Source organism: Bidens hawaiensis, unplaced genomic scaffold (assembly GCF_021521415.1).
Source record: "Bidens hawaiensis isolate Kalapana, Puna unplaced genomic scaffold, B.hawaiensis_p1.1 tig00009196_1, whole genome shotgun sequence".
NCBI lineage: Eukaryota > Viridiplantae > Streptophyta > Magnoliopsida > Asterales > Asteraceae > Bidens > Bidens hawaiensis.
In genome coordinates this window covers 445,577-589,755 of record NW_027491680.1, presented here as the reverse complement: position 1 = coordinate 589,755, position 144,179 = coordinate 445,577, and the positions used below count along the sequence as shown (strand labels likewise).

The following is a 144,179-nucleotide window of genomic DNA, read 5'->3' as shown; positions in this document are numbered from 1 at the left end:
AAATCTTGAAATCGTCTTGAAATAAGCTTGTTAATAGACATTTTTTTTGGATAGTTGTTAATGAATATATATATTTAAGTACTGAACTATATAAATATAAAACCAGACATCTATATGTTTTCAATTAGACTATCCGCAACCGTATCCTTAATCAAACATGTAAGTTTAGTGACTAGCATGTGTTCTAAGTTTTTTTACCCAAACATGTTTTTACTTCCCCAACACCATCATACTCATTCTTCTAACATGCGGTCTATTTTTTAACATATAGCTAGCTATTAATTGTGTATGTGAGACAAAATTAAATTAACATTATGGATTATGCATGTCGTTGCAAATAGGTTACGGATGGTTCCTTCACCCTGTGCGCGCTGTAGCTAGGCGGTCTTAGTTTTATGTTTGGAGAATGTTTTTGCTACTTATAAATAATATACTTCCGGTGTTAATTATTTCAACCGTATAAATTAACTAAAATTTACCTTTATTCCAAATTTTGGACATTTATGAAAACGATTCATACTTTCTAATATTTCATATTCCTATCTTTATTCGGTTAAAAACTACTCACTCACTATCTATTCTTTGGTTTATAAACACTCATAAAATATTGAAAGTGAATATGAGAAATAAATAATGAGTATTCAAATTAGATGAAAATCCTGAAGTTAATTAGGGTTGAAATGGGAATTAATGAGATGAATACTCTTTTAAGGATATCCAAAAACTTGTCAACCCAAAAGTACCAATAATTTACTAGCTAGATCTTGAGACGATAGATGAGATCCTAAAAAAACATAAAATCTGACATTTACACCCTGGTTATCAACGATAATATATAACATTTAATTATTACAAGTAACAGACTCACTAGACACATGCACAGACATACACATATGTAGAACAACAGTCAATATTCTGTGCATTGTTTTCTGGGACAAACGAAATCTCACTTAATCTTTGTCTCTTTCACAAAGTCAGATCAAGAGATCCACTGCTACTACCCATTGTATTTGCATGCTTTGATCTTGTAAAACTGCTAGAATATGAGTCACAATTTGGTGAAAACAAAGATAAAGATATATCATTTTCATTAAAGCCATCTTTCTCCTTTTCACTGTCCGCGTGATCATCCGTCTTAGGGATCTTGATTTGTAATGAGAGATTCAAATCAAGAAGCTCGGATTGATCATGATCAAGAACAAGCTCCTTTCTTTTAAGTACCTTTTTCTCTTGCTCTTGATCTTTGCTTGTAACATTCATGTCCATCCTAGTGGTTTGTCTTTGAATTTGATTAAGCATTGTTAGTCCATGATCAAGATTCTTGAATAATCCCAATTGGGATTGTTCAATATTATTGGTTGGCATGTTTTTCCAACTAGCATGATCTTGGCCGAAACTCGAATGACCATTCCTGATGTTGAGAATTTTCTCCGCGGCTGAACCATAAAACGGATGTTTTAATCCGGACATGAGCGGGTTATAATTTTGGTTCGCTTGGGGACCCCGTAATTCATCTAGACATCTAAAAATGGAAAGACACAACATTAATTTATATTCTGTAATGAGAAAAATTAACAAGTTCTTAAGTTTAGATGATACCTGAAGTTATAAAGTGACCTTTGATGGTAGCTTTGGAGCATTGGAAGTTGGCTAAGGTGGAAAATATGATGATCATCACCACCCTCACTAAGAAGCCCTTGTTCTGAAACAATAAGAGAACAATAATAGAACTTGTTAATTACATTCAAATGTTTGAATATGAAACCCTAATTTAAAACTTATTTTTGTACCATGAATTTGAATAATAATTATACCTTGATTCGGAATATCATCGGTGTCGGTCTTCTTGCTCCTATACATCTGAATGAAATAGATCCATTACTCAGAATTTTTAAAAATCATATTCTTCAAAAAAAAAAAAAAAAAAAAAACCCAAATTGATTAAATGATGCCTAAATTTATATTTTTTTCTTGAATAAATCAATTCAGTACCTGAAGATGGCTCTTGACATGAGAGATGCTAAGGCCTTTGACATTCATTAATTGAAGAACTAATTTAGGTGTTGCCCCTACCATCAAAATCAAGGTTAAACTTACAAAAACAAACAATAAATATTATATCAAATCACAAAATAAATAAACCAAGAACATAAATTATTAAAGTTAAGTCAATTATACTAACTTTCTTGACCTCCCAATCGTTCAATAGCTTGAACAAATCGAAGATGAAGACCAGGTGTCCACCTGAGCCTCGGGTTCTTTGATCGAACATATGGTCGAACCGATCCTGTGACTGAACCACTAGCCTTCTTATGATCACTGACCTCCTCAACTGTACTGTTGCTTGATGTTGATCCATTTTTGTGGTCAACCTCTTCTGATTCATCGTCGTAATCTTCAGCCGGTTCATCATCATGAAAACTAGGGTTTTGATTGTTGGGAAAATTGTCATCTTCTTCACAAAAGTTGCTACTTCTCTTCATTTCAAATTTGGGGCTTTGATCCACCATGAAAAAAAATCAAGAAACAGTTGTAAATATATATACAGAGAGATAATTATATGTTTTGAGGGAGTGTGTGGTGATAAGAGATATAGACGTGGTTTTGCTCTCTTTTCTCACACACATTCACAAAAAAGGTGAGAGGACAAGTAGTTGGAACTTATTCTGTGCAAGATTTATAAATAACAACTTAATTAGCTGAGGTCTAGTAAGCAAAAGTTTGCTAGAATTGGAAAGAAAAAATACCTTGCCCTAGAAAATTCGATCTCTCTCTCTCTCTCTCTCTATATATATATATATATATAGTTAGATCAAGGGTTAAAAGAAGTATTTAGAAGTACAAAAAGTAATTTGATAAAGATATAATAAATCAAATTTGACCCTTTAATCCTTTATTTTGGTATTAAAAAAAAAGGTATGTTTATGTCTTTATGATAGTTAGAACATCCGCAATGCAAGGTCCGTGAATGCTTGTCCGTCCTATATGTTAGCCACAAACGAGCAAACATTGTGGCTGGTTTAATCAGGGTGGGTTTGTGCGTAAGGCTGAGGGGGAATGGGGCCTCTCTCTCTCTCTCTCAAACACACACGTTGATATATATATATATATACATACACACATATGTATATTTATTTTATTAATATGGTTTATGAAAATTTAGTGCTATAGAAGAAAGTGGGAGGGTTTGAGAAATGCTTGAAATATGATGTGACGGTGAATGTAAAACATCGATCGTGGGTGCTCTTAACTTAATCAATTTCTTACTAATAAATTCTATGTTGAACAACTATACATGTTTTAGTAGAAATGCACTAACTTGATTTAAAAGTGTTAAGATATTGCAATTTTTAAGTAATTTTTAGCACGCATTAAAAATAATGCTTACTTTACCAAATAATAACCGGCTACGTATGAGTTTACCGTATGAGTTGTCGATTTGATACAATCAGAATACATATAAGATAGTGGGAACGAATGAAATATTGATATATCTATGGCATGCTATGTTGAAATTACAATGGTCGTCACTTATTAATTGTGTATGCTGTTTTGCTATAAATATCTGCCACGGTCCATCTACTTTTCTTACGTATTATAATTAATTTGCATGTTCATGAAATAGAGAAATGCGGTCATGATTGTCGGTCGTGACGTCTATGTTTTGAAAAGTGTTGGACTTAATTCCCGTCCTCGAGTCAATGAGGCGGGTTGGGCCGACTCATCGAGCCTATGATGGGTTGGTGTCTTGTTTATCAAGTTGAGCACATGACTTGATTTACATGGAATAAATTACTTGATGAACAAGACGAGCCAATGACTTGGACAACAAAGAATTTATTTATTAATTATTATTTAGATTTGTTTTTACCAATTAATATTTGAATATGATTATGGTATTTGTATTCTAGTCTAGTTGGGTTTTGAAATCTAAATTAGTATATATACCCGAGCTTGTGGGTTATATCATTAAGAGTGTTAGGAGTTTAAGTATTGTAATTTTCGAGCTAATGAGAATTACAAGATCGAGCTTATAATCTATACTTTTCGGTTTTGTGTTTATCGATCCTGGTCACCAAACTTCAAAAAGATGCTAAGAATATGAAGACTTTATATTATGAGACATTTTCATATATATTCCTACAAACATTGAAAATATCATATATACCCAAGCAATATTATAAATGCACTTTTAAAATAGTTAAAATTGTATGTGTATGATATTTTTTTTTACTTTAATTGTGGTATATATGATATTTTCAATATTTGTAAAAATAAAATTCCTTTTATTAGCACTTTAGCAGCATTTACATAATTATAATTTGTTATTAAATTAGACAAGGGTTAAATAATATATATTATTTTTCTTACGTCTTATAATTAATTGTGCATGATTTTTTTGTTATAGATATGTGCCACGTTTCATCTAGCTACTTTTCTTACGTCTTATAATTAATTTGCATAAATCCATCTAACTACTTTTCTTACGTCTTAAAATTAATTTGCATGTTCATGAAACAGAAAAATGCGGTCATGATTATCAACTGTGACGTCTATTTTTCATAAAAGATGTTAAGTTTATGAAGACTTTATATTATGGGCAATTTCATATATACAATTATAAACATCAAAAAACATCATATATGCCCTTCTAAATAAGTTAAGGGGGGGGGGGGGATATATGTGTATATATGATATTTTTTTAGCTTTGATTGGGTAACTGTGATACTTTCAGTATTTGTAAAGATATATATTAAATTGCTCAATATATTAGCATTTTAGCAGCAATTATATGGTTATAGTTTACTATTACATTAGACAATGATATGAATAATATATATTATTTCTCTTTAAAAAACTACCATTCAAAGAATCAAGGATATTTTAAAAGTCATTTTTGGAAAATTTTATAAATGAGGGCGTCGTGTTTAAATTTTCAGATGAAAATGGATAAATTATATAAATAATTTTAAAGAATCAAAATTTGAGCCCGAACTGAATACGTATAAAAAAAAGTTAAATGAAGGAAGTCAGGCTCAATTTTTGAACGAAAAATGGTAAATTTAAACTCCGTATAAAAATTTTCATGCATAAATAACAAATCTATACTATTGAGTAAATTAATAAGCACCCACAGCCCAAGCTTAAGCTTGACACTTGTTGATGGTTGACACTTCTAGTCCTTAATACGTCATTAATCATTTTTGGTATCTCCTAAGGTAATATAAAAATCGAGGAGATTAACATTACACAGGTGCTCTTCATTAAAAATATTTTCTAGAAAATCAATTTAACGAGTTATTCGTAAGATTCTTTTATTAGGTATGATTGATTGATATATTTTAATACAAAGTGTTTATGGATGAGAATGAACTTAATTAGGGAACAATTCATTGCAATGGTTGCAAGTTTAATTTAATTAACAATCCAATATATTATAAGTATTCTTGTGTATCTAACATTAAGCATTTACATAATTTTAGAGCTAAAAAAGTTGTGGTATCATATTTTAAAGCAAAGCGCATCAATAATCGGTAAGAAGATATTTATCAAAAGTGGTTAGTTTACATCAACAACCAGTAAGAAGATATAAAAAACGGTTAGAATAAGATAACAAAATGGGTAGCATGACAATTCCTATTTTCTATCTTAAGCGCATAAATATTTTTGATTAAGGTGAAATCTGGATGTTGCATAAAAGTTTGATGAAAACTCGAATGTTGTAAAAACGATCTTTGGTCTAGCAGTAGTGGTGTCTTCAAGTTATCTCGAAGGGATGATGGTTCAATTCTTATGGTATTTGATGGATTTAATAGTTGTAGAATAGTCCGTACACGTAAAAACAATAAATTCTTTTTTATATTTTACTTGGTAGTAGTCCATACACTTAAAAATAAGGTTCATGTACTTTTTTTAAATTAACAACAAACATACATTACAAAAACACTAAGGGTGGAGAAGTTCAAGTCTCCAGGACAAAAATAAAGATATTAAATAATTAGAGAAATCAACCAACTATGCAACAATTCTTTGTTCGTGTGGGTCTCATTAAAATGGGTGGGTTTAATGTACTTTACAACTCCATGCAATCTTTTTTGTGAACAAATCACGAGCTTCTTGCAACTAAATCACAGCCGTATAAACAAAATACTCCAGCCTTTTGACAATAAATTAAGATTGGTTAAACGGCCATCATTCGTTTATTTTCTTTTTCTGAGAATATTAATTCTATTTTTCTTTATCGTGATTAATCAACCTAGCTAATACAAATCTCACGAAAAATAGTTATGCAATTCAAATATTTATGACAATTTTTAACCAATTATTTAGCAACTCATGCTAGCTAGCAGTGAAATAAACGTTTAAATTTTGTCAATGTAATCCCTTTATTAGGCTGTGTGTACTGGGCGCTGGTTCAGGCGATTTTGGGGCGCGAAGGGGCTAGAACACCGCCCCCCGGGCGACTTTTGGGCAATTTGGGGCGGGGGCGGGGTTTTTTTACCGCCCAGAGAAGATGAAGTATATTATTATTATATTATATATTTTAATTATATTACTATTGTATATATATGTATATGTATATGTATATGTATATGTATATGTATATATGTTGTGTGTGTATATATATGTATATGCAAAATGAATCCTAGAAACAACCCGATCCAACCGAACCACCCATTTCCTCCTTTCGGTCAACACCATGGTTCGCAAAACCAATCGAACGTGAACTTACAATGGAACCCGATGAACCTAAACCAACCGACCTATCCGTTTCAATTTCCCGACCCGAACCTAAACATGTACGCCAACCGAGCTATATGTTTTTTTTATATTTTAGTGATGTATTTTTTTTTGTATTTTTTAATTTTAATGCATTTTTATTTAACTATTTAAATAAATTGGTTTTTATTTAATTAGTTTAATTATAAAAAGAAAATAATAAAAAAAGATACTGTAGGCCCAACTTGTAGCCCCTACACTATTACACCCCAAAAACAAATTCTCACCCCTTGCTGACTGGGCGCCACGTGTCATAATTCGCCCTCAATTGTAGCCACTCCACTACACATGGCCTTATAGTACGTGGCCGAAAATCTTGGTTAAACCTTAATTCCTCAACTTTTTCGATCAAACGTTGTAACATGTTTAATACATGCTATATAGCTTCTTCTTGACTCTTATATATAACGGGAAGGTTAACGTACAAATGAAATTAACGTACTAAACGTGATAATCAAGTAGAGTAATTATATATACAAATAGAGTAATTATGTAATTACATTATAGAGTAATTATCATAGATTAATTACATAATTACTCTACTTGTATATATAATTACTCTACTTGATTCTCATATTTAGCACGTTAATTTAATTTGTATTTGATTCAAACCCTATATATTAATACTCACTTTAAGAAAAGAACAAAAGGGGACTCATGGTAGTTCTGAGTTTACCGACGTGATATTATAACACGATAGATTTAAGTTGTAAACATAAGTGTTCAAAAGCATCTAAACTCGAAATATTCGGATATCGAAACTTTGGATATCCGTTTTAAACACCCATAGACAATGCAAATAACCGGTCAAATGGTATGATTCTCTTTGGTTGTAAAATGTTTTATAGAAATATAAAAGCATACCTTAATCTCTTGAAGACCAACTCACTACAACAAAAATAGGTATTTGCTACGGTCAAATCCGTAGCTATTTCATAGCAAACACCCATGTTGCTACGGATTTGGTTCGTACCTATAAGTCTCGTAGCTAATTTATTGGCTACGGAATTTAGCTATGAAATGATATTTTGCTACAGGTTTTGCTACAATAAAGGACGTCGCTATTTTACCTACATTAGCTACCTATTTTGCTACATAATTATTTGCTACGGAACTTTTAGCTACCAAATTTTGGACCTTTTTTTAGTCACGGTCTTTTAGCTACAAAACTTTACTACGATTTTGAGCTACCGAATTTGCTACGGTTTTCTAGCTACGAATTTAGCTACAAATTACCAGCATAATTCGGTTACCGAAATTTGCTATGGTTTTTGCTACCGATTTTGTTGACTTTTGCTACAAATGTAGCTACAGATTTTGGTATGAATTATACCCATAATTTTTCAAAATCTTTTTTTTTTATTTTGTTTTCTATATATTTTTTCCTATAAACATTATATATAAATAACAAATATATAATATAACACTAAAGATATGTATTCAAACCAATAATATATAATATCCAATAAAATACAAGATCTAAATTAATCAAAAGCAATACAATAAAGTTTATAATCTCGTATTTTCTTTAATGTTCTCCCTCATAACATCCATCATAACATGCTTCTCTATTTTAATTTGCTCAAAATCCTCAATTTTTTCCTTTAGTTGGTGCACTTGTAGTTATGAAGTTTTTGAGTTTCGTTTTCGATCAATCGTGCTGCTATACAAACCTAAAATAGAGAAAACCATCTCATTTAAAAGAAGTTTCAGTTGATAATAACCTTTGTTGGTTTAATAAGTTAAGTGGATACTTACATGCTTGAATCAAATAGAAGATCCTTAATGGTTCCTTGCAGTGAAATATGGCATGCCCATGGGCCTAAAAAAACAAAAAAAAAAAGAAAGCAAACAAACAAGCTCAATAATTTCACTAAAGGGGTGTTTGGGATTGCTTATTTCGCTAGCATATAGAATTCCATTATCTATCTTCATAAACAAACTACTTGGTTACCTAAAGATCAAATTAACAATCTCAAATTTTCAACTAAAAAAAACCATATCTAGGGACATTAAGTTACATGAAATGCTAATTATAAACCTAGAACATCATAGATCAAAATCAAACTAACAATCTATGCAGATCACAAGTATTATTGAACAATAATTTACCAAATATCCACTTATCTCGTAAAAGAACAAATGAAAACCGTGTTTGGTTGAAGCATTTCAACGTGCAGTTGGCGGGCACAATCAAAGCTTTAAGACTAACGGGTATTGACGCCGCTCCACGCTCACCACCACCGCTGTTTCACCCTCACCGCTGAGCCAATATGGGCGATGCTCCTACCACCCTGCACCACGTTCACTGCTACCCTTGCCGTCCTCCTCTTCTTTCTCTCTCAGTGATTTCTTTAGTGTGGAACATAGCGGTGAATTTTCATCGCCTTTTTCGCCGATCCCTCTGCCCTCATGGCACCTCTCCAGTGGCATTACAACACTCACACAGATTCGTCTAAGCCTTTAACTTAACAGTTAACAACGTAACAGAAAATAGTAACCTTCAAACAACATAAATTAAAAGAAATGCACTGTGTTTTCAAAGCAAATACGATGAAAAGAAAATTAAAAAATAGGACTATAAACAAATAGAAAAAATATTGGCATATAATTGAGTGGAACCTGTATACACACTTACACAATTGCAATTGGAACGTGATCGATTGTAGTAGTTGAAACAATTTCAAACTGGTGGTGGTTCGAGGCAAAGCACAATTAAACGATTTAAAGGAATTTGGGTAGGAAACCATATCGACAAATAATGGGTTTTAATTAGAATACAACGACAATATTGACTAGGTGGCCGGGAAATTTGAAAATATTGATAGGGAATTTAAATTTTTAATCAACCGCGCAAAGTTCATTCACATTGATAAATTAAAACAAATTACACGAAAACAAATGCTTTTAAGATTTACAATTATTATCGATGTCATATAATATAAAATAAAACAAAACAATTAACTAGTTATGTTATGTCGTAATATTAATACGCAACATATAAACTCTATACAATAGACAATAATTGTTTATCGTATGTGAATCATGCTCAAGCCAACAAAAAAACGATCAATATTAAAATCCAATTAACTCAAATCCATATTAGTTTTTCATAATTATGCTTAGAAAACGTTTTACGTTAAGAATAGTAAAAAATTGATCGATTGACGATCCATATCTGTTTTCTGGATGATTTGTTGATTAATTGGATATAGATTAATGATTTCGAGATCATGTGATGTGATGTGATGTGATTTCATAGGTCAGTTTCATGAATACAGGTTCTCTTGTCCCTAATGTATGATAACAATTGTTGTATTGGATTTTTTTTACCTATACACACACACACACACAATGTTGTAATAGTCAGATTCCAAGGTTGAATAGTCGGTCCTCGAACCCCTACCTTTTTTATTGGTCGGAGCTGATCAAAAGTCGGGCTAGGCGGTCAAACGTCGGCCATGCTACCTTTTTGACGTGAATCATGCTTATATATATATATATATATATATATATATATATATATATATATATGGTGAAGTTAAAATAAGAAGTGGAGTATGTCTATAAAATGTAAGAAGTAATCTGGTGCGTTAGATATGTTGATCTGATGGTAGATCTGGATAATGTGTTTATTGTGCGGTGTGTTTATTTTAGTTGCATTTATTGTGCGGTGTGTTTTATTAGATCCAATGGTGAAAACACATTTTTTTTACACTTTTTAGGAAAAATCTACTTCTTATTATAACATTGCTATATATATATATATCCTAAAGTTAATTTTTTTATATTAAATTTGATAAATTATAATGAGCAATAATAAGTCATGTGTCTTAGTGAACAGTGTTGGCTCTTAAGAGACATTGGTTCTTTATCATGTCGTCTACAAATTCATTTGGAGGCGGGAGTATTTTTATCATTTGTATTTTATTTATGTATATCAAACACAGAAAACAATGATTCATTCAATTTTCAAGGTTAACATAATGGGACAATTGAATCCACTGTCCATTTCATTCTTCCGTCCATTTCATACAATGACCGGGCTTTAATTGTTGGGTTTATTTGGTCTAACACTTTATATTCTCGTTTTCTTAACGGCTAAATTACACTAAATCCGTTTTTTACGGGATCAGACCCATGATTTCAAGGGGAGCACCATCACATTAACACGTAACTTCAATGACTTTGCAAGTTAGACCAAACCCTCCACCAATTGTTTTTCTTATTTTTGTTATTGATATTGTTGCTTACCATGTTAACCGGTTTTATATTCACTTTTAAAATATTTTTATTACTGAACTTTGCTATGAAATTTTCTAGATTATATTAACTATCTCAAAATTAGTTGAGTTTGTTAAAGATCTTGCAGCGATTTGTTGAAGTTTTAGTTTTAATATTTTTTTCTCAACTTTGCTATGGATTTTGCTACGATTTATCCAAGGCTTTTTAAATTACTTATTTTCTCCATTTCGCTACGGATTTTGCTACGAATTTGTTCAAGTTATTTTTAAATACTTATTTTTTCGATTTTGATACGAATTTGTTCAAGTTTTTTCAACATATTTACTTTCTCAAATTTGCTATGGATTTTGCTACGGGCTTTGCTATGAATTTTATTTGTGACGGAATATCCGTAGCTAAACCATAGCTAAAATATTTGTAGCTAATCCGTAGTTAATTCGTAGCAAAAGTTGCAACGGATTTCATTCGTAGCAAAAATTTGGTAGCAAATCCTTGTTTTTGTAGTAGTGACTCTATATATGTCTGATATGATTAATTGTGATTTACTTGATCTGCAAGTCAGTATAGTATTGATATATAGGATCCCTAGAGTTTTCCTGTAGCAAATGGTCTAAATTAAAAAAACTTGAAAAATAAATTTTATACGAAAGACAAAAAATTTCTATCTTCTTTACAGAACAAAACACAAAATGTTTCGTTTTGCAGTAGTATTGTAATTTTGTCTAATAGAAATTGAAATAAATATATAATAAATCTGCTTTAGATATTTATTCAAGAATTTAATATGCTATTTAGTAATATATAAATATATTGTTTCATTGAATATACGTTATATTCTTTTTTCTTACAAATGATCATAAAAAAAACATTTTCCTGGTGTGGTGTTTGGAGTATTTGCTTGTGAATATCATTAAAAAAGTAGAAGTAGGTCTCCAGCACCCACTTTTGGCTTATCTTCAAAGTCAACCTTGAATACGTTTTTATTTCTTTTTCTAGAAAAAGAGGTTAATTTTCTCTGTTATTGGTAAAAAAAAATGGCTTATAATCAATCTACTAAACTGTTTTGTTATTGAATAATAAAATAAGTTAATAATATATAATGTGCTAGTTTTTATCCCTTTTACATTATTTGTTTATAATATTTATATAATTTTTTATATTATAATTTTATTTATTGTAAGGAGTTGGTATATACTTAGTGTTTGATAATAAAAAAGTTTCACAATTAAATGAGATCTTATAACCCGGTTTAAAAGCTATATGAGTTTAGTGAGAACCAAGATCCACTTATCCTTTTACAATTAAATTGTTTTTTTAATTATAAAATAATATCTTTTTGAAAAAAATTATATATTAATTTTTGATATATCCCTATTTTATAGGATTTTCACATCAAATAGTTGGTGATATTAACTTTTAATTTAGTGAGATGTTATAACTCATTTAAGGGCTATCTGGGTTTGGTAAAACTCATACCCGTGAATTCGGGTCAAATGCATAAGAAACCTCCATTTACAAATAAAACCATTTAGTAATTTGAGAGAATGTAGAAAGTAACCAGAAAACTTTTAAATGTTTCATTTGTATATATTTATCCATTTATATTTTGCTCAAATAATTTCATGGTTATAATGTGTGTTAAACCTTTATAACGTAACCAATGACAAACATTAGTTAATAGAACATGCTATAGCTTCACAAGTTTTTGGAATTTTCTAAGGACAAAGCTACTGTTTTTCAAGCGGTTGTCTAATAGCGACGTGGTGATTGTGGAAGAAAAGGAATGCCCTTGACCATGGCGAAGTTCCCATATATCTATTGGGCTTGATGGAGGAAATAAAAGTTTCGGGATTCTTTGAGTCAAAAATAAGGGTAAGATGAGGAGTCTTATTGAGAGAATTGGTGTCGGTTTAAAATGTAAAGTTGGATGATTTTGTATTTGAGTGTTCTTTCTTATTTGATATTTTAATGTTGTATTTTTCTAGCTTCTTGCTAGTTCTAAAATATGTATATTTGTGGGTTATTCAAAAAAAAAAGGAAAAAGGAAAAAAAAAAGAACATGTTGTATTGAATAACATTTGCTGATAAAAACCTTATTTTGTAGTAGTCTTTAAAGAGGCTGTAAATCCAAACTCCAATGTATTTATAGAATACATAAAAACACTATCTATTAGGGGTGTGCATGGGTCGGTTTAGAGTGGTTTTGAGCCAAACCCATAACCATAACCGATATGTCGGTTAATGGATAACCATAACCATAACCATAACCGATCCGTTATGGCGGTTTCGGTTAATCAGTGTTGAAGGTTAAATCGAGTCGATTATGGGTCGGTTAACCGTAACCAAAGCATTATAATTGAGCCTAAAAGTTTGATACCAAATATTAGAAAAAATGACTTGACATAATTCAACAAAATATATAATCAATAATATAAATAGCAAATGATGGAAAAATGGCATTATATAACCTAACAATGAAATTTAAGTTAATTTGATAACAAAAGTTGAACCGAACCCATCAAAATGGTATAATCAGACAATATGTTTGTTGAAAACAAATCCCAAAGATATTGTTGGTTAAATAAACGGGTCAGTTCGGTTTGGCGGATTTGGAGGTATCTATAAACAAAACCGACCCGCATTTGGCGGTTTTCAAAACTTCATTAAAACCGACCCACCGGTTATGACGGTTATCGGTTAAAATCAGTTCGGTGATGACGGTTATGGTTCGGTTAACAGTTATGACGGTTAAATTTCTCACCCCTAATCTATATATATAAAGTAATTCTCAAAAATATATAAATTAGGGTTGAGATCGGTACCGTATCGATGTCGGTACCGAAAATCTCGATCCCGAAAATTGTTAATTTTAGTGTCGGGACGGTACTGGTTTTGAAGGTAAAATTCGGGAAATACCGGTACCGTACCAGTACCAAAATTCAAAACTTCGCTACAGATTCGTTAATTTTAGTGTTTTGTTTCTGTTCTTCCAAATCCTCCACAAAGTTGTGAGAAGCGTTACTCGTCTAATCTTTTTGATCTAACTAGTTGAAAATTTGTTGGAATCAGTTATGTAAGCCATACACAAACCTGCATCAAATGGTACATTCTCGCTACTAGAAAAATACCTAGAATCTGAGCCGTTTTTTAATTCCACAACTAACACATGTATAGTCTGAAAACGACATGCCTCTTATTTGCTATCCTTCCCAACTTTGCTTTCTAGACAAAATCACAAAATATATGAACATCCAGTTTTACATTACTTGCCATTTTCATATATGAGCCATTATTTTAACTGTAACTTCACTCGTTAGCCATAACTATTTATCCACCTTATTGCCAATTTCCACCTACTTCTTTAGCCTCATATTTTGACCCGTTTGTCTCAATTTTTTTTTTACCGTTGATGGATCCCTTCACCACATCTAGCTCCACTCTACCCTCCGTGTTCACCTGCTCGACTATATGTGATTTTTTTTCTATAGCCAAATGAACATATTTGGGAACATGTTATTGGAAATCAATTCTGAAACGAGCTTAAAGTAAAGTTAAAGGGTTAAGTAAGTTTAGTTTATTTTAATTGTTTAATTGAGTTTGAATTTGATTTGGGTTACTTGTTCATCGAGTTTTTATTAGTATAAATAGAGGGTCTAGGAGTAATTGTAAATATGATTTTAGTTTTTAATAATATTGAAAAGAGACGTGAGTAGTTTTCACAAAATATTGTGTTTTTGATCCAATTATTCCCACACATGTCGCATAGAAGACTATTTCCACCCCAAAAAATCCGACAATAAATTTATTCTCCTGCTATGTCCCAATACACCTTTCAGTTTTCCATGGATGATCATTGCCGTCGTCTTGCCCTTTGTTCTCTTGAAATAAGATATGAGTTCGTTTACTATAAGAAGTGTGTCTAAATTGTTTTGTCCTTCTATAAAGACGGACTCAACAAGAGGTACCATAAATCATAAAATCAATCACTTTTTAGGGGTTGTTTGGGTGAGCTTCTAAAACTTATTTATTTCTCTTTTCTTGTAGAAAAGCAAAAAGCGTTTGACAAAGCTCATTCAAAAGCTTCAAATTTTACATTTTCAAAAGTAGTTTTTGCTTTTCAAAAAGTGAATAAGCAAATAAGCAAATTTAAAAAGCTCACTCAAACACCCACTAAATCTATTAGTGAGAATTTTGCAATTACCATATAAATAAAACCGATCAAGGTAATCGATATGAACTCTTACAACCATTATGGGTAATTTTTTTTTGAACAACCAACTAAGTAACGCCGGGTACTGGAATTATGACAATAAACGAAGAATGGCATCGTCGTTTTATTATGTTACAATAATTATTATCTGGTCATGGTTTTCGTTATTGACTTATTTCACATAAATGAAACCCTTCTCTTTACAATTCTCAACTCTTTTATCTCTACTATATATAAAGTGTAACATCCTACTTTCGGTTATATTAATAAAATAAAGTTCGTTTATTTTATAGCGGGTCGTTATCGGTTTAGTTGAATAGAATACGAGATGGACTTGTGTTGGGTAAATGGATATGGGTTATGGACTTGGGTTATTGAGGAATGAAGGAAAGACCATGGGCTTAAGCCCATGATCAAAAATATATATACCCTTAATCCTCCATTTAATTCATTTACACATATCCCTTACACCATCCAAAACACACACTTAAGATTCTCTCTCTAGTTTCTCTCTCACTCTAGCCGAAATATAGAAGAAGAAACGGATCCCGACCCAAGGTATGATAGTATTTTGTTGTAGGAGCTTAAATCCGTTAGATATAATCATGAAACGACGAGCCGACACCGTTAAACCGTTTAAGTCACGAGATCCGGGTGGAATCGGGTATAAACCGAACCTATGATGAGCTTAGGGGTCACCCTAGCTCAGATCTGGATCGAACGGGACGAAAAACGGTGAAAAACGAGTTAAAACTCGTTTTTTCCGACGTGTTCGCGGTTTTCCGGCGGCTTTCCGGCAAAGGCGGCGCCGGAAAGGCGGCGCCGGAATAGTGGTACGAGGTTAAGGGGAATGTCAGGGAATGTTCTGACATTCCTGACCTAACCCTAGTTCGCTATGGGGACTTAACGAACTGAGGGTGATTCGCTATGGGGACTTAACGAACTGAGGGTGATTCGCTATGGGGACTTAACGAACTGAGGGTGATTCGTTAGTCGATTCGCATAAGGGGGCACAGCGAACTAGCCCTAGTTCGCCTATGATTCGTCTCTGATTTGTTAAGGGAAAGGGTAACGAATTACCCTTGATTCGTTATGACCAGTTCGTTAAAGGAGATAACGAATTAGAAGGTCCAATTCGCTACTTGGACTGGTTCGCTACATGGACTGATTCGCTAAGAGTCCAGTTCGTTAAAAGTCCAATTCGTGTATGTAACATCCTAAAATTTTTATATTGATAAATAAAAGAAAGTTATGTTTAGTAATTTCACGTTTTAGTTATTTAATGTCGAGTAAGGAACGGGTCTTGGGCTTAGTTATTTTATGAACTCGGCCTGTCTCAACCCGTAGGAAGCCAACCCGAGCCTAACCAAACCCGTAGTATATAAACGAAAGTTCTTGACACTTCCACCATTTTCACCATCTTCCTTCACTTACACCCACCCAAACACTCTCATTTCTAGAGAGAGAAGCTAGAGAGAGAAAGTTCTCAAATCACAAATCCGAGTCCACAATCTTGTTCCTAATCGTTTTTGGTAAGTCCCTCTCGAAAATCATCCGTTTTCATAACCATTTCGGCCTCAAAGCGAGCAAAAACGTAACTTGAGTTTTCGGGTCAGAAACCGCCTTGTTTTGGTGTCAAAATGCAAGCTTTTGTGTTTAAAAGTACTAGGAATCGATAGCCCTTTCAATCCCGAGCATTTCCATGTCAAAAACTTCGATTTTGGGTCAAAAATCTGGAAAATCTGGAAAACCCGTGGGTTTCTCCGTCGCCCAGCTTGAAGGAGTCGAATCAGACTCATTCGATCGAACCAGTCGATCGAATCAGTCCATTCGATCGAATGCGTAGATCGAACAAGTCCAGTCGACCGAATAGGGAAGCAACCGAATGGTCTCCAACTCATTCGATCGAATGAGTTTTGTATTCGATCGAATGAGTGTTGTATTCGATCGAACGTGTTCCTATTCGATCGAACGTGTTCCTGTTTGATCGAACGTGTTCCTATTCGATCGAACGTGTTGTATTCGATCGAACGTGTTCCTATTCGATCGAATCAAGCCAGAACCAAGTTGTTTCCAAGATTCGCTTGAAGTGAAGTTCGTTTATGAAATAAATTAAAAACCTAATGGAAAATGTGTTAAGGCGGTTATCGAAATGAGTAGTAGTAATAGTAGTAGCAGTAATTGATACGTGTAAATATTATACAGTTAGCCGTGCGCAGCTCAAGAGGAGAATAACTATTAACGGAGAGCGTAACAGTATTCAGGTGAGTTTCTAGCCCCATTTATGTGTTATGTTTTCGGGGCTGTGTGCATACTCGATGTGTTGTTAATACATTTATCCTAAGTGATAAGTGTATGCCATATGTGATATATGTGATGGATATGAATGGTTGCTTGTCGGTACGCGAACGATCTTCGGATATTGCGCGTACTGTCAGGTCAAAAATAAAGGTACGAATATTATACATCGAAGATGCATGAACATTACAAATGAATACTTGTCGGGGCGTGAACGATCTTCGGATATTGCACGTATCGACAAGAGGTATGGTTGTTAAATGAATGATGTAAAGAACGCCTAGGGTGTTCTTATGCTATGATGTAATTATTGTATATGTGAAGTAGGTGTATGCAGGTACACGAATGGTATGTGAGTTCTACGTTCGACATAGTAAGTTAGGATGGCAAATCCCTCTAGCTTTTGTCGGACATAGACTCGGCTGGTGATGGCGTAGTTAAGGACTGCGGGCCTTATACGTAAAGTAGATGATAGATGTAAACGTAGTTAAGGACTGCGGGCCTTATACGTAAAGTAGATGATAGACGTAAACGTAGATAGGGACGGTGGGCCTTATACGTGTTACAGATAATAGACGACAACGTAGTTAAGGACTGCGGACCTTATACGTATTATAGATAGGCATCAGCATAGGAAAGGACTGTGGACCTTATACGTGCTGTAGTTGTATTGTGGTAGCATAGGGGAGGACTGCGGACCTCGTACGTGCTATGGTTTAGGTTGCAACATAGGGGAGGACTGTGGACCTTGTACGTGTTGTGGATGTAGGATGGTATAGGGAAGGACTGCGGACCTTGCACGTACCATAAAGGGTGAACATAGGTAAGGACCGCGGACCTTTTACGTGTTCACGACCTTGAGTACAGGTATAGACGGCGGACTATGAACGTACTCTCGGTAGACTGAGGTTAGTGGTTATAAATATGTGTGTATGTATGGTAGTAAGTGTGTATGTAGAACAGAAGGGTAACTAGTGAAGTATGGATATGTATCTACGGATATGTATGTATGTGTATGTATTGTATGGCGTTCGATTAACTAGAACTCACTCAGCGTAGCTGACTTTTAGTATGCACGCAGGTGAGCTGATTACAGAGTTAGCATGAGGATGACACACGGCATGGATTGAACGGCTGGCATCTGAAGAAAGAAGTAAAGATGTTTTAAATATAAAGTTTTGTGTTATGGTATCAAAGAAAAGGTTTAACGTTTTGTAACAAATGATTGATGTTTTATATTCCGCGAAAAGTTTTAATAAACTCTGATTGAAGAACTGTGTTTATGAGTAAATCCGACGCTAAAGTAGGGCTACCGGGTTCGGGGCCTTACAAGTTGGTATCAGAGCATAAGTTCGAGAGATTTAAGCATCCTACATGCTTAGACTCGAACAGAAAATGGGATTTAAGTAAGAAAGGAAAGAAGATGCCAGTTCAAGAATGCCATGTGTCGCTCAAGCAAGATCAGTAAAGGTAAGGTATATGATTAAATGATATATGTTAATGAGAAAGGAAAGATATGTGAACGTCAGGGATAGGAATAATTGATTGTTTGATTTGACAAACTGCTTAAGTAGAACCAGCACAAATAGACTCATAAAGGGAAGTGTATAGGACACGGAAGGTAACGTGATCAGCTAATCACAACTGGCCACTGTTATTACCTGTTAGCCTTACTATCCTTGTACTAAATAGTTCCTTGAGTGATGATGTTTGTGTTTTTCCCTTTTAGAATACGGATGGCTGGAGCTGGAGAATTTGTGGGAACTGGGGGTCGCACAGGACGTCGTGGCAGGCCTCGTCTTGTCCGGCAACCCTCGGTAGAAGAAGCTTCCCACACCGAAGATGAAGGAAGCGCAGCTGGAGGAGACCAGAACAACAATGAAGAAGTTCAACTTAGCCCTGCAGTTCAAGCAGCCATTGTTCAAGCTGTAGTTGCTGCTGTGAAGAACCTGAATCCCGAAGGATCTGCTGGAAGCCGTGAGCGAACTGCTGAAGGGGCAGGGGGTGATGGTAAGGAGGTTGGGGAAGGAGAAAGAGGGGCCTCGAGCGAGGATAAGTCTGTGAAAGTCGATGATAGGAGAAGAGGACAAGGTGGGTGCAGCTATAAGTCCTTCAAAGGATGCGACCCGCCGAAGCTGACTGGGTTGGGAGACGCAATCGCTACTCTCCAATGGATAACCACTATGGACAAGGTTATCCGCATTAGCGAATGCCGTCCCGACCAAGCTGTGGGTTATGCTACTCAGTCATTTGTGGAAGAAGCTATGTATTGGTGGGAAAGTGTGGAGCAGAGAAAGACTAGGGATGAGATCAAGGCGTTGAGATGGGACGATCTGAAAGAGTTGGTGATGAAGAAGTTCTGTGCAGATGCAGAGGTTGAAAGGACGGAGATGAAGTTCCTGAATTTGAAGGCCGGTATGATGACGCATCGTGAGTATACTACTGAATTCAGCCGACTATCTAGATTGGTGCCTGATATGGTTGACACTGAGGTCAAAAGAATCAAATGTTATGTGAGGGGATTGCCACAAAAAGTCCGCATGTTGGTCAGGGCAAATAAACCTGCTACTTTTGACTCTGCTGTTGAACTTGCAGAAGTGGTTTATGCTGACCTGGCTGAGGACGATGTGGTGGTGGGGGAAAAGAATGAGAAGAAATGGGCTACCTCTGCTAAGCGGTCTGGCGAGATGGTGACAACAACTGATGAGAGGAAGGCCAAGGTTGGGAACAAGGATGCATGTAAGACGTGTGGGCAAGTACACCCGGGAGAATGCAAGACTGGGACAGACAGGTGCTATCGGTGTGGAAAGAGTGGGCATTATTCTCGAGAATGCCCTGATCGTCCAAAGTGCTTCAAATGCGGAAAAGCTGACCACATGGCTAGGGATTGCAAGGAATCAGGGGCGGTAGGTGCGAAAGGATGAAGACTTTGGGAAACTGCAGAGAGGAACACCTGATGAAGGAATAATTGCTCATGCAATGGTTTTATTAAATTACATTTGCTTAAGAACTTGTTTTGTGTTAAGGTCTAAAACTTATGTTTATCTGTGGCGTGTAATTATTTTGAGTTTGGTTAAGAATGATTATTATGTTATGGTGAAATGTTGTTTTAGACAATAATGTTAAAAGTACTAATCGAAACCCTTAGAAGGATGAGATGAGTCTTGGTGCATCGAGGGTCTCATGGACAAGCTACCTTAAATAGCTAAAACACATGACCACCATTCGATGGCTGTAAAGTCAGAAGTAGGAAGGGTAACTCAGAAAGCGAAGGCATTTCTATAAAACGTGTAAATGTAAGAAGTTTTCCTTTTATAGGGAATAAGTTAGGTTTCGGGGACGAAACCTCTTTAAGGAGGGAAGACTTGTAACATCCTAAAATTTTTATATTGATAAATAAAAGAAAGTTATGTTTAGTAATTTCACGTTTTAGTTATTTAATGTCGAGTAAGGAACGGGTCTTGGGCTTAGTTATTTTATGAACTCGGCCTGTCTCAACCCGTAGGAAGCCAACCCGAGCCTAACCAAACCCGTAGTATATAAACGAAAGTTCTTGACACTTCCACCATTTTCACCATCTTCCTTCACTTACACCCACCCAAACACTCTCATTTCTAGAGAGAGAAGCTAGAGAGAGAAAGTTCTCAAATCACAAATCCGAGTCCACAATCTTGTTCCTAATTGTTTTTGGTAAGTCCCTCTCGAAAATCATCCGTTTTCATAACCATTTCGGCCTCAAAGCGAGCAAAAACGTAACTTGAGTTTTCGGGTCAGAAACCGCCTTGTTTTGGTGTCAAAATGCAAGCTTTTGTGTTTAAAAGTACTAGGAATCGATAGCCCTTTCAATCCCGAGCATTTCCATGTCAAAAACTTCGATTTTGGGTCAAAAATCTGGAAAATCTGGAAAACCCGTGGGTTTCTCCGTCGCCCAGCTTGAAGGAGTCGAATCAGACTCATTCGATCGAACCAGTCGATCGAATCAGTCCATTCGATCGAATGCGTAGATCGAACAAGTCCAGTCGACCGAATAGGGAAGCAACCGAATGGTCTCCAACTCATTCGATCGAATGAGTTTTGTATTCGATCGAATGAGTGTTGTATTCGATCGAACGTGTTCCTATTCGATCGAACGTGTTCCTGTTTGATCGAACGTGTTCCTATTCGATCGAACGTGTTGTATTCGATCGAACGTGTTCCTATTCGATCGAATCAAGCCAGAACCAAGTTGTTTCCAAGATTCGCTTGAAGTGAAGTTCGTTTATGAAATAAATTAAAAACCTAATGGAAAATGTGTTAAGGCGGTTATCGAAATGAGTAGTAGTAATAGTAGTAGCAGTAATTGATACGTGTAAATATTATACAGTTAGCCGTGCGCAGCTCAAGAGGAGAATAACTATTAACGGAGAGCGTAACAGTATTCAGGTGAGTTTCTAGCCCCATTTATGTGTTATGTTTTCGGGGCTGTGTGCATACTCGATGTGTTGTTAATACATTTATCCTAAGTGATAAGTGTATGCCATATGTGATATATGTGATGGATATGAATGGTTGCTTGTCGGTACGCGAACGATCTTCGGATATTGCGCGTACTGTCAGGTCAAAAATAAAGGTACGAATATTATACATCGAAGATGCATGAACATTACAAATGAATACTTGTCGGGGCGTGAACGATCTTCGGATATTGCACGTATCGACAAGAGGTATGGTTGTTAAATGAATGATGTAAAGAACGCCTAGGGTGTTCTTATGCTATGATGTAATTATTGTATATGTGAAGTAGGTGTATGCAGGTACACGAATGGTATGTGAGTTCTACGTTCGACATAGTAAGTTAGGATGGCAAATCCCTCTAGCTTTTGTCGGACATAGACTCGGCTGGTGATGGCGTAGTTAAGGACTGCGGGCCTTATACGTAAAGTAGATGATAGATGTAAACGTAGTTAAGGACTGCGGGCCTTATACGTAAAGTAGATGATAGACGTAAACGTAGATAGGGACGGTGGGCCTTATACGTGTTACAGATAATAGACGACAACGTAGTTAAGGACTGCGGACCTTATACGTATTATAGATAGGCATCAGCATAGGAAAGGACTGTGGACCTTATACGTGCTGTAGTTGTATTGTGGTAGCATAGGGGAGGACTGCGGACCTCGTACGTGCTATGGTTTAGGTTGCAACATAGGGGAGGACTGTGGACCTTGTACGTGTTGTGGATGTAGGATGGTATAGGGAAGGACTGCGGACCTTGCACGTACCATAAAGGGTGAACATAGGTAAGGACCGCGGACCTTTTACGTGTTCACGACCTTGAGTACAGGTATAGACGGCGGACTATGAACGTACTCTCGGTAGACTGAGGTTAGTGGTTATAAATATGTGTGTATGTATGGTAGTAAGTGTGTATGTAGAACAGAAGGGTAACTAGTGAAGTATGGATATGTATCTACGGATATGTATGTATGTGTATGTATTGTATGGCGTTCGATTAACTAGAACTCACTCAGCGTAGCTGACTTTTAGTATGCACGCAGGTGAGCTGATTACAGAGTTAGCATGAGGATGACACACGGCATGGATTGAACGGCTGGCATCTGAAGAAAGAAGTAAAGATGTTTTAAATATAAAGTTTTGTGTTATGGTATCAAAGAAAAGGTTTAACGTTTTGTAACAAATGATTGATGTTTTATATTCCGCGAAAAGTTTTAATAAACTCTGATTGAAGAACTGTGTTTATGAGTAAATCCGACGCTAAAGTAGGGCTACCGGGTTCGGGGCCTTACAGTGTAAGTAACCAGTTCGTTAAAGGTTCCAATTCGTTACAAGAACCAGTTCGTCATGGCAAGTCAGTTCGTTAAGGATAAGTAACGAACTAGAAGTTTAACAGAATGACAGAATGGTCCCTGGACTTAGAAAAAAATGATTTAATTACAAATAAGCCCTTAAACCCCAGCCAGGGGCTCTGCCCCTTGGACCCCGCTAGGGGCTGCCGCCCCTAGAACCCCGCTGCCAGGGGCGCTGCCCCCGGACCCCCGTTCGTTGAGGGTAATAATTAAACTAGAAAGACGATATGTGTAGTGATAGTTATTGATACGTATAATTATTATACAGTTAGTCGCGCACAACTAAAGAAGGGGATAACCGTAAACGGTGAACGCAACCGCCTTGAGGTGAGTTTCTAGCCCCACTTCCTTGTTATGTTTTCGGGGCTGTGTGCATACTCGATGTGATAGTGAATACACTTATCTTAAGTGATAAGTGTATGCCTTGTATGATTTACGTATGATGATTGCTTGACGGTGCGTGAACGATCTTCGGATATTGCATGAACCGTCAGGTGGTAGTTAAGACATGATTGATAAGTATGATGAGAGATATGATGTATGTACGAATATATGATGTATGCATAATGTATGTATGTTATGATGATGGTACGTGAACGCTTTTCGGAGATTACACGTATTGTCAAGGAAAGCATGTATGAACAGGTATGGTGCAGTTACACGAAACAAAGGGACCAGACCCTTATAATATCTGTGATGTTAGGGACCAGTCCCTTATAATATCTGTGATGTTAGGGACCAGACCCTTATAATATCTGTGAGGTTATAGGGCGAAAGACTCTTTAAAACGTATAACTATGTATGTATAGAAAGTATGAAAGTATATGCACTTATGTGTGTATGAAAGAAAGTTAAGAGGTTAAGTATGAAATGTAAGAATGTATTGTATGATTATGTGATTAACTAGAACTCACTCAGCGTAGCTGACTTTTAGTATGCACGCAGGTGAGTAGAATGAGGCATATAGCTTGAGGAGGACACATGGCAGAGTTGGACGAAGCTGGCATCTGAAGATTTTGCTATGATGTTTTATTTTAAAAGACTATGTTTTGTTTTTAAATGACTATGAATGCTCGATAAGACCAGAATTATGGTTATGGAATATAATGGTTTGAATGTTTTTAATGTTCCGCGAATGTTTTAATTAACTCTGATATTTAGAACTGCGTTTATGAGTAAATCCAACACGAAAGTAGGGCTACCGGTAACGGGGCCTTACATAAAGAGTGAGTGAAGGACCTCTTAAATTTTAAGAGGTCCAATCAATTATGCACAATACACAATGCATAAAATTATGAGATGTTAGGGGTAATTTGGACTTTTCAATCTCTTATACGGTTAACAAACAATTATTGATTCAAAAATATTTACAAGTATAGTCCTTTAATTTTAATAACATTTTGTTAATATATATATATATATATATATATAATATTTTCACATTTACCAACTTATTCTAAATTAACTACCCCTACGACTTTTAAACGGCTATAATTTTTTCCACGTTAATATTTTTCCAAAAAACAATGCTCCATAAAAACGAGCATCCTATGCTCTTTAATTTGAGTATGATATTGCTATATTTTTTTTTATTTTAAAAACTGAACGTGTTATGTGATTACCAGTAAGGAACAGGAAACGGGCCCCATCGAGTGGGTCCGGGTCGTAGGTCAGAAATGGTTATGTACAAAACACATGACACATAAAACTTAAATTTGGTTCAGGTCTGGTTGAGACCAGTTACGCGTGTACCGACACCGGATTGCGCATGTACAACTGTTGCGTGAAGCGTGTACCGACACTGGATACACGCTCAATGTAGCGTTACACACACACTATTGTTGGGTTACACGCATGTCGATGCGAGGTTAGGTGCGTACTAATACCGGTTAAGCGTTTAATGTTGTGTTTACAGGCATACCCCGCGACATTGCAGGGGCACCTGGTATAAAATACAAGAGTGATAGGAAAAAGTAAGAGTGTTGCTTTTAATAGTTTTACTACTTATAAATCACATAGTAAAAGCTTAAAGATGGGTAAAAGGATCATCGTGACATTAAATATCACCTGTCTTTCCATTTTATTTAAATTAGTTACAAAATTAACATTTAACTTTTATTACCTTTTGTAAATATAAAAAATTATTATGCGATTGCTCTCTTTATCTTTAACCCGTAATTTGACAACTTTATTTAAATGTCTTGTTATATCCATATTTTCTAATTTATTATGATATATATAAAAAAAACGACTTACCGTTGCGACGCACATATTTTTGTCGACGTTTTGATAATTTTGCTCAATATCGACTTATCAATTATAATATATAAGTTTACTATGCATCAATGTACATGTTGTGATGATTATGTAAAACACTTAATGCATACGCTATAAATAAACATGTTTCCTTCAATCTAGCGGTTAGGCTTCATCAATTTTTTTCCTTAAACCACCCTTCTTTGACCATATGATCATAATTTTCGTTTTTTAAGTTGATCTTAAATGATCATTCTAAGGATTGTTACTAGATTTAATTATGTATTTATATGATAAGATTAAAACTTTGTCGTCGCCGTAACATCGTGCGGGCTTAGTGCTAGTATCGCAAGATGTCTAAGATCTTTAATTATGCATTTGTTTATAAAACGTTTTAAATGCGTAAATAAAATAAAATAATTATATGAATTGTTATCAACAAAATCTTTAGGATGCAAAATGTAATTCTTGACTTATAATATAATTTTTTTCTTTTAAATATTCAAATGAGCCTCTTTGTGACGGAATATTTAAAAAATGTGTTAAAATGTGTAAACCGAAAAATAAAATGTGTTTTTCTTGGAGAATTGTAAGCCGAGTAACAAACAATATATAATTTCGGATATACATCATCAAAGGATGTCTGTCAATTGTTTGTTTTATTCACCAAATATCAATATACAGTATAATCCATGTCATGCATGTGCATCATGCATGGCTTGGCATCAACTATCAATTATGAAATTATTATTAATATAATTAAAAATCGAATTTCTACGAATATTCTAAGGTATTATAGTATTAATATAATGACAACTGCCCCTTTAAAAAAATTAAAACACGTCTCACTAGTTTTTAAACTGATTTTTAAAATATAATTTAAGTGTGTTGCTGTTTGGTCACTGTCTTAAAGGTAACCCCTGTAACCCACATTTTTATTACAAGAGTAAAGTGTCATTTTCGTTCTTATGTTTTGACAAATAATGCGAATTTAGTCTAAAAAAGTTTATTTTTTGCATATGGACCCTCCACGTCTAGTTCTTGGCAATTACATCCAAATCACCAACTCCATTAAATTTAATCGTTAAGTCAGGGGTAGTTATCACCACCCAACATCATTGTAGTTGCCATCATTCCCATTCCCTCCACAATCACATTTCAACTTTTTTTTAACTAATTTACAAACTAAAAATAATTGCTTGTTATTTGGTAACCAAGTGTGTCATAAAATCCAATTTTTGTCATAGATTCTAATTCATTCAAACTTCAATTCTAATTGTTTTACGTATTTATTGTTTTTAAATCTGATTACTTCATATTCAAACCCCTTGAATACATGCCTATTGTTGATTTGGTGATATTAGTATCAAATCGTTTTTTGTTAGTCGAGATTTGCTTACGATATAAAAGAGTAATATGAACACATACTGATATAAATTAGAAAGCGTGGAGTATAGTACTTCCTAGTTTGGGTCCAAGTTGTTAAGCCTCCGACAGGGGTCTTGTTGTCTGGTCAACAATTTTACGACCATTGTGGGGAATTTCTTGAATGCCATAGTGAAATGCTAGTAGAACTGTAGAAGTTGCTCTGGATTTAAATGGTTGATTGCTAGTTGCATAAAAAAATGATCATTTGTGGAAAAATGGTTGTCGATATTGAATGATCGCCTATAGTTACAGATTGTTGGTAAAAACTTATCATAAGCAAGAATTGTGAACTACAACAACTACGAGCAACAATAACTAGTGGTGTCAGCAGTAAATCGAGACTAACGTTAACTAGTCATAACTAGTAACTACAATCAACAACTTTGGCTATGGGCAACAACTTGGGCGATTGAGTTACCGCCGAAAGACCAATCATAATTGGTAACTAAGATACTGTTGAAGTAGTTCCTGCTAGTTTTTTTTTTTGAACGATTAAACTTATATTAAGAAACCCGTATAGTAAGAAACTAGACGGAAAGAGCAACGTACAGTTACAAACTGATCCAGAATGTTACTAAATACGAAGTAGGTTTACTGCTTGAAGATCAATTTTGTGTAAAAGCTACTTTATCACTTTAAAAATGAGTTAGGATGAAAGTCATACCTCAGGAGGTCAACATCCAGAGATCTAATCCGATTTGAACAATGCATAAATTTATTAAGGGGATACTGACCTTTAAAAAGTCAACATGTAGTCCAACCAAATACGCTAATTTATTTATAAGTTTGATTAATCTTTTAATTTTAGGACTTATGTAGGATATAATATTATAATATATTACGATATGTAACAATGCTCTCATATTATACTACCTCTAAAAGCTATAGTGTATCTCATTCTTATGGTTCACATGTCTCTCACACTCTACATCTCACTAGCCCATTATTAAGGATTAGGAACCGATATAACATATATTTGTAAATGCTTGATGCATAAGCTTGGTATCCATGAAAAATACATGAACATTTTTAACTCGATCAACTATAAACTTTTTAATTTAATAATATCGTTCACAAGCCCAAATATCAGTACTTTGTTATATTTCAATTCGAAGAAGATTGTGGATCACATATATGGAGACGTAGGATTGTGACTAGAGTATGGAAGGAACAACATTATTAAATGGCTCCATTTGGCTCATATCCTTGATTTTTCGATGGGTTGAGATGTTACCTGTAAGAAGAGGAAATTGATTCGGGGTATTATTCTCTTTGCATGATGGGTCATTTGGAGATCTCGAAACAAAGTGGTCTTCTCTCGCGAAGATAGAAGAAAAGATCTTATTTTCAACTCTCTTCTTAATTTATCGTTTTCGTGGATTAACATATAGATAGCAAAAGTATTGTTAGTTGAGCCGAGTAGTTAAAAATCCTCTTCTTATTTTGTAGATGTACTCGTTTTGTTTTCTAGCTTTTGCTAGATTCGTTATAATATAAACCGTTCTAAAAAAATCAGAAAAAATGGACACTGAATTCTCATTTCACATTATACCTTCAAAAAAGTTTAGCCAACCTCGACAACATCTAATTATTGTAAACAACAACCTGCGAAGTATGGGTGAGCAAATTAACCGTCATAACCGCAAACCGAACCATAACCGATATAACCAAACCGATTTTAACCGATAACCGATATATCCACTGGGTCGGTTTAATGAATTTTTGAAAATTGCCAAATATGGGCTGGTTTTGGTTAATGTTAATTCCAAACCCGCCATAACCGAACCGCCCCATTTATGTAACTAGTAATCGAGAAATAAGAATTTGGAAATTAGAATTAGTGCATGAGTATGATATTTTTACACTTATTGCCATTACATATTAAAAATTCTCCACACCAACTAAGATTTAGGCCAATAATTTTAGTGATATTGGTTACCATATTCATTCCAATGTTTCATAATTGTCATTCTGAATTTTCATCCAAATTGTCATTTCATATATTTAATATGTCAATTAGATATGTATATTCCATAAATGGTAGTAAAAATAAGAACATATATTTGAATTCCACAATATAGTTGGCGACTATTCAGTGTTCGCAATCATATTAAAGGATTGTTTAATTTGGTCACGATTAATCAACCTATAACCGACTCGCTATAACCGTTAAAATCGATTAGCCGCAACCGCCATGACGGATCGGTTATGGTTATGGTTATCTATTAACCGTTATATCGGTTACGGTTATGGGTTTAGCAAACACCCGTACCAAACCGATCCATGCACACCCCTACTGCCAAGTAGAGAAAAGTGTGATATAGACAAACTGTACAAGTTGCTTTCAGGGTGATCCTCAGCTCCAAACTAAATCGGAAATCCGTCTTGCTTACAATAAAATCATCTATATAGAATTTCTTCTTTTATTGTTTAGTTTTTTATTTCACAATCAATAAAATAGTTGGTAAGCGATTAGGGTCCCAAGTCGTCACAATGGAATAAATATTTGATATTGAAACTAATGTAGAAAGGACAATAATTTAGGAAAACATTACCAAATTTACAATTCATTAAGGTCCTACACCTTCCATGTTAGGTATGTCTTCTCATGGTTAGCAAGAAATTTTGATGCTCCAAATTAATAAAGATACTAGTTTGATTTTTGTCGTGGTACTATATTAAAATGTGGGTCCTGTCACTGATCCACGAATCAAGGGACAACAATTATTTTATCATCTTAGAAAATCCAGTCAGGCACTAGTTTAATAAAATGGGAAGCGTGACAATATAAGAATTTCAGTCAATTCATACATTCGTTTTTTTTTTCTCCTTTCCTTTTTTACCCCGGATATTTTAACGTGGTGTAAATTTCTTGAGCCAGCCAGATCTTGAGCTTGACTTGGTTTAACTTATGAGAACTAGAAATCGAGTAAGGCTTGTTCTAAGTTTTATTTCTTAAACTTAGGTAGACACATGACTAGTTTTTTTTTTCTCACTTACTACTCTATTATTTATTTATATTTCTTAATTAATTTATATACATGTATAGCTATTATTTTTATTATGACATGATATGTGTTGGTTAATTACTTTTATCATAATTTTATATATGATAATAGATATGATGTAAAATTATTAAATACAAAATTATATACATAATAGACTCATTTAGGCTAATGAACCCGAGTTCGAGCTCGATACGTTAAGCTTGAATTTGGACTTGTTTATTAAACGGGCTTATTTTTAGACTTAAGAGTGGGTCCTGACTTGTTTAAGCTCGGATCGATTCAAGCTTTTTAACGAGCCGATTAGTTTAAGTAACAAACAACTTGGCTCGCTTAAACCCCTTCATCCAACAACATGGTCATTCCGTCAAATAAAAAAAATAAGGTTATTAATAAAAACTGTTTTCTTCGTTTTTTTATCCTGTCAATATATTTTTGTATTTTAAAACCGTAATAAAGGATTTTTATTTTCTCAAAATCTTTTTCTTAATTAGCTTTTTTTTTCTTTTTATCGAATTTGATATATAAAGAAAAAGTATATACATACTTGAGTGATTTTAAAATAATTTTGATTAATATTATCCTTAAAACAAACAAAATTAAATCCTTTTTGTGTATTATTCACCTTCCTTAGTGAATAACTTGTACGTTACAACATAGCTTGCTATGCATTGTCAATGTGTACCATGAGGTCCCTCTAGAAACATCTAATTCTCACTCTTAGTACAAGTAATCATATATTTCTTGACCCAAATTCTTGTACATTGCCCACATTCCACAACGTTGGCAAACCACACTCTTTTTTAGTACCAATCAAAAGGTAGGTATTGAAGTTTCGGACAAAGTATTAAGATCTTGAAATTGGGATTGCTTTCCCAACATCAAACATCTGACTAACATAGAATTTATATTCAAGAAAATAAACTATCTACCAATACTAACTTACCCACTACATTACTCTTTAGCAATATGATCTAGATGTGAAGTCGTAACCAGCTAATCGAACGAAAACTGGTTAATAACTTGTATAGGAGAAACTGCTACTAACCGATGGTTAGGAACCAGTTAGGGATTTTCACATAGAGTCTAGTTAGGAACCGAAGATGGTTAATCGAACATAAACCAGTACAGTTAATGTTAACAATGTTAATCTAAATAGGTTAAGGTTAATTTCAATAGGTTATTATTGGTTAACAACTTTATAATCAAACCAAAGTGGTTACATGGGTTAATAATTTTTCATTTAAAAACCGGTTAAGAACCGTAACTAATTATTGGCAATAACCAATTTTAATCTCCTGGCTAATAACCGCTTAGGGTTAGTGTCTGGTATTTCAAAAAGGGGGTAATTGCCTAATTGGTATTTGCATCTTAGTAGGATCAGATTACAGTATTAAAATATTGTACCGTGATTTATGCATTTGTTACATGAGTAAAGGTGACGATTGTAAAACAGGAAAACAAAAGGAATTAGTACAAAATGAACGTATTACGTATTACGTATTACATGAGTTGAATTGATTGCTCGTTTCAAAAGTTATCCAAATTGTATTAGTAAACAAATTGTATTGGAAATACATAAAACAAAACTTCCTAATAAATTAATTTCAAAACTTGAATTTTAGCGGGCCCGGTTCTCTTTTGTTAAAGCCCAACAGTGACGTTGGGCCTCCTAATTTGCAAATGCCCAATGAAAAAGCACCAAGACTCTAGAGATCCAAATCCAACTCCTGTCGAGAATTATAGAAATTCATGTTTTATTAGAACTTGATTCATTGATTTGTGTTCGTCAAGAAAACAGTAAACAAAAGGTCAGGTTAGAATTGGTCGAGCTAGTTGAATGACAGGGTAACACTTTTTTGTCTAAAACTTATTTCGTAAAGATAAAGTCGGATACAATTATAAAAGTTATATTACATCCATAACGGTCGAAGATACGAGTAAAACGACACATTCTCTTTTAGTAAATTGTAGGAAAAACCTGCCACATATTAGTAAAAGTACTTGGGTGAAATATCAAACACGTAAGTTTGGTTTTTTTAGGGGTGTCGATTCCTGACAAGAAAAAATATAGGTTTTGGGTCGGCTGGCACGACCCGTTGTCTTAAACAGGTCAACCAGAACCGACACGTTTAAAAAACAGGTCAACTTGAACCCGACCCGTTAAAAAGTGTGTTGACTCTGGTTATTTCATTCGCTTGTTCTTATTTTGCGTTAAAAAAATAAAAATGTAAACCTAAGTTTGTTAATTAAGAATGAGAGATAAATACACAAAAACAATTAGATTTATAAAAAATTATTAACAAGTTTTATATGAATAAGAGTAATTAATTGTTTAGTTTATTACTAAGTCAATATATATTACTAATATTCGTATATGAACGTAAAATGGGTTGACCCGAAATACAACCCGAACACGACACGAATTTAAATGAGTCGACACGACCCGACACAAATAAAAATATGGGTTGGGTTAGGGTTGAAGAACTTCAACACGCTAACCCGCCAACCTAAAACCCATCAACCCGTCAACACGCCAACCCGACACGATTGACACCCCTAGTTTAGGACAAACAAACTGTACCAGACGAGACCTTGTCCATGTTCGCATGTCAAGCTTTTTTTGAACAAACGAACGATTCACAAACACTCTACCGAACAAAAATTCGTGTATAAAATTGAGTTTATCCATGTTCGTTAGTATTAAAAATGGACGCCAATGGAAACTAATAACAAACAAACGTAAACGAACAAATAACATAAACGATTACATCCTAATAATAATAATAATAATCCCCTGTATCAAACTCAAATTCAAATTCAAATTCAAATTCAAATTCAAATTCAAATCCTGCAATGGCAAACACCACCACCAGCACTGACAACTTCTTCTCGACACTAATTTCCGACGTTAAAACTTACAACGGCTCAGATCCTCTTCTGCCTTGGCTCAGGTGATTAATCTATTTATTATTCTATACTTTTAATTCTAAACCTAATTAATATTAACTTTGATTCATTGGTTTAATAACAACTTTATTATTATTATTATTACAGAGGAATTAGGAAGATGACCGATTCATTACCCCCTCAGCTACTCAACCAGAAGCTTCCACGGTTTCTTCAGAAATGTGTTCAGTCTTTCGAAACCGATACTCGTTACCGCAACGATATACGCTACCTTCGGGTTTGGATGAAACTGGTAATGGTAGTTAGTTGATTGGTTACTTTTGTTTACTTTGATTTTGGAGTGTTTATTAATATGTATAGCTAGGGTTCGTGTTTGTTCGTTAAGCTTTTATAGGAACATGTGAATGGTTTACCAACACCTAACGAAATGGAATTTGGTGTTCGGGTTTGTTTAATAAGAAATGTTTTATTTGATTTGGCTAACTAGAGAATGGTCGGTGTTAACGGTTTCGGTCTGACTAGCAAGTTTGTGTTGGTGTTTTTTTAACTTTTAATATTCTTATGTTAATTTACATGTAAGTTAATCACATATGATAAATTTAGGGATGCATATGAATTGAACCGAGCAAGGTCTTGTTCGTGTTTGTTTGTTAAGCTTTTGTCGTGAAAGTGAATGGATCATGAACACCTAAATGGGCGGAATTTATTGTTCTTGTTAGTGTTTGTTTATTAAGGAAATGAGCTTGTTTGTGAACGATTCATGAACACAAACGAACGAGAATGGTTCAGTGTTAGTGTCAATGGTTCGATCTGGCTACCAAGTTTGTGTTGGTGTTTTTTTTAACATTTATATTTATGTGTTAATTTGCATATAAATTAATCACATGATACTCGTATTGGTTTTTGTTTTATAGTTAATAATTATGTATAAATCTATATGATAAGATTAGAAAAGTCATAAGAAATGCTATTCACCTTTAATGAACAAACATTTAAGGACATAAACAAACACATTATTGAACGTTCATGAACACAACTGAACGAAGATGGCCTCTGTTCGTGTTTGTTCATTTAGGTAATTGAACGAAATTCTCTGTTCACGTTCGTTCATTTATTAAACGGACGGACACAAACAAACTTCCCGTCAAACGGTTTGTCGAATGTTTGGTTCGGTTACAGCCCTATGTATAGCCAAATGATTAGGGTTTTAAAAGTTTGTTAAATATGTTTTTGTTTGTGTGAAGTTGGATTATGTTGATGATCCTGGTGCTGTTTTGGAGCATATGAAGGCTAATCATATCGGGAACAAAAGGTCACTGTTTTACCAGGCTTATGCTCTTTATTATGAGAAGATGAAGAAGTTTAATGAAGCTGAGAAGATGTATCATTTAGGGGTGCAAAAGTAAGTTTCTGCTTTTGATTATATGATAATTTAGTTGTCAAATACTTACTTTTGAATAATCAGTTTGTTTTATTAAGGGTAGATCTAATATGTTGTTACAGTTGATTATCTAATTCTGATTATTCGATAATCGTTACTAAAACACGCATACAAACAATCCTAAATGTTAAGGCTATTCTAACTAGTGCTGATGTGGCAGTCTTGCAGAGCCTGCGGATGAGCTTCAAAAATCATTTGATCAGTTTCTTCTAAGATGGGAAAAACACAAAAACAAAAGAATTCAGGTTGGTTTTTATAAACTTTACAGTTTTAAGTTTCTGTTTCTACTTGATGTCCAAAATGCCCTTCATTATATAATCTCCCGCTGATGTCATGCAGCGTCGCGAAGGGCGAAGTACTGGAAACCCTTCAGCAAGAAGCTTACAGAAGGATAGTTTACCTCCAACACAAGTTGAACCGAGAAAACCGGAGGACAAAAGATTAATCTCACAAAGTAGTGGAGGTGAACTTGAAGAACCAGCTGGTGAAAACACGGTGGTCGTTCGATTTGCAAAAACCGCCATTGTTGGAAAATCAACAGCTGAAGATGCATGCCATCACGGGCTCGTGGAGCCCACTATCAACACTAAAGAAGCCATGGAAGCAATAAACAGCATGTTTTGGGCTCCATTAGGCCCAGAACCATTGCAGAAGCACTCAAATAAAAGCAAAGCAAATGACTTCAAGGTGTTCAATGATGACGACTCAGATGACATGGTTGACCAGTCAAACGCAAACCGACTCGTGCAGGAACCGTTTCAAAAATTCAATTCAAATAAAAGCAAAGCAAATGACTTCAAGGTGTTTAATGATAATGACTCAGATGACATGGTTGACCAGACAAATAAAAACCGACCCATAGAGGAACCATTTCAAATATATTGTGATGATGAAGATGATGATAAAAATGAAGATATCAACAATAGTAAGAAAGACAAATTTGACCACAAAAAGGATTCGAACATTGCAAAAGGTGCATTTGTTTTTCCAAATCCTAAGGATGTTTCTCTAGAATGTTCTAAGAGGGCTCCGCCACCGAAGTTTAGAGAAGATACAGTTGTGTATCGGTTCGTGGGGTCCACGATATCAGACGAGCCAAAGGTGGAAAATGTGTGTCATCATGGGCTAGTGGAGCCCACAGTGAACTTAAAGGAAGCCATGGATGACATTAATAGTATGTTTGGAAAACCGATAGAGTTTGTGAGGCAAAGAAGACCAAGAAAGCAGGAGAAACCATTTGAGGCCAAACAAAGTTCCAGCTCGTTTTTGATACTTCCGGATGATGAAAACGATCAAGTTCAAGAAAAGATTTGCAAGCCGAGTAGTTCATCTTCAAGAAAAGATGAGGATTTGTTTGAGCAAACCGTTTGCACAAAGCAGGCAATGGATATATTTTGTAAGTGCCATTGGACTAAAGATATATTTTGTAAGTGCTTTAATATGTTCTAAAGATATATTTTGTAAAGATATATTTTGTAAGTGCTTTAATGCCATTGGACTTCTAAAGATATATTTTGTAAGTGCTTTAATATGTTCTGTTATTTCTCAATTTTTTATCATATTGTCAAAACACTCAACACTATCTGAGTCTAATCATTAAACACCACTTGATAACCTATAGTTTCATATTTGATAACTGTTTAGTACAAACAATGTTAGGTAAATAACTGCTAATTCACCGAGTATAGCATAATAGAATAAACTCGAATACGACATTATGAAGTTTAGCGAATAGTTTCTGGATCACAATTAGGAGGGCGGAAAGCCAACGGTCCAGATGCGTACACAACTGCTTCATAATTCTTTCCAAACAACACCTTGTTCTCGAACCTTAAAGGAGAGCCATTGATACCATTGTTGACATTTGACAAAAGATTGCATGATTGTAAAGGAGATGACACCAGTTTCACATGGCAAGCATGAAGAGGATGGTCCAATAAATAATGGGTCATCTTGAAATCTTTGAGTTCTGCATAAAAGTACCCATTTTTATCGGTCTCAAACGCGTTATAGTAGCTCACTCGTTTCTTGTGGTTTTTGCAGATAACACTAACTTTTGCAGATGGGATTGGCTCAGCGTCGGTGAGAGACCATGATCCAAAGTATTTACAACTCTGGCAATACACTTTTCCTTCCACCACAACGGTGGCGGTTTTGTCTTGTTTAGCTGGTATCTCATGGGCAGTGGCAGCTGCCGCTAGGAGGGCTAGTGGGAGGAGGATGGAGATGATGGTGATGAATTGATTGTTTGTGCCATTTTTCTTATTTTTGTTGTTTGATACTTTTAAGGCAATGAGACTATGAGAGTTGTTTGTGAGATGAATAATGTTGGTGCTTATATAGTTTGTTGACATGATTAAAAGAATTTTATTTTATTTTTTTAAGTGGATTTTGGATTTAGAGACGTGGTGACTACTATGCAAGTTTTGGAATTGAATTTTAAATCATATTTAATTATCATGTAATAAGATACCGGTAAGGTTTTTTTAGTAACAATAATAACATGATTAAGAGACAAGATCACAAGACTAAACACTCAATCATTTAGAAGGTTCAACATACTCAGATTAAACAAAACTATAAAGACACATTTATCGCCTTTTATTATTATTGAAGACGTGAATGGCACTTATTATATGTTTTATATATTGTATGGCTGAAACAAATAATGGAATCATATCTAACATAAACAATTAACTGTAGATGTTTATTAAATATAAAATCGCGTATTTCATTCATGAATACAATAACATTTATATAACTTGCTATTTTAGTGAAGCGTTAAGAGTTTTCAGTCTAACTAGACCAGGTTTGTTAGCCAAAGAGACTATCAATACTATCCAATAAACAATTAAATTTCAAGTTAATAGTATCTAGATACGTGAGATTAATTATATTTTCTTTCTCGGGTTTGGATAAGTTAATGGTATTTTGTGCTATTATCGCCTGTTTACCTTTTTTTTGAAAGGCCAATATAATAAAAAACGAAAAATGGCGACTTGTAAGTTACAAGAGCCAATACAAACAAAGAGACAACAAGGATAAGAAGAAACAAGCAAAACAACCAAACAATTACAAAGGAAAGTTAACAAAATTGAACATGCACCAATCTTCCCAATCGACACTTGATCTTCGACTCCGATTCACGATCCATAAGAAAGAGGTTGCTTTGATATCCATAGCCACCTTGTCCACTAATATTGGTATATTTTTGAATGTTTTGTCATTCCTCGTTCTCCAAATCAACCAACACGTCACCATATAGATAGCTTGTATTAACATGCATTCGTCCTTTTTCCTTTTGAGTTTCATCGGGTAATCCAGTAGCTCCTTTACCGAATCAAAGTCAGGCAGGCCTGGTACCTTAACCCAGCTATGGATAATTGACCATATCCGTTTGGACACACGACAATGTAACATTAAATGTTCCGATGATTCGGAGAATAACCCACAAAGAACACAAATGTCATCTCCCACGTTTATACCTCTAATTAATAATGCATTTTTTGTAGATATTCTATCAAGTAATAATCTCCATATGAAACAATTAACCTTGATTGGTACCAAGTTCAACCAGAAGTTTGTCTCGACTACCGGGTGCGTTACGTTATCGAGCTCCCATCTTAAGCTTTTAACTGTGAAGATATCTTCATTACCTATTAGTCAATACATTTATGGTCTTATGGGCCAGCCCTAGGCTTATGTCAGCCGGCCCTAGAAATCTATTGTAGATCTATAAATATAGAACCTATTGTATTATGTTAAATACAATCAATATACAATCTTTCACCAAGTTTATCTTGGTATCAGAGCTTAGGGTTCTGACCCTCCTCTTTCTGCCGCCACTCTCCACAATACACTCATATCATCTTTCTTCTTTCCAGATCCATTACATACCATGGCTGATCAACAACTTACAGCCTTCACCACCACAAAGAAAACTTCACACAACTCTCATAAGTTTGGTTTCACTCTATCCCCTACAAACTATGGTCACTGGAAACTTATGATTCAACCCTTTCTCACTACACATAGCCTATTCGGTTATGTTGATGGGAGTATTCCATGTCCTCCTCCCACCATCTCCGCTCCAAGAACCTCTGCAAAGGAGGATACAACACTTGTCACTCAATCAAACCCCAATTACACGATCTGGTTGTGCAATGATGCACATGTTAGGATGCTAATTATCTCAACCATCTCTGAAACATCCTTTCAACACGTGCAAGGTGTTACCTCACGTGACCTTTGGCTTGGTCTTGAACGAGCCTATGCCCCACACACTTCTTCTAGAGAATTTACATTGAAGGCACAATTGTTAAAAATACAAATGGAGAAAGACGAGACATCTGCTGCATATCTTGCAAGGGCACAAGAGTATGCAAATGCCCTTGCAAATATTGGCTAACCCATGCCCGACAAAGATACTGTCAAGCTTATTGTTGCAGGTCTTCGTGAGGAGTACAACGGAGTCAAACAAACCCTCTTTGCTAGACAATATACAGCTGTCTTCAACGAACTCCCTGGTCTTCTTGAAGATCATGAGTTTATGATCCAAAAGTCAGCCCCTGCAATTCCAAATGCTCAAGCTTTTACAGCTGCCACAGCAGCTAGTACACCTTCGGTTCCAACTGATACAGTTCAGGCACTTCAACAACTTGTTAGCCGTCTTGGTTTTCAGTTACAACCATCTTCTGTTTCATCACCCGCCACCGCACCTCAAGCTTTTTACACAAACAGGCCCGGTCAGTCCAACTATAGTCGCGGCCGTGGTAATCGTGGCGGTCGTGGCAGCCGTGGGAACAACTTCTACAACCGCAGCCAGGGAAGCACCTCTCGTAATTCAGGTCAAGGTCAGTTTAGTTGGGCTTCAAATCAAAACATGGTATGGGGTTCTTGTAACAGGTGTGGAATTGGACATGTGCCATCTGAATGCCCAAAACGAGATCCCTCCACCTTCCGAACGAGACAACCGTCCGCCAATTATGTAGATTATCGCTCACAAGCGTCTACTTCGTGGCTTCCGGACACAGGTTTTAATCACCATGTAGCACCGGATTTGTCTGGTTTTGACTCTGCAGAATCTTACTACAGTGATGATCATCTCCGTGTTGGTAATGGTAACGCTCTTCCCATTTTACATATTGGTTCATCAAAACTTTTCTCACCTAACAAAACCTTTCACTTAAACAATGTCCTTCATGTACCTGAGATCAAACAACACCTTCTTTCTGTACAAAAATTTTGTGAGGATAATCATGTTTATTTTGAATTTCATGCTACATTTTTTGCTGTGAAGGACAATTCTACCCACACTACCCTCCTCACGGATCCAAGTGACGATGGACTCTACTCTATCAAACTACCACTCCATCAACATCCAAAAGTTGCTTTTTTGACATCTCGAGCTTCAACAACCACATGGCATCAACGTTTGGGACATCCACATTCCCAGTTATTTCAGACTATGCTTTCTAAATATTGTTTACCTATTTCTGCAAAGACTTTTGATTCTCATTGCATTGCTTGTTCTGTTGGAAAATCTTCCAAACTTAATTTATTGTCTATTGATTATAAAAGTACTCGTATTTTGGATTTAGTTTTCTGTGATGTTTGGGGACCAACCCATATGACTTCGTTTGATGGTTATAACTACTTTCTTTTGTGTGTTGACCATTTCTCTAAATTTATGTGGTTGTTTCCTTTAAAACGAAAATCAGATGTGTTTGCCACCTTTACACAATTTGTCACTATGGCTGAACGACAATTCTCCACTAAACTAAAAACTGTGCAGACCGATTAGGTTGGGGAATTCAGAAATCTTTCATCTTTTTTTGCCTCTATTGGTGTTACTCACCGTCTCTCTTGTCCTCACACCAGCGAACAAATTGGTGTTGTTGAAAGACGTCATCGTCATGTTGTTGAAACGGGCTTAACATTAATGGCACAATCCCATGTCCCTCAACGTTTCTGGCATTATGCTTTTGAAACTGCCGTCTACCTAATAAATAGAATGCCCTCTCGTACAAACTCCAACACCAGCCCCTTCGAACACTTATACCACCATAAACCTGATTTCTCCTTTCTTCGCATGTTCGGTTGCCAGTGCTTTCCTCACCTTCGTTCTTATAATCCCAACAAAATGGATTTTCGATCTACACCTTGTATTTTTCTTGGGTATTGCACCTCTCATCACGGGTATCGATGCTTAGACCCCGTCACAGAACGTATTTATATTGCCCGTCATGTTCGGTTCAACGAAAATTCTTTTCCTTTCCTTAGTAAACCTACCACCTCCTCCCCGAATTCATCTCCTGATCCATATGTTTCATCTTATCCCACAACTTCCATTCCCCTAAACATGGTGGATTCTTCAAACACCACCACAACCCCACCACCCGACCCTAGTCATACACACTCTACAGATCCACCAACTCGTACTTACACCCGCCGGTCCACAACAAACCTGGTTTACACCCGCCGGTCCACAACAAACCCGGTTCCCACTGCCCCAGCCTTTGACCGATACCATCAGTCAACCACTATTCACCCAACAAGAACCACTCAGCCATCTTCTACCACCCTACAATCTGACCAGCCGATTAACGACTTTAATCCACCTGATCCACAGCCTATTTCAGCCCCCCAATCAACTCACACACCTACTCCAAACCCAAACCCAAACCCACCTCCTCCACAACGCCAACGTCCAGCTAACCTACGCACACAGCCAAACAAACTAAACCATACAATCCCTCGTCATTTCAAACCTCCATTCCTACATCTCACACAGAACCCTCCAGCTTTACCGTTGCCAACAAAGATTCAAATTGGCGCCGGGCCATGGCGGACGAATACTCAGCTCTTATCCGTAATGGTACCTGGTCTTTGGTTCCTCGTGTTCCACATACTAATATGGTTGATTGCAAATGGGTATATAAAGTTAAAAGAGACCAAAATGGGGCAATTAAGCGCTACAAGGCGCGTCTAGTCGCTAAAGGTTTTAATCAACAACCTGGTATAGACTATAATGAAACATTTAGTCCAGTAGTGAAATCCACTACAATCAGGGTCGTTTTATCATTAGCTGTCATCAAACAATGGTCTCTACGACAGCTTGATGTTCAAAATGCTTTCTTACATGGTGATCTGAAGGAAACAGTATATTTGAAGCAACCACAAGGCTTTGTTGACCCTCGTAAGCCAAATCATGTGTGCCTTCTGCATAAGTCTTTGTATGGCCTCAAACAGGCACCACGGGCTTGGTTTGAACGACTCTCTTCTGCTTTACTTGCTCTCGGATTTAGGGGATCTAGAACAGATCCTTCCTTGTTTATTTATTCTGGTAAAGGGACACTTTTGTATATGCTAGCTAGTATATGTCGATGACATTATTTTAACAGGTAACAACAATCAGGCTATCAATCATGTGGTGCAATGTCTTAGTAAATCGTTTGCAATACAAGACATGGGGCCTTATCGTATTTTCTGGGTATTGAGGTGATTCGTAAAGGTTCCGATATCATTCTTTCACAACAGAAGTACATTAATGAATTATTGGACCGGGCGAAATTGTCCCAGTCCAAACCGGTTCCATCACCGTGCGCGACATGTAACCCTCTTTATCTTGGTGATAGCTCTCAGTTTGAGGATCCGGTAAAATATAGACAAATGGTTGGTGCATTACAATATGTTACTCTCTCCCGGCCTGATATCACATTTGCGGTTAATAAAGTTTGTCAGTTCATGCATTCTCCTACTGACAATCACTGGTCTGCTGTAAAACGCATCTTACGATATTTACATGGAACTGCTAGTCATGGTCTCTTGATTTCCAGCTCCTCATCTCCTGTTTTGCATGCCTATACGGATGTTTCCTTTCATCAGTTGACCGCCTTTTCTGATGCTGATTGGGCTGGATGCCTGGATGACCGTCGATCCATGGGAGGATATGCTATTTATCTTGGGTCAAATCTTATTTCATGGTCAGCCAGAAAACAAAAGACTGTATCTCGGTTATCTACCGAATCTGAATATATGGCTTTGGCCGATACGGTTGCTGAATTGACTTGGCTTGAAACATTATTAAGAGAACTTCGTGTCCTAATGCACTCTGCTCCTACTCTATGGTGTGACAATCTGGGAGCTACATATCTATCTGCTATTCCGGTTTTTCATGCTAGAACAAAACATGTGGAAGTAGATTTTCACTTCGTTCGAGAGAAAGTTGCACAAAGAAGGCTATCAGTTCAGTTTATCTCTACACATGATCAAATTGCCGATGTGTTCACAAAGCCGCTACCATCAGATCGTTTTCTATTCTTAAAGTCCAAGCTAAGAGTCGGTCCCCGGCCTTAGCTTGAGGGAGAGTATTAGTCAATACATTTATGGTCTTATGGGCCAGCCCTTGGCTTATGTCAGCCGGCCCTAGAAATCTATTGTAGATCTATAAATATAGAACCTATTGTATTATGTTAAATACAATCAATATACAATCTTTCACCAAGTTTATCTTTACCCGAACCGTCTTTCCACAACCAAGTATCCCGGCCCGTATAAATTATAACCGAAGATAACACTTCAGTACATCTCATCACTTCTGCCTTGAGGTTGCGAGATTTAGGTTCAACTTTCCACCTCCATAACCATCTAGTTTCGTTATTAACCAAGCAGTAGCAATTTATGACCAAAACCGCTTTGTGTTTTTCCAAAGCAAACAAAGAAGGAAACATGTTTTTTAACTGAAAATCACCAGTCCATCGATCTAGCCAGAACTGAGTCTTGTCTCCCATACCCAATTTCACCCGTAACCGATCCATAATTTTCAGATTTACCCCTGATTCATCTTCTTCCAACCTGCTGATGCTTCCCCAGATTCCATTGATGGACTTTTTAAACGGTATTGTCTTCCAATTTTGGATATTCGTATGTACTGAAGCAGTGATCCTAACCCAAAGAGATGATCTCCCATTTTTAAATCTCGTCCACCATTTAGCTAATAATGCAAGGTTTGTCGCTTTTAAGCTACCAACGCCAAGACCCCCCTTGTCTTTATCCAAAAGTATTCTTTGCCATGCTACCCAACTTATCTTTTCTTTATTTTCATTCCCTCCCCATAAGAACCTCCTCCTTTTTTATTCCAATTTTTTTAAGACACTCATTGGTGCTTTAAAGATCGAGCCGAGTACAGATTTTATAAGTGTTAAACGACCACCAAAGGATAAAGTCTTCGATTTCCATTTAGATAATTTATTATCAAACTTATCTAATATCGGCTGCCAATTTTTTGTTATACCCATATTGGCCCCTACCGGTAATCCTAAGTGAATAAAGGGAATCTTACCGGTTTTGCAGTTCAGCTCCGTTGCCACCTGCTGAATTTGGCTCGGTTCCACCTTAATACCATAAACCGTGCTCTTATGTAGGTTGACCTTCAAGCCCGAAGAAATATGAAAGCATCTTAAGATACGAGCGAGGTTTTTCACATTTAAATCACACCATTCACCAATGAAAATTGCATCATCCGCATAGAAAAGATGCGAGAGGAGCGGGCCACTTCTTGGGGTTTGAATCCCCTGAAAGAGGCCCGACGAACAAGTTGTACGTATTGCCACATGTAGAGCCTCCATTGCAATAATAAAAAGTAATGGTGATAGTGCATCACCTTGTCGTACCCCCTTTTGAATATCAAACTCTGCCAATGGAGCTCCATTAATTAGAACGGATGATCTAGCCGAAATAAAGGTACCTTTCATCCATTTCCTCTTATATTGTACACGTCTACCATCATCAAAACCGAATATATACAATATGTTTAAATTTCTAGAAACTTGAAGTTATTAACTATAATGAATTGTTAGAATTTTATTTTTAAGTATTTGATTTTTCAAATCAGCTTTAGGGTTGAGTTTAAAATCAGGTTTCGGGTAATGGGATGGGTAACTTCTAACCACCCGAGTACCCGACGGTAATGAGTAATCAAACACGTTATGGATAGGATTGTGGGATACCTATAAAACATGATCAAAACGACATACACACTATGCTAATCCAAACAAATGACATCAAATCCTCTAAAGTGTATAGCAAAATGTTTAGAGTGATAGTATATTATTGTAAACCAGCCATTTTAAAGTTAGCTAAACTCTCTAGAAATAATAATGTTTGTATCATATTTTCCAGAATAATATCTAGTTAGTAACAAAACTAGAATAGTGTAACTGTGATAGTATAATATCTAGTCATTTTAAAGTTAGCTAAACTCTCTAGATATTATAAGACAACTATTAATTTACTCTTAGAAGATAACATTACATTTATATATATATTTAGTCTAACAAGATAGATTCAAATACAAAACGTTACAACAGTCATGAAATCAAACACTTTAAAACAACATCAAGTTTAGTGAGTGGTTTCAGGATCACAATTAGTAGGACGAAAAGCCAACGGTCCAGATGCATACACAACTGCTTCATAATTCTTTCCAAACACCACCTTGTTCTCATATCTTAAAGGAGAGCCATTTATACCATTATTAACATTTGACAAAAGATTGCATGATTGTAAAGAAGATGACACTAGTTTCACATGGCAAGCATGAAGTGGATGGTCCAATAAATAATGGGTCATCTTAAAATCTTTGAGTTCTGCATAAAAGTACCCATTTTTATCGGTCTCAAACGCGTTATAGTAGCTCACACGTTTCTTGTGGTTTTTGCATATGACACTGACTTTGGCAGCCGGGATTGGCTCGGTGTCGGTGAGAGACCATGATCCAAAGTATTTGCAACTTTGGCAATAGACTTTACCTTCCACAACAACGGTGGCGGTTTTGTTTTGTTTAGCGAGTGCCTCGTGGGCGGTGGCTGATGCTAGAAAGGCTAGTGGGAGGAGGATGGATATGATGATGATGAATTGGTTGTTTGCCATATTTTAAGGATGTTGTATGAGTTGAAGGCAAATAAAATGGAAGTTGTTTGGGGGATGAATATGATTGAGGAATGTTGCAATATATATATATATATATATATATATATATATATATATATATATATATATATAGTTTTGTAAGATGAAAATTAAAAAATAAATAAGGTGGATATGCACTTGGTATAAACGTGGTGGCTACTATGTGAAACATTTGTGACTTGAACTTTAAAAAAAATAATGATTTAATGTTGTTTCATAATAAGAGTCTCTACGTGAACTCCATTTTATGTATTTGTTTTGTTTAATCTACTTAAAGATTCCATTTATTACCCAAAATATTGTTTTTAGGTGATATATGTTTGTTATGATTATAAGATAAGTATCTATATATGTGTGATTTGGTGTGTTAATTGCGTTAGGTTGACAGGTAAAATTACTAAAACCAAATTCGAATCATATATTTATTCGTTTTAAAGACATCAAAAATAACCTAAACCAGTATATGGAGTTGAATCAAGTTGATGGGTTGTAATAAATATGTTACATGAATTGTAAATGAAGTGATTGTCAACTTGTTTAATTAAACGTGTCGGACCATTTTTATTTTTATTATTATTAGGGTATCTGAAGTTTGGTGACTAGGATCGATAAACACAATAACGAAGTTTTAGATCATAAGCTCGATCTTTGTAATTCTCATTGGCTCGAAAATTACAATACATAAACTCACAATGACATAACCCACAAGCTCTACAATATATACTAGTTTAAACATGAAAACCTAATCAGACTAGAATACTAAGTCATACTCAAATACTAATTAGTAAAAACATATTTAAACAATAATTAATAAATATATTCCTTGTTGTCCAAGTCATTGGCTCGACTTGTTCACCAAGTAATTTATTCCATGTAAACCAAGTCACATGCTCAACTTGATAAATAAGACACGAACTCATCATAGGCTCGATGAGTCGGCCCAACGGAAATTACCTCCAACAGTATCATGTCTCATACAAGTTACAAACAATTTAGCTAGGACTGTTCAAAGGGTAAGACCCTACCCTTTTACCTAATACTCTACCCGGACCCTTTACCCTTTTAGGAAGAAATGTGGACCCGAGACCCTACCCTCTAACCAATAAAAGGGTCGGGTATAAATAAGGGTTTCAAGGGTCCTACCCTTTACCCTTTAAGACAGTAATCACATCTCCTTTTTATGTATTTACTAGTTGCATATCTCATAAATGACTTTAATATCTGAATCCTAGAACAATTATACTTTCATTTAATAAAATAGTAAAGTCTAACTTCGAAAGTTTATCAATCATTTGAACTTATGCGAATAATATCCACATTCACAAATTACTTGTAGAGAACAATTCGGTGATTTCCATATATATGTTTTCATTCATTAGTATGACCCTTTATTTTTATTTTTCTTAGTAGTTGGAAATTTCTGATGAATCATATATGAAATACAAACCACTCATAAATTTCATATTAATCGTGAATTTGATGTATTCTATCTAGTAAACAGGTCAAGGGTTTGAAAAATGGTCGGACCCTTAAAACCTTTTTACCCTTTAAGGTGAAATTTAAATACCCTTTACCCGACCCATATTATTTATTCGGGTCTAATTAAGGGTTTTAAGAGTCGGGTAACTGGGTTTCAAGGGTTCGACCCTTATCTTGCTCTCCCCTAAATTTAGCAATTGATTAACGAAATTAATTATCTGATACTATCATAATTCATATCAACTTCTCTATGTTTGAGATAGTATAATATATCTTCAAAACATCCAAAAACTTTAACCTCATTCACACATGCATGTTCTCAATTCATGCATGACAAAACACAACTAATAATCACTCATTTCATGGTGCAACAATCATCATGGGCCCAGAAGCAAATAAACAATGGTCCCAAATATTATCTAGTACTCATTTCTCCAATGTGTTATCTATCTTAAATTTTACAAACCTTCACTCTCTAATAATGGAGAAGCTTGTTGAAGTATCTGATCATGTTGTACTCATTAACTTTGTTATTGGAACCAAATGCAGAGCCACCATCCACCTGCGATCCGTAATCGCATCCGCCTCAGTCGCCTTCAAACTCCAAACATCATCTCCTCACAAGTTTTTGGTCAATCCACCAACTGGTGTCATATATCCTCTATCCCAAGCCACAGTCCAGATAATCCTTAAACCGCAACCGCAAGTCCCCTCGTGTTTCCCTCGCTCTGGGACTGACCGGTTTTTAATTCGTACAGTTCGGGTTGGATCGGGTGAGTTGACTGACCCGGATGCTATAACTGAGTGGACACATGATATTAAGCTGAAAGTTGCATTCGTTGGTCCGTTTTTGCTTCGGCATGCGGTGAATAATGGTGACTTCGATGAGGTGAGGACTATGGTTAAGTTTAGCAGGACGAGTTTAACCGAGTTGTCAACTCGGGAAGCTGAGTCGCTGTACCGAGTGGCGAAGAGGTAGTTCAACTCTTATGTGTGTGTAAATGATGTGTGCAGGGTCGGTTTTGGGCTTAGACCGAACCAAAGCCAAAAGTTCGGGTTTTGGTTTTTTTGGTTTCGGTTCGGTTCCGGTTTATTAAAATTTTTGGGCCAACAAAATCGGGCTGAAATAATTAAATTTGGTCTGAATCTTTATGTTAATTAATAGTTAATTATTATTTTACATTTGGCATAAAATGTTTGGTCACACTATTTATTAAATTTTTCTAAACTACTTAAAACTCATAATCAAGATTGAAAATCCATAAATTTGATTCGGTTCGGTTTTTTCAGTTTCGATACCCTGCAAAACTGAACCGAGAATTCGGTTTTTACAAAAACATATAAAACTGTCAGTTTTTGTTTAGTTCTGGTTGTTTCGGTTTCAAAATCAGTTTTTTCGATTTCTTGCACACCCCTGTTAACTGTAATTGTAATTTGAGTTTGTACTGTGGGCTTATAAACTTAACTCATATTTACATGCTACTGCCTCTATCATTGTTTTAACTGCATTGTGTCTAATAGGTTGGATAACTCGGTTGACATGTTGAGTTTACTACTGGGGGGCGGGTTAAAAGTGGAGTCAACAAGTGGCGTCATAGAAGAGGTGGAAGAATCTAGATGGACGGAGAAAGGGTGGTCGGAGTTACACGTGGCGGTAGCGTTTGATCAGACGGATGAGGTTTCGAGATTGATTAAAATGGGAAAACATTGGATGTTGGACTGCAAGGATAAAGATGGACGGACACCGTTGTATTTGGCAGCAAGCAAAGGGTATGAGAGGTGTGTTAGGCTGCTAGCGGGTGCAGGTGCTAATGTGGATGCGAAGCGTAATGATGGCTGTACTGCATTGTATAGAGTGACAGCGAAAGGTAACCGTCGGATGGTGAAAGTGTTGATTGATCTGGGAGCTGATCCTTCGATCGTAGCTGATGATCGCCATCGTTCTGCCATAGATGTCGCCCGTGATGAAGGATATGTAAGCAGATATACTATTACCTATTATACTTCTATGTAGTGTATAGTTAACCAATTATACACACCTACTTGATTCAATAGCTTAATGATATCGTGGTAACAATGCAGAACGAAATTGTTGAAATCCTCGAACGAGGGGAAGACGTGTTGAATGCTGCACGACGTGGAGATCTCCTTCGCCTTGAATCACTGCTAGAAAGAGACACAGGTGTGGATTTTCGAGATCAGTTTGGTTTGACAGCTATTCATATGGCAGCCATAAAAGGCCACAAAGACGCGGTGATGTTATTGGTTGAGTTTGGCTGTGATGTGGAATGTGTGGACGCTGAGGGCCACACACCACTACATTTGGCGGTGGTTGGCGGCTGCAAGGACACGGTCGAGGTGCTGATTAACAGAGGAGCAAACTTGAATGCTAAGTGTCATAGAGGAGCAACACCTTTACAAGTTGCTCAAACAATGAAGCATGAAAGTATAACAAATTTTCTACTTCTCAATCAACATATTTCTTGATACAGTATATTGCTTAGTTATTGTAAGTAATTTGACACATTTCATATAAATAAATAAAAAGGTGATTCCATAATTTCCATCTATGTTTTTCTTTTTTAAACATTATGGTTTAACATTACATGATATTAAATTATACATTTTTGTTTACCTTTTGGTTACCGGACGCCAAAAACCTTTCTGACCAACGAGGATTCGTTGATGATGTAAGCTAGTTGACCAATGAAGCGATCGAAAAATATGTTTTAACTTGTTTAACATGTCTATGCTATCTTCCACTATCACAACTCCACCTGGTCGTAATATGCGGTCCATTTCAACTACACTGTCCAACATGTCACACCTGCAAAATTATTATATGTAAGTACAGAAGTTATAGCAAAAACTATGTAACATGAATATAAAAAATATTCTATAGAGATTATACCTTTGTGTTAGGTTGCCAAAAAGGAAGCTGGAATGCAGAAGATCATAAGTTCTAGGGTAGGTACTAAGTGATTCGCACCAGTCATGGTAAATACCAATCAGCCCTCGGTCATATATTACAGGTAAAGTATCTGGCCCGTTAACAGGAACAATATTCATCACCCATAGGGGTAGATCCGTCAACGCAGCAGCAAACCTGAATAGAAATTTAAATGTTTTAGACATCGGGCCCATTAACAGAAACAATAGTTATACAGTAAATAAGTTGAAATAACTAACCCGCCATAACCAGCATTCATATCCATTACATTCCTCACATTTGACCAGTTTACACCAAGGCCGCCCATGTTGACATTTGTTACAAGTTCAGACCAGTGTTTAGTGTCTTCATGAAAAGCCCGTTCAGCCTTTGGATCGGTTGAAAGACTTAAAGGTTTACTTTTGAGCCTTTGAGGCCAAGGTGCAGGCCATGTATTTGTTTCTGGAATTGTGGAAATGCAGCCATCAAGTGGTGTATACCTAAACCAAAATGTAGATTATTATTATTATTATTATTATTATTATTATTATTATTATTATTTTAGTTCTACTGAAATAATAGTATAATACACACATATTTTCATCTACCATGATGTTTTGGGCCGTATATTTTCATCACATAGTGGTGGATTATTTTCTTTACGTGATTTGTAACACGAAGAAGTTAGAGGCTTCTCGTATATAACCAGCCCGATACCAGACGAGTCAAAACTTTTAGCCACTACCTTCCAGCAAATAGATTTGGTTAAAACTACCATTGCTGCAAGAAACAGACAAAAGTTTAACCAACTAGACAAATGATATATTGAAGGGAACTTTAACTAAAGATGACACCATACATTCCCAGACTTTTTTATCCCTTTCATCATCACGGTACACCGGTGTAGCAGACCAGATAAACACGCCACCAGGCCTTAGAACTCTGTTTAACTCCAATAACGGTTTTCCACCTGAAAATTCAGTTATAATATAGACTACAACAGTCTAGAATTTAAAACATTAAGTGTAACATTAATATTAAAAGTTTAATACTAGTACCATATCCATCCCAGTGAACCCTGCATCGCGCACAGTGAATCAAATCAAAAGCGTTATCTGGAAACGTTAGTCTTTGAGTTCCAATAACCGAGAGTGTGGCGGGAATTCCTCTTTCTAATGCAAACTGTATTTGAGCTTCATGTTCATCTTTTGGAGCAAATGACATTGTTATAACATTTTTTTCAAGCAAATAGCCACCAAAGCTAGCAACACCACAACCGACATCAAGAATCACCCTTGTGCGCTTCCCCCAACCGATTTTTGGTAGATTCTAGAATATTAATAAACAAGAGTATAAACACAAGCAAGTGGTAAAAATGTAACAAAACTGCATCTATGATGAGAATATAATAAGTTTTTATTAATAACCAAATGTAGTAATTACTACCTTTTCTATGTATTGGATGTAATGATTAACTCCCTCTTTAAACTGAGTACCTCCTCCAGGAAAAAGAAGATAATTACCAGATCTTTTCACCCAGTTTTGTTCTTTCTTGTATTCAACAAGCTTAAGGTGTGGGACATTGTTAAACCATATCTGTAAATTACAAGTACATGATTAAATTTTTGAAAATTAATAAAAAGAATATTAATCTTGTGAAACATTTTCCAAACAAATGAACATATTTAATGAAAAACACAGCAATTTTACATCTAAAAACAAGACACAGCAATAGTAATGTTATGACCCCACGTTCTATGAATGCTATTCTTAAACGACTTAGTTTTGCTATCCAAAAAGGACTAGCGGCGCAGCTTGTTGCCTGTTTACCATCTGTATCGATGTAAACACTAGTTTTTAATGAAATGAGAAAAATATACTTTTTTTACCCGAACTTGTTTTGACCTATCGCCCGTTTTCCCATACTTAAAAATGGTTTTAAAAAATGTGCAAACAGTTGGCCAAATTTTACTCTACCAAACACACATAGCCCACAGCTCTTAATTTAAGTTAAGTAGTATTCCAAAGCATGGTATGATTATAAAAATAAAGTCCTGGATTGTTTATTCCAACATAAAGTCATAAATTATGAAACCACCCCCCTCAGTAGCAATTTTTAATGGATTAAAATATGATAACCTGTTCATGCAGGACTCTTGTTTCTGTGATAATAAATACACAAAGTCACAGATACTGCACAGGATTCTTGTTTCTGTGTCAATAAAAAATAAAGCCCACATGCACATCTGCATAAAATTTAGTGCGTGCAGAGCCATTAATTTAATACATAAATAAGTAAAGGAACACAAACGGAACGTGTTCGTGTTCGTTTGTTTGACTTTAACTGAACAAACGATCGCGAACAATTAAACGAAAAAAGTTTTCTTGCCTGTATTTGTTCGTTAAGTAAATAAAGTTGTTTGTGCTCGTTTATGTTCGCTTGTTAACATTAACAATATAAACAAATAGTTCATGAACGTAAAGGAACAAGCATAATTGATCATAGATGAACGAACATAACTGAGTTAAAACTAGTTGAGTTACGCGAAGAACAATGTGTTAGGCCTAAAATATTATTAAAACTGTACCAAGTTATAATGCACCAAAAATGTAATCAATATATTAAAGAACGTACCTAAACAAACGTAAACTAACGAACATAAACAATTTAAATAAACATAAACGATTTTTCAGAAACATAAATGAACGAACGAGGTATGTGTTCATGTACGTTCGTTTAATCGTTTAACTAAACTAACAAACTTTTTTGTTCATGTTCATTCATTTATTAAATAAACGGACTTCCTGTCAAACAGTTCACGAACTGTTAACTAAAGATTAGGTTTGTTTACAAGCCGAAACAAACCTTACCAGAGTAGCAATCTCACCATATCCCTACTTTTCGGCCAAGGAACCGGCACTTTATACCCCTCAGGCAGCGGAACCAAACACCGTGGATTAGGCCTAGGACAATACCGCTCTCTATGCTCCATATGCCTCCTAGACCTCAACGACTTGATCGCCTTCTTATTATCCAAACACGATATGTAATCTGCAGCCACAGAGCCTCTACACACCTCCCATTCGTACACTAAACTGCTATCACTATCACTATCATCGGTATGATCACTATTTATTTCAACTTCAGTTGTGTTATCAACTGTTTCCGGTTCGATTTTAATAACTGGAGGATGAGAAGACGGTTGAGGGAGCTGGTAACGAACCGGTGGTTGCGAATTGAAGATGACGAAGGCGACGAAGAGGATTAGGAAGATGAGAAATGCGATGAAAGGATATCGGCGTTGTTTGAAGAGATTGGGGACGGAAACTGCCATATTGTTGTTATTATTATTATGCGGCGTGGTTTGTTGTCTGTTTATCTGTCTTCTGTTTCGATGTAAACGCTACGCGTTCAATTTAATTATGGATGGATCGGAATGGGAAGTGAAGAGTTGAAAGTGAGGCCGCGGTAAAGAGAGCCGATGGGGTTTAAAATACAGTTGAAGTCTTGGTGAAGATTGATTAGGGCCTTGAGGAGACTTGAACGTGCTGGATTGTGACACGTGTTGGGTTGGTGCTATTTTGAACGGCTGAGAATATAAAATGTTTAGAAGAAAAAAAAGAGTAAAAATTAAAAAGGTGTACCGCCCACCGTGGGGCTCGAACCCACGACCACAAGGTTAAGAGCCTTGCGCTCTACCAACTGAGCTAGACGGGCTTTTTGATATACAAGATACATAACACTTCAAAAACACGTTTATTACTTGCCATTATATATTTTTAGTTTGTAAATATTATTTTTGATTTTTTTTTTACTTCATTTTTTATACTAGTTGTCTCAAATGTTTGTTTATGCTCTACATATCATTCTTCATATCTTTCTCTATATTATTTTCTTTCTCTTTCTTTTCTCTATATTATTTACTTTCCCTTTCTTACATAGTTAGAGTAGAGTACAAACTAAAATGCTTAATTAAAAAAAAAAAAAAAACCTGAATCGGTAAGTATATTGTGGACAAACCAAACATTATTTGTAATTATGAAGGGTCTAATATTATGAATAGTATAAAGGCTCATATGCTATTACAGATGGTGAGCCTGGTGTTTATTACTCCTTAGGCAAACCTCACATGTTTAATTAGCCTGAAATGACACTGACAAACTTTATTAAGGGGGTGTTTGGTAGAGGGAATTGAGGGATGAGATTGGAATTGGAAAGAATTCTCTTGTTTGTTTATGAAAGAAAGAGGTGAGAAATGGAAATAAACCATTTCCATTTCTCTGATTTTGTTTCTCTAAAAAAAAAGCGGAGAATTGGATTTCTAGGTTTCATTTCTCAGCCTCACTCTCTCACGCCTCTCCCTGCTGTTCCAACGATCCTAGTTATGAAACTTTCATTTTTTCGACTTTCTTATGCTCGACCAGACCTAAACCTCGATCCAAACTCAGCTGCTGATGTCGATTGTTATCGTGTTTGCTGGTTGGATGGCTAATCCACCAACTGTTTCTCATCCCTCGGCTTCTGCTGGTCCTCTTGGTTTCAATTCACCAAATAATTCGGGTACATACTTTATTCGCTTACATTTGATGTGATTTAAGGTTGTTTTTCTATATAATGAATTAGTGGTACATGTTATCTTAATGTAAGGTATAACAGCTATGCTAAAGCGCCCTAGGACTCCGCCAACGAACAATCCTGCTGTAGATTATCAAACAGCTGACTCAGAACATGTATTAAAAAGAACAAGGGCATTTGGTATTTCTGATGAAGTATGTCATTTTCTTTTATAAAAAATTGAGTAGTCTTGACATTAAATGTTACCAGGTTCTGATGGCATTTGTGTGTTGTTAGCAGGTTAATCATATGCCTGTAAATATCTTGCCTGTTGGTTACAGTGGTCAAAGTCACCATGGTCAAAGTTCATACTCGTCAGATGATTTACCAAAAACTGTGGTGATGACACTTAATCAAGGCTCCGTGGTTAAGAGTATGGATTTTCATCCAGTACAGCAGATTCTGCTTCTTGGTTGGCTCTCGTTTACTCTAAATTACTTTTTATTAATTGTGTATTATGTCATTAATGTCTGTCTTTTTTCACTAATTGCAGTTGGAACAAATACTGGGGATATCATGATATGGGAACTTGGTAGCAGAGAAAAACTTGCTCATAAGAATTTTAAAGTTTGGGATCTTAGCGTCTTTTCAACGCCTTTGCAGGTGGCCTTGTAAATGAACCGAACAAGCACGAAGGGAGCACGCTTGTGTTTGTTCGCTTAACTTTAACACAACAAAAGATCGAACACGAACAGTTAAACGAATGTGGTTTTCTTGTTTGTCTTCGCTCATTAAGAAAATAAACATGTTCGTGTTTGTTTATGTTTGTACGTTAACAGGATAACGAAAGGTTCACGAATGAACATGACTGAACATATATGGAAATATTAACGAATGAACTTCAACGTTAACAAACAAACTTAAACAAATGTAAACTAAAGAACATAATTGTTCATGTTTGTTCGTTTAACTAAATGAACACAGTTTGCTGTGATGTGTTTATTCTTTATTAAATTATAATTTTTATTATTTTGTTTATACGTCGAGCATTGGCTCTTTATTGTAGGCCGCTTTGACCAGCGACTATACTGCATTAATCAATCGTGTAACTTGGAGCCCTGATGGAACCCTTTTTGGTATATTATTAACTTTTTAATAGTTTTATATCTTTTGTCATTAAAGTTCAAAGTTAACAATAATGAACGTTGATACCGGTGTTGCGTACTCAAAGCACATTGTGCAGATATACTCGTATCATGGCGGCGATGATGTCAGAAACCACTTGGAGGTTTATATTGTCTTCACCTTTTAATTTTTAGCTCTTTAGGCGGTTGCCATCATTATGTATATATTAATGCATTTATTATGTTCCATATTATATACAGATCGATGCTCATGTTGGCAGTGTGAATGATCTCGCGTTTTCTTATCCAAACAAACAACTTTGCATTGTGACTTGCGGTGACGATAGATTAATAAAAGTTTGGAATGCAGTTACGGGTTTCAAACAATACACATTTGAGGGTCATGAAGCACCTGTTTATTCTGTATGTCCACATTTTAAAGAAACCGTGCAGTTTATATTCTCAACTGCAACTGATGGGAAAATAAAAGCATGGTTGTATGACAACATGGGTTCAAGAGTTGACTATGATGCGCCAGGTCACTAGAAGCACGGATGCAGATGAGATATATCGAGAGTCTTGCAAAGATATCAAGGAAGTTTTGCTTCGATTTTGGGAGATGGTGGGTGAACAACTTAGCAAAGAAGGTATGGAGGCTCGTGCAATCTATGAAAAGGTTAGTGATGAGTTGAAAGCTTTACCAGGTATCACTACGAAAAAACGGTTCAAAGCAGCTCATTTGATTGGTAAAGATGTGGATCTAGGACGTTCTTTTCTTACGTTGACAATAGAAGAGAAAATTGAGATGGTCGAGTTGTATACCGATGGTTCAATGGGATAGTTGTGTATGGTTGAAGTATGTTTTGTATGTGAATTGGTTTTAACTATGGTTGATGTTTTTTGCTTAAAAACTATGTTTTGTATGTGAATTGGTTTGATCAATGCATATTTTGGTTGGAATTTATGCATCTTTTTATATGTTTTTTATTTTTTAATAAATATTTGTTATGAAAAAAATACTTGTGCTAATGATAAAGTTGATATAATTCTCTGTTTATTTTCTATGTACCAAACAAGAGAAATGATTCTCAGCTATATTTCTCTACTGAAATCTCTGTACTACCAAATAGAACAGTCAATTCTCATTCTCCAGACCAATTCACTTTCTCTGCAATTCCATTTCTCTATTCCATTTCTCTACAATTCCATTCTCTGTACCAAACACCCCCTAAGTGTGGACTCACAACAAATGGTTGAGCTCAAATATTACTAAAACGATTTTGATGCATAGGTTGTAAATGAGAGGAGATCCATACTGATGTGTCATCGTTTATACACATTTTCACATAATTCCCCTATATTTGCTCATTTCTATTTCATTTTCACATGATTAGATCCTTGATAAGCTTGTTCGAGAATTTGTAGGAGTATTTAGGCTATCAGTGATAACTAAGCAAAAACACGGTGAAAACAGAGATAATCACCCAAAGTTAGCTCAGACACGACCATGCTAACCGTTAACCAAAATCACGTATGTGTTGTGACACCACGTATAAAAATACATATGTATATACGAGTATACAAGAAGTACCATCTTCGGGTTAGTTTATGAAGTTTGGTGTGCACTTACATCATCATGGTTGACAAATGACACATACATACTTATCAGATTCTAGTGGGGCTTATAGTGGTCCCCTTCTGGACAAGTCGCTATCATATTCAGTTACAATATGGGCTCATCCGGATCATTCACTTATCACAATTTGTTATGGTGCCCCCCAGTTCCTTGTTATATCCTAACCATGATGAACATATTATCCGGAGCATGTTCCATCCGGATCTCATTTGAGGTTGCAAGGTGCTTTCGCACTAGTTCTGGGACTTGTGTTATGTTCGTGAAGGATGTAACCTCTTCATAAGAGGGCAAGGATTAGCAATACTTTATTGAGATCACCATAAGTAAAACTAGTAGCAATACAATATTGATGATCTATACAACCATTCTTTTCTTAGTTTTGTGGTCTTGATTAGGGCGGCCCATGGCATTTTGTTTTATTGTTTTTTGTTCTCCCTGTCTGTAACTATATTCCACCCAACTCCCCACTAGCTTTTTTTGTTTTTCTTCTAATATAAATGTTGCTATACTTATCATAACCATATATATAACTTTCTATAAACCATACTTATCCTGACACCTGCCCACCCCTTTTAAGATTCGAATATTTGGTCTCATTTTCATAAACTGCACCTCCACATGTCGGAAGGATACCATATGATACCAAATTTAACTTTGTCATTCGCTTTCCAACTTTATATTCCCATCAAACCACTTTTAAATTATTGAGTTTAAAGGGAAAAAAAACCACTAGCACTTAAAAAACCAACTACACTTATATTCACTTTCCAGAACCAACTAATACTTGTCGGTTAGCCTATTAAGATTCACTCATCTTTATAAGCTAATGCAGAATTATTTGAGTCTATTAAACTTATAAAAAGAATTAACTTTATATCATTATCATAAAATTGGCTACAATTAATATAAAGCATGATTAATAAAATTACTAAAATCTGCTAAAGGTATTAATATTTGTAGCAAATCACCCCATTTATCGTGGTTCTTATTCAAATTCCAATATATAACCACAGATTACCGAACCTAAAACTTACAGTTGAACCAAAATATAGTCAAGATTGGAAAGCATATTAGGGAAATATAGAAATATACAGTCTCCATATTGCAATTCTGGTGTAGCATAAACCAAAATGTTGATAGCAACTACCCTCCAATCTTATACCCGAGTGACCCCAAAACCTTCATAATCGTTCAAACAGCAGCACCATCGTTAAGAAGCGCTTGATCAAAATGCCAAACACCTGATATTTCCAAAAATAAAAATATTCACTACTGTTAGCAACCGTATGATATATAGATTACCTCTCAAATATAGAATAAAAGGTTAAATTTACCATGCCCTTTGCCGACTCTTCTCAGTTGAGCAACATATTCAGATATCTTTTTAATGGCGTCAACCTTTTAACAAAGTGAAAATACTATTAACAAAGTGAAATCACTATATTGAATGTCAGATTTTATGAAGTGAAATCTACAAATCTACCTGTTCACCCAAGAACTCGCTTTCAACAAAATCAGCTAATTGCACATCATTGTTCTTATTGGCTACCTGTTCTCATCAATTTCACAATTCAGAAACACAAAGCACACTTTGTACCATCAATTCAATGCAAAAAGTATTGTCATACCGCGTGCAAGTGTAGAAGTTTCTCATTTGTTAGTTTCTCAAGTGACAATGCAAGCTCCATTGCTACAATGAATAGAGAAGTAAACCCAGAAATTAATAAATTATTCAATCGAAAATACCAGAAAAGAAACACTCTTTTAAACCTGTAGCTTCCAAATGTTGTACAATCAATCAATAATATCATACCAAAGAACTTACCGTATAGCGCATCTCCTTTCTCTGCATGATCAAACTCTGATAAGGGCATTAAAATGGATTGCAGCTTCACCTTCCCGCCACGTTTGTTCTGAGAACAAAATAATTTAGAAAAAATTAAATGATTATAATCACTGACAATGAAACTATTTAAGCATCAAGTTTCTCAAAACATATTACTAGAAATGATTATATATTTATATGAACCAAAAGGATTGCTAGTGCTAGGAAAATTAGTAAACACCTGGTATTCCATAAGCTTCTCAGCATGGTCCCTTTCCTCTTCGCTTGACTCCTTAAAGAATCTACAAGTATTCATGTCACATAGCCGAATCAAACATCATCCAATTGATTATTACTACACGTTTATTAATAGAAACGAATAAGTTCAGTAACTTACTTGGCTAACCCTTTGAGAGCAACATTGTCCCTATCAAGGTAAGCATACATAGCATGGTATACGTATGAAACATTGTACTCAACACTGAAACAAACAGAAAATATAAAATTATCATTAGAAACAAGAACAAAGTCACCATCAAGGCATCAAAAAATTCCTTTTAACAAAGACAAGTATGTAAAACTGAAAAAAAAATGATTAAAAAAGGTTCAACCCCTATCAAACTGACAGACCTAATATAATTAAATAAAGGATAGTGTATTGAATATCATGTACAGTCACCTTATTTCTTCTAGTACTTTTATCGAACACCTACTGTGCGTTCTGGATTTATGTTCAAATTTCAATACCAAATGATGATTGAAGATATATTCAGCAAGACCTATTAAAGATACTTATCATTTCTCCTAATACTTTCATCAAACACTTACCGTGCATTCTGAATTCACGTTTAAATTTCATAACCAAATGTTTGCAGATGTTTTTAGCAAGACCTAAATAAATAGATGTATAACTAAACCTTATACCACCAAATACTTTTATAAGTTTATCAAACACATACCGTCCGTTCGATTCACGTAAATCAATACCAAACGATTTAAGATTTATTCAGCAAGACCTAACTTAATATACTTATAACCAGACCTTATTTCTCCTTATACTTTTATTAAGCACATATTTCTGGATTTAGATTTGAATTTCAATACCGATTCAATACACGTATAACTAGACCTTATTCACCTAATATTTTCATCAAACACCTACCCTGCTACGTTCAAATTTCAATACCAAACGATCTAGTTCTCAAACAGCAAGCAGGAGTAATCAATCATACAGCAAAATCATATAACAGTCATATACAGCAATCACAAAATAAAAAAAAAAATAATAAAAAACTAAACCTTATTTCTCCTAATACTTTCATCAAACACCTACCGTGCGTTCTAAATTCACGTTAAAATTAAAACACATAACGAATTAAAACACGAATATAACTAATAAAGTAAAAGTGAAATAAACTACTTGATCTGTTCATTAATAGCAGCCTCAGACTCATCAGCAAACTTTTGGCGAGCAAGTGACTGTTGAGGCACAGTAGGCACAAGGTTAAGCTCCTTCTTCACCTCCTCAAACGGCTCAAACACAACGCCGGTAATCGGCTTACTGTTCGACGAACCGCCTTTCGCCGCCGCACACACGACGGAAACAGACGACGGTGAGATTGAAGAACCGGTGAGATTCTCGCCGGAAGCGTTGCGGAAGAAGATAGTTGGAGGTGCTCTGAGAAGCATGGTTGGTTATAGAGAGAGAAAGTGAAGAGTGTAGCGTTTTAGAGAGAGAAAGTGGGAGAAATGGATAACGGTTTTTGACTGATGATAAGGAGGAAGAAGAGAAGAGGGGATATTGTGATTATTATTATTATTATTATTATTATGACCCAATCAGCGGTGGCTGTGTGGCCGTTGGATGGGGTGACACGTGGAGGAAGGGATTGAGTGAACAAAGCAGGCGCGTGGTTTGCTCGTGGTGGCGGCTGAACAGAAATCATCTGGAAACAACCATCGCTATGGGCGCCTTTAAAGGACATTTTTGGGCTTTTTGAAGGGCCGTTCAAGGGGGGTGGCTTCACAACAACGATCGGCGCTGAAGGGTTGCTTTAAAGCCCCTTCATAGTGAACAGCCTAACTAACACCATCCACAATAATAGACACAATAATAGATTGTTAAGCGTTACCTCATTCATTTTTTTGGCTATTATGGGTGTGATTTTTTTCAACCGTTTCATAGATGTTTTTTTTATAAGAACATCCAAAAACATAACTTTTTGAAGGTGGTGGGGTTATGTGGGAAAGATAGGGTCTTGAATGAAAAAAAAATGTTTGTAAAAGATGATGATCACGTGACAATGTTTTTTGGTGTTTTTAGATAATTGTATTTTTATTATGTGGCTGCTGTCTTGACATGTTTTTTGATATTTTTTAGAGTTCTTATTGGGGATACTTTAGAAACCGAGTTAACTGACAATCGGTTACTGGTTATTTTTTTACCCTCGATCACCAAAATAACAGTGAACCATTCATATTTTGATACATTTTTAACTTTATACATTTATTTGATGTATTTCATGTTTTTTACGTTTATTTTATGTATTTATACTATCATTTCATGTATTTATACCTCCATTTCATTTATATCAAAGCAAAAAAATTAGCTCAAGTTTGGTTTTGGTCATTAATCTAACCAAACCAAAAAACGACAAACTAACGAATTAACCGAACCGAGTTAATCGAAAACCAATTGGTTAATAAAATTATTTAACCGATGACTTTGGTTATAGTTTCAATTTTAGCTAATAACTGAACCGAACCAAACCGTACACAGCTAGATGCTTCTAAGTTTTAATTATGTTTTTTAAGCTTGCTATGTGTATATGGAATATTTATATGAAAAAATATAACAAGTTGGACATCTTTTCAACATTAAGTAAGTAGTGTATTTGAAAGGAGGTGGTTGTTAAATAGAAACGGGAAAAAAGGGTAATGATCATCAATATATGAAACAAGAAGAATGAATGTAGAGCATGAGACACTGAGAAAGGTGTGCTATTATCATCATCATCATCATCATCATCATTATTGTTGAAGCTTATTCACAATCCAACTACTAACAAGGTATTGATTCTTGTTTTTGAATAAAATTCTTGATTACATGTTTATGACTCACTATCTAACTGCTATAAATTGAATTTTGTATTCTTAAAAGGCTAGACGAGACGCAAGTTCAAGATATCCCCATTGAGGATGGAGAGACAGCTTGATGATGTCGATAAGGGGAAGATGATTCTTTAGGCATTTGAAGCTTCAATAAACAAGATGTTGACTTTTGAGTAGCAAACAAGTACACTTAGTTGATACGACACGCCCTTGGGTGACCAAAGTAGCTTCTTTCGGATTTGTTTTCTTTTGGCTTTGTAAACTAATCGATTTCTTTGTACGTTCACTAAAACAAGTTCACATACGATGGAGTTGTCTTCTAACCATGTGACCCTCATCAATGACCCCGAAAGCACTAATTCATTTTGGTTTAAGTTTTAACTGTTTTAGTTTGGAAAGTCTTAGCAGAGACGAGTACAGTACTAATTACTATATGTGACAAACAGGTAAAAGGGAGAAGAGTGGTAAAATTCAAGAAGCCAACCAGTGATATAATGTTGTGCAAAACAAATACATTGGCCATTGGGTTAATACTTAATACTTGATGCCCGGTCCCGGATTACAAATACTTAATTACTTTATGTTTTGATCCACAAATACATATTTATTAATATTCTGGGCCACAACCCACAACAGATATTGGGCTTCCACTAAAAACTCACACAGTTTGGACTTTGGAGTTAGAAAAAGTAATCCGAAATGAAGTTTCTTTTTTTTCTTTTTTCCATAACTTTATAAATTCCACGTTCTGCATTTAAATTTTGTATCATAGATTCATAGTATTAATACCTTAGAATTTTAAAAATTGTTTCTAACAGATTCTTGAGTGAGAAGACACAAATTTTGCCACATAGGTTATTTATATAAACAAACACTTTTAAAAGTGATAAGCCACATTTTTTACGAAGAGAGTAGACGTCAGGTAGCGATATATTTTATATAGGTTATGAATTGATGTATATGATCGATTAATCATGTCTGCGTTATCTTTATTCAATATGAATGTAAAAAATAAATAAATAAAATTTAATCAACTACTTAAATAACAGGAAACACGTTGATCCAAGTAATTAAGTAATTAACCAACAGTTAACCACAATTATTATAAATAAACACAAGAGTCCACTAGCATTCACTCACAACTTCCTGCTGCTCCCAAGTCATTCTTACTCTCTCTTTCTCTCTAGATCTCTCTCTACACATAACACAAACACACACACAAAATGGCACCGGGCCATTCTCCGTGTGCATCGTGCAAATTACTAAGAAGACGTTGTGCCAAAGACTGCATTTTCGCACCCTACTTCCCGTCAAATGACCCTCACAAGTTCGCAATTGTTCACAAGGTCTTTGGTGCTAGCAATGTTAGCAAGATGTTGCAGGTATCGATAACGTGTGCATGCAAATGTGTATTATTACAAGAACACTATATATACATATAGTGAGATTCACTAAAGAACACTAAATTATCACTAGAAAAGAAAAAACAAACCTAAATTGTTTATATGTTTATTAATATTTTTTTTCATTTTTAAAGTTTTGTACTTCTCATGTATATAAACGCGTATGTTTGTGTACATACAGAAAACCATAAACTTTTGTATATTTATGTACATATAAAACCATCAAGCTAATTTTCTTCATATATATCTTTCTAAATTTTTAACCGTTTACATTCATGTTCACATGTATATCAGTATATGTTATGTATAGGTAGTACAATCTATACATTACTTACCAAATGTGTATGGTATGTATAAAAAACAATATTTTTCTAAACTTCAATGAGTTGATTACAATTATATCATTTTCATTTATTTTAAAAATTAAAATTTATGATTTATTTTGCTCTTGTGTGTCTTATATATGTGTACATATATTTGTATACGTATATATATTGTATATGTACATGTACGTATAGTACACATGAAACATATCATGATTAACTTAACTTTTCATAGTAGTAGAATATAACCTAGTTAAATATTTGCACAAACTCATGTTGTAGGAGCTCGAGGTTCATCAAAGAGGCGACGCGGTTAGCAGCCTAGTCTACGAAGCGAATGCTAGAATGAGGGATCCAGTGTATGGATGTGTTGGGGCAATTTCGTACTTACAGAAGGAGGTTTCACATTTGCAAACTCAGCTAGCCATGGCCCAAGCCGAAATATTATGCATCCAAATGCAACAAGAGCCACTCGCACCCACACCCGTTATTAACGGTCTGGTCCCGGTTCAGCCTGCACGCAGTGTTTCTTCAGATGATATATCATATCCGTTTCTACACAACATGATCACTAATCATCATTATTATCATAATAATAATGATGATGAGTACTTTATAGCTTCTAATAATGTAATTCATTGTGACAAACTAAAGAGAGAATCTTCTTCTCTATGGACATGATGATGATGAATAAACATCATTTAAATTATAATAGAACTAATTTTTAGATCTATATTATTGACTTTTGAAAGTTTAAAGTCTTCCTAGTTGTTTATTAATTGTGTGTATTATTGCATACGTATGCAGTTAGTGTGTGAAAGAGAGTGATACTCACCTGGTTTTGTCTTTATTTGAAGTACTAAATCGAACAAAGCAAGTAGACAACAAAAGAATGGCAAGTTAGAGCAGGTAAATGTTGGAAAACATGGCTAGGTTTAATGGAGTCAACCCTGGCATGTGCCCATATTAAAAAGGTAAAAATAAAATATTTACGTAAATAAATAAATAATAAAATAGTAATCCTTCAATTAAATGTATTAAACGCGTTAGAGCATTCACAATAGAACAAGTGAGTGAAGCAACTAAAAATTTAAAACCATCATATTGTCAAGTCATTGTCATCTTATATGTAGAGGGTTTTTACTAACTATTTTCTTAAACAAGCATCAATCCTTTTGTCATATAAAACTATGAAAGGGGGGATGATGAGTGATTGGAAAAAAGAATGGCACCAGATGCCAAGCCCTCACGCCCACGAATGCCTCGGCGCTTCTTCGTGTGCCACCCCAAATTAGCATGGTGTAACGGTGTTTGTTGCCTCCCTTGCTTATGAGGGGGTTGGCCACTACTCTTGGTCTTATAATCCTCATTTCTAAAACATCACATTTTTAAATTTTATCTTCAAATTGTAATTAACTTTTCATATCTTATTTTTCATCTTTATGTTATTTTTATTATTATTTATTTTCTTTCTTCAATGCTTGAGGTATAACTTGAAATGTTGTATAAATCGAAATGCTCTAAATACGACATTTAAAGTTTGGAGATTTAATTAGTGAATCTCTATAGCAAAATCTTCATATCTTGAAGAAATTAAACATGTATGGACAGAATAATACATGAAAACATCTATTATCAACCTAGACGTAATTTGGTAGAACATGCTTGAATTGTCTAGACTAGGCTATGTGATGTTTAGTCGTTGTCGTATTTATTGAACTTCAAATTGTATATATTAATTGTAATATTTTTATCTACCTTATTAATTTACAATTACGAAATAAATTTATATATTATGATATTAACTTACATTATATTATAAAATACTTAATTAAAATAAATAACTTTGTTATGAAATATTAATGCAAAAATATAAGCCATAAGAAAATATATATGTAGTATATGAACAGATTAATTGCTTTAGCATTCTTAGAAGTTAATTAGAATACGTACGTTATATTAAAAAGTTAATCAGAAAAATAAGAAAGTACTAATTAAAAGAAGCATCTTTACTTAGTTTATATATATGCCAAAAATGCGAATCTTGAAATCTCAAACAACAGTAAACTTAAAGCTAAACTTTGTTATCTTAATATATATAGATGATTCTAAAACATAATATATTATGCATTGAACACTTAATTGTGATATATACGTTCGCAACGTGACCATCACGTGGAGTGGGTGGTGGGCGGACTAGTGAGTTTATGACAAGAGGATCAGGATATTGTGCATAAATTAACAAGTCCTGCTGCTCTTAATTTATTAAAATTTATATAAAATTATGAGTATTATCAATTAATCCAAGATAAGTCATGTACTAATAATTGAAAAAAAAAACAAAAAATAAAAAAGCGATGGATGCAAATGCAAGTGAACGTACTAAAAGACAGGGGTGCAAACGAGCCGAGCCGAGCCCGAGCTCGACTAGGCTCGAGCTCTACTTTCAAAGCTCGAGCTTGGCTCGTGAATGGATTTTGAAGCTCGAGCTCGGCTCGTTTATTATTTATCAATTATTTTTTTATATAATTATAACTATTTTATATACTTTTTATATTATAGTTTTATTTATAAAAGAATATATTATTTAGTTATTTTTAATTTATTTTTTCATAACATTATATTTATTAATTAATAATTATTAAATATATATTTTCAAAAAATTATATAAATGGCAGGCTCGTTTAGGCTCGCGAGCCGGCTCGAGCTCGATAAGTAAAGCTCAGGCTCGGGCTCGTTTATTAAACGAGCTTATTTTTAGGCTCGAGCTCGGGCTCGGGCTCGAGCTCGATAAAGCTCGGTTCGATCGAGGTTTTTAACGAGCCGATCTCGAGTAGCTCGGCTCATTTGCACCCCTACTAAAAGATTCCACATTAATTAATTTACATAGTTTAACTGTTTAAATAATGACGGAAGCATGTTTATAAAGTCAAAATACATTTAACAAACAGAGCTTGAATAATATTACAATCACCGTCGTGTAACTAATCCAATAAAATCTATACGGTAAGGATAATATTTTCTACAATAGTAACATGACACACACACTAATTAACTATTAATTAGAAACAAAAAAGTTTTTGGTAAGTTAAGTTTTAGATATTCCATCCCTTTTGTTCTTGGTATGGTGCTTATAAGCTTGGAGACAACTGGTCATTTTTTTATTTGGAATGCGAGGTGGCAGCGAGAACTTGAAATGGTGTGGTCTAGTGACTTGAGGTTTTATGACTTTATCTCCATCAAACTTGGTAGGTTGGATTGTGGCTTCAAGACTTAGGATAGAATAAAGGAAGATTGGCGAAACCGTTATCATGACTACTTGGTGGGTTCTTTGGAGGAACATAAATGAAAAAAGCATTCTCCCCGGGGTTGAATAAGCGTGAAGTTATTCTCAACGAAATTGTAAATTTTCTTTCTTATGGTATTATAGTAAATATTCAAAGTTAGAATAGGCTTCGTAGAGTGATAAAAAAACTCGTTATTGGTAATGTGATATTTGTGTGTTTTACTCTTTTAAATGTTTTAGTTAAGGTCACCCTATTTAAAAAGTTATAAAAAGAACTTCAAAGCAATAGAATAATAATGAAATTTCGACGGTGTTTATCAAAATGTTATTGAAACCTATCAATGTATTAATAATATTAAAGCATCTAATCACTAGGGGAGGACATGAGGGATTGAGGGTGGTTAAGAGCATTCACATTCCACTAAGATATAGCCAAACATCATAAAAGAACACATTTTTTAACCACCTACACATGATTAATAATGTCTATTATATCCCTATCCTACTATTGTCACCTGAAACATTCCTTCAAGTTAATGAAGATTTTGCTCTAACCAAAACCTAATTAAATCTTAAATCTCCAAATTAATTCAACAGTTTAGCACGCGTGTTGCGATAGCCAAACATACGTTTTTCCCTCACGTAAGTTCCTAGATATGCCATTGTACTCGACGGCTCAAGAGCCTTTGTCAGCAACACATCATGCAACACGTGGATACATGTCAAATCTCGATGAATTTATTTTTAGAAAAATGGTATGCGAAGACAAACAAGTACACAATAATGGGGTTAGTCAGTAAGTGAATGTTCTCAAAGGTGACAAAAGCATCACATGCCAAATATTTTGCATCAACAAAAGACAAGCCAAAGTTAATAAATTACAAATATTAGAGAGGAAAAAAAGAGTCCGTGAGAAAATGAGTTCTATGAATGAGGATGGTATGTGACAACAACATAATATGAAAACAAAAAATGGAACATACGAGACAAAAGTAGGACAAAGAAGAAGAATAGTCAACATGAGATAAGTTTTAATAACTAAAAATAGTGGTTAGAATTGGAGTATAAAAAATGTTATAATTTTGACTTTGGAGGGAGGGCTCGAGGGAGAATGCTTCCAAATGTGGGTTGGGTTGGGTTGGGTTGGGTTGGGTTGGGTTGGGTTTCAACATGTTTTGAGTTTGGATTTGTTTTTTTCTGCCCAAAACATACCACCCAATATTCTACTTCTTTCAAGAAAGATATTCAAATTGCAAACTTTATGTCTTTATGTAATAGTGATGAATATTATCAAGGCATTATAAAACCAACTAGGGGTGTTTACGATCAGGTTTAAAGAAAATTAGGGCCCAAACTGCTAACTATGATTCCGGAAAAAGAGAAACCAAATTGGTTGGGTTGGGCCAAATCGCTAACTACCTAACTTGGCTCCTATATATAAGTTCAAGTGTTCCAACTTTCAATCCTAACGGGTTCCTATAAGTTCAACTTGGCTCCTATAAGTTCAAGATTACTTTTTTTTCGGTATGGCGACTTTACAACGTTCTTTTTTAACCGCTTAGTTTTTTTTTTTTTATTATTTTCTACAATGATAAGGTTGGCTTATAAATATAACATGCATAACTGCTAACTACTATTTCATGAAAAGATAAACATAATCTATCAGGTTTGATGGGTCAGCTAGACTAGTATGTTAAACCTTTTTTTTTTCTTTTTCTTTTTTTAATTGTAAGTTTGTACTAAAATTTCTAAAAATAATGTTGGTCTATGACTACAAAACTATGATAATTTCTATATTAAAAAATGAAATAATAATAAAAATAAAGGTTAACAACCGGTTCGGTTTACATGGTCGGTAACAAGTTCGAAACCATTCGACCGAACCGTTTTTTTATTAGAAGAATCAAGACATACATGTGACAGTTCTATATGTATATAATATAACATAATCAGAAGCTTTGACTGTAGAAACACATCAACAACATGATACATGTTACAACTCAATAAATTCATCATTAAATGAGTTTAAAACAATTACTCTACAAGCCTTCAACACGCAGCCGAATGAATGGAGAATCAACAAGTTCCTGGAACTCTCCATTAACACCACAAGCTTGGATGATAAACTTAACGCCTGTAACACCAGCTGGAATCGAAAGCTCAGATACATAATAAGCCTCCACCAATGCAACTCCAACATACTTTGATGCTTGTACAGATTCTTCATTTGTTTCATTTGTTCCATTTGTTTCATTTTCCACATAAATGTTGTACTTAGAAAACTCAGAAGCAATGTTACTATTCAACTTCCAAATAATATTAACCGAAAGAGTTTTGTTTCCTTGAGGATCAGTTTTCCAGTTGATATTTTGGCTTTCAACATGCCAGTTTGAAGCGGGTGGGAAAATAGTATTGTCTGCAGAAGATTTAATGGAAATGTGACCTAAACTGCATGATATTCAGATGATGCAGACTTAGGGTCTGACTTGTAGCATAGAGCGTGGATTCCGGTTAATGTGGAATCTTGCATTGTGACATTAATTTCTTGTATGATCCATTCGGGTGTGGTTTCAAGCTTTTTAACATGATGTGGCATTATGACGGTGTTAAATTTACTGGAAAAACGCTCCATGGTAAGTAATGAGTCGCCCCATGACGCAAGAAGAATTGATGTCGTGTTTTCTGCATCATCGTTGGTGTTGGTGAATTCAAGTTTGAGACCGATCACAGAGCTCCCTTCTGCTTTCACCTGTTGAATGTACATGTTAGTTGTTTAAGATCGTGACAATAAGACTGAAACGGGCCGGGTTGTTTGGCCCGTATACACTTTTTGTCTATTTTTCAACTTTATGAATGTTATGTATGATTACAAAAACTAGAGGTGTGCATGGGTCGGTTAGGAAACTGAGCCAAAAGCCGAAAACTCTGTTTTTAAGTTTTCTAAAACCTTTCGCTTTTGCCACACGGGCTTAAAACCTTTGGGCAAAAAGAAGACCCAAATTAATGAATTTGGGCCTAAATTTTTTGTTAATTAGATAAATTGATTGTTACACATTTGGGCATAAAATCTTTTTTCAGTTTCATCGTTTATTAAGGGCACAGTTCGGTTTTTTTAGTTTTGTACGTATTTAGTTTGGTTTTTTAAGGGAGAGGTACAAGCAAAACTGAAAACGAACTGGAAATTCGGCGGTTGAGAAAATATGAAACCAAACCGACAGTTTTGGGTTGGTTTTGGTAATTTGATTATACCGATTATTTTGGCTACAGGTTGGTTATTTCGGTTTAGTGCGCATCCCTAACAAAAACAGAACTATGAGTAAAACGATTTAGAAGGTTCCTCTTTTAGCCAAAATTTCTGGTATGGCCCGTTTGAGATTAACGCAACCCAGATTGAACCATTTATTAGTAAACATGTCGTAACTCGTTTTAAGAAAAGTAAGTTTATCGATGTGATGGATTACCGAGAATGTAAAGCAAAGTGGTGAATTTCCCGAATGAAGTTCTCCCTGAAAGATTCTTTTGGTAATATAAGAATCGCCTTCAAGGACTCCTTTAAATGTAATGTTTCCTCCTCCACTATAAGATGCTCCTTTAAAACTAAAAGTTACAACATCCAAATTATATTTAAGAATAAAAAAATTATGTTAAAAATACATGATAAAACTCAGCGAATACATATCCGTTAACTTACTCGATAAACGCTTGAATTGTTTCGGTTGCAGTATCTTCAGAAAACTCAAGATATGGCTGTCAAATAAAGTTATAACGAAAACAAATCAATTATTGTTGTCAAAAATACGATATATTTAAAAGAACTCACAAAAATATGCTACCTGAAAGCTTTGATTTGAAAGATTATTCCAAGGTGCATCTGATACTAGATTTCCATCAACGGATAAATGGTAACCATGACCCTATTAAAAATAATGTAAACTATAAAATTAAGATTATGCGACAAAACTATGCATATTAATATATTATGTACCTGATCAAAGTTTGAGTAGAAAGGAAGAACTTTAGGATATTTTTGTGTTATGTCCCATGATTTCTCAACAAGGTTCCACCACCTAACACAAACAGAAGTCTAATATCTTAGAACATAACTATATAGTAAGATAAACATATAAAATTAACAATATCGGAATAATGGGATACCGGTTTTGAGCTGTCTGAAAATCAGGTGGTTGTTGTGTTTCATAAACCCATCCGGGAGCAAACATGGCTGCTGACACATCATTCTTCTTAATTACATCAAGTGCTACATTTGTCTACTATGCAAAAGACGATTAACGTTACATTAAAAGAAAAAATACGACAGTATTTAAAATCTAATGAATAAATTAGGCACGCACTGTCCATTGTCCGTCACCATAAGTGCCTCGACCAAAAACATCGATTCCCATGTAAACATCAAACTTTCTATCACCGGCAACAGCAGCCGAGAGGCGCGGATAATCTTCCTACATTGTAAACATTAAATTTCATAAATAAAGAGTAGAAATTTAAATCAAGTCATCAAAAAAGTGAAAACACTGATAGAAATAAAATACCTGCCAAGAATAGTTCAAGAATATGCCATCAGATATATCAAAAAATGGTTTGTTGCTTTCATTAAGTTGATTTTGCCAATTCAATTGACCTTCAATGGTAACACTGTCATACCTACATAATAAAAATAAACCACACGCTTCGGTTTATAATATAAACAAAATAAAAAATTTGTTAAAAACATGAAAACACCTACCATATAACTATAGATTCGGGAACCGAAGAATGCATAACCTCGGTTAAATGGCTAACAAACTCTTTCAAAATAGGAATCTTTTCTACATCCAACCTGACCTCCATATTTATCTGTTTCGAAACAAGACAATATAAATGTTACCAATAACATTCTCATTTTATAAAACAAATCAATAATATGTCTTAATTGGGAAATCTGTAAGTTAAGTCTCTAGACATGGAACATATAGAATTACCAGCCACCCATCAAACCCCAATGCCTCAGCAAGCTCAGCCAACCGCATGGCATACATCCTGGCAACCGCAGGCGTTGCCAGTAACTGCTCGGCGATCACCCGTCCGTCATCCCACTCTACTATAAAAGTTCCCAATACCTGAAATTCAATTAAAATTTAAAGATGTTGCAAAAGTTCATCAACATATAAATTTTATTTGTTATCTTCTATTATCATAAAAAAGAGCAATGTTTACAACGAAACAAAAGACAAACATGCAACAAGTTGTGTCGCTGGCCATTTTTGGACAGCAAAACTAAGTCTTTAAAAAATTACATTAATAGATCTTGGGTAGGGCTGCAAACGAGCTGAGCTGCTCGTGAGCTACTCTTGCACGTATCAATAAAAAACTCGAACTGAACTAAACTGAGCCAAGCCCGAGCCTTAGGTAAATCTTGTTTAGTTATTGAGCCCAAGCTCAAGCCTTGTATGGGAAGCTCGTTTAGGATAGTGGGGCCTTAACGAGCCATGTGCATTTTTAAGTTTTACCCATTCTAAGTATTAAACCCACACTAAGTTTTATTCCTTCTAAGTATTAATCTCACACTACACATCTGTTGGGCTAAGCTTTGACTTGTTTAAGGTACTACACGAGCTCAACCCGAGCTTAGGCTCATTTAAGTTTTTATTAAAATATATAAATATAATTAAAAATGTATATAAAATAATAAATAAATAAATAATAAACGAGCCAAGCCCGATCCGAGCCCATCTTAGGCTTGTTTAAGGTTTTTCTCAAAATGTATAAATATAATTAAAAACGTATATAAATTAATAATTAAATAATAAAGAGCCGAGCCCGAGCTTGACAAAACAACTAACGAGTTGTAGAGGTAGGGTACCAAAAAGACCCAAATACCCTTAAGTATCACCCGCGGGTTACAGAGAATCCTCTTATAAACCACCCGCGGGACACATGGATCACCCGCATATCACAAATAAGGAGGAACGTCCTCATAACACATGCGGAAGCATCCTGGCTTCCTCAAAAGTCATCCGCATGATAGGATATCTATCCGCCTAAACGTCCGGAAGACAAGGCCAGCGGGACAGCTGTCATAACTCAAATACTCTCTAGAAGAAGGTTCATGATTCTTACTTGGAGAATACGTGACTGAACAGCCAATAAATAAAGGACACATGGCCAGTTTGTTATAACCATGCACATGGTCAGGGTGCAAGCCATCCTATCATCGGGCGACGCGTGTCCAGGTTGTTATACCCATGCACATGGGACGTATAGCTCAACCTATCACAAGAGGACACGCGTCCAGGCAGTTATCAAGGATCTTCTGGAAGAGGACAGCTGGCCCAATCATCTTCCTACATCCTTCGGCTATAAATACCTTGTCAAACGGTATGAGGTATTCATTCACTCACTTGCATTCTGACTACACTTGGCCTGCTTACTTCAGTACTTTCTTCATTTACAAAGGTTACTGATTCTCACGCCGGATGGTGGTTACAGGAAGACCCCCCCCCCCTCTTGTCCTTCCTGTAACGAGACTCACGGTGTCTGTTTTGCAGGTTCCGGTCATTGGACTTTGGGAAGCTTTACTCATATCTTAGTTGTAATTATCGTACTTTACCCTGTAGACTCATTGGATCCAGGACCCATACCCGGGGGTCGGATCCGTGTTTCTTCATTGGCGCCATCCGTTTTTGGTGTTAGAATAGCAATAATTTTCGTTGGTTTTTCGGTTCGTTTGATATGAGTAACCTTCCTGAAGGGCCGACGGGAACCCCTGCACCAGATTCACGTGTAACTAACATAGAAGCACCTCCGGGTCTCAGTGTTTTTGCACGAATTACGACTCCAAGTGGCCGTACTCTTGAACGTGTCACAGCACCGGGGTCACGAATCACCAATGGAACACCTGGGGAATTTACTCTAGAAAATATTACAGCACCGACCGGCCTCACTCCCACAGACATGGGACGTGCCTTGGCACCGGAAGGTTCCAATTTGGGTAACCCCAAACAAATTGCAGAAGAGACCCGCCGAAACCGGTCGATATTTGATCCGGAAAACAACTCGGGCGACTCCGATAGGGTGAGATCTCAACAACGTAACTCTAGATCTAGAGGAACGTTAACTCCTGAAGAGTGGCTCCACGCGCAACAACAAAGTTTGGTGGCTGAGTATGAACGCAGAAAACGTAACGAAAGGTTTCACATTCGTACTCTGGATTATGAGGAATCTCCCCGGAGATCTCTTTCTCCTCCACCTACATTGAGAGGAAGTCAAATCCGTTACAGTCAACAGGCGGAGCCAGAGTTTGGTGAAATACCGAGGTTACGTGTCACACCCGGCCCTGAACGGCGGAAACAGCCGGGCGCGCGCGAGTGGGGATTGATAATTAAGCACGGGCCATTGCAAACATTCAAAGTAAGATTTTCATTGCGCATGAAATGTTTAATACAAATACATTACATTGTTTAAAAATTACATAAAAACATCCAAGTATAAAAACTGTTGAAGATTTCCACGCCATATCCCCTTGCGCGGCGGGAACAACCGCGCGCATCGAAGGGATAGAACTAAAATCTTCCAAAAAGCTAGTTTTAGATGTTCAGCGTGAGGTGCTCTAAGTGTGACTCCATGCGCTACCTAGTTATCTCCTGAAAGACACGTAAAACATTTGAATCAGTATAAACTGAGTGAGTTCACAAGTTTTAGTAACTTGATAAATCGTATTGCATCATAGTCTTGATAAAAATCATATTGAAACACATTTCTGATTTCATGTCTAAACATATGCTTGATAAACCGTATGAAAACATAGATCTGACAACATATTTCTGATAGAACCGTTCCGCGGGTTACGCGCGAACGTTTCTGGAAAACGTGCTCGTCCATGCAAAGTGGCGCTGCCACTACGAGCTAAAATAATGTAATACCGTCCCGCGGGTTTCGCGTGGACATTTATGAAAAACCGTGCTCGTCTATGCAAAGAGGCTTTGCCCCTACGAGCTAATCAATAATACCGTCCCGCGGGTTACGCGCGGACGTTGTGCCGGAAAACAAGGCGCTCGTCCATGCAAAGAGGTGCGACCCCTACGAGCGGGCTCAATCCCATAGTACTGCTCCATTCTAGGCACTCGTCCATGCAAAGAGGTGCGACCCCTACGAGTGGGTGGATCAAACCAGCAGTCCCTACCCTTCGAGTTCCAATGGTAAAGTGATCACTTACTCGAATTCTGGCGCACATACATCGTAAACCATAGATAACCGTTTGCATTGCTCATCATGAAACATAATTTAAACACAATCGTTTGCATAACTTGTAAGTATACCATGATAAATCGTAATTTAAGTACGTGTCCCTCGCCCTGAAAACAGTTTAAAAACAGTGAAAATAGTGAAAATAGGGGCTGTGAGACTCACCTGTGGTTCTTGTTAAGGGATTCGGGTTTTCTTGGTGTTGGCCTCGGAATTGAAGGTCTAGAATACGATTAAATAACAAGAAGTATATATATTAAGATCAAGAAATAGGAGAATATAAGGGTTGGAAAGTAGATCTCAAGGTTATAATCTCGGCTTACCTAGTAACAGGAACAGAAGTGAAAATCAAATGGATGCTTGGGAGATGATTAGTGCAATTTGCAACTTTAAGAGAGAAGTTTGAAGTGTGTTTGGGTGATAGTTTGGGTTACATATTTATAGGCAAGATTTAGGGAACACAATCCCTTGCTTTAGGGGATTGTAATCTTTTCATATCTAGGTGTAATGATGATAAAGTATGGAAATTATTATTATTTATTTAAAAGTGGAGGAGTGGATAAAAGATTCTGATTTGATTTGGACAGGACATGCAGGTCTGTGGTTGGTGAGAGTAGGGTGGCTGACAGTTGACTTTTCATGTTACAGTATGCTTTTTCAGGTACTTTTGTCAGTTGTACAGTTAAAAAGTAGAAATCTCTGAAACACGCAACTGTTTCCTTTATATCTGGAGATTAGGCTAAGTGTTCTGCGCGTATAACTTTGTGCGCATAGCTTTCTGCGTGAAGGACATTTCTTTGCTGCGGGTAGGTACGTAACCTTCTCGCAGTCAGGGACATTGAGTTTCATTTGTAGATTCTCCAGGTGGTCTTGGTATTTCAACATAGTGATCAGTTATGTTGAAGTCAATTCCATCTTGGAGCTTCAGTCAAACTAGCTCTCAATGTTCCCGTCATGCGGGGAGGTTAGTTCCCCTTCCGCACGCGCATAAACGATTTGGGATGCACCCGCCTTAGCATCATGCGGGACGGTCAACCCATTAGACAACATAAAGTTAAGTTACATGAAAACATAAAGCCAAAACATTCGCGCATGGCGCATATAACATATGCCCACGCTGGTTCTTAACATGGCGCGCTCGCGCATGGCGCACATAACGTGCTCGCGCTGATTCTAACATAGCGCGCTCGCGCAGGGCGCACACAACACATGCCCGCGCTGATTCTAATATAGCGCGCTCGCGCAGGGCGCACACAACACATGCCCGCGCTGATTCTAATTTAGCGCGCGTAATATTCACAATCACCTAATTATTAGGTTGATTACTTAGTTTATAGAATTGGGAAATTACCGGGTGTCACATTACGCCCTCGTCCTCGCATAGACATGCGGATGCCATCCTACTTGGAGGAATTTGATAGCTATGATTCAACTTATCAACCGGGTGAATACAGTACGTATACCAGAGATAGTGGAATGAGATCCAGAGCAAGGAGTAGTCGTCCGCATGACATAGTTCGCCACACCGAATACCACAGCAATGCTGAACGAGACTTCACTAAACCATACCGCCCCGCGGCTTTCGCCGAAAAATCAAAATTCATAGCAAGCATTGCCACAACACCCTTTCCTGTTAATGCTAAGATACCTACATCGGTAGGTAAGTACAATGGTATGACAGATCCAAGTGATCATCCCCAGAATTTTGTGGCGGTAGGCGGTGTTAGTGCTTGGACGCTTCCCTATTGGTGTCACATATTCGCATTAACACTAACAGGGGCAGCAAGAGAATGGTACGAAAAGTTACCTGACGGTGAAATTTCTAGCTGGGACGATTTGGTGAAGAAATTTTCTCAACAGTTCAGTCAACAGAAGAAACATACTCGAGACCAATCAGAAATTTTAGACGTTGTTCGTCGCGATAACGAGTCTATAGAAGATTTTATCACCAGGTTCAATGATGAGAGCCTGAACATCGGTGGTATGAGCAAAGACATGCTTCGGGGTGCCTTCCGCAAAAACGTCAGATGTGATGATTTAGTCCGCACACTTACGGGCAGAGATGGAATGCCAAAAGAGTGGGACGACTGCAGCAAAAGTATATGCGAACACCGAGAAAACGTTAAGAAGTGGTAATTCAAAGCAAAAATTTAAAGTCGAGTTTCAAACCCCGAGACCAAATAGACAGGCGAAAGGCCCTATCTGGTCAAGACTTCAGCCAAGTACGGAAGCACCAAAACCATTTGATGCACGATCCCTCATAAGCAATAAAAACAAAACGGGACCCTCGAACCGAGGCCCCAATAATTGGACTCCCCTTTCAAAGACTCCCGCCGAAATTCTCACCACGGAGAATGTGAATTTTAAAAAACCGCAGCCACTGACGAGAAGATCAGTACTTGCCCGAAAAAGAGTTGTTCGTATCATGATGACATTGGTCATAATACGAATGAATGCAGAACATTAAAAAATGAAATTGAAGCAGCTGTAAAGTCTGGAAAACTTAGACACTAGGTAAAAGGTGGAAAACCTGACAATGGTAAATCTCCCGCACGGGATATCCAGGGTCCGAGTAAAAATCAAGTCAGAGATTTAAACGTCCATATGATACAAGGCGGGTATGATACAAGAAAAAAGAGGAAGGAGTCTGATGATGAGGAATGGAAGAATGAGCCAGTGATTTTTCCTCGAATCAAAGGGGTCCCGAATAACAAAAACCCCTTGATCATCACTGCTCAATTCGGACATTACCGTTCCCAATACGTCTTCTTCGACACCGGTAGTACTTCGGACATTATGTATGAACAATGTTTTGAACAGCTTGACGAGGACGATAAGAAAAGGTTAAAACCCATCCACGCTCCAGTATTGGGATTCGGAGGGGAAATAATGCATCCGCGAGGGGTAATCTGATTCCCAGTCACCTTAAGTGATGGAATTCATTCTAGGACAGAAGAGGTCGAATTTCTGGTTTTACCAGCAACATCAAAGCATGACATTATTCTTGGACGAGAAGCGATTGGTGACTTCAATGCTCACCCGTCCATAGCACACGGTGCAGTAGGAGTCCCAACTCACACCGGCATAGCAATAATTTATATTAATCGACACTGCTTTGCAACAGAGAGCTCAAAACCTAGCAAGATTCCAAAACAAACTATGAGGACTGAACCAGAGAAATGGGTTTTAAACAAAAAATTTCCTGATCAAACTGTAACAATAGGACCTTCTATTTCTGAGATAGTATGGACTTTCTTAAAACAGTTATTATCGAAAAATATTGATGTGTTCGCATGGCAACCCGCGGACATGACTGGTGTTCCGCGGAACATTGCGGAGCACAAATTAAGGGTAAACCCGTTGTTTACGCCTATTGTTCAAAAACAACGTAATATGGGTCCGGAACAAACAAAGGCAATGAATGAGCAAGTCCAGGACCTCCTACAAGCTGGAATCATCCACCCAATTCGTTATCAGACTTGGGTTGCCAATCCAGTTATTATCCCCAAAAGCAATGGGTCATGGCGGATGTGTATCGATTTCAAAGATCTAAATAAAGCATATCCCAAAGATTGTTATCCCTTACCCGAAATAGATCTCAAGGTTGATGTTGTGGCACCATTCAAATTCAAATGCTTCTTGGATGCCTACAAAGGCTACCATCAGATCCGCATGGCAGCAGGCGATGAGGACAAAACAACATTTCGTACGATCAAGGCACTTTTTGTTACAAAATGATGCCTTTCGGACTGAAAAATGCGGGATCTACATATCAACGATTAATAGACATAGCGTTTAAATATCAAATTGGCCGAAACTTAGAAATGTATATGGATGATCTTTTAATAAAAAGTGTTGAGGAAGACCAGATGTTGAGGGATGTCGAAGAAACTTTCGAAACTCTGAGGAGCATCAATATGAAGTTGAATCCCGCCAAGTGTTCATTTGGAATGGAAGAGGGAAAGTTTATGGGAGTAATTGTCACGGATGCAGGCTTCAAAGCTAACCCAGATAAAGTTCAAGCTATAGCCCGCATGCCTTCCCCATCTTCCCTCAAGGAAGTTCAGACACTCAATGGCCGACTGGTTGCTATGAATCGTTTTTTGGCAAATCATGCAGCTAAGTCTCATCCTTTCATCTCAACTTTAAGGAATTGCCTCAAGAAGGCACAATTTAAATGGACCGCGGAAGCGGAACAAGCTTTTCTGGAGGTTAAAAGATGTTTGATGGAATTGCCCACGTTGACAGCACCCCAAGCAGGAGAACCTTTAACGTTGTATCTATCAGCTTCTGACATTGACATTGGGGCTGTTCTTCTGACAGATCGCAGGAATGTTCAAATACTGATCTACTACGTCAGCCGAACATTACCAGACCCCGAAACAAGATATTCCATGCTGGAAAAACTTGTTTTGGCACTAGTATATGCTGCCCGACGTCTCCGCGGGTACTTTCAAGGGCACCCCATCAATGTCTTAACTGGATATAAGCTCAAAAACGTTCTCAGCAAGCCTGAATTGTCTGGATGACAGGCCAAGTGGGCCATCGAGCTAGGTGAACACGCAATAGAGTACAAACCTAGGCCAGCAATCAAAGGGCAGGTATTGGCGGACTTCGTGATAGAGGTCCTGCATCACAAAGAAAAAGAATGTTTGATTAAGCAACAACCCCAAGCACCCCCGGAATTAGGACAGTTTTGGTCCGTATTTGCGGATGGAGCTTCAAGCAGTGAGGGATGTGGCGCAGGCCTCAGGCTAGTCAATCCCGAAGGCCATGAGTTTACATATGCCATAAAGTTGGACTTCAAAAGTACCAACAACGAGGCAGAATATGAAGCTTTATTGGCAGGCTTGAGGATAGCTAAAAAGCTTGGGGTTAAGCATTTGGAAGCCCGAGTGGATTCCATGTTGATTGCGGGACAGATCAACGGCACATACGAAGCGGAAAATGATATCATGGCTTCATATGTGTCACAGGCGAAATATCTTATGCTCCAATTCTCTTCTTGCAAAGTCATTCATATAAAGAGAAGTGAGAACAGATCAGCGGATGCCCTCAGTAAATTGGCCTCAAAAAACTTCGAACACTTTGCCAAAGACATCCGCATCGAAATATTAGACCGCCCGTCTATCCTGCAATATCAGGTCTTAGTGATCCAAACGAGAGTAGAATCCTGGATGACACATTTACAACATACCTGTCGTCCGGAGCACTTCCGGAAGGAAAAACAGCGGCCTGGAAGATAAAGCACAAAGCCTTGAACTATCAAATACTTGACGGTGTCTTGTATCGACGTTCCTTCCTCGGACCACTACTACGATGTGTGGATGCTGAGGACGCGAATTACCTAATCAGAGAAGTTCATGAAGGCATTTGTGGTCTTCACGCTGGCCCGCGAATGGTCGTGGCGAAGTTAATGAACGCCGGATACTATTGGCCGGGGATGCACTTGGATGCTGTAAATGAAATCAGAAAGTGTGATTCTTGCCAAAGGCATGCCCCTAATACGCTACGACCAAAGAACGAGTTAGTTCCAGTCACTTCAGCCTGGCCGTTCCAAAAATGGGCTATTGATATCATGGGACCTTTCCCTGAAGCCCCTGGACGGGTCAAATTCTTAATAGTAGCCATTGACTACTTTACAAAATGGGTGGAGGCCAAACCACTTGCTTCTATAACAGCAGCGAGTGTTAAGAAATTCTTGTGGGAATTCATCATATGTCGTTTTGGCCTCCCCCTAGAGCTCGTTAGTGACAACAGAACACAATTCGCGGACAGTGGGTTACAAGAATGGCTAAAAGAATTACACATTTCTCAAACCTTCACCTCTGTAGCTCACCCGCAAGCGAATGGTCAAGTTGAACGAACTAATCGGACCATCAAAGAAGGAATCAAGGCCAGACTAGGAACAAAAAGGACGGGTTGGGTGGACGAATTGCCCCATGTACTATGGGCTTTCGGCACTCAGAAAAATTCCAGCAACTCTGAAACCCCCTTTAGTCTAACCTATGGCACAGAGGCCATGATTCCGGCTGAAATCGGAATCCCATCCGCCAGAGTTCTCATGATCGAAGATGGTGATCATGAACTCCGGATGAACCTTAACCTCCTTGAGGAAAGGAGGGAACTGGCATCGATCCGAGAGCATAACTATAACTCTCGGATCCAAAGATATGAATTTGACGCGGGAGACTTTGTCTTCCGCAGTAATGAAGCCTCGGGGCAAGAGCCTTCGGGCAAGTTGGCCCCTACCTGGGAAGGACCTTATAGAGTTTAGAAAGTTCTATCTAAAGGTGCCTACAAACTCGAAAGGTTGGACGGGACAGAGATCCCTAGAACCTGGAATTGGGCCTAACTGAGAAAAGGTTACATTTAGTTGGTTTTTCTTTTGGCTTGCATGCCTAACTAGATGCTAAGAACCTTTGTAATTTCGTTTCTTGTAATTCGTCTTATGCCTTAGTTATGAAAATTTTCATTTCAATTATTTGAGATTTGTATTATTACATAATCCTTTATTCGTACACAAAGAAGATCCGCCGAAAACACTTATATTATAAAAATATATATATAAACAAAGTGTGCCGGATACAGTAAAAAGCCTTCTATATTCATAAAAAAGAGATTACAAAGACATAGAGGAACTTAATTAAGAAGAGAAAAATCTATCTAAGGCGCGGCATCGTTGTGTTTCGCATCATCGTTTCCCGCACCTTCTTCTTCCTCTTCTTCCTCTTCTCCATCAAGTTCTAGAAGAGTCTTTAGCTGCTGGATGCTGTCTTCCTTATCAGCAAGTTCGGATATCTTATCCGTCAAGGAGAATTTCAATAAATCGAAATCCTTTGACTTCTGCTTAAGGATGGCAACAGTATCCTGACCAGCTAAGATATACTCTTCAGGAAGCTTGGAGTTTAATCCAAACTGATAACCTTCTTGGAAGCCTAGTTGGTGACCGGCCTGTTTAGAAGCTTTGAGAAAGATAGCAACACAATTCCCAAGCTCATCACTAGCCCGGACATCAGCAATGACCTGTCAAAATCATCACGTATAAATAACTCTAAACACTTAGATTATTTGTGTCTAGAATAGAATACGTACCTTGGGAATAGCTTCTGCCAATAACCATTTTTGGTCCGCCTTGGCTCGCACAAGCTCCATCTTGTGACCAGCGCACTCCAAAGCTTGGTCACGATTTTTGGCATTAAGATAAGAAAGACGCTTGTCTTTGGCCGCAGATTCAGCCTAGAGAGCCCCAATCAACTTGGCCTGTTTAGCCATTGCTTTGGCCTGTTATTCCAATTGTCCCTGGAGGGCAACCTTAGCTTCCTCGACTGCGGAGCGAGCAACCTTCTCCGCCTCCAGGGCTTTGCCGGTTTCTCTAGCTTCGTTTACAGCCCTAAGGGCTTCTTCTTTAGCATCAGAAGCAGAGGCCGCCGGTTCATCCCATTCTTCATTCATCGCCAGCCAGTCTCTGGTTATCTCATGGGTAGTGGAAATAGAATTTGCCACATAGTAAGTATGAGAGTTCAGCAACTCTTGGCGGACGCTGAGGCGACGTCTTTCCTTTTCACCATGCGGAAGACCCTCCCGCAGAAATTCATAATATGCGTTCACGTCACGGAATGTCGAATCCCGACGTAAGGTCCAATTAGGTTGATGCGGGGTAGGGTCTTCCTCTTCAGGAGTAGGGGAAGTTTGGGAAGCATAAGGGAACGTGCTTATCCCCCCATGATCCCTAAAATGGTGAACATTATAAGAGGGCGACACCTTGGCATGATCGGTCGTGTCGACCCCCTTACCCTTCAAAGGCGAATCATCCGCCACAACTACCGGGTCCTCGGCAGTATTAGGCGACGGTGGTGGCGGACGAACAGGGGAATCCTTTAAACCGGAAATACCTTCAGACAGGTTATCCAGATTCACTAAAGACCATTAACAGTGGGTTAGAAATATTCCAACTCAAAATAAATAAAGAGAACGTAAGGTAAACTTTGCATACCTAACGAAGGATCCTCAGCATCAAGCTGGTCCAGGCGCGCTCTCAAGGCGGAAGGGTTTGTCTTTTTAGATTTTTTCTTCTTAGAAATAATCTTTACTGGATTAACCTTGCGCTTGCCCGCCTCTTTGGAAGCACCTGCATCAACAACTGGACGATCACCCTCAGCAACAGGTCTCTTACCCTCTGCTACAGTGGTAGCATCGTCTTGCTCTGCCATTTGGTGGGACGCAGCACGTTGACGAGTAAGACCTGCAGATGAGTCCCCAGCTCTGTTAACATCAGTTGGACAAACTTCTTCACAAAGTGACGACTCATCGCTAGACGAGAAGAGCACAATCACTCCACTAGAAGAAAGAGCAGTCATAGGTTTGGGTTTCAAAATGCCCTCACCTTTCTGGATAAAATCTTTAACATATGCCTCACCTTTGGCATACATCGCCTTGGAAACTTTAGGTTCCTGGCGGAAAGCTGTGGGGAATATAAAATTATAACGGGTGCGCTCAAGGAAAGGCACATCCCTCTTATCGATTGGACGTCGCACCATCATACCCCCCTCGCGATCCAACAAAGTACTAAAGGCGGAACCATCACCTACAAAAAAAAAAAAAACAAAAACAAAAACAACAAAGTTAGAAAATGCTTAATGACAAAACAGAGACAACAACAAACTTACTCTTGTTGGTCTCCTCGTAATACGGTTCCAGACTTGGAAATGGCCACAAGCGGCTCATCTTGGCACTCACCATTGCCCCTTCATGAATTGGGCGCAGGGGAGTTGGCGTAGATGTCAGCGTTTTATACCACACTTGGTCCTCATGGGCACTAGCGGGAACCACAGGCATGGGGGCGTCCGCCTTGCGTTTGGTCATCTTGAAGGGAATGACGTCCTCATGAATCCAGAAAAATTTGGGCTTCCAGCCGTGAAGACTGCGGAGCCATTCCGTTCCGATGGTCCTCTTTTCGATGGTTGCAAAACTGTACCACCCATCGCCAAAAGTCATCTTATAAAAAACAGCAAACATGCCAACAGTCGGTTCTAGGTTATGAGTTTGGCAACAAAACTCAAAATGTCGAATCCTCAACATCCCAAAGGGATGGATCTGGGACAGATGAATCCCGTAAGTCGTTAAGACCGATCCGACAAATTTGGTAATCGAAACCCGGAAGTTCCCCGTGGTAAAATGATCCACGTAGACAGCCATTTTATTCGGAGGAGGACTAGTGGCGATAGAACCACTAGCAGGAAGCTCCGGCTCCCACTCCGTCGTTAATCCGTAAACGTTAACGATGTCATTATAGTCCTCTTCTTTAAGGCATACGACAACGTCGCTGATAGCAGGGGTATTCTTCTTCTCTTTCGCCGTTTTAGTTTCAAGAAAATTAAGAAATCACAGAAAAGGGAAAGAAATTTCAGAGAATGATGAAAAGTTTTGTCTACTTGAGAGAAATCTGAAAGCGATAAGATTTAAATGGAAATCACAAGGGTCATACTTATACCCATCGCAATAAATGCGATCCATGAAGTGCCAGAGGAGAGAGAAACCGCGGACCACCAGATGGCTGACACGTCAGGCGGGAAATTCAAGATAGTGCAACCAGACTGTCAACGACGTCATACACGTTTTATCAGTTGCCCTCAAGAAATTTCTCTCTCCGCCACATCAGCATATTTATCTGAAACTTTCAAAGATTTCAAAATATTGAAGATTTCAAAAATATCTTCTAAAAAGATATTTTCTTTGAACAAAAGGATATCCACTGAAGATAAGATTTTTTTTCTCATTATTCAAAAAATAATTACAAAAAGAGAAAAGAAAACGTTACAAGTTACAAAAACCTACAAATCCATTCTACGGATTTGTAGAAGTTTCACCTTCCGGACCCTTTGATGAGGTATCTTTCGAAGAATCGTCCTCAGACTCTTCACCAAGATAGATCTTCAAGAGTTGTAAGCCGTCATCAGCGGACACAAACTCCGGAAGCATTTGCTGCAGCGGGAACACTAGATCGTCATGTTCTTTTACCCGCGTAATTCGGGCTTGCTTAACATCAACTCCATAAAGCGGATGATCTTTGAATGTACGGTTACTTCGGGTGTAACTCACTCCTTTATGAAAGCCCGCAACACGCCCAAGGGAAGAAGAAGCAGTCATCACATTGGCGAAACTATCATTCAGCTCTTTACTCCCTTTGATATGGCGGATTACCTGTTAAGACAAAAACTTAAGTTCCCAGTATCAAAAAGTGAGAGTAAAATAACAAGTAATATAGAAAACTTACAGCATCAACGCCCCGAGTAAGGAACCATTGACGGTCCTGCTCCGCACGTTCTGACCGCGTTTGGAACTCCTTCGATTCCGCGACAGCTTCCTCATGAGCTTGAAGAAGAGAGTCATAGGCACCTTGAATTTCAGTAGCACTCTGATCCTTAAGTTTGGCCTGCTCTTTTTGCAACTTCAGCTCCGCCTCAAGATCATGAATTCGGGCACCCTGAAGGGCCACTTGATTTTCCAATGCATAGTTGGCTTCCTGAGCACGGATTAAGTCATCTTTGTCCTTTTGGGCTTTTGCCCGATCAGCTTCACGGATGGCATTTTGCTTCTCACAAGCTTCTTTCCATCGGCGAGCGGAGCTAGCATTACGATCGAGCTCGCTCTTAAGAGCATTCTCCGCATCAGCCTGCTTCCACTTAGCAGTTTGGGCGGCAATACGGTGCTCCTCAGCCTCTTTCTTGGCAGCCTCAGTGGCCCGCCGAGCCTCTCCCACTTTCCCGCCTAAGGTACGCCACTCACTCAGGACTTCTTGGCTACCGGCTAAAGCATTGGCCAGGTGATAGGCCACATTGGTATGAAGATCATGACGGGAAAGATCGCGTTGATACGCCATCTCAGTAGGTGGCGTACAATGTTTGAGAAAATCCATGCAAGTTCCAGGGCGAGAAAATCGAGACCCATTAGTAATGCCCCATGAAGGGACAAACAGTTCATGTGTGTCACCCAGACCCGTATCCCCGTAATAACGGGAACCCAAAGGTTTAAGACGAGCTGGGGTAGAAAAATGTTAATGTGGAGGAGGACGAGGAGGAGATTCTTCAGTCTGGAAACCCTCCTCATTAACGACAGGATTGTTTTCCTGCTCGCCAGTACCACCCCTAGCCTGAAACAGATAGTCAAAACGAATATCACGTCCAGACTGGGTATGAATTTCCTCCGTCGCAGTATCAGCTGGCGGAGTTGGCCCCTTGTCTTCCACAATAGTCTCACTGGGAGGAAGGGTCGATTGACCTTCTACATTAAGGCCACTCGGCGAAGTGGATAGATTAACCTCAGCATCTTCCCTCGGAGAAGGAGACGATGGTTTTTCAATATGAGGAGTTGGCGTAGGTAGCTTCTCATATATATCCTCACTAAAGATCAATGGATCTACATAAAAAGCTACACTTAGCCAAGCACTCATAGAAAGAATACAGTATTTGAAGAGAGACACATACCTTCAACGGTATCAATGCGGTCAGAAAGGCTATATTGTGGTTTCTTGGGACGGTGCACCTTTCGTTTTTTCTTCCATGGCCTCGCTTCAGTATCCACAACCTTCACATTTGTGTGCTCCGTTTGAGAAGCTGCAAAAGCTCTCTTTTTCTCCAATTCTGCTAATAAAGATGAGACAGAGGAAAGTTCAGAAGCACCCTCATCAGAATCTTCTTCCTCATCCGAAGCAGAAAACCGAGAATCATCTCCATCATCATCACTTGATGATAAGATGGCAATCGTTCCGCCGGAAGTAACAGCAGTAAGGGGAGGAGGGTTTAAAACATACGCACCTGTTTCGAAGGTGGCATCCGAAGTGATAGGCTCAGCCCGAATCTTTTTTGGAAAAAGGAATCGAGACTTAGTCTTAGCAAGGATGGGTTGATCCCCCGCCTCGCGGATGCTTTTACGCACACACCCTTTGTCCTCAAAAAGGGCATTAAGCATGGAACTCCGACCTGAAAACATAAAAGTTGATCTATAAGAATACTCAAGTAAGAAAAAACACGATAACAAATAACTTACGTTCATGTAGGTCCACAAAAATAGGTTTCATAAATTTTGACGGCCACAAACGGCTCATGCCTGCCCACACTAGGGCTTACTCTGGCAATGTACGCATAGGTGTTGGTTCTGTCATGAGAATACGATACCAGTCACGACCTTCGTGAGCAGCCGTCACAACATCCGGGAGAGCAGAATTTACCGGACGGCGGATCATAGATAAAGGAATAACGTCTTCAGAAATCCAGAAGAATTTGCTCCGCCAGTCCGTAGAAAGCTTTTCAACTTCGTATCCGATACGCCGATCAGAAACTTCTTGACATACGTACCTGCCATTACGATTAACAAGACGATAAAAAACTGGAAGTCGGTCAGCATGAGGTACAATATCACGTGCTATACATACGAACTCGTAGTGACGAATTCGCATCATAGCACGTGGATGCAGTTGGGATATATGGATCCCATAGACGGTTAACACTTTTTCAAGGAATTTCGTTATAGGTAAACGGAAGTTCCCATGAACAAAGTAATCATAATACAAAGCCATTTTCCTAGGAGGTGGGAAACTGGCTATCGAACCAGGGCCTGGGAACTCTGGTTCCCACTCTAATGGAATACCATAAGTCTCTAACAACTTCTCATAGTCAGAATAATCCCATAAAATCTCTATCTCGTCAACCTCTGTTTGAACGTTCGACATCTTAGGAAGATTCAAGGAGGACATATAAGAAAGTTTGATACTTTATCAGAGAGAAAAGCAAAAAGATGACTAGAGAATAAAGACGATAAAACTTCAAATAGAAGATAACTCCCACTATTTATACCAATCGCAATTAATGCGATGGGATATGAACAGTAGAGAGAGAAAAACATCATCCAACCAGTGACTGCCACGTCACACGGAAAATTCAAAAAAGAGAAAAAGTTGTACAGTCGGGTACAGTGACTGCCGTAAAAAACGTCCCATCACCTGTTCACGCGCCTGCGAGTGGTCAACTTGTCCTTTTTCATGATTATCCATACCATCAGAAAATATTTTCTACCTAACTTCTAAACAATAAAAATCCCCAAAACGCATTAAGTCCAGAGTTTCACTCGCATAAAGATTTCACACGGAAGAAACACTGGACTGGGGGGACTTGTAGAGGTAGGGTACCAAAAAGACCCAAATACCTTTAAGTATCACCCGCGGGTTACAGAGAATCCTCTTATAAACCACCCGCGGGACACATGGATCACCCGCATATCACAAATAAGGAGGAACGTCCTCATAACACATGCGGAAGCATCTTGGCTTCCTCAAAAGTCATCCGCAGGATAGGATATCTATCCGCCTAAACGTCCGGAAAACAAGGCCAACGGGACAGCTGTCATAACTCAAATACTCTCTAGAAGAAGGTTCATGATTCTTACTTAGAGAATACGTGACTGAACAGCCAATAAATAAAGGACACCTGGCCAGTTTGTTATAACCGTGCACAAGGCCAGGGTGCAAGCCATCCTATCATCGGGTGACGCGTGTCCAGGTTGTTATGCCCATGCACATGGGACGTATAGCTAAACCTATCACAAGAGGACACGCGTCCAGGCAGTTATCAAGGATCTTCTGGAAGAGGACAGCTGGCCCAATCGTCTTCCTACATCCTTCGGCTATAAATACCTTGTCAAACGGTATGAGGTATTCATTCACTCACTTGCATTCTGACTACACTTGGTCTGCTTACTTAAGTACTTTCTTCATTTACGAAGGTTACTGATTCTCATGCCGGAGGGTGGTTACAGGAAGACCCCCCCTCTTGTCCTTCTTGTAACGAGACTCACGGTGTCTGTTTTGCAGGTTCCGGTCATTGGACTTTGGGAAGCTTTACTCATATCTTAGTTGTAATTATCGTACTTTACCCTGTAGACTCATTGGATCCAGGACCCATACCCGTGGGTCGGATCCGTGTTTCTTCACGAGCCAAGCTCGAGTTTTAGAAAAAGAACACCCAACGACCCGAGCTTAGGCTGGTTCAAGGTTTTTCTCAAAATATACATAAATATAATAAAAAATGCATATCAATTGATATATAAATAAATAAATAATAAATAAGGCGAACTCAATCCTAGCCCGAGCTTGAAAAAACAACTCAGGAGCCGAGCTCGAGCTTTAGAAAAAAAAGCCCAAAACAAGCCGAGCTCAAGCTTAGTCAAACTCAGGCTCATCTAAATTAAACCCCTAATTCTGGGATCATAACTTTACTATGTAGGACTCGACAAAAGAGAATCAAATACAAATGGTATAAACATGAAAGATATATAAAAAGTCAACGCGTAATAAATTAGTACCTTGACTCCATGTTTATGAGCAGCATTAACCCAACAAGGAGGCGGCAAAGTAAGCAACTCATGAGCAAAATAAACAAACACATCAATCAAATACCAATGCCAAATCGCATACGCATTCGGGTTACTTCCGCCTTGAATCCACTTATCATCTATATACCCACCAGCCATATCATGGCACACCATCATCCTCCATCTATTCGGCAACTTCACATCATTAATATTCAACGGGACCGAGGCTTTGTTGAATTGGAAATGAAATGAATTGAAGTATGTTCGGTTTTTAAGCTCTTCTAAGGTCTTGATTGGGTACGAAACGGGTGTGGATGGCACGTTCGGGTTGAAAACGATATCGTTGGTGGTCATGTTTGGGGAGAATGAGGAGAAGATTGGATTGGTGATTGAGTTGCAGATGTTTTTGATTGAGATTAAGGTTTGACGGGGTATATATGTTCTTAGGAGGTGGTTTAGCATAGGCTAAGGTTGTTGTGATTTGGGACAGATGATGATTGCTGAAGTCTGTTAAGGTTCGTTGACTTTGGGGGTAAATTTGTAATTTGAATATGTGTTGGTTTAGTAAAAGGCTTGCTAATGTGCTGGACTGTTTGCTGCATGTGATGGAATATTGACATATGATTACCGAATCAGTTTTAATTTAAAAAAAATACTGCCGAATATATGATTAATTCACTTTTTTTTTTCACGAATACTCGTATCCACTTGTACAGTATCGAACAAACGTACACAACTACACATACCGATTTAGTTTATTCAGTACGGATTTCGGGATCAGCATTTTAGGATTACGGTATTCGGTACTACGGGTACGGATCCAGGTATTTCGGTATTTGATACATGTTTGGTATATGTAAAGGAATTTGGTATATCTTGGTATTATGTTATTACGGATGGTCCGATGGATTTGATATTATGGTTTATTGATTTTATTTTTTGTTTTGGTAAATATGTTTTGTTTGTGGTTTTACGGACCAGAGTTTTGGTATTATGATTCTTTAGATCTCATACCAATTTTATCAATTTGGTACCCGTCTAGTACCGGTACTTCGGTTTGTTTGTTACTAAGAAAAGGAAATTTACTGTACCGAAATACTAGTACCAAGTCTGTACTAAATTAAGAACCTATCTATGTGAATATATTATTTTCCGCCATAATTATTTTAAAACATCAATTATATTATAGCAAAAACATCAATAATTACATGTGTTCCATCTCTCCCCCCCTCCCCACACAATTTTTTCAAAATTTGTGCCTATATCGCGTTTTGTGGGAAACGCTTGGGCCAAAACACCAAGCCAAAAAGCAGGGGGTTGTGTGGCCCCGGTGTTTTCACTCCAAAACACCACAATTGACATGGACTTCGGATGATCTAATAAGATCACACGATATGCATATCGGAGAATTCAAATCCACCTGATTTGATAGAAAGGATACTCTTTACCACCTGAATGTTCCCTTGGGGCATTATTTTCTAATTAATTAACTTTGGAAATTATAGTAGAGATACAATTGTTAAAATCCTGCAATATAATTTTATTATATTAATCATATAAATCCTAGTTTTGTATAAATCTTTAGTTTAATAAATATAATAACTTTTTATGTTTATGTAATATATGTATAAGGTTATGTATTGTAGGCTTCATGAATTGAGCGTAAAATCACACCACTTCATGAATAAAACATGAAAAATGACAACACAAATGTGAAAGGGGCACAACCTTATGATATGTGAAGATCCTAGAGGACATAAGGCATGTTTGTGTTTGATATTTTATTTTTTAATTACAATTAATCAATAATAATATAAAGCATTTATTTTATTTCCAACTCATCACATTTCACGTTTCACTACCAATACACAAATTCGTAGATGTAAAATCTGAAACCATCTATATACACGTGGCACCTTTTTATCACAATTCACATGATCACAACAGATGACATAATTCTAGAGTTCTAATTCTTACAATAATTCTAAAGGAATCAAAACCTTTTAACAATAATTATAACAACCAAACATGTGTACTATGTAATTGACTCAAAACACGATTTGTTGATTTGTTCAATGAGTGTACCTTAAAACGCAAAATCTCCAAGTCAACCGGTTTGCGGGTGGCAGTTGTAACACGAATAGTTTGGAAGCTTTAAAGGGAGAGGTAACGGACGGGATGTGTGGATTAGCTTGGGGTGGTTCCAGCATCGGATTATCTGGCAAGTGCACCTTTTGGTGTTACGTGCACGGGGAAGAAAATGAAGCTACAAGCGGTGCATGACGTTGTGGATTTTCTATCCTTTTTTTTTTCTTTTTTCTTTCTTTTTTTTATTCTTTTTTTACTATTTTCCTTGTTTTGTTTTTATAATTTCTTTTTGATTCCCAAATATACCATTGCATTGTTTTGTTTTATGTAAAGTTTTTGTAATAACAAATTGTAATTTTACATAACATCAAAATAATCAAGTTTTAGTTTACAAATACGTCATGTTTAAAAAAATTGATAGTATTTGATTGACATGTTTAATTAAACGGTCTTGTTTTGTTTAACTTATACGTAACCCACCAACCCTTTATGTCTTATGACCCATTTAACTTATTTTTATATACCATCTACTTGATTAACATGTTTATAACTTGATTATTATTCGTCAAGTTGTTTGTATCCTAAAATTACAATAGTGCTTATTCATTTGGATAATTTGTCATGTTATATTTTGATAGTTGTGTGTCATTTTTTTATATATATGAAATCTTTTATTTAATTTTGCATTTTTATATATGGGTGTGTCTTTAAACATATGTAAATATAAATAAACCGAAAGAAACAACATAAATAAATAAAGCTTAAAATTGTATACAATAGAAATTTTAGCAATGCCTATGAAACTGGCAAATTAGTCGCATCCACTTGTTACTAAAACTATCGTTATCCATATATCGTTAGTTTTGAGACAAACGTGTCCCTAAATCAGTCACTAGTCACACATTGCTATCTTGGAAGACTTTTGGTGAATGATGTACGGAAGGAACTATATACACTCCTCATTAAGGATGGTGGTCTTACCCCCCTGGCACACGACTGCTGATCTAGACGCATTGGTTGCCTGCCCTTCACGGTCAATGGGTTAATTAGTGTTAACACATTTGCACATCGATCAACAGACTATGCGCTTGGGTCCATGATAAAGTCAAAACCTTAGCTTGGAGGGCTTCTTTAGACCGACTTCCCACTTGAGTGAGCCTAGCCACTAGCCAAACGTAGTGTAACATTATCTTTATGTGAAATAATAATGGTGGAAGACTTGGACCAGTACTCTCAAAAGTCTTAACCGCCATCGGTTCAAACTTCAAACCAATTTGATTGAAAATTGGAAATATGTGTACACTAAGTTTATTAAAATGTAAAAAGAAAATGAAATATGAATTCATTATCAATAAAGTACTTTCTCCAATGGAAATATAGTCTAAAAAGGGAAAATGTTAAGAATTAAAGTAACAAAAGTATAAAGAAATGTACCAAGTTGTTGTTTATATCGAGGTGGGAGGATTCGATGTCAAGTTGTGGGTAAGTGGACCCCTTTGGTGACAACAAAGTAATTTAAGGGTGTTGAGAAAACCGTGTGCTTTGTATTCTAGAATGATTATTGTTCAAAATTCAAAATTGCATCAACTTCTTAAAAGAATTATAGTTGTAGTATCTTATAGAGAGCTAGTATGATATATATAAAAATTGTTATGTTTTAAATTATGATTCGGAGCATATATCTAGAACATCTTTTGTAATCAAGGTTGATGGTCTTTTAAATCTTGGTGTGTTTATAACGTTAAAATAAGTCTAAGCGTGATGTAAGGTTATATGTTAGTGTTAATGTCGCGTACACCCTGACAATGTGTCAAGTGGGGAGTTGCCTCTTTCTTCGCCTCTACGGGCATGAGACATGCCTCTACTAAACTACAATAATGTTCATGTATCTACTCTATTTTTTTTATTTTGTTATAATTTTATATTTAATGTAATGTTTATTTGTTTATTGTTAAATAGCTTGTGCGTGGTAATTTAAAAAGTAACTCACAACGCAATAACATTAGAGCTAGCTTTTATAACCTAACTTGTAACATTGTATATGACACATCAAGTTAAAAGGGTTTGTATCATGAACGAATAAATACATCATACGACTAGAAGCAGGTCCAAATGAATTCAACCCATGTAACCTATTTGTGACACGAATAACGTTAAAACTTATTCATTGAAACATCATAAGTTTTTAATTTATAAATAATTAGTATTATAATTAAATCCCCTCTTCTAACCGGTTATAATAGTTTGTTGAGCATTTTATAAACTCTAATTTCTTAAAAGCTTTTATTTTATTGTATTAATTGCTTCTTATTATTCACTTATAACTTCGTTTGTTTGATATTTTACTCAATGTTTTATATTCATTAAAAATTTTATGCTTTAAAAAAAATTTAAATAAAGTAGTACTATGCTAGAATTTTATATATATATATATATATATATATATATATATATATAAATAAATAAAGGTTAATTAACTAGTACAATGCTCTAAAATATTTTATGCCATTGAATATAATTTCTGAAAACTCTTATTTTACCATATTAGTTATGTCTTATGTCTTATTATTTAGTAATTGATTTTTAATATTCATCCAATCTTTTTTGATGATTAAGATATTTTATATTATTTTTTAATAAATGTTAATAAAGTAGTGCTATATGAAACTAGATGATTTAATAAACTTATTATAATATGTCATGTATAATCAAATATTAAGGGTTGTGGGCAATTTTTAAATCCTCCACGCGATTGTTCAAGTACAAGTGTACAACAAATGGAGTGTTTTTTGATTCCGAATCACTTAATTTATTAGTTTCAAAAACTTTGTTTCCATTTTTAGTGACTAACCTTTAAAATTTGGTTTTTGAAAAACTAAGGGGTCACCGTCGCCTCGTGAAACAAAATCAACTATATTAAATCTATGAGGTTGTTTACTACATCATCGTCACGTAGAAAACAAGTCTCTAAAGTTTTTCTCTACAATGTTTCGTTTTGGTTTAAAACCTCTTTACCCTCAATATATGTGTGTGTAACATTCGGCCCCTCGCACCATCAATATTGTCCGCTCTTTGTTTTTGGTTGCCCAAAACGCGTTGGTGATTGAAGAGGTAGGACATTACTTATGAACCAGTGATCTCTCTTGTCCACTACCGATGTGTGATAGCCTAAGAGTGGGACGGTGTTGTGTTTGCCAAGAGTGTTACAAGTTTGGTTAAAAATGTGTATTAAGTAACTTATTTTTAGTGTGATAGGATATATTATTGTAATTTTTTACTCATATATATATATATATATATATATATATATATATATATATATATATATATATATGAGAGAGAGAGAGAGAGAGTGTATGTATGTATGTATTTACTTCTTTATTATCTTTTTAACCATTACCAATATCATCATTTTATTTATCTTTTTACTATTATGACTATTTTAATATGGTATTACTATTATCTTTATGATATGGGTCTATTGTTGAAATTTATGTTTCTTTTATCTGGTCTTATGTTTATGTTTTCTAGAGGCGAGAGTCTCGTTAAAAGCAACCACTTTATTTTTCTAAGATAGAGGAACAGTTTGCCTACATCTCACCCTACTAATAGTTGTGTTATCGGTGAAAATTTTATTGGGTTTGATTGTTGTTGTATGTGTATGAGAGTGAGAGAGAGAGTGCGCGAAAAGCATGATGGCCCACCATTTTCCTTTACCGTCGGTCTTCACCACCCCACCCCACCCCTTATACCGGAGAAGGGGGGAGGGGGGGCTGTGCTACCCATGCATTTTGACCTCAAAACACCATTTGCTCTAAGTTTTGATAAAAGTATATATTCTCACCTTTTTAGCCACTTCTATTATATTTATTTTCCTTATATGTAGATAACATCTTAAATGATAATTTAAATAGAGTGACGTTTCTATACTTTAAGAAGATGACTACGTTTGGTCAACCGGAGCATTTGGGTATGATTTTAACATAATGGATTTTACTAATGCATGCTATGAGTTAAAAGAATTTTTGTCATTAATTAGAAACACTTGGACCCGAGAATATTGAAAATCTTAAGGCTCTCATCTCTTACCGGTCATTGGAAATGGTTTTTCTAACTATTATTATTAATTTTCCATTTTAATTATTTTATATTTTGAGAGACTGAAAGTCATACCAAAATTATATTTAGTTACAGAAGACCTATAACTAAAAAGTACGAAGGGTAGGGTGTACTTTTTAGAGAATAACGTGTTATTTAAAGATAATGGTACTACTCGATTCATATCATATATATGAAGTGTTCACTATTCGTTATCTTGTTTACTCATGTTTTTAAGCTTATTTAGACAAATAGTCTACCTTAACTTCTTAATTGTTTGCCGATTGTTCCAACTCATGGAATGTCTAGGGATAATAGAATATGCTTTGCATGCATTAATATGTAAACATAAACATAAGTATATATACATAATAAACATATATGATATTTAGAAGTTACATATTGACAAGAACAATTTATACACAATCATACGTAAATACATGAATATATGCAATTGTGCACAGAAAATATATTAAAAAAAAAGAATGCAACATATTTTTAATGCATAAAGATAACAATAATGAAATATATTTAATGTTTTACGCTTATTGTGTGAGATGATATAATGATCATAGCATGAATTAAATGTAACGCTATAACTAAGAGATAGACACGTTTATTACGAAGATAGAGACTGACCGAGTGTTAAAGATATATAAAGTTTTCAAGATATCCTCAGGATTAGTTTCCAAAATGAAATGAAACCGACTCGATATCTTCAATCACCCTCGAGATAGATATCATGGAGCTGGATACTTAATTGGTTAAATAATGTAGCCCATGCAATTGTTTATTCATAAACAATGAATAATTATTTGAAGAAGATGAATAGAGCCCACACGATATTATCAGTTCTGTGATATTTATATACGTCAGTTTTTTATGGGTTGAGGCTATCATATCTTTTCCGTTGGGTCTTATTTTTTATTGGGTTTTGTTTGATCCGTCTTTGCGTAGTTCTTACTTTTGTTGTAGTCTTCTATATGGATTGTTTTGTATTTATGTATCATCCTATCTGGACATCTCATCTGGCTGCTTAATTACTGACATTTAATTATAATACAACTAATTTTATTTATTTACTTATTTTTTTAAATTGAATGGATAGCGTAACAGGTAACGATATGTCTAACTCAAAACTGGAATAATTTTTTTAGATCCGAGTTATACCTTTAGGATATATCGATCACTTATTATATATGATGTATCGGTCATGTATCTATACAATGATGTGATATATATCATATATCATTCAAGGTAATATGTCGACTTTCTTTTTTGCTAGGGAGATCAAAAAGTAAGCTATTTCGAAAGATTCCAAATTTTATCAACTTGTTCAATAAACCACAAGATATTAATACTATCAATTATTAGCATATGCATTTCATTGTTTATTCAAGTTCAAGCTTGATTTACCGAATAATTATTAAAAAGCTCAAAATCACATTACGATTGAAGTTTTATCTAACATGAGTTTTAAATGGCAGTAAACAATGAAGTAACATATCAAAATATTCCATGCAGACCTCTAAATCCTTTCTTCTATATAGTGTAACATGAAACCATGTAAAAAACACTAGTCAAAAACAAAAACACATGAACAACAAAAAATGAAAATATAAAAATAAAAAAAGCTTGAAACTTTGTTCTCCAAATCTCTACCCACATCATGGATCAAGTTAAATCCATGAAAAAAAAAAAAGAAACATAAAGATCATCAACACATTAATCCACAAGCTTGTCGATCTGAATCCGATACCGATTAGTTATTTGCTCTTACGCCATGCTATAGCTAAACCATCCCATCCGATTTCACACCATCGAACAATCAAACGATCCATTTTAGACCATACACAGTCAAGCTTTGATTTATATCTTTTGGTTGAAAACATCCCTCCGATATCCACTTGGACACCAGTCTGAAACAACGTGGGATTAGATATCGGACGGTGTATGTATAGCTGACCTCTTCAAACCCATTACTCTCAGTTCTTCACCAGATTATTCTCAGCAAGTTGCTTCAACGAAATCAAGTTACATCTAACAATAGTATCCACAAACACACACGTCTCTTCCTTGGTATTCTCCGGTGGCACATCAACAACATAAGACTCCACAACAACCGTGTTCTCATCACAGATCGGTGACACGTGGAGGGTAGTAACAGATCTATAGTTATTCAACCGATGGTCACCACCCACAACACTAAAACTCATAACATGCCGATCATCATCAAGGATCTCTAGTCTTTCGGTGCTGGATCCAGCTGGCAGTCCAGACACCACGTGGACTTCTCTTAAAGATCCCACATCACCGTCACCGAGAATCACATGACAACTTTTGAGGAAGTGCTTGTAAACCTGAAATTTTTTATTAATATTTCATTATAAAAAACTAGTGTTCACTAAAAACTAGTGTTTATATTGATAAATAAGGCAAACAGGTAAAAAGTTGCGCCGTTAACACTTTTTTGAATAACAAAAAGAGTCGTTTAAATAAAATAACCTGAGGTTTGTCAAAACGTCAGACCAGACGGAGAACTTATATTAAGATTTCACTAAAAACTAGTGTTTATATCGGTACAGAAGACAAACAGGCAAAAAGTTTTGCCTCTTACCACTTTTTGAATAGCAAAAATGAGTCGTTTTAAAAAATGATCTGGGGTCTAACTGAGAAGTTATATTAATATTTCATTAAAAACTAGTGTTTACTAAAATCTAGTGTTTATATTGATGCAGAAGTCAACAAACAGGCAAAAAGTTGTGCCAATAACACTTTTTGGATAGCAAAATTGAGTCGTTTTAAAAATTTACCTGAGGTTCATCGAAACGACGGACGACAGACCATACGGAGGAGATGGGAGCTGATATCGTTTGAACGACGGCGGAGGAGCACTGGTGGGGCCCAACCGTGTGTGTGTGGTGGTGGGTGAGATCTTCTGGGATGTTGATGGAGGATGGGAGTCTCCATATGGTGGTGGTTGGTGGTTGTTTGTGGTGGTTGACGGTGGTGGTGGTGGGTGTGGGTTGGATTCTTTGAATTTGAATAGGAGAAGGCATGCTTTGTTTTGTTTTTTTTAATAATAATATTAATGGGTGTGATGATAGATAGATAGATAGATAGACAGATGATATATAGTGAGAGGAATGGAGGTATGTATGGGGAGCAAGTTGTAAAGTTTAAAGAAGAAACACAGGGATTACGCCGGACATGCAAGTGGTAGCAAGTAGCAACCAACTTGCATATAATCTTTTTCATCTTTTTTTATTTCTTTATTTATGAATATAAAAATCTATCTGTTTTTCTTTGAAGGAACCTAGTTTTTTTAGACCGTTAAACAGATTAAAACATATTCGTAAAAACGTTGAATCATACATGTGTGTTGCGTTGTGTTAACTCGACAAGTTAGAGCGAACGTAAAAATATTATAGAAAAGAATAACGAAGAGGATACATTATTGCAACGAGACCGTTAAAAAAATAGATATAAAAACGTTGAACCACACATACGAGTTGTGTCGTGTTAACTCGCCAATTTTAGACGGATAATGTTGTGTTAACTCAGCCAATTTTAGACGGAAATGTAAAGCGTTATCGTAGAAAATAATTATAAGTCGAAATAATAAAAAATAATTCAAGCACGTTTGAATTAATGATAATAATAAGCTTATAGATTATAAGGTTTATTAAATAAAGTTTACCATATAAGTTATTTTGTACTTTTAAGGAAGAAAACTAAAATATATAACATAAGTTACTGCATCTACACAATCGCCATGTAATCGACCATTATTAGTAGTGTTGGCAAGTTCCCAACAAAGAATGTTCTTGTTACTTCTCGTCCCCATCCCTTTAAAGGTTCTAATAGGGCTCTTAGATGGCCTCATGTGATATCATGCTAGGCTCGAATTTCTTTATAAAAAATTATATGTATTTTTATAAACGACATATATATTTTAACGTTTAAACTTAATTACATAACAACTAGCTTGATTTAATGGCAAGCGTTAATTTAACTCCAAACCAAAAGGCTGCGCGTTCTAGTCTCATATGAAAAATGTTTAAGCCTATTGTTATACAAAATTTTTTTACACAACACAAATCATAACCATGTAATCATTTTAAAAAATTAAATTGTTTAACCTAACAAATTATTTCTTTTAGTGAAGGCCCAATATATTTTTTTAATTTTTGGAGCCGGACATGTTATGCAATTAAAACTAGGAGTACCTATAGTTTAAATATTTAAATTCAAGTAATTTCTGTTTTTAATGGCAGGAAGTGAATGTTTCATGAATCTTCCGCACCCCCTGACAATATTGTCCTTCACGAGATATGTGATACCATTTTGAACCTTTGGAGCGACCTCTAAAGTATGTTTGTTGAATTTTATTTTCTCATATATGCTACACGGAACGCACACGGATATATATATAGAGTCGGGATGTATAGATGGACATGCGATACACACGAGACCCGCCCCGCCTCGCTCGCCACCAGAAGTATCAATACCGACTGGGTTCTCGTTACAATCATACTATCATAATTATTTTATTTAAACAACGGTTTTGGGTTTTGAGAACAAAAGAGTAGAGAGATAAAAAGGATGTACATTTCTATGGTTTAATATGAAAGGGGTGGCTTGTTGCTCCCGATGCGGTTACATTTTTTAAAGAAGTGCAACGGGTCATGCACAGTAACTCAACGACACCAAAGAATAATAATTTTGTTTTCAGTAGGATCGGTTTTGCCATTAAAAGGAGGTGATGACGCAACTTGTCACCTGTTTATATGGTTCTTTATTGTAATTGGATCATTTTATTATCGATAAAAAATGATTAACCTTACAATTTAGACTAAAAAAACATCATCATCATCATCATCATCGTACTCAGTGTATCCCACCAATAGCAATGCTATGACAGGGTCTGAGGAGGGTAAGATGTAGACAGCCTTACCTCTATCCCAAAGGGATAGAGAGGCTGCTTCCGGTGAGACCCCCGGCTCGATAGTAGTTTTGAATCAAGCCTTGGACATAAGACACATAACACTCAATCATCGGGACACCGGCTGATTAGTGCATGTGCCCTTGTCTTTCGGCTATCAACGCCACCACATGATGCCTGATTAACCTTCCGCCACTTTTAACGTTATTTTCACGTGATTAGTAAAATAACGTCAAAATTAGTGCAATTTTACTTTTGCCCACCCAAGGGTTCACACATATATACATTATATGTGCGCACCGCAAGCAGGGCGTAGACTAAAAAAACATGAAAGGATATATTCCCCCACCCTTTATAATAGTCATTCACTAGTTTGAGGCCCGTGTATTACACGGGTGATTGTTGAAAATTTTAAACTTTGACCATTAAGTGAAATACAGTCAACAAATTGATCATACATTGTTAATACAATTATAATTTTAAATTACAGAAATTACATAACTAAGATTACACAAATATGTTACAAATAGGTAAAAACTTCCTGTTACACTACATTGTTTATCAAAAATCAAAACTTTTGTTTCATATCTGCTTTTAACTCTTAATAAAGTAACATATAGGCGTGCTTATAACACTTGATATAGCTATATATAGTTGTCCGTGTGACAAAAAAGGTTCTCCAAGTACATACCAACTCTAGATAAATGATAATATATATCCATGATACTAATAAAAAAAGTATTCATACACATAAAATATCATAGTTTTTAATCAATTAATATGATGTCATTTGAGAACATCTTCTTATGTTTATAAAAAAAACATGATTATCTCAAAAACCTTATACCTGAACTTTGATGATATAATTATCCATAGAATCTTTACAATTTGAAATTGATTGATCATGACAAATTTGTTGTCATTAATATTCTGTGTATAACAAATTTTTAATTAACTTTATATTTTACAAATAAAAATTGTATAATCAAGCAACATAAAAACCAAAAATTTAAATATAACAAAATGATTTGTTTATTTCATATGTATGTAATTTCCAGGAAAATGAAAAATACATACTAACATTAAAATCATGTTCAAATAATAGTGATTATTCAGAGTTAAAAGAATATTAGAAGATTTAAAGTTGTATAAAATGAATATAGTGATTCTTATTTATAATCGTTGAAAGTAGGGCTGCCACTTTTACCTGTCACATAAACCCAACCCAAGAAAACTCGTACCTAAACCCAAACTAATCTGACCAGAGAAACTTGAACCAAAGAAAATACTAACCCAACCCTGAACCGAAGTAATTCGGGTTGGTTCTTGGGTCCGAATTTTAGGTTTCGGGTCAACCCGAAAACTTTTAGTTTTAAAATCATATGTATTTTTAGGTATTAAAGGCTAAGCCTTAGCCGCTGCCGTTATCATAATTTTGTCCAAGTCGATTATTTTCATTCCACATATTATTAATCGAACGTTTATTGTTTATTATTTTAAATATAAACCATAATAAACACTTTAATGAACACTTCAAAATTCTCTAATCATCTCTTATAAATCCATATGGAGAATACTTGTTATATGTAGTAATGGATTTAGTTGGAATAAACCTACAATTTTAATGTCATATATTGAAATAACTTAAAAGATAAGGACCATATATGAAAATTGGTTGAAAAAAGATGAGGAGAGCTATGATATTGACAAGTGACAAAAAATAGTAGCCTTTTATTAGAATAAATAGATTTTTATAAAATAAAATAGTAAAAAGTGAAAAATAGCATATGTTTGTTGAACATATTTTGAGATGAGCAAATAAAAAAAAATACTAGTGATATATAAGACTAGCAAAATCCGCAAGACCTGTCACACATGAACCCGTTTATTGTTAAATTGGGTCTGCTCCTGGGTCTGACTCGGGTCTGGGTCTAGAAGATGGTATATATGAAGGAAGACCCTCAAAACCCATAAGCATTTCAATGCAAATAAAAAAAATCTAGTTTTATACTGAGATGATCATGATCGGTGTCGGAACCTAATTTTTTAGATCACCGCTATCACATATCAACACCTATGTAGACTCCCAAATTAGATGTCAGCTCATTGAATGATCTATAATCGCAAAGATCATCATTTGTACGTTTTTGTCTTGATTGATTTCATAGCTTTCATCATATATAATTAAGGTGGTACATGATGATCGTATGGCTTGATAAGAACTGTATGCGATCAATGTTCTTGTTAATCACGTTCTCAGTTGTTGTCCAAGCTTTGATTGTTAAAAACAATATGTATGGTAACAAGTTGGTGGTTATTCAAATTACATCAGTTGAGGAACTAAATATTGAAATTGAAAAATAATAGCCCTAGATATTTATAAGATCATAATACACTGAACAATTACCACTAAATTAAACTTCTTCAAGCATTGAAGTTTTCTTTATCGTTAATTTGGAGCATACTTGTATTTTATATATTAAGATATTTTCCATAGGAAATAAACAATTACGTAGTTGAACTCATCTCACAAAATATATTTAGCACAACATTAAAATTTTGAATATAATATATTGTATTTTATAAATTCGGGGACCATATATTGCCCAGGTTCATTCATCCTAATGCTCTTGCATTAAAAAAAGCAATTAGAAATAAAATACACAATTATAATTTATTTCATATATACAATCTAAAATTATTTGTGTATTTAATATGGAATATATGTTTTATCTATTAGTTAGTGTAGGCCGTTTTAAATAACTGACATATGTAAATTTTGTTAATGGAAACTCGTATGGGGATACAGACCGGTCACAATAATCATATGTAACATGTCAAGTATAAACATGATGAATGGCGAGTTTCATGTGTAAACAAACGATAATATAAATCGTTAAGTAACATGCGGATTAATAGATATAAATCAGTTATAACAACGAAGATGTTCTAAAAAGTAACATAACTTTATTTGATAATCGGTGGAGAGTGATCAAGGAGACAAGACATGGGTATGAATTTGTATTTTTACATCATATAAAGGGTTCGATAAAACAAACGAGTTTTATACAAACAAATAGCTAAACTTCACCTACAAATAATGTCGATCATAGAATGGAATTCCGCCCGGGGGGGGGGGGGGTTGTTCTCGGCCCGCTCCCATCCTTTTTTGTATTGCTTGTAGTTATATTATGTTTGTGTGTATGTGTATCTATATTGGAGGTTTACTTGCAACTTGCATTTTTCTTCTTTCAATCTTACATCTTTAACAACTACCATTATAATCTTCAACTTGATTGTTTCTTTTAAGACCAGAACCCCACTTTTTAGATGATGCTTATCATAAAGTACCAACTGGCCGTTATAAAAGCCTCCGCAATGGGTGGATGGATCATTCATTTACATTACACTAATAATATCTCATTGTCACATAATTATCTCATACAAAACACTATTCCAATCATCATTAAGTTTCTAGGTCCTACTTATTTTTAACCTTTTGTTTGTATAAATATATATCCACTAGTGATGAGGTCTCAGTTTGAACCTCCCTTAAAGCATTTTAAGTCACGCCAACATTTTGTTTGATAAGACATGCATTCATTAGATCATTGACAAAGCCTTAGCATAAATTCATGATTTTTGAATGGAGAGTGTTCAAAGTATAAAGTTATATGTGTATCTTGCCATCTCGGAAGATTAGGATTGTATTAACTATTAAGAACACCAATGACTACTATATGATATCTCGACGCCTCGTGAATCTATATATAGACCATTGATAGGACCAGGGAACGGAAATCACATAACAATGTTATTATTTTGATGAAACACTCATGTCTAGAAGAAATGTTCACGAGACTATAGCAGAATAATTATAACAAAACTTAAATCAGTTATTAATCTTATTATACTAACTATATATGAATATACAAGGATAACTAGAAATAAAAATAATTCAAATAACATCCCATAGTTTTGGTAATGGATAGGTTGCAAGTAAAGCTTTAAGCAAAATCTAAATATTTTTCTTTTAGTGTTTTCCAAATATATTGTTGCAAAACGATGTTTTTTTTGCATGTTTTTATTTTCAAATACAACTTGCCGCGACGAATGAGCTATATTTTGCTGTTATACGTATAACCAGCTAACCTAGGAAAGGATCGAATGTGTGGGTACCGAAGGTTCAGTGATGCGTACGTTTTGGACCATTACGCTTATAAATAATTTGTGTGACAGAAATAACCAGCCAAGGACAAGTTTTAAACCTTCGACATAGGGGCATATATCCATCAAGGGTAACAATGTAGGGCATATGGTTTTTACTAAAAAAAAATCAATAATTAGTTGAACTTGTAATGATAAATTAAAAACTTAACTGGAATTTAGAATCACCTATCAAAACCTGTAAGTATCAAGAAACTATAAAAATCCACTTAAAACACCAACATATTCAGGTGACCTGCCTCAATTATCTGACGAGAAAGAGAAGAGTTAATGACTCAACCATGGTACGTAAAAATCACTCTTGATAATTGATAAAAGTAACGATCGAGAGAACCAAAAATTTGTAACACCGGTGAATCAAATTCAAGTCCGCAACGCAACTAATAGTTCCTTAGTAGATCCGTCCATTTACGAACAAATTTTATCATATGGGAACAAGTTGTTTCTATGGAACAACACAACCAGTTGTCCCAATGCTTGTTTCTTCGTCATCAAAGTTGGCTGAATTTAGAGATCCAAAATATTTGCATTAATTCTTAAATAAAATTAAAAGTACAACTACTTGTATAGATGCGTGTCAAACATAAACACGAATTAACACTTGGAATTGTAATATAAAAACAGACCTTTTCTTTGCCAAATGGTGACAATATATAATATAATTATATTAATGAAATATCATATTATATGTGCAAATAGACATAGTATATATCTCTTGAAATGTGGCTGAAAAAAAGTTTAATCAATTAATGATCTTTCTTGACTGATCATCGATCATTTCACTATATATGAATACTTTATAGTTAATTTTTTTAATAGAGAAACAAATATCAGTACGGTTTAATTTAAATATATTGTAGTAATTTTGAAAAGGTAAACTTTAAAAAAGAAATACATTAATATGTTAACAACTAAAATAAAATATTATATATAATTTAATATTTTTGGAAACCATTTGCATAATATAAAACAGACAATAAGCATGGTTGGTAGGAAATACTTAATATATTAACAACTTAATTTCTATTATTTATCCACTATCTTCATTTCTCATGAGTTATATTTGATAATTCCTTTTACAAGTAGACTTGATTTTGAATAAGGAATCCCAAACACTCCCTACACATTATTCATTTCATCTTTTACAAATTTCCATATGAAGCCATTTAATTAAATGGATCTAAACTCATGAGAAATGAAGATAGTGGATAAATAATAGAAATAATGGCACCCAAAGTTGCTAACGCAAAAGACAAACCACCATGGATCGTACGTCTAGTTATATATTAAGAAACATGCATGCATGGGTCTTTGATCCAGTTTTTCCAGCTGATGCAGACTTTGTCAGCAGTGATTGGACGAATCTATCCGAACACCGATCGATCTCATAGATTCAAGTCTTTTATGACCTCACCTTTAAAGCCGACACATATTCCAATTAGGTAACTTAGGTATTTTGAAGTTGGTCTTTGAATCTTTGATATATAAATAACTTAACTACCAAAACACTATAGAAAATAAAATAACTATTATTTATTTTTCAAGCTTTGATATTTAGTAGCTAGATTAAACTAAAAATTAACACTCTTTTTTCTTGATTATGATAAAATAAGCATCAATTAGAGACTTAGATACAAAAATTCCGTACTAATTAATCTATGCCCTAATAATTAGATACAATATCTAATACCCTAATTAGTTATTAGATTGTTATGAAATAACATGCGTGAATCACAGTTCAAATTAGACGGGATAGAACTAAACCATAGCCAAAAAAAATAAAATATGACCGGAAGTGAAAACTGCATAACAAAAATTGGTTTCGCCTCGAGCTAAACCGATCGTTAGTTGATACATGCATAATTACCTTTGTTTTTTACTACAAATATTGGAATCATATGTATATGTGTATGTATATGTATATTAGTATTAAAATAACACATACATATCTTTCGTTAAATTGACCAAATCAAACTGAACAACCACGGTTTTTGAAACCTTATAGGAAGAACAAAACCGAAAACTTGTTTTTAATTGTAAAAAACTAGAACAAAAAACGAAACGTGCAATTCACTTACCAATACTTACCATGGAGTGAAGTAATTAAGGTCCCCACATATATTTATTGGCAATATTGAAGGCTGTGATTGGTGATGGCACAAAAATCCAAACGGTTCATGCATGGGGTGCATGAACCCCAAGTCTAAAGAACGTCATGAATGATATATTTGAAACTTGAAACTATTCTTAATGCATACAATTTCTTTCTTATTTTATAATAAATATCTTTTTTTATTTAATTAATACATCTATTAATTTAAAAACATCCAAATGATTTACAATGCAGTGACAGGTAAGCGGGCAAAAAAATGCGCCGCAACCTACCATTTTACTAATTCACTGGTGAAATTAGATTGAAAAGGCGAATGATATTATAACTAATTCCTAAAAAAATTTAAGTATACTGCATGAAAGTAACAAATAAACGAACTCAGTAAAGCAAATACGATTTAAAAACAAAAGTTTTGCATATGTCGCGTGTTAATTAGTTATATTTCCAATTTGAAGCAATATGTTTTCTTTATTCAGAGACTAATTTAAAGAAAGAAATAACGAGAAGACTATTTATGAATATAATAAAGATAGATTAAATGAATTTCAAGAATTTGTAAACATATTACATTATTAAAAAGTTTTTCTCATTTATATAAGAGGTCTAGGCTTAAATCTTGCTAGCTACACAAAAGAAACACTAAATAAAAAGTTCTAAAAAGAAAAATCTACTCAATGAACCGAACCACCAGGGTCGAATTCCTGCCCAACCGAACGGTCCTGTCATGTCTTAGTAACCCAACAATATTATTCGACAAATATTATATATATATATGGAACATGTAAAAATATCTTTTCTTTTAAACATTAACTCATACAAATCTTTAATGCCACTCTATATATATATATTTAATATTTATAGTTTGCTTCTTTTTTTTTTCTTTCAGTTTTGTTTTGTCTGGTTTCTGTTTTGTTCCATCTTGCATTCACGTCACACAAAACAAAAAGAAGTATATATCCTGTCATACTAACTATACAATCGTGTGATTGAGATCGTCCCAACGCTCTACTTTTTCAAATACTGCGCCCGTAGGAGTTTTTCGCTAGGTATTTGACCAAATAAGATCGTCCAGTTCCTATAGAACCTATCACTAAAATACCCCTAGAGAGAGATAAGGCCAAGCGGAGCGAAAAGGGTTTTCCATGAGATGGTAAATGAAAACTATTAGCCCCACACGAAGTTTGTGAATAAGTGATTGTCTGATAATAAGCAAGGAATATCCGTCTTTCTGCTAAAGAGGTTTGTATTGCTTTCAGTTGATTACTTCGTTTCTTAACTAAGTGAACAAAATTTTTACATGCATTTTTCACTTTTTGATAATATATATTATCGAGTATTGAATATACAACACTTAAAACCTTAATGGTATATCAAATATGATGTTGGCAAATTTAGTATTTAGTATATGTCCAACCAGTGTAAGATTATAGTTGAAGAGGTATGTACCCGCCTCAACATCGAGCGGGGCGGGTCAACCCACAAGATATATACAAGACATTAGAAATCAAAGATATTATCAAGGCACAAAGCCAAAACTTATGCGCACAGCGCATATCGCATATGCTCAAGCATCACATGCTTGCACATATCACATATTCTCAAGCATCACATATGCTCATGCATCACATATGCTCGCGCGTATCACATGCTCACGCATCATATATGCTTATGCATATCACATCGTGCGTGGCGCATCCGCGCGCGGCGCATATCACATACTCGCGCATCATACATGCCCACCCATATCACAGTTGCGCATGGCGCAGCTGCGCGTGGGGCATCCGCGCGTGACGTGTATTACATGCTTGTGCGTATCACATCTGCGCATGAAATATCTGCGCGTGAGAATAAAGAGAAGACCTCGCGCATCCTCAGGATGGGCGCATATCACACATGCACATAATCAACCTCGTCCTTATCCAAATCAGGATTAGGGCAACCTTGATTGTGCACGTCAGACAACCTTCCAGAAGGCATCTTTTTAAGGAATAAGGATATGCTGTTGTTGACAGCTGCTAAATGAAAGGTGGACAGCTCAGCATGACTCATGGGTTACCACGTGATTATAACCAATGAAAAAGCACCAGGTGTCTCCAAGGACACGTGGCGCAAATCGATTGGAGGAGGCCAACAAAACCCTAATTTGGTCCCAGCTCAATCAGTGGAAACCCTAGCACTATAAATACAGCATCAACTCCACAAGGAAAGAGATACAAAAACACAGTCACACAATCATACAGTATTCAGCTATTAAGCAATACTCTCCAGATTCCCTTACTCTCACATTATTATCTTCTCCTACATATACTTATTCTCACGCCGGAGGGTTACCCCAAAGAGGACCCCTCTGTCCCTTTCTGAGGGGTAAGTTAACGGCGTTGTTCATTTTGTAGGTGGAAGAACACAGATCCAGAAGAACCATCGGTGAAATAGTACAATCAAAACCCGAGGAAAGTAGATCTGCTACCAGTGAGTAGATCCACGTTTCTTCATTGGCGCCATCCACTGTTACAAACGGCAATCAGATCTCATCAGATCTACATAAAAAAAAATCAATCACCATGGTTTCTGGCGTTCGTAACGCTGATCAAGCTCTGGAGGATATTGAACGTGAGGGTGTCAATGAGGGACAGCGGTTTCTGAGGGTGCCGCGTGATTCTACGCGCACCACCAGTAACCGTCCCTTCATCACAACCCCTCACGGCCAGACTGAAACTCCTCCAGACGATCTCACGTTACAAAATCTTGCCGGCGCGAAACTGAAAGGACCAATGGGTCCAGAAGAAGAAACAAATGATCCGAATGAATGGCTCATAAACGAGCAGCGGCGTCTAATGGAAAAGTACAATGAAATGGTCAAACAGAAAAAGCTAGCCGACCAAACACAAAGGCAAGCGTTTGATAAGCAGACTACAAAAAGGCCGTGCGCGCCGGAAGACGGACATTCTGTTCACACTGCACACACTGAGTTCAGTGATGAAGAAGTGCATAGCATGAGGAAGACTCGAGATACTCATGCAGGAGGCTCACAACTCCGCGCGCCTGTGAACATGGCGCCTGGAGCAAGAGCAGATCTGGATCTGCACATGCCGTACAGCCCGCCAGTGAGGGGGCAAGTGGACGTAACCACGCCGTACAGGCCGGCCATCTTAGTGAAGCACTCAAAATTTACTGAGCGCATCGCTAAGGCCCCCATCCAGCACAAGACCAAGATGCCAAGTGGTCTGGGCAAATATGATGGCACAACAGATCCAGATGACTTTTTGCAAGGTTTCTATAACACGGGAAACCTAGAGAGCTGGACAATGCCAACATGGTGTCACATGTTTGCCCGCTGCCTTACGGGCGCGGCGCGTGTCTGGTTCGAGAGCTTGTCGACTGGGCAAATTGATGGGTTCGAGGAACTATTGGAAAAGTTCCAAGCCCACTTCGTACAGCAGCGCAGACACACGCGCGATCCTGATGACATCATGCACTGCGTGCGCAGGAATGATGAAACGATTGAGGACTACATCACTCGTTTCAATCAGGAGTCTCTGGCAATCGGGGGTATAACTGAGCAACTCCTGCGCGTGGCTTTTATACAAGGCGCGCGCAGTGATCAACTCCGCCGAGCTCTCGTAAGCAGAGATGGTATGCCCACCACTTGGGCAAAACTAATGGAAGCATCGCGAGTCTTCGCGAGAAATGAAAAACAGATTGCCCAAGATAGGGCAAGAGAAAGAGCGCATCAGGCTGAATCACCGCGCAGCAAAGAGAAGAGGGCCAAACAGAACTCTGTATGGTCCAGGTTGCAACCAACAAGTTTTTCTTCCGCAGAAAAGCAAACGCAACCAAGCTCACCCCAGCCCCAAAAAGATGTTCGTAATCGCGGGGAGGGTGACAAGAGGGAGGGCGGCAGAGATCCTAGCAGACCTCTGCCAAGAATATGGACTCCCCTCACTAAAACACCTTCACAGGTGTTAAGTACTGAGAATGTCCAATTCAAGCCCCCCAAGCAACTACACTACAAGGGACCGCAAAACAGTGGCAAATATTGTGAATTTCACAGGTCCCCGGGCCACAACACCGACGCATGCCATCATTTAAAGGATGCGATCGAGAAGGATGTAAAATCAGGCAGGCTGGCTCACTTGGTGAAAAACCCAAGAATAGAAGATGAGCAACCGGAAGGAGCCTCTGCCAGCAAGAAATACAAAAGAATCTGTGTGGCTGAGGGGGGACGACAAGGGCAGACGTCAAAAAAGAGAAGCGCGCAAATCAGCGGAGATTGGCGCGAGCAGCAAGTTATCTTCCCAAGAATCAGGGGAGGCCCTTCAATCAGCAGCCCTCTCGTCATCACCACATACATTGCTCATTACGAAGTGTCAAAGGTCCTGGTGGACACTGGAAGCGAATCTGACATTATGTATGAGCAATGTTTCAGAAAGTTAGACCCGGCAGACCAAGCGCGGCTCGAGATGGTGAACGCACCAATCTGTGGTGTTTCAAATGAAATCATCCATCCCCTAGGTCAAATTCAGTTTGAACTAACTATGGGGGATGATGAGCACAAGCGAGCCGAAGTTGTCAACTTCTTGGTCTTGCCCACCACGTCATGCCACAATATGATCCTGGGTAGGGGAACGATTGCCCAATTTAATGCTATACCGTCGCCAGCGCACGGCGCATTGGGGTTCCCTACACCAACAGGCGTAACATTTGTTTACCGCGATCATTTGTGCGCAGTGACAAGTACGCCGCGGGAAGGGAGAATGAAACTTCCAATGGCGGACAATGCGCCAGAGAAATGGATTTTAAACCCAAAATTCCCAGAGCAAACGGTCACAATTGGCGCTACCATTTCAGACGAAACGAGATTGAGAATGAAAAGGTTGCTCACAAAATACACGTCGGTCTTCGCGTGGCAACACTCCGATATGACTGGGGTCCCGCGAGACTTGGCGCAACATTCTCTTAACACGTTCAAGTCGGTGGAGCCAATTGCTCAGAAAAAGAGAATCATGGGGGATGAAAAGGCGAAGGCCATGAATGAGCAAGTTGAGGACCTGTTGCGCGCAAACATCATCCGCCCGATCCGATACCAGACGTGGGTAGCCAATCCTGTGATGGTAAAGAAAAGCAACGGGTCATGGAGGATGTGTATTGACTTCAAGGACCTCAACAAAGCATGTCCGAAAGACTGTTACCCCCCTCCCAAACATCGACGCAAAGGTGGACTCCGTGGCGCCATTCAAGCTCAAATGTTTCCTGGATGCCTACAAAGGCTATCACCAGATTCAAATGGCACCACAAGACGAAGACAAGACTGCCTTCAGAACCGACAAGGGTGTTTTTTGTTACACAAAAATGCCCTTTGGTTTAAAGAATGCGGGCACCACTTATCAGAGACTTATGGATTCGGTTTTCAGTGAACAAATCGGAAGAAATCTAGAAGTCTACGTTGATGATTTGGTGATCAAGAGCAGGGAGGAGAGACAAATGCTCAAAGACATCGAGGAAACTCTTCAGCGCCTAATAAAGGGCAGGAACCTGGGAGTTTAATAACTCAACAGTTTCCTTGGTCTTTTTTAGCTCCTCTTTATCAGACGCTGCTGCCGCCAAAATTTTTTCTTTCTCCGCCTGCGCAGCATCAAGTGCTTCCTGGCTAGACGCTGCCGTCGCCAAGGCCTCATCTCTATCGGCCTGCGCGGCCGCCAACTCCTTCTTCAGGCGCGCAACCTCACTCTCCAGTGATGATTTCTCAGTGATACTCTGGACGATAGCTTGGTCACGCGCCTCCGCCTCCAGTTCCAAGTCACGCACTCTCCGCGCGTACTTGGCAACTTCGGCCTCCGCCACCTGCTGCTTCTCCCGCGCAGCTTGGAGCTCATGCCCGCTCTTAATAAAGGCGGTGTTGGCACTTGCTCGGTTTTCGCTGAGCTCCGCCTGGAGTTTCTCAGCTCGTGCGCGAGCATCAGAAAGGTTCCAGGCAGCCACCTTAGCCTCTTGCTGGGCTTCCACAAGAGCATCGCGTACTTTAATATAATCACGATGAAGCTCTTGGGAGGCAGCAAAGAAAGTCGACCCAGCGAAAATGTGATCGTTGAGCAAGTCAGCGCGGGTGCGCCCCTCCTGATACCTCCTTTCAGTAGGAGGCAAGGCATGAGCCCAGAAGTCCTCGCATACACCCATGGATTGGAAGGAACTGTCTTCGTTAATATTCCATCTCGGGCGGTAAACGTGGTCACCTTCCTGCAAAACACAAGAAATGTTCTAAGTCATAAAAACATACTTATATGGAAGTACGCGCAGCGGAGCAACAAATTAAAACATACCTGCGGGGATGAAGCAGAAAAGTCAGCGCCAGCCTTACCAGAAGTCTGCGCTGCGGAGTCTTGTGGCATCGCAGGGCTGGCACGGACTCCGAAGGAGTCTTCAGCTTGAGCTCCCTCATCCTCCTCATCTTCTTCAATCGGCCTCTTCTCCTGCGACCTGGAGGGCCCCAAACCAGTCTCGCGGAGAGGGCTGCGCGTAGGAGGAGGCGAGGGAGGTCTCGACGCCGCCAGTTCGGCGCGCAATACGGCTTCCTGCTCCTTTGTAATCCCAATAAGGGGAGACTCAGCACTAGCAGGAGCAGGAGCAGAACCAGCGGCGCCGGCAACGGCGCCAGGAGTGTCACCAGCAGCTTGTACGCCAGCTACAACTCCTATGAACAAATCAACAACAAAAAATGGTTTATGATTTGATCAAAACAAAAAATTCAGAAGACAATGGCGCAAAACATACCTTGGCGCAATTCTGTTCGCGCGGCGAACATCGCCATAAAGTTCATTCTACCCTTTTCTGAGGGTAGAACAGGGGACTTCGAAGCAGCCCCCGGCGCAGCCTCAGCACCTTGTTGCGCCTGCGGCTGATCTGCTACCGTCGCCGGTCCTGCAAACATTCAAATGCGAAAAGATTTAATAATAATTCAATCAGAATCGCCCTCATTGAACCATTATGGGTAAGCAAAGTATACCTTTCGCAGGCGCGACACTGCTTCTCTCTTCAGCCGCGCGAAGGGAGGAGGTCACGCCACCATACCTCAAGTGGACAGGAGGTCTGCCCACTTTCACAGGCAGGGAAGCTAAAGAAACCTTGGTGGTAAACACCTGGGTTTCCTCAGGTCCCTTCGTTTGAGCATGGGGATGAGCGACAGGGGTGTCATCTTTCTTCTGTTTCTTACTGCCCCCTGCGCCAGATTTCCCCTTAGCTTTGCGCTTTAGTAGGGGCGCCTCCTCTTCCTCCTCCTCCTCTTCCGCGAGCTCCAGCTCGTAGTTTTCGAGCGCATCTGCAAATACAAGCAACAGAACTGTTAATAAACTTTGGTATTCTAAAGGAATATGCATAAGTGCGAAGGCTTACCAGGCGCGTCGCTATCAAAGTCAAATTCCAGATCCACAGGGATGAACATGTCATCGAAGCGATCTGGGAAGCCCACCTCCCCAGCGCCCAGCGGGACGGAGCCACCCTCCACTTGATCGTCGTATGCGGCGTGGAAAAACTCCTTGGTTACTGCGCAAAAACAAGACAAATAATATCAGCAAAGGCAAATTTTATTAGCGCGGAAATAAAGCAATGCGATAACTTACGCAAGCCGTCCACTTGGATGACAGGCTCCGCCGCGCTGTCGGCCCACAGCTTACTCATGCCGACCCCCACCAGCGCCTCCTCGTGAATTTTCTTGGCGGGGGATGGTTCGGCGGTCAGTTTCTTAACCCAGGCGCCGGTTGGGTTCTTAATAACATCCGCATCCGCGGGCGCAGAATCGATCGCGCACATCGTCATGCGGATGGGGATTACACCAGCCCTGATGTAGAAGAACCTCTCAGACCAGTCATGAAGGCTCTTGAATGACACGGTGCTGCACTTAACCTTCTGACTGCGAGGAATAAAGGAGATCCAAGAATCTTGGATCTTGGGCTTGTAAAAAAATTGAAAGCGCCGAGGGGTGGGCTCCTCGCGCTGTGATTTGCACATGAACTCGAAATGAGTCATGCGCACAAGTCCAAACGGATGGACTTGGGATATATGAATCCCGAAAAACCGTAACACCGCGCCTACAAACCTTGTCATCGGAAGACGAAGGTTGCAGTGGGTGAAAAAATGGGTGTACAGTGAAATATAGCCGGGAGGCGGGTCCGCCGCCGTTTGCCCGGCCACAGGCAACATGCAGCCAAACACAGGGAGAAAACCCTGTGACGAGATGAGGCTGTCGAGATCGGCCTGCCTCAGTTTGCAGGGGATTTCATTCCACCTTTTCGTGGCCTTGGTCCTCCCTACTTCCTCCGATGTGGTCTCAACAACCCTCTTCCCCTTGCCCTTTTGCTTCAATGTCGACATCACCACAGATTTCACACGGCGTCTTCGAGAGGCAATAGAGGTGATTGAGGGGTTAGAGGAGTATGAGCTATCAGACATACAATAACAACAGCAACAGATAACAGGGTATCTGGAAGCAATAAACAGAAAATCGGAAAGATGGAAGCTTTGGAGTACACAACAATGAAGATGAAGATAAAAATTTTTCCTAAGGGCCTGCTTTTATAGGCCCAGGAGAGAGAAAATTGGCAACTGATCGGATTTCACGCGCCCCCACTCGCAGGTGTAAGCCAACGCGGGCGCGGCACGTGTCCCTAACACTGTTGAGGGGACATAAAAACGTAACGGAACTGCCACGGAGCAGAGACGCGCCCCCACTCGCAGGTGCAAACCAATGCGAGCGCGACACGTGTTTCAGACAGCTGTGCGAGGGGACATGAAAGGCAACTGTAGCACCTCGAGCACACGAAACGTCTGACACGTTTCCGGCGCACGTCACCACCAACCAACCACGTGTCTGGACCCTTCGTTTCAACCAAATGGATAGAACTTCGCGCAACGATGGAAACAACCAAGAAAACGACAAAACCCCATTAAAAAGACCAAATCAGTAAGTCTAATATCTATCTTACCGCGCTAGCGCGAGATAAGACACACATTAGACTGGGGGGGCTTGAAGAGGTATGTACCCGCCTCAACATCGAGCGGGGCGGGTCAACCCACAAGATATATACAAGAAATTAGAAATCAAAGATATTATCAAGGCACAGAGCCAAAACTTATGCGCACAGCGCATATCGCATATGCTCAAGCATCACATGCTTGCACATATCACATATGCTCAAGCATCACATATGTTCATGCATCACATATGCTCGCGCGTATCACATGCTCACGCATCATATATGCTTATGCATATCACATCGTGCGTGGCGCATCCGCGCGCGGCGCATATCACATACTCGCGCATCATACATGCCCACCCATATCACAGTTGCGCATGGCGCAGCTGCGCGTGGGGCATCCGCGCGTGACGTGTATTACATGCTTGTGCGTATCACATCTGCGCATGAAATATCTGCGCGTGAGAATAAAGAGAAGACCTCGCGCATCCTCAGGATGGGCGCATATCACACATGCACATAATCAACCTCGTCCTTATCCAAATCAGGATTAGGGCAACCTTGATTGTGCACGTCAGACAACCTTCCAGAAGGCATCTTTTTAAGGAATAAGGATATGCTGTTGTTGACAGCTGCTAAATGAAAGGTGGACAGCTCAGCATGACTCATGGGTTACCACGTGATTATAACCAATGAAAAAGCACCAGGTGTCTCCAAGGACACGTGGCGCAAATCGATTGGAGGAGGCCAACAAAACCCTAATTTGGTCCCAGCTCAATCAGTGGAAACCCTAGCACTATAAATACAGCATCAACTCCACAAGGAAAGAGATACAAAAACACAGTCACACAATCATACAGTATTCAGCTATTAAGCAATACTCTCCAGATTCCCTTACTCTCACATTATTATCTTCTCCTACATATACTTATTCTCACGCCGAAGGGTTACCCCAAAGAGGACCCCTCTGTCCCTTTCTGAGGGGTAAGTTAACGGCGTTGTTCATTTTGTAGGTGGAAGAACACAGATCCAGAAGAACCATCGGTGAAATAGTACAATCAAAACCCGAGGAAAGTAGATCTGCTACCAGTGAGTAGATCCACGTTTCTTCAATAGTAACTCTCGTAAGAGCATCCACAACGATGAACCTTCACAAACCGTCACATCAGCGTTACTTCAGATTTCAAACAATTATAAAAAATATCTAACTTTCTTCCATGTCACCAAATCTCAAGAACTCGTTAAGAAATTATTAAAGTTGCACATATAATATGTATGTATATTTGTGATGCGAGAGAGTGAGAGATCAGAAGACCCACCCAAGTCATCTGATCTACAATCTGCACCCACAAATCGTGGCTTCCAAGACGAGACTCCACAACGTAAGAATGCTTTTGGTTTGGGTTTGTGTAGCGCCAACTAGATTTGGACCTCGGATATGGGTGCTCCAAAATATATTCCCTTCATCCAATTATAAGTGTCCATGTTTGAAAAACACAAAGTTTAAGATAGATTGAATAATTATTTTTTTTTTCTTACCAAATAACAATAATGACTTTAAAAAGTGGGTCCATAAATATTGATTATTAATGTTAGTTTTGTGTGTTTAAGGGTAAACTTGGAAATTGACTAATTAATGTTAAAAGTTGACACTTATAATTAGACAGATAAAAAAAGAAATATGTACACTTATAATGAGACGGAGTGAGTAACATAATATATATGACGTGTTAACTCAATAATATTTGATTTGTATGTTAAAATAAGTGGTGTTTTTTTTTTGTTGGTTGTAAAATTAATGTTTTTTGTGTATAATAAAACCTTTTTTTTTTCTTCTTTTTTTCTTTTTTTATGTAAGGTTGGTTTACAATAAACTTTTACAGCTTGTTTGCACATTGCTTTATTTCATTCACTTTTATCATTCCATTCACTCCTACTAAGTTCTCTAATTATCATTCCCCTAAACGCTGGAAGTAGAGATGCCAAGATAAACGTGTTTTGAAACTAGAACCGGTATTGGAAGTCTGGAACCGTATTATTGACTGGAACCGACGCAAATCATAATGTTAAAATCAAGTCGTAACCCTATACGTTGGACTGATTCTAACCCAGCCAAACCCGACCTGAACTAGTCAAACCCGGTTCTTTGACTTTTTGAAGCCAGCTTCAATCTAAACCGGTTTTGACTTTTTTTAAACAAAATTTTTTTTCTCTAGATTCGGTTCCAATCCTAGTGTGGTTGGTCTGTTGTTGTTTGTTAACCTGGTTAGAAGTTAGACTATGTGTTTTGAAGCGTATAGATAGTTATTAAAAAAACCCTGTCATAATCATTATTGAAGTAGACTGATTATGATGAAACGAAGAAGAGCGATTAAGAGAAGGATCGATTGGCGGCTATTAGGGTTAGTGTCAATTTGGCTCTGATACCATATAAGAAGTAGAGTATAAAATGAACGCCGTGCTCTTCATTAAAATAATAGCCCTTTATATAGGATAGAGATACAAGTCATAAAATAGGAAAATATAATTACAAATCATATATAAAATATGACAAGATAGAATCTCCTAATAATTTTGATAAGTAGTGAAACATTAACTAAAAAACCCATAAAAAAGAACCTTATGTATCCTTGCAGCCAATCACAACGGTCTAATAATTGGGAAATGAGAATTGGTCGGCGCCATTGGAGTGGTGTGGATGGGGAGTAACATCCTCTAACCTTGCAATTGCAATGATTGAAACCCGTCATATTATGTTTTTTTTTGTTAAAATATTTACACATCTATGTATATAATTTGTGACTAATCGAAAAGTAAACAAATACATACAATATTAAATCTATTCAAATTTTGAAGTTTTTTCAAAACTAAATTGTATTTATAATAAAATTTTACAGTTTTTTAATTCATGACATTATGGCTCTGATTTTTAATTAAAGTTGATAACTAACTGTAACTAAAGAATAATAATAAATTATATAAAAAAATGTAATAGGTAATTTGATGGTAGTCTTGGAAATCTTCAATTGGTGGTTTAACATTTGGGACAAATAACGTTAGGCCGTCCAAATTGACGTTAGCAGTAACAAAGACGTTAGTAAATCAAACCTTCAATCCGACAAAGTGACGGAATAAAGTTTAACTTAACGGCACGGGCTCGAGTTGAGGATTCATAAGCAATGGATAATTCAAGGATGAATGGTTAAGGTAAATATGTTTTTACCTTTAAATCTTCGGTCTTGTGGTATTATGAATATACATATAAAATGCATAATAATTAAGTTGTTAATTTGGGCAATGTACCGGTTTGATGATGATACCAGTATGATATTTGAGATGAATATAAGAGAAAAGTTAACGTATAAACTAAAAAACCGTTATAAACATGGAAAGTAATTATAGTACTTGTATATATAATTAAACTATTTGTTAATTATCCTAATTTTTATTTAACAAGTATTATGCATTATTATGTTGTCATGCAGCTTTATATTATTTATTTCAACCAAGCCATTGAATTTCATAACGTGTTGACTTTATTAATACTACCTTTTGTTTCATGTATGTACTTCTGTTTCTGTTATGGTTAGGTGTACTACTTCAGTTGTACTTTTGGTTTGGTTGGGGTACTTCAGTAGTACTAAATTTGTTTCTATAGTCCTAAATATGTGGTTCTTGATCGATAAATTCATTTGAATTAAACTTCACCTCTTTATTGTCACGTTTCGGCATTCTTTTCTGGTTTGTTAAATAACAAACTTATTATCCCTCATAGACGGATAGCCAGCAGCGGGTATGCCCATTGAGCTTCTAATATTATTCAACTGGTTCTGATATAACATATGGTTGGTTAGTCACCTTTTCAAATTTTAATAATATTCCTTTTTAACATTCAAGTTGTGAAGTTTGAGACAACCTCAATATTGTGTCGTATACTTTATTTATGTTGTTCATTGTACCAAAGCAAATAATATCGGATGAGCGGATTAGGTAGGATTACATAAACTCAAATTTCTCGGAGTTCGTGAAGACGCTGGATAAAAGTTATGGTCTTTTAGTGAATAGTGAGTACATATATTTATGTTTCCTACACTTCGGTATATTTTACGCTTTCGTTTGCCTTAGCCTAATAGCCTTACCATTGTTTTGCCTTGCCTTAGTTTCGCATTGGCGTACAGACCGGTAGAGGAGTGTATAGATATTCTTAAGGGAGCTTGTGTTAATTTTATAGTTTCGTTGTTTTTGTTGTCTTCATAGCTATTACTACTATAGTTTTTGCACCACCCAGGGCCGGCTCAACGTTCTCGGAGGCCTAAAACTAACTAAAATGTTGAGACTTTTTTCTTTTCTTTATGTGTATAGCTTTAGAGAGTATACAAGAACTACAAAATATGAATGATATGCACTGATAATGGATATGAAGCAATCCTCATTAGCTTGTGGCCTATCAATGAGTTACTAATTCTAGAAGAACTTTAATTTCAAAATTCCATAATACATAACTCTGATTTTAAATGGAGGCCCTCTAAAAGTGAAGGCCTAAAGCCATGGCCTCATTTAGCTTACCGATAGCTTACCGATGGCACCACCTCAATATTACCGGTAAGAATACTACTATTCTTATTACTGCTTTTTGTGTTCTCGTTGTTTTGATACTCTTAGCTACACTCTATATTATCTGCTTTATCTAGTTTACTACACTTGGAGACCCCTTGAAGGCCACTAACCAAGCGCAAGCCCGAACCCTTTGGTTAGCACCGCATTAACGGGTCATATAAGTTTTCAAGTAAAGATTCTCATAGTTTGCTAGCTAAAAATGTAATTACCAGAATTTGCATTCATCTCTTTTTTGTTAACCCTCTTTAAACTACCTTCCTACTTATTGCTTACTTTTCGGTTTCTTGCCATTTAGATTCTTGACTATAATTATTTACATTTTGTTGTTAATGGTGTTTGAACTTTGAATATCTATGCTACCAGGATTAATATTTGCATTTTGGAGCATGAACTCATTAGTTTGGTGTTAGTTTGAACTTTGATTACAACGATAATAACTAATAAGATCACCGAGCTTAAGAGAACAAATAAAACCGATCATAATACTAAAATAACAATGATCATTGGTTTATAATCAAAATAGTTATGAAAACTTGTCTGCTCATTGATCTAAAGTACAATAAGTTTCATCATCCAAGCTTTTAGTGAAGCCGGAATGTTACAAGAGAAGTAAAACAAAACCATATAAAAATACAACAAAGATACAATATAAGAGTGCCCAAATCCCAATTGTGGGTTATAAAACAAGTATGACAGGTTATTAATTAACAGGCAGGCAAGTCTGCTGGTTGCTGCTGCAATGTCTCAAGTTCTCCGACTCCGTTATCTACTAAAAACACCGTCGCCAAACCCCAACCGATATGAACATCTAAGTGACAATGCATAATCCAAGCACCTAATGAAATCAAAATACAAAAATAAGTTAAGTTTTGTATTTCATTAATCATTAATTATGTCTAGTAAGTTTTATTAAAGAAGCAAATTTGTTCTATATATATGTTTACCTGGATTATCAGCAACAAACCGAATGACTGTCCACCCGTTAACCGGTAAGCTAGCAGTATTTCTCAGTGGTGGATCGACGAGATTGAATTTAGACGTGTCGGTTGCGGGGTTAAAGTTACCGAATCCTTCTGCAAGAATGTAGAAATCGTACCCGTGAAGATGGATCGGGTGATTTTCGGCTGCGAAGATGCTGGTGCCTTGCAGCACAATCTGCACTTGTGATCCGTATTTTAACTTGTAAACTTTAGTCCCACGTGTCGGCTGCCACAGAGAGCGGCTTACGTTACCAGTGTAATCGAATGCTACGGGTGGCTTGGCGGGAAAATCTGTTGTGAAGACCCCGGGAACACCGCGTTGGTGTGCTTGTAGAACTGAGAAGTTTGACGGGAGTACAAACGAGACGTTGTTCATGCTGGCAGTGAATCGGGTTCGGTTTGGTGCTTGACATGTGTTGGCAGGAGCGCCTGGTGGGCACCGGTTTAATCCCAGCCCGGCGGTGATGAATAGATTTTCATCGATTTTGGTTGGAACCTCGACTTTTCTTGGGCTTCGGAAGCTAGTGGTGAAGGCAGTGGCGGTGGCAGTGTCATTAAATGCCGGGAGAGTTGGCATAACGGGTTTTGAAGCGATACCCTTTGCAGGGCACGGAGCGGTTTTATACTCCAAAATGGCGGTTGTGGTGGTGTTGTCAAAGGGTGCACCTTGTGCACTAGCGTAGGCACGGGCAGCGATGTAGTATCGGGCGGGTGGTTGGTCGGCTTTGAATAGTACATCAGTTGTTTGACCGGGTCCGAGCATGAGGACATTGGTGGTGAAGGGTTTGACATAGGATGCATCCGCACCGACGACTGTGAGTTTGTGGTTAGCAATGCTGAAGAAAAGTTGTTGGTTTAAAGCCGAGTTGATCACCCGAATGAGATTTGTCTCGGCTGAGTCCACGGGAACTATGATCGTATCTACATTATACAAACAACCGATCATGTTACTAAGTTATAAAGTTATAAAACGACGATAAATAGTAATAGTAATGTTAATAGGCAAACCTTTGTTGGAGCAGTTATAGAGATCACCGGGTTGACCGTTGATGGTATATGCATCGGAAACATTCGGATTGCCTCCGGTTCTCATGGCTTGCCTTATGACAGTCAGTGGATTAGCATTCCACCATTCCCCTAATCATATCATTATCATCATTAGAATATTATCATGATAATGCAAAAAATGGCAACTTTATTGTAGTGGATTAAATGGAATACCAAGCATAAGGACTGATTCGCGGTTTGGTTTTGGAAACGGGTATGAATCGCCTTCTTTAGGACGAATGACAATAGCACCGTAGACCGTGGCTCGGACCCATGAGTTATGTGCATGCCACCATAGTGTTCCTTCTTGTCCTGAGATCCTGAATCTATAAGTATAGCTGCCTCCTGGTCTAATTGGGCATTGAGTAATGAACTCAGGCCCATCAGCCCATGCTGTTGTAAATTGTCTTACACCATGCCTAAAGAAAAAAAAACAATATATCAGACGTGACAGTTTTGACTCATTTACTTCCGACTCAATTGATTCAAGCCGTGTGTTATATTAAACTCTTCAATCTAAACGTAAAAAAAATGTGTTTATACCAATGAATGGTAACATTCTCTTTAGCCCTATTGACAACATTTATCACTAGACTATCGCCATTATTCACTTCCAAAGTCGGGCCAGGTAATTGCCCATTCACCATCATAACGTTTTGGGTTTTGCATAGCTTTGTTATTTGTGTGTCTTGAACCTAATCACATGCCAAATAGTTAAAAATCATAAATGTCACCAATAAAAGTTGCATATATAGAACATTTAAGAAAAAAAACATACAACAAAATCATGGTAGTGAGTTTTTGCATTCGCCAAAGAAGCGACACTCAAAAACACTAGTAACAAGCTCAAAACCGACAATGTAGATAAACCGTTGCCACACCCCATCGTGTTGTCGTTATCGTTATTTTTGCTCTAATGATGGTGTGTGTATGTGTGTGTAGATGACTAATGGAATTGGGTGAAAGAAGTGTGATTTATATAGAGCACAAGATGGTGAGATAATAAGTTGTTTGAAGTTGGCAAAGTAGGTTTAGATTTTGGGGTGATGGTCAGTGACTCAGTTCACAATGGCAAAAATGTTCAACATTGAGTTGGTGCACCCACTGACCTATCACAGTTTGATTAAAGTTTCTTCATTGCTTGCTTCATAAGTCTTCTTTCTTCTATTTTGGGGTTAAAATTAATAAAAAGAAAAAAATTTAAACATGTGTGTTTTCTTTAATGGAGTATTTTCACCAAGTTGACTATGTATTATTGTTTAACCCATGGATGGGTGTGAATATTATGGCTTACAAGGTTGTAGATTATTATCATATTATGTCATGGAAATAGTCTTTTTCATAGTGCAATAGATTTGTTGTGTGTAAAGACTTTTTTTCTCACCAACTATGAGAAAAGCCCATTGATTTTTAGCCTTTGTGTGCTTAGTTAATTATTAACAATTTTTTTTCTTCATGTTTTAGTTACAACGATTTAATGACTGTAACAATTTTTTTCACTATTAAAATACAATCAATCTAACGATTTTGAAAAAGAAAACAGTTCAAGCATCCACACCGTCTAAACATCCAAAATAACCTTGCTAGTTTGGTTTTGTGGTTGTCTAGAAGCATACTTAATGTTTTGGCTCATAATCGTTATAATGAATCATATTGTGAACACTTACGCTCCATGTTCAAACCATTTAAAAGGTATCAAAGCAGTTGCTTCTTAAACCAATCTTTGGTGTATTGCGTATTCACAAATTGAATGAGAATCACAAGACTTTCAGCATTGGAAAAATCCGTTGGTAGTTCTCAGTAAAGGTAGAAAATGTCGACAACAATTGAACACCTTGGAAGGAAATCTGGTTCAAAATCTTATCTTCATAATTTCTGGCAGATAATTCGTGTAGCCACACCCACCCGCCAACGTTCAAAATCTTATCTTCATAAGTTCTGGCCGATAATTCGTGTAGCCACACCCACCCGACAACCACTCAAAAGCGGATGGAAAGCTTATATATCCTTAATCCTACACAATTGCCGATGGATTACCAACAAACACTGTGAATTTTAATTTTATTTTCCTTTACCGAACTTTATTTTTAAATTTTTTTTGTAGGTGATCACTTGGTGATTTTCAAAATAATCACCGGAATTTCAAAAGAAAACCACCAAAATTGTGATTGTATTCTTGTTCACTTGATTTTGAAGTAAATGTAATCACAAACAAACCTTGAGAATCAACATTATAATATATATCCATATCTTTATTATTTTACAACAAAGTCTCTTTTTCATCTATTTATATCTTACTAAAAAAATACTTGTTTTATTATTACTTTTTTCTTTTTTATATAACTTATTATAAAAATATAGCGGTGATGTTAGAAATATTGATGGAGATAAAGATTCATAACTAGATGCAAAATAAAGAAGTCTTTTAATTTTATACAAAGAAACCTTTGTGTGAATGGTGATACTTAGGCTTTAGGAGAGTATACACTAGTGATAACTCTAGCTGGGTTTAAGTTGACAACTCACCCCTCACTGGAACAACCCCCCCCCCCCCCTAAAAAATATACTGATCACGCGTGACCTGAGCCCACTGAAGATGGTCACTCGTGTCAGTGAGGTTTCATGTGGGGCCCATAGCATTTCTATTTCTAAAAAACAAATACATGAATATTATATAAATTAAAAAAATAGTAGTGGAGAATGGTAGAGGATGATGGAGAGGTGTATTTCTTTGGTTAAAGGGTGATGTTGAATGATGGGGTGAAAGGTGACGTGACGCTGATATAACAAATGAGTGGAATGATGTTGAGGGGTGTATAATTGTATACTCATTAGCCTTAGTGATGATAGTTATTGCAAGGCCATGGGGACTCTAACTAATCTTAACTTTACATAAGTACAACATCACTTATTTTTCTCTTTTTCGGTCCATCTCACCTAAAGGAAATTGTTTAATCTTTTTTACTTCATCCCACTCTTATTAATTGTTAATTTAATATATTGTTCTTTGCATTTTAACTACTTAAAAGCATAATCCAAACCCCTTTTTAACAACTTTAACACAAGTGAGAAGTAGTTTAATTCATCTTTAAAGCGATATGTCATTTTAACCTATGTTGGGGTTAGAGTATATCTCATGGCCTAATGTTGAACCGTTATATTACACATTATGGGGCATGGGCTAGTATTAACTATTATGTAAATATTTATTTTTTGATTATTGATTGCTTAGTCTACGAGATTTTCCAAATATGTACATGCCATGAAAATTGAAATATTAATTTACCCGGGCTTTTTATCTAAGTAGGTGTGGATTTGGTAAAAAGGTATAGAGTTATCTACTGCTTCATCCCTAAGTAAATACTAATAAAAGGAATATTACGGTGAGCGGAAATTGTTGGTAAATAAATCTGATTTTTGAAAGTCAATTAAGAATTAAGATACTCTCTCTAGAAGACGGTGATGACTTTTCATGGAGAACTTTATTATATTACTACTTTCCAGCAATTATTTAATTCGTTTATAATAAGAAGGATAAAATAAGGTAGTGGTTGGTATACATGAATGAGAGACGGAATTGAATAGACCATTATGATAGAAAGAAATCATAATGGAATGAAATCAATCATTACCATCGTCCATTTCATTCTCTCTAAAACACCCAAATTCATTTCATCCACCCTCTTGTTTTTTATTTTATTTCATAATTCTTTCACGCTATATCACCTCCACCACTACTAACCATTATCCTCTCACCACCACCACCACCGCCTCCGCCGCCCGCCACCACCCATCCTCCATTGCCGGCCACCACCACCACCACCCACCTCCGTTTCCACCACCAACCACCCACCATCGCCTACCGCCACTACCAACCACCCATCACCACCTACCATTGTCACCCACCACCGCCACCACCAACCATCTCTCCCGGCCATCACCACCGCCACTACCAACCATCGCTCCCGGTCATCACCACCGCCCTCCACCCGCCACTTACTATTGCCATCACCACCACCAATCGCTCTCGCCCATCGCCACTGCCACCGCTACCCACCACCCACCACCACCATTATTGCTCGCCGCCCAAAGCCACTTACTATCATTTTTATTTTTTCCAGCTTTTTCTAGCTTACGAAAATAGAAAAATTAATAATTCATGTCGATCTCATACGGTATCCAAACATGTTAATGATCAATTCCATTACCCCGTCCATTCTATTCCCTCGCTCATTCCATTTCATCGCATATTTCATCACCACATACCAAACAGACCCATATTGTAATTACACTACAATATAATTATATAATTACTTTACTTGTATATATAATTATGTTACTTGATTTTCACAATTAACACGTTAATTTAATTTATACGTTAAATTTCCCCCATATTTCCAAACTCAATATAACGTTTTATACTTTCCCCATATTTATTGGACCATGTTGTAAGTAAATTCGTCAAATGGTACCTTCATTTTGTTATAGATTTTACTTATACTAGGCATGATAAATTAATGACCTTAACATGATTGATATATTTTATCTATGTCAAAATATAAAATCTAATCTGATTAATCATGTTAAATCGTGTAATTATAAAAAAATGTGAAAAGAGTTGATACGTTGTAAATAGATGGCGCTATGGTGAAATTTTAATGCGATGTTGTAAATAGATGGCGCTATGGTGAAATTTTAATGTGATGTAAATGGATTGACGGTCTGTATTAAAATTTAAAATTTTTCATTCAATTTCATACGGTTTAAAATTCCAAACTTTTCTTTTAACAAAACACATTTTCTTCTGAAGAACAAAACATGTGATCTGGACCACCAATTTAGAAGGAAACTATATATAAACTTACAACTAGATGCTATATGTAAAGGGCGAAGCTTCTTTTTGGCCCCGAGCCGGCGACCCCCCCCCCTGTAAATTTACGCAAATTCGTCCGCAATTTTTTACGTATTGAGTCCCCCCACACCCCTCCACCAAACCGACCACGTATTTTTTGTCCAAGCTTCACTACTGCTCGTTCATTTTTATATATTTTTCGGATCGAGAGTTATGTTATTGACTAATTCCGACAATTAAAAATGGAATATCACCGATCTCTCTCTGTAATGAGCACTTTTGACCTTGGGGTGAAAATTAAATCAATGACGTCATCTGGGAGATATTGCATATGCATGGAATCTTAACAGGGAATTGGTGATTCCGATTCCAGTTTCACGTTTTAGCCAATTTCCATTACGGTTCATGACTTTTATGCTGTAGCAGTTGCCTCTACCAAATCCATTAATTGATGTTAAAGTAAACAGGGATATTGGTTTGTAATACTCTTAACTTTCATCCATTGGTTAATATCACTCACAACTTTCGATTTGTTACCCACCACTTCCAACTTACACTTTATTTGTTTCTGGCATTCCCGAACTTAACGGATCCTAACTCCGTTAGTTTTTTTGCTGATGTGGCATTATTTTTGCTGACATGTCACTGATCTTGCTTACATGGCTCTTTTTAATAAAATATGATAAAAACTCATAATAATAATAATAATAATAATATCTCATCCCCGCCCCCCCCCCCCTCCGGTCTTCTTCATCATCTTCCTCACCCACCCACCTCCCTCAATACAAACAGAAACCATCACACCAACAAGATACCACCCTCAATACACAAAGACAACCACCATCGTACAACTCCTCACATACACCGGCACCATCGCACAACTCGTCACATTTTTTATTATTCAGTCGGTGCTCAATCAATGTTCAAGAAGACAAGACTTGAAAACTTAAAGGTCGTCTCGAATTGGGGAAACTGTAGCCGGAGCCTTCGTGGTGCCTTTCCGACTCGAATTAACCGATCCTAAAGCTACCGAACTTGTTCCTAATCCACCGCCATGGTTTCCGGTAACCGAACCTGAGTTATTAACATTCTGAGCTTCATTTGGTGAAATTATAGTGATATTGGACGTATGCTTGACGAAACGAAGAGCCGATTGGCGATGATGATGTTCGTATTTTGAAGCGGATGGTTTAGGTTTTGTTTTGTTATCGTATTTGATGCAACAAGTTGTTACTGGAACTGGTGGATCTCGGATTGTTGGATCCGTCAGGAGATGAGGTATCGGATGATGATTGTATGGTGGTGCCGGTGTCTGTGAGGAGTTGTACGGTGGTGGCGGTGGCTGTGTGTATTAAGGGGGCGGGGGTGGTTGGGACCTGGGGTAAGAGACAATGAAGAAGACATATTATTATTATTATTATTATTATTATAAAAGCCACGTCAGCACGAACAATGACATGTCAGCAAGAATAATGCTACGCCAGCAAAAAAAACTAACGCAGTTAGGTCTGTTAAGTTCGGGAGTGCTGTAAACAAATAGAGTGGAAGTTGGGAGTGGTGGATAACAAATCGAAAGTTGGGAGTGATATTAACTAACGGGTGAAAGTTGAGAGTATTAAAAACCAATATCTCAAGTAAATATTATCTAGAAACTTTAAGACTACATTTGTCATAACAATAATAATGTTAAATATTATCCGAACGTGACATTCGTGTTAGATTATTATTAGTCATGAATATGATACAAATAGTGATGTTATGTAAATGCCCACGTAGGGTTGTAAGTTGTTGTGTTATTATCACGATGAAAATGTAGGGAGCCAGGTAGGATTTGTAAGGGAGGAACAGCCAATCTAAATACGAAAATTATTAAAGAGTTTATGTGGAAATGCGTTCGAGAATACGAACGATTTGGTTATAAGATGTGTAGGTCCGATTATCTCTAGATCAAGTGCAAACTTGATTACCCAATTACTCATATTTGTGAATTACCAATAGATGTGGTAATCAAGATCTAAGATAGAGAAAAATTATAAAAACGAGTGAACTCCAAACGATTTAGCTAGCAAAATGATTTGGTTGAACGACTAGACTAACATGAACGGCTAGTCCATGCTACACTAATCTCTTACAATCACAAAAATGAGTCTTAACATGATGCCTATTACGATGATTTCAACAACAATACTAGCATGAGCAAAAATTAATATACATAGACCTCAGCGATAGCTATGACACTACAAAGTGTCATAGTTAGTCTGGGTGACACTTCGAGTGTCACTACTAGATAATATTTCTTCATGAGCTTTGGTGACACTCGTGAGCACAGGCGACACTCATGGTGTTGTAGTAAGTGTCGCTATCAACAACTAAGTCAACCAAAATGAAATCTTAAACTCCTTCTAGATTTGATCGTCGTTATCACTGATAATTATAGCAAACTATATGATCCTACAATACGACACATCTACAATTCTAGAATCACAATAAACACAATACATATGTTGTTAAGTGTGTTTACATTACATCCAGTTAGATGACAATAAATAAATAACCATAACATTTAAAAGTGAATGTTGCGTAGTAAAATAAATGAACTTTTGTTTTATATTTTTTCACTTGGTCTATCCGTTGTGGATAGTTATTACGGCGCCACCATATTTACATGGGCATGATGACGCCCCAAAAACCGCGCTACTATATAGGTCGGTCGGCACCAAAGAGCATTTCGCCACCCCCATAAAGCTCCCAATGCCTTTGCAACTCTGCTCTTGGTTAATGCAACGTCAGTCACCACGTGTCTTTACTGTGCTCCGAGCTCCGATGAAATTATAATACTCTGTTTCAAGCGAACAAAAAGAGAGATGGTGGATATATTATTATGGTGGTGAACTGGTACTCCATTCAAACACTTTTGACGTAAACATTGTCAGTAGCAGCACATGGCCATAAATTCTTTAAATAGAATTAATTTTCAATTTTCACAAGAGTCCCCTAAACTATTATGTCATATTTATCATGGAACAAAAGTATAGAGTTGAGTATTTACACTCCGCCTCTCTTACAGGGGTTGAATTCTACTACAAAAGGTCCTCTCTTTTTAATTGTGTTGGTTCAAAAAAAAAAGTAAGTATCTTAACGCTTTATTCTTGACTTTTTATTATACGTAAATATATATATTTACTAATAAACGTTCGGATATACAAACATACCGTTATAAAGCGCGGTGCTCAAGTCATGTCTTGACACGATCTCCATTTTTATTAATAAACTAATCTTACATACTTGTTTATGAAATGAAATGGACGATGTCAAAGACTTTACTAATAAACGTTCGTATTACCAAGTCTTTGGAACGATTATTAGTAAATATGACTATGAATGATTACTTAATCTCATATGACATCTTAAAACAACAAATATCATTTTTATACATGATATAAAAAGTTGTTTATACTCATCCGCGCATGTGATTGAAACATTACTAACAAGTTTATTATTACAAGTTCAATGCTACTAACATTATTTAGCAGCAATGAACTGGGGGACTACCATGATATATCACCACTACATTAGCGCGGTGGAAGACATCAAAATACTAGGTTGGGCTCACCTCATAATTCGCCTAAGAATGGAAGACGTCCTAATTAAAGGTTGGGAATCCTCATAAACCCATACGGCTACGCGCCATACTTAAAGGTTGGGAATCCTCATAAACCCATACGGCTACGCGCCAAACTTAAAGGTTGGGAATCCTCAAAAACCCTTACGGCTACGCGCCAAACTTAAAGGTTGGGAATCCTCATAAACCCATACGGCTACGCGCCAAACTTAAAGGTTGGGAATCCTCATAAACCCATACGGCTACGCGCCAAACTTAAAGGTTGGGAATCCTCATAAACCCATACGGCTACGCGCCAAACTTAAAGGTCGGGAGCCTAATAATATCCCACATGGCCACGCGCCAAACTTAAAGGTCGGGAGCCTAATAATATCCCACATGGCCACGCGCCAAACATAAAGGTTGGGAGCCTAATAATATCCCACATGGCCACGCGCCAAACATAAAGGTCGGGAGCCTAATAATATCCCAAAAGGCCACGCGCCAGCTTAGGTTGTGCACACCTCATAATTTGCCCGAGTATGGGAACCTTGTAATACATCCACTTTTAGTTGATATGTTTTTGCAGGTTCGGCTACGAGTCGCACAAGCACCTATTACATTATTATTATTATCTGGCCGTTTGTGCCTCCATTATTATTTTGAAGACAAGCCGGGATAGTCATCCTGCGTAGAAGAGGCCATTGTGGGCCAGTCATTATCATCATATTATAGCTTATAAGCCGCAACTCGCGCATGTTTCATTATTTTATAGCTCGTAAGTCGTCTCGCGCGCAAGCTTCATTATTTTTATAACTCGTAAGCTGCCTCGGGCGCAAGTTGCGTTACATTATTATCGAGATGCGCACTCTATCTTTTATCAGGCCCCGCGCCACTATTGTTATGATGCGTGCTATATCTTATTCATGCCAATGCACCATTATTATCATAAGGATCACAACATGTCACCATCATGGAGAAAACCTCTCAAAACTCAAAGACAATAAAGACAAGGCCGAAGAAAGGGGAAAAACCGCCTCATATCCTAACACACCTTATGAAGTCCAGAGCTCCACCTAAACGCTTGCACGCCTAGGAGCAACACTGGACTTGGGGGGCTTGTAGGGGTATGGTACTAAACCCGGCATACGACCTTAATTTATTATGTTTGGCTTGTTTTATTATATGGGCTAATACAATATATTATTGGGCTGGGGTGGTTTTGTGGAGGTAACCCTAACTGGGCTAGGCCCATTAGGGTACCATGATGGTGGCCATGAGGCTCCCTATATAAGGAGGTCTCCACCTCCTTATTAATGGTTGGTTATTCTCAATAAGAGCCACCACCATAACCATTTTTGTGTCTGTAAACAAGAGATCCTTGAGATTTCTTAGCAGTCACCTCCACACCCCCAAAAACCATTGCAGATCTTAAGCTACCGGAGAAGAAGATCGAGTCGTGGTTCGTTCATCTCGAAGACCGGGGAACATCGTCACGGATCAGGTCAGATTCATTTCATGTTTCTACAGATATTGATTGTTAAAGTCGTTCCTAAACTCAAATAAAGTATGATGGTTATTACATATCATTTTAGTTATAAAAATTGCTACAAAAAAAGGCTCTTGAAAATAGATTTAGCGGCTTGTAAAAAGACACAATATTGTTGGTTGCAATCAACCAGGGCCCCTTCCTATTGTCCATACCCAACATCAGCATACATAGAAACGACAATACTATAACTATTGTCCTTCAGTGGTACTATGCCAAATTATCTGCTACACATAGGGCTTCAAACGAACCAGACTTCGGTACGTCCGTTCGGTGATAAGTTCGTTTTTGTTCGTCCGTTTAATAGTTGAAACGGACATGAACATAAAACTTTCGTTCGGTAAGCTTAACGGACGAACACGAACACAAACCGTGTTCATGAACGTCCGGTAATAATTATACTTTTTGAAATTAATATGTAATTGTTTATGTTCGTTTTTTCATTATAGTCGTTTATATATGTTTGTCCGTTAGTGTTCATTAGTGTCGGTTAGTGTTCGTATGCCCATTAGTGTCTATGTGTCCATTAGAGTCCGTTAGGGTTCTTTTGTCCAATATCACACGTTAGCGTCTGTTTACAATATTGATGAACGTAGACAAACGGACACAGACAAAGTCAATTTCTTAATGGACAGACATAGACGAATTTTCACTCGGTAGAGTGTTCGTGAACCGTCCGTTTGTACGACAAAAGCTTAACGAACAAGGTCATCATCCGGTTCAGTTCAGTCCATTTACAACCCTAGCTGCACACTCTCTTGGACCCCAATTCAAATGCCTCATAAAAGGAACCAGTTGAAAGTGTTTTCCAAGATAACCAAATTTCCCGTATTGAAACAATGAAACAACAAACAACTCGTTACCAATGTTTTTTTTTCTCGTGCGGATATGTCCATTAGCGTCCATTAACTTAATAAAACAAAGTGACTATTATAACCATTGCTTTTAGCTTAATCATTTGACAAAATTAATAAAACAAAGTGACTATTATAACCATTGCTTTTAGCTTAATCATTTGACAAAACTATATTTGCGTAAACACTAATTTTCATCCACGCTACGAAAGGTACGCTTTTATACAAGTTATAACACCTAAATAAAAAATATCGATGGTGTCCATCAAAATCATTTTATTACAATTTTACAAACGAGAAAAATGCATAAAAAGTAATATTATTCGTGATATAAAAAAGGCCATGATGTGGCAAAAGTCACGATTAGTTAGGTGTTGAACAACAAATAGTTGGTTAGTGATGCTCCAAGTGAAAGTGATAGTTTCATTATGATTTGGTAGGTCGGCCATCTCTTCCTAGTATTTTTTTTTGTCTATAACATAAGCAAATAATTGGAGAAATAGTTTTTTATTTGGTTTGTGCATAGGATGCATTTTTAAATTCGTTTCTAAAATGTTGTTTCTTCTGTTAACCATGAGAATTTGTATCAGGAAAATTTATAAGACAACGTCAATGAGTCAATACCCTTCTTGGGATAAGATAATGTAAAACGCAGTTTGTGTTAAGCATATGAGCTTCAAGTGGGTTAAAGATAGAAAACCAATGGAAGTCGGATTAAATCATTAAAACATGAGACATATGCTAGACAAATCAAACGCTTACTATTGCGACAATAATCAATATAACTGTGAGAAGACGTGCGAATATTTTAAGATTACTAAACCACGCATCAAAGTGAATATTGTTAGCGGACTAGTATGTAATACAAGTGATTAATGGTGAAAAATAGTTAATTGTGTAAACTTAAACGTAAGTGATAGAAATTAAAACTTTTAATTTAACGGGCAGCTCTATAATTACATTTACATATATATCGTAGAAGGACTCGTATTTTATTTATAAATTTACTTGCGTATTCACTCTAAAATGTCATGTTTTCACTTCATTAAAATTTAAGGTTTCATAAACACTTGAAGATATAAAAAAAGCACACAATTTTAAGATTGTTATTATTGCATTTCTAATAATCTAGTATCTCTACCATACATCCAATGGAAAATAAAATCTGGAAGACATGAAAAGTCTAACAACCTTTATTTTTAATAAAAAGCAAGTCCAGAATATTAAAAATTTAATAATGTAAAACAAGTAAACAACCACAAATGAAAAGCATTGTCATGAAAACAGTTTTCAAAGTATTTGTTGGGCTACTAGAGATGAAAGGCATTGACATGAGGAAAGTAAAACATAGTGACATGAAATCAATGTAAAGTGTCTTTTAATTGACAATTTCAATTGCGTAGCATCTAAACAAAGCTAGTTTATAATTCATATCAAAATACAAAAAAACTGGTTTGAAAAAGAAAAGGCATTTTAGTGTAATCATCTTTAGTAATAAAAGTTGTCTTAATACGACAAGTCAACGTCCCACTATATTAACTTTCGTATTATCATTTACGTAACGCCCACAACTTCTTTAGTTCTCGGTTTTCATCTGTAAATTTAAAGTTGAGTTAAAAGTGTCTACAACTCACGACCCAAGAAGTGGGTTCTTGTTCTTTCATTTGCTTGGTTTGATTGCTATCAACAAACTTAAATATCTAGACAACACAAAGTTTGTTATATAGAATGGTATTTAGGAGATCTTGTGAGGTTAAAAAATAAAGTTGATTTGTATGTATGGTAGGGAGCACAAGAGTGACCTAGTCCTAGTGAATCGTTCCCAACAAACTTTGATTAGTCGCCAACATATAAAAGACAGAGAAAACTTACTTCATACACAATCTGTGTATGTTTAGCTTTTAGATATCACAATTTTTTTTACTATGTGTGATTTAAATGTCTTAATTTGAGTTTTTTTATCCTTCTTTAATTCTTTTTTTGTTCAAATAGCTATCCACTAGTTTTCCTTTTCTTTTGTTACTTTTATGATTTTTTTAAAGTATGTAACTTTGTGATTAAGTTAATGCTAATTGTGATATTTGATTTGGTTGTTCGGTTATTGTTTTATGTGTATAGTTAACCGAAATAAACGAAACGGACTGAACCGTTACCAGAACCAACTTTTATAATTTTTATCTTTGATAATATACCGTATATCAAAAAAGTTTTGTTACAATCTCGAATTTATTATTTACCCCTCCTGTAGAAATTAACATGTTTGTTGCAATTTACTGAAGAAACACTAACCGGACCCCGGGCAGGTTACTGGCAACCTGGGGGTTGGAGAGATGTTTCCCACGAGGGGTTAGACCCTTGGAAGATGGTTCTTCTGATAACCTGCAAAACAGACACCGTGAGCTCGTCACTAAGAAGGGGGGGGTTCCTCCTTGTGACCACCCTCCGGCGTGAGAATCAGACTAGATTGCTCTTTAAATATAAAAGTATATTAAGAGATTGCTAGAGCAGATATCAGGTATAATATGATGATAATGTAGTAAGATATGATGTGTCCAGATGATCATACCATTTGGGGTATTTATAGCCGAAGGTAGGTTTCCAAGGAGGTATGGCCGGCTGCAACAGTGTTCCTGTTCATCAACAGTAGTCTACGCACGTGCCTTGCTGGTAGTTGGTGGGTAGGCAGCGGCTGATAGCGACCAGGCCTGCTGTATACTATTCCCTTTCCACCAACTGCCGGCTACGCACGTGGTATGACAGTAGTTGGTGAGTAGGCAGCGGCTTAATAGTGATACAGTACAGGAGCATGCTGCTCGCCATACTGTATCAGTGAGCTGTCGTATCCCTGATCAGATCTTTCGCCCATACCTCGTCAGGTACAGTAAAAGGTCCTTCAGTATAGACTGGCTTATTTGGGCGGGAGTATTCCCCCTCCCGCCTCTGTGCGGGATTGCTCCCGGCTTTGCTCATTCCTTCAGGTGACACTGAACGAGAGCTAAGTACCTAGTGCGTGTAGCCATGCTGCGCGGGTGGCCTTCCCTCATGGCTTGTATCCGAGGCTGCGGGAACAGGCGGAGTCCACCATGGGAGGCATTTCCTGCGGGACCAGCTTGCATACTGCGCGTAAGGACGTCACGTCTCTGAGCATGGTTGGTCCTGCGGATCCAGTTGGTCTCTGCGCAGACGTCCCTGTTTAAGGTGAGTCTTGCGGGTCCAACTGGGCTCTGCTGGGACCTACCTCTTCAAGTCCCCCCAGTCCAATGTTCTTCTCATGCGTGTTTAATAAAGTGAGGTGAACTTTTGGACTTAAGCAAAGGGTTTTGAAAAGGGTTTTGTAAGGTTTTCCATGGGAAGTCCTTGTCACTTGCAGAAATGCCCGAGTTTCCTGCTTGGTCTTTGGGTATGATGCGGGTAGGTCTGTAACCTCCTCGCAAGTCAGGAGCATTGAGTCCCAGTTGTGTGGATTCTCCATGAGGTTTTGGTAGTTTTGAACATAGTGATCAATTATGTTAAAACCACCAATTCCATCCTGGAACTTCAAACAAAGTAGTTCTCAACGTTCCCGCTATGCGGGGATGTTATTTCCGTTTCCGCAAGCATTGCCCAGAAGATCCTTCCTGGTTTCAATTCCCAGCGGAGCGCTAGGTATGTGAAGGGTTTTGCCTTAACACTGTACCAGCGCTCGTCTTACGGTTACTTTACTTCCAAGGTATTCCTAGCGTCAATTCCCTGCAGGTGCTAGGTATGTGAAGGGTTTTGCCTTTACACTGTACCCGCATCTGTCTTATAGTTACTTGGTTGCCGAGGAATATTTGGCTTCAATTCCCTGCGGGTGCTAGGTATGTGAAGAGTTTTGCCTTTACACTGTACCCGCATCCGTCTAACGGTTACTTGTTCGCCAAGGTTTACTTGGCTTCAATTCCCTGCGGGTGCTAGGTATGTGAAGGATTTTGCCTTTACACTGTACCCGCATTCGTCTAACGGTTACTTGTTCGCCAAGGTTTACTTGGCTTCAATTCCCTGCGGGTGCTAGGTATGTGAAGGGTTTTGCCTTTACACTGTACCCGCATCCGTCTAACGGTTACTTGTTTGCCAAGGGGTAAGGGGTATTTTCCCGCTTACTTTTTAATACTTCCGAAGTTTGAATTTTGAAATTCGAAGAGTTGGTGAAAAGATAAACCTCTGAAACGTCGTGCGACGGTTTCTTCTGACTGTGTCAGGACGTGCAGGAAGTTATGGTGACGTGACAGAACATGGTCATTCCAGTCGCTTTTTCAGGCGCGTGGGAGCGATTTTTCGGGCACGTGGCCGCGAAATTACTGGCACACGTCCTTTCAACAGCTGTTGCCAGCTTGCTTTTTGCCACGTGTCATAGTTTCATTGCCCATTTGATTTCTCTCTCCTCCGCATTAAATTCACCGCATTAATTGCGATTACTATATAAAGGGGGAGAGGGTTATTTGCAATTCACACTTTCCACTTTCATCTCTTCTTTTCAAGTAATTTCCGGCGAATTTTTCTGTTCAGTAAAGCTTTACCCTGAAATCTCTTTTCATCTTTCTTTCACCATGTCTTCTCATGATGCTGATGACCAGAAGACTGCTGGCGAATGCCAGTGCTCTCTTCCTGTCGATCTGTACCAGTATATCGTCAGGAAGTTCATGCTCGAGTCTCTCGAGCCTGAGTTTCCTGAACCCCACCATACTGTGTACGATGCCCCTAGTGGCAAGATCGGGGTTTATGCTGCATTCTTTGTCTACGGGAACCTTAGGTTTCCGTTGACAAAGTTTGTGTACCGTGTCCTAGAGAGGCACGGTGTGCACCTGACAGAGGTGCACCCCATGGCCATTGCCAAGGTCCGGCACTTTGAGTGGGTGTGCCGGATACTGGGCCTTGAGCCCTTTGTTGACCGTCTGATGACCTTCTACACTTGGAGGTGCATCCAGGGGTGGTACACTCTTACAACCCGTATAAAGGGTTTAAAGATTTGTACCACCGAGCGGAGTCTTCGCTCATGGAGAAGAGAGTTCTTCTTCATATCCGCTCGCGCCGTCCCCATCGCCATGAAGTTTAAGAATGGCCAGGCGCTTCCGAACCTTCCCGCCCTTAACTACGAGGAGGCGGAATGGTTTTCGAAGATATCCCGGGTCCAGTCCCCGGTTTTCCGTTTTCCGGAGTCGGCGATGGTGATGCTGGGGATGAGCCGGGTGTGGAAGGCGGCGAATGCGGATAAGGTTCCGATCGTCCTTGAATATGGTTCGAACTCTACCCCTTATGGTATGTCTTGTTTCTTTTTTGCTGACTACGATTTTTTCTAACTTTCTTGTTGATTTCAGAGGGTAACGATCTTCAGTCGCTCCTGAATCCGCGGGAGGAAGATGGTCCTGCGCGGATGGGTACTCGTGCTCTGGACCAACTTTGATAATATACCGTATATCAAAAAAGTTTTGTTACAATCTCGAATTTATTATTTACCCCTCCTGTAGAAATTAACATGTTTGTTGCAATTTACTTAACCTAAAACTTGATTAGATTTATTAACTGAAATGATCTAGACTTGGCCACACCAATATAAAGTTTAACAGATTAGTCAAGAGAGAATAGTATAAAACCACATAAAGTGTTTTATAAGTCTTTTTAGGATTGTTCTATTTAGTCACATCTTAATTTGTTGCAAAGCTTTCATAATCTAAGAAGATGAAAACCATAGAAACATTTTAGGATTTTTCATTTTTGTTGGGCTTTGATGTAACTAAGCTGTCTTGCTCATAAGTCATGTTGTAATTACTTACCTTCTCTTGCTGGGCTCAGGGACCGTGGGTTTGTTGTGGGTTAGGCTGCGTTGAAGACTGAATCAGGCAAAGTTGTTAAACACGAGAAAACTTGTTTAGAGAATCAATATGTCTTTCTCCCATTTGCTTTTGATATATTTGGTTATCTGCCCCCAGAGGCTGTGAAATTTTTTAGTAGGGTTCAGCATGTCGTACGCGGAACCTCTTCAGTTCCTAGGTCCCAAAGCTTCGTTTTTAGTAGTATTGACTTTGCTATTCAAAAGGGGGTTGCGGCGCAGCTTGTTGCCCGTTTGCCTACCACTTTATTGTAATTGCTTTGTAGTAGCTGAATGTTAATTACTAAATTACTGTATAGTTAAAAAAAATAAAAAAAAAATAAGGACAATAAGAAATAAAAATGGACATGAACATATACGGCTATCCCTATATCTTACATCGTAGATTTGTGATCCATTAGTTGCCTAGTTGGGTTGGACATTGCTAGATTGAGGACATCCAGTAGTTCAGTTTATTACTTGGGCTGGACATTAAAGGGCCTAGGTCCAGCCGTTTGGGTTTAAAACTTAACTATTAGGCTGAAGTTGAAGATATTAAGAGGCCTGCTGCTCATGAGTCCTGATATAAAGGGCCGGCCCATTTCTCCCTTTGATTCATTTTCTGTTGTAATTAGTTTGGGTCTAAAAGTTCAGTTCTTCAAAGTCCAAACAACTAGATAGAGGTGTTAAAAAAACGGTTTAGGCTCGTCAACCCGGTTTATAACCAACTGCTACACCAAAAAACCGATTTTTATCGGACCGGTTAGGCCGAACCACCGTTTCGTATACCGGTTTACAATCCGTTCCCTCAAACGCGGTTCGGTTTCTTCCAAACCGGTTTGGACCATGCCATGATCAACTCGGACCGGTTTTTAACCTAAATTGGTTTATGATATAAAACGTTTTGTACATGTCTACAAGTAGTGTGCTTAGAGATTTAAAACAAATCTCAAGTATTTAACTTCATACTTTTTTCGAAATCAATGATAATTAATACGAAGTCAGTAGCCAAAGTTAAATATAAAGAAACAACATTAAATGAAATTTAATACCTGGTTCAACCTCATTGAACATATCTTCTAAACAACTCGACTTAACATCACTTTGAGAGTTACGATTATAATCACGTTTTTTACGACCAAAGGACATTTTGCCCAATACTTGATAGTATCCGGTCGTGTAATAGATATTCTCTTCATTAAAGACCAATGCCTGAAACCTCTATAGATAGATTAGATGGATTTAAAAGTAATTATTATCCGTTAAAAATATTACATTTTTGAGATTTGGAACTTCGAAATGCACAAAGAATAGAAAATTATGAATATCCTATATTAATTTTGTATTTACTCCTTTTGTATTTGTATGCTTTAGCAAGGTGCATTTTAGTTGTCACGTGTAAAATGTAGGATAAGCGGTCCCACCTTGATTAATCCACTTGGCCACACATGCACCTTTAACCAAAAATTTAATTTTTGTTAGAACGATAACCTTCTTACGTGTTAAACCATCGTACTCTTCAATTTGAAAAGTCTCGTTGTTTCACTCCGGTCAAACTATGTTGTTTTAATCAGGTTCACGCTCGTTCCTCCGAAAAACCATACTGCCAGCTGCCACTTGACAGTTATTATGTCGCCATAAGAGCAAAACTCTCTGACGTATCACACGGTGAGGCTAAAACCAAATTGTGCTCATGATTCAAACTAACAACCTCGTAAAACAAATTCAAATATTTCATTGTCTATATCTATTAAAAGTAAAGCAAGATCGAACTTGAGTCTCCGAAACCCAAACCCTCTAGCACGGGGCCATGAGGATATTTTTTTAATATTAATTAAATAGAAGAAACAAATTGTGAAAAAATCTCATCTAAACTAAACTGCACCGTGTGAGTAAACTCCGGAACCATCACCACCGTTGATCTCCGCCGTGGAAATTGGCCGTCAGACTCAACCGTATCAATCAGACTTCAGAACCACTTCAGATATTCAGATCAATTTCAATTTCATATCATAATAATAAATCAATCAATGATGGAATTCGAGAATCAAACCTTTGAAGATACCGACTTACACTCTCTCGCTCTTAACGATGACGTTGATAACAATAACAGCTCTCCGTCATCCAGATCTAACGGCTTCGTCAACGGTGCCGTTAATCATCCTCTCTCGTCTTCCTCCTTATCGTTTGCCGAAATACCTACAACTGACGACGACGACGTTAATAATAATAACAGTAACAGTAACAATCCGTTGCTGACGTCATTATCATCTCACCAAAACCCTAACTCGTTCAATTCGGTTCTCGAACCGCCGTCGTACGCCGATGCGGTGTTCGGATCGTTTGACAGAAAACAAACTAACGGCGCCGGTGCCGTTTCCGGTGCCACGTCATCCGATTACCTAAAAATCTCCGTCACGGATCCAGTGAAGGAACAGGATCCGGTGAACTCGCTTGTGCCTGGTGGTAACTCGTTTGTGACGTATTTGATTACTACATGGACGAATATAGTTGAATATAGCAGAACCGAGTTTACGGTTCGGAGACGGTTTCGAGACGTCGTGACGTTATCGGACCGGTTAGCGGACTCACACCGAGGTTATTTTATCCCGTTGCGGCCCGATAAGAGTGTGGTGGAGAGTCAGGTGATGCAGAAGCAGGAGTTTGTGGAGCAGAGGCGAGTGGCGTTGGAGAAGTATTTACGGAAGCTTGCGGCGCACCCGGTGATAAGGAAGAGTGAGGAGTTGAGGTTGTTTTTGCAGGTGCAGGGGAAGCTGCCATTGATGAGGACGACGGATGTGGCGTCGAGGATGCTTGATGGCGCGGCGAGGCTGCCGAAGCAGTTGTTTGGGGAGTCGGTTGTGAGTGCGGTTGTGGATCCGAGTGATGTGGCACAGCCGGCGAAAGGTGGGAGGGATTTGTTGAGGATGTTTAAGGAGTTGAGGCAGTCGGTTGTTAATGATTGGGGTGGAACGAAGCCGCCGGTTGTGGAAGAGGATAAGGAGTTTTTGGAGAAGCGGAAGAAGATGCAGGATTTTGAGCTGGAATTAACTAATGTATCACAGCAGGTATATTGTTTGTTATTGTAGTTCTATATGTTCATTGCTTACAATATGTTTAATACGCGTACATATAACAAGAGTATTATTGTTACTCTATAGTTTTGAACTAGAGTAGTTACACCGCAAATATGAAGTGGAGCAATTATAATTACTCTAGTTTTGATGCTTATAAGTTATAGAATGTTTAATGACAAGTAGTAAAATGTAATGTTGAATTTGCAGGCAGAAGCGTTTGTTAAAGCCCTACAAGATATGGGTGAGACCTTGGGGCAATTGGGATTGACATTTGTAAAACTTACTAAATTTGAAACAGAGGAAGCTGTTTATAACTCTCAGAAAGTGAGAGCTGCAGATATGAAAAATGTGGCTACTTCCGCTGTTAAAGCGAGCAGATTGTTTCGTGAGTTGAATGCACAAACCGTCAGACATCTGGTATCTTCTTGACACTTTGTAGAAGATAGTGTTAGAACTTTAGATTCAGTTAAGTTGAAAGCTTGAGTTGTTGTATTACTGCAGGATAAGCTACATGAGTATCTAGGAGTGATATTAGCTATGAATAACGCTTACGCAGATCGGTCAAATGCTTTGTTGACTGTACAGACTCTTCTATCTGAGCTGGCAAATTTGAATTCTAGGATTGAGAAGCTAGAAGCAACTGCATCGAAGATATTTGGTGGTGACAGATCTAGAGTAAGGAAAATTGAGGAGTTGAAAGAAACAATGAGAGTTACTGAAGAAGCTAAAAACTGTGCGGTTAGAGAATATGAACGCATTAAGGTAACACGATTAGTTTCTATAGCCATCAAATTTCAATAATTATAGATGTTTTGTTAGTGTTTGTGTTTGTTTATATGTAACATGTTTGAGAAATATATAACAAAGAATGGTTATGCAGGAGAATAATAAGAGTGAGCTTGAGAGATTGGACAAAGAAAGACATGATGATTTTTTTAGCATGTTGAAAGGCTTTGTCGTTAACCAGGTACATGTTTCTCGTCTTCACTAATAACTCGATACAATTTAGTTTTTCTTTTATCAATTGAGCAAAAGGGATGTTGCTATCTTCTGGTTAAGGGTGCAACGCTGCAACTTAAGTACATTGTGGTTGTGATTACAGGCGGGATATGCGGAGAAGATGGCGAGTGTGTGGGAAACGGTTGCGAGTGAAACAACTGGATATGCTGCAAAAAGCTCTTAGTTTTTGTGAACAATGTTATGGGTTAGATATACTTGTACCTTTTTATGTACACTTGGTTCTACTTATGACATAGTTTTTGTGAACAATTTTACAAAATACCTTCTTTTTGTTTTGTATTTTAGCTTTAGACATTTCAGTAATCTTATTAACATTTTGAACTCATAAATGTAATGCTCATTTGAGATTATTGGCTTTAGAGGTATATATCTGTAGAGAGTAATTGATGTGACAATAAAATAAATTATCCTTAGTTTCTTGTTAGAAATGGATTGTGATTTGCATATTATAAAATTAGTCATACAGGTTATGAACCATCAACTCATTGAAGGCATCTGTCTCATTTTAGGATATTTTAATACTACTATAATAAAGAAATGGGTATCCTTTTTCTATAAGATTCAAACAAAGACCATAAATAATTGTACAGTGAGCTATAACAATAAATTATTGCAAACACCTGCGAACAAAATTCTAAGGCCATCACTA

The 144,179-nt window shown here is 37.1% G+C and overlaps 11 protein-coding genes, 2 long non-coding RNA genes, 1 other non-coding gene and 1 pseudogene across 16 annotated transcripts; 6 read left to right on the top strand and 9 right to left on the bottom strand.

Moving 5' to 3' along the window:
* Window positions 1-712: 712 nt before the first annotated feature.
* Window positions 713-2,777, bottom strand: LOC143531609 (uncharacterized). Of its 2 annotated transcripts, none has more exons than XM_077026871.1 (4): window positions 2,183-2,777; window positions 1,993-2,069; window positions 1,600-1,860; window positions 713-1,522 (listed from the first exon to the last, which is right to left on the bottom strand). In XM_077026871.1, exons 3-4 carry the CDS (start codon window positions 1,638-1,640, stop codon window positions 967-969), a joined length of 597 nt encoding a protein of 198 aa, XP_076882986.1. In that variant the 5' UTR covers window positions 1,641-1,860; window positions 1,993-2,069; window positions 2,183-2,777; the 3' UTR covers window positions 713-966. Both variants share the same exon structure in this region, with proteins under 2 accessions (XP_076882986.1, XP_076882987.1).
* Window positions 2,778-32,924: 30,147 nt separating this feature from the next.
* LOC143531640 (uncharacterized) lies at window positions 32,925-35,868 on the top strand. Its single transcript, XM_077026894.1, has 5 exons — window positions 32,925-33,022; window positions 33,126-33,270; window positions 34,223-34,380; window positions 34,580-34,664; window positions 34,759-35,868. The coding sequence occupies exons 1-5, from the start codon at window positions 32,925-32,927 to the stop codon at window positions 35,866-35,868; spliced, it is 1,596 nt and encodes a 531-aa protein (XP_076883009.1).
* A 275-nt stretch (window positions 35,869-36,143) lies between these two features.
* Window positions 36,144-36,773, bottom strand: LOC143531639 (non-classical arabinogalactan protein 30-like). Its single transcript, XM_077026893.1, has one exon. The coding sequence runs from the start codon at window positions 36,771-36,773 to the stop codon at window positions 36,144-36,146; it is 630 nt and encodes a 209-aa protein (XP_076883008.1).
* An 8,050-nt stretch (window positions 36,774-44,823) lies between these two features.
* LOC143531638 (non-classical arabinogalactan protein 30-like) lies at window positions 44,824-45,351 on the bottom strand. Its single transcript, XM_077026892.1, has one exon. It carries the CDS (start codon window positions 45,349-45,351, stop codon window positions 44,824-44,826), a length of 528 nt encoding a protein of 175 aa, XP_076883007.1.
* Window positions 45,352-47,236: 1,885 nt separating this feature from the next.
* On the top strand, window positions 47,237-49,471 carry LOC143531671 (protein VAPYRIN-LIKE-like). Its single transcript, XM_077026915.1, has 3 exons — window positions 47,237-47,844; window positions 48,391-48,844; window positions 48,952-49,471. Exons 1-3 carry the CDS (start codon window positions 47,249-47,251, stop codon window positions 49,354-49,356), a joined length of 1,455 nt encoding a protein of 484 aa, XP_076883030.1. The 5' UTR covers window positions 47,237-47,248; the 3' UTR covers window positions 49,357-49,471.
* On the bottom strand, window positions 49,361-53,142 carry LOC143531670 (putative methyltransferase PMT23). Its single transcript, XM_077026914.1, has 8 exons — window positions 52,687-53,142; window positions 51,245-51,394; window positions 50,857-51,127; window positions 50,658-50,768; window positions 50,407-50,578; window positions 50,059-50,298; window positions 49,781-49,975; window positions 49,361-49,696 (listed from the first exon to the last, which is right to left on the bottom strand). Exons 1-8 carry the CDS (start codon window positions 53,131-53,133, stop codon window positions 49,501-49,503), a joined length of 1,782 nt encoding a protein of 593 aa, XP_076883029.1. The 5' UTR covers window positions 53,134-53,142; the 3' UTR covers window positions 49,361-49,500.
* Window positions 53,143-53,443: 301 nt separating this feature from the next.
* Window positions 53,444-53,516, bottom strand: TRNAK-CUU (transfer RNA lysine (anticodon CUU)). Its single transcript has one exon. It is a non-coding gene; the product is annotated as a tRNA-Lys (tRNA).
* A 757-nt stretch (window positions 53,517-54,273) lies between these two features.
* LOC143531674 (uncharacterized) lies at window positions 54,274-54,704 on the top strand. The gene is made up of 3 exons (XR_013135062.1): window positions 54,274-54,359; window positions 54,447-54,568; window positions 54,654-54,704. It is a non-coding gene; the product is annotated as an uncharacterized LOC143531674 (long non-coding RNA).
* LOC143531673 (uncharacterized) lies at window positions 54,699-55,510 on the top strand. The gene is made up of 3 exons (XR_013135061.1): window positions 54,699-54,825; window positions 54,907-55,016; window positions 55,420-55,510. It is a non-coding gene; the product is annotated as an uncharacterized LOC143531673 (long non-coding RNA).
* Window positions 55,511-58,060: 2,550 nt separating this feature from the next.
* Window positions 58,061-60,714, bottom strand: LOC143531668 (ferritin-2, chloroplastic-like). The gene is made up of 8 exons (XM_077026912.1): window positions 60,359-60,714; window positions 59,336-59,419; window positions 59,180-59,240; window positions 58,939-59,026; window positions 58,742-58,803; window positions 58,597-58,662; window positions 58,448-58,511; window positions 58,061-58,354 (listed from the first exon to the last, which is right to left on the bottom strand). Exons 1-8 carry the CDS (start codon window positions 60,625-60,627, stop codon window positions 58,305-58,307), a joined length of 744 nt encoding a protein of 247 aa, XP_076883027.1. The 5' UTR covers window positions 60,628-60,714; the 3' UTR covers window positions 58,061-58,304.
* Window positions 60,715-63,062: 2,348 nt separating this feature from the next.
* Window positions 63,063-64,456, top strand: LOC143531669 (LOB domain-containing protein 12-like). Its single transcript, XM_077026913.1, has 2 exons — window positions 63,063-63,431; window positions 64,058-64,456. The coding sequence occupies exons 1-2, from the start codon at window positions 63,273-63,275 to the stop codon at window positions 64,454-64,456; spliced, it is 558 nt and encodes a 185-aa protein (XP_076883028.1). The 5' UTR covers window positions 63,063-63,272.
* A 4,416-nt stretch (window positions 64,457-68,872) lies between these two features.
* On the bottom strand, window positions 68,873-90,293 carry LOC143531666 (cytosolic endo-beta-N-acetylglucosaminidase 1-like; annotated as a pseudogene). The gene is made up of 11 exons (XR_013135060.1): window positions 89,661-90,293; window positions 72,041-72,178; window positions 71,806-71,915; window positions 71,612-71,723; window positions 71,414-71,521; window positions 71,217-71,329; window positions 71,047-71,128; window positions 70,895-70,975; window positions 70,753-70,808; window positions 70,523-70,658; window positions 68,873-69,810 (listed from the first exon to the last, which is right to left on the bottom strand). The product of XR_013135060.1 is annotated as a cytosolic endo-beta-N-acetylglucosaminidase 1-like (transcript).
* A 7,462-nt stretch (window positions 90,294-97,755) lies between these two features.
* On the bottom strand, window positions 97,756-99,091 carry LOC143531608 (abscisic acid receptor PYL4-like). Its single transcript, XM_077026870.1, has 2 exons — window positions 98,669-99,091; window positions 97,756-98,215 (listed from the first exon to the last, which is right to left on the bottom strand). Exons 1-2 carry the CDS (start codon window positions 98,912-98,914, stop codon window positions 97,841-97,843), a joined length of 621 nt encoding a protein of 206 aa, XP_076882985.1. The 5' UTR covers window positions 98,915-99,091; the 3' UTR covers window positions 97,756-97,840.
* A 22,336-nt stretch (window positions 99,092-121,427) lies between these two features.
* LOC143531607 (laccase-12-like) lies at window positions 121,428-123,659 on the bottom strand. The gene is made up of 6 exons (XM_077026869.1): window positions 123,529-123,659; window positions 123,294-123,445; window positions 122,925-123,169; window positions 122,712-122,840; window positions 121,668-122,624; window positions 121,428-121,558 (listed from the first exon to the last, which is right to left on the bottom strand). The coding sequence occupies exons 1-6, from the start codon at window positions 123,634-123,636 to the stop codon at window positions 121,428-121,430; spliced, it is 1,722 nt and encodes a 573-aa protein (XP_076882984.1). The 5' UTR covers window positions 123,637-123,659.
* A 17,668-nt stretch (window positions 123,660-141,327) lies between these two features.
* LOC143531665 (sorting nexin 2B-like) lies at window positions 141,328-143,880 on the top strand. The gene is made up of 5 exons (XM_077026911.1): window positions 141,328-142,501; window positions 142,718-142,927; window positions 143,012-143,272; window positions 143,391-143,477; window positions 143,613-143,880. The coding sequence occupies exons 1-5, from the start codon at window positions 141,464-141,466 to the stop codon at window positions 143,691-143,693; spliced, it is 1,677 nt and encodes a 558-aa protein (XP_076883026.1). The 5' UTR covers window positions 141,328-141,463; the 3' UTR covers window positions 143,694-143,880.
* Window positions 143,881-144,179: the final 299 nt, after the last annotated feature.

Excerpts from the sequence above, each read along its gene's own strand:
- LOC143531609 (XM_077026871.1), bottom strand. The coding sequence starts at position 1,640 with ATGCTCCAAAGCTACCATCAAAGGTCACTTTATAACTTCAG. Across the intron at positions 1,523-1,599 it reads AGGTCACTTTATAACTTCAG|ATGTCTAGATGAATTACGGG; the intron begins GTATCATCTAAA and ends TTCCATTTTTAG.
- LOC143531665 (XM_077026911.1), top strand. The coding sequence starts at position 141,464 with ATGATGGAATTCGAGAATCAAACCTTTGAAGATACCGACTTACACTCT. Across the intron at positions 142,502-142,717 it reads TAACTAATGTATCACAGCAG|GCAGAAGCGTTTGTTAAAGC; the intron begins GTATATTGTTTG and ends TTGAATTTGCAG. Across the intron at positions 143,478-143,612 it reads AAGGCTTTGTCGTTAACCAG|GCGGGATATGCGGAGAAGAT; the intron begins GTACATGTTTCT and ends TTGTGATTACAG.
- LOC143531639 (XM_077026893.1), bottom strand. The coding sequence starts at position 36,773 with ATGTCAACAAACTATATAAGCACCAACATTATTCATCTCACAAACAAC.
- LOC143531668 (XM_077026912.1), bottom strand. The coding sequence starts at position 60,627 with ATGCTTCTCAGAGCACCTCCAACTATCTTCTTCCGCAACGCTTCCGGC. Across the intron at positions 59,241-59,335 it reads GCTCTCAAAGGGTTAGCCAA|ATTCTTTAAGGAGTCAAGCG; the intron begins GTAAGTTACTGA and ends GAATACTTGTAG. Across the intron at positions 58,663-58,741 it reads AACTTCTACACTTGCACGCG|GTAGCCAATAAGAACAATGA; the intron begins GTATGACAATAC and ends TGATGAGAACAG.
- LOC143531638 (XM_077026892.1), bottom strand. The coding sequence starts at position 45,351 with ATGGCAAACAACCAATTCATCATCATCATATCCATCCTCCTCCCACTA.
- LOC143531607 (XM_077026869.1), bottom strand. The coding sequence starts at position 123,636 with ATGGGGTGTGGCAACGGTTTATCTACATTGTCGGTTTTGAGCTTGTTA. Across the intron at positions 123,446-123,528 it reads CTCACTACCATGATTTTGTT|GTTCAAGACACACAAATAAC; the intron begins GTATGTTTTTTT and ends GCATGTGATTAG. Across the intron at positions 122,625-122,711 it reads CTATAACTGCTCCAACAAAG|ATACGATCATAGTTCCCGTG; the intron begins GTTTGCCTATTA and ends TGTATAATGTAG.
- LOC143531669 (XM_077026913.1), top strand. The coding sequence starts at position 63,273 with ATGGCACCGGGCCATTCTCCGTGTGCATCGTGCAAATTACTAAGAAGA. Across the intron at positions 63,432-64,057 it reads ATGTTAGCAAGATGTTGCAG|GAGCTCGAGGTTCATCAAAG; the intron begins GTATCGATAACG and ends CTCATGTTGTAG.
- LOC143531608 (XM_077026870.1), bottom strand. The coding sequence starts at position 98,914 with ATGCCTTCTCCTATTCAAATTCAAAGAATCCAACCCACACCCACCACC. Across the intron at positions 98,216-98,668 it reads GTCGTTTCGATGAACCTCAG|GTTTACAAGCACTTCCTCAA; the intron begins GTAAATTTTTAA and ends AAAAAATTTCAG.
- LOC143531670 (XM_077026914.1), bottom strand. The coding sequence starts at position 53,133 with ATGGCAGTTTCCGTCCCCAATCTCTTCAAACAACGCCGATATCCTTTC. Across the intron at positions 50,579-50,657 it reads GGATAAAAAAGTCTGGGAAT|CAATGGTAGTTTTAACCAAA; the intron begins GTATGGTGTCAT and ends TGTTTCTTGCAG. Across the intron at positions 50,299-50,406 it reads ATACGGCCCAAAACATCATG|GTATACACCACTTGATGGCT; the intron begins GTAGATGAAAAT and ends ATTTTGGTTTAG.
- LOC143531671 (XM_077026915.1), top strand. The coding sequence starts at position 47,249 with ATGGGCCCAGAAGCAAATAAACAATGGTCCCAAATATTATCTAGTACT. Across the intron at positions 47,845-48,390 it reads CTGTACCGAGTGGCGAAGAG|GTTGGATAACTCGGTTGACA; the intron begins GTAGTTCAACTC and ends TGTGTCTAATAG. Across the intron at positions 48,845-48,951 it reads TCGCCCGTGATGAAGGATAT|AACGAAATTGTTGAAATCCT; the intron begins GTAAGCAGATAT and ends GTAACAATGCAG.
- LOC143531640 (XM_077026894.1), top strand. The coding sequence starts at position 32,925 with ATGGCAAACACCACCACCAGCACTGACAACTTCTTCTCGACACTAATT. Across the intron at positions 33,023-33,125 it reads CCTCTTCTGCCTTGGCTCAG|AGGAATTAGGAAGATGACCG; the intron begins GTGATTAATCTA and ends TTATTATTACAG. Across the intron at positions 34,381-34,579 it reads TATCATTTAGGGGTGCAAAA|TCTTGCAGAGCCTGCGGATG; the intron begins GTAAGTTTCTGC and ends CTGATGTGGCAG.